The sequence below is a fragment of the Choloepus didactylus genome, chromosome 2 (assembly GCF_015220235.1).
Source record: "Choloepus didactylus isolate mChoDid1 chromosome 2, mChoDid1.pri, whole genome shotgun sequence".
NCBI classification, from domain to species: domain Eukaryota; kingdom Metazoa; phylum Chordata; class Mammalia; order Pilosa; family Megalonychidae; genus Choloepus; species Choloepus didactylus.
Window position 1 is genome coordinate 120,305,910 of NC_051308.1, and position 144,179 is coordinate 120,450,088.

Sequence of the window (144,179 nt, forward strand, 5' to 3'; positions counted from 1 at the left end):
ACTCACAGTTGGCTGTTCCCAGGAACCATAAAGTTCTTTTAAGATGATCCGATAGCCCCAATTTTACAAATGAGGAAATGTGAGCTAGGTGATCAACAGACTTGTGCAAGGTTGGCTAGCGCCTCGATGCCGCGTTGAGTCGGGTCCACACCCACACGCCGCTATTTCCCCAGAGAGCGCAGCCGATTTCTCACCCAGTGTGGCGAGTAGAATAGAAGATTCGCTTTCAGAGTCCCTGGACCTCTCGGGAATTTACCCCGAAGCTCGGGGTGGGAGAAAGCTCGGGGTGGAGGAGGGCGCGAGCCAGGAAAACTAGGACGCGCTAGGTTTGCAAAGGGAGGAAGGCAACAACTGGGCGGGAAAGGGGGGAGGCGGGGTCTTGTGGCTCCTTTGCAGACCAAAAAGGAGGGGGCATCACCACCCGCTATCTTTTAGGATTCGATTGTGGACAAATTCAGTCTCTTTGAAACGCTGAGAAGCCTGTTCCTTGGAGCGGATAGCCTAACACGAGGTCTTCCAGGGGAAACTCGCTCTTTGCAGACGCCCGCTGCTGCCTGTCTCTGCCCCTTTCCCATTCGAAACCCGAGAGTCTGGGCCTGGACACTAGCCCACCTCCACTCCCGTGGCCTCGAAATCTGGTACTCAGCTTCCTGACCACAGTGCGAGGAGGTACTGAAGCACTGCGTTCTTTCCTCCACACAGTGTCCTGGTGACGGAGAGCTTCCGGTCACACTTCCCTGCAAGCAGGCAGGCTCCAGACACAGTGCTCCACCAGGTCCTGTCCGGGCTGGCTCTTTTCCACAATCCTCCAGCTGTTCACTTTACACAGTAGCCCCATGATTGTAGTAGCCCACAACTTGTTCAACAAATCTCCTCAGACAATGGAAAGTTCCAAGGTTTCCTGGACATAGTACCCAGGAGGCGGGGCCGGGACCCGCTGACTGCAGTTTCCGCAGCCCTGTTCCCACCTCCCCTGCCCCCTCACAGCCACCGGGCAGCAGAAAGAAGCGGCCAGCCTGCTCCTGCCCCTCGGCTGGACGACCCGCGGCTGTCACACCCACGACCTCTGCACCTGCCTGGTTGAGGGGAGATGCCTTGAGCGCGCGGTGAGGGCGGTGCGCATAGCTACTCGCCGCACTGCTGTGCCTGCCTGGGTCCGGGTAACCGCGAATGACGCGGACGCGAGAAGGGAGCACGAGGCTGCGGAATTCACCTCTAGGGAGTTGGAAAGAACAAGAGTGTTTTGGCGACCTGGGTAAGCATCCTAATTTTGCAGCTCAATAACATGGCATAAGTCAACGAAGTTCTAGGGGCCTTGGTTACCTTATCTAGAAACGGGAATGATGGCACCATGTTGCCTCCCAAGAGAGTGACAGCTCCCTTGTCAGAGGAGCATTCTCGCGGGTGGCTGGCGAGAAGCGAAAACCAAAACAGGAAGGAGCGGACACGCTCTCGGTTGTTTTTAACCCATCCTGCTCTGGCAGGAAAATCTGAAATTAAAATAAATCAGTATTGGCCACGCAGGGATAATTCTGATCAAGTGCAATTCGGGTGACATGACACACTTGGTCCGCCAGGAAAAGAAAGCCCGCAGCGGTTTGAGAAAAGTTGGATTCTCCGACTTGTCCCTGGGACCGACCGAAAGGGTGCAGGGAGTTCATTGGGAATGTGGCGGTCCCCCTGCGAGCCTTGCTCGAGAGGCAGATTCCACATAACGCTAGAGAAAGAGCCCTCGCCTCTGCAGCTTGGCCGCAGGATAACCTCCTGGAAGTGTGAGAAACCCCCCAAGCTTGCGAACCAGCCGCACGCCACCCGCGGGTTCCGGCGCAGGCGCCCCTGCCGCGCTTTCCAGCCCTCTACGTGGCCATCACCAACCTTGCGCTTCCCTTAGAGAAAGCGTGTGAGTAGGGACTCTCTGGCCTCGTCCAACAGGCCTACATAGTGGCCCAGTTAGCGGGGTCACGTAGAAACAAATCCACAGTCAAGAACTCCTCTCCCCTTTGCCTGGAAAGCCTGTGAGTGGTCGAGGTCCCAGAACAAAACGATCGTAACCTAGTTTTCCCCAGTCTTTCCCCTGACAAGGAGCCTCTGGCAGCTAGATGAGTAGGGACCTGGCGATTTTGAGGCATCAGTGCGGTTTATTTGGTATTTGGTGAGTTGTCGGGCAGCCGAGGTCATGGGTCCGGAATCAGTCCCTGTCACCAAGCCCCCATCGCTCTCCCGGAGTCAGTGTCTCCTAGTGAGTTGCCGTAGGGGCGCGCAGAGTTGGTCAGGACAAGATTTCTTCCCGCGCTGGGAACGAGAGTGGCTACGCACATCCCCGCTGTGCACCCTGCGAAGTTGCAGAGGAAGAGAATTTAAATTCACTGACCAAAATTCACTGTTGAGAACACTTTGAAGTTGGGCAACTGTGGCTGCGCCACTCTTTTTCTCTCCCTTCCCCCATTTCCCCAGCTCGTCCAGATGCACCAGAAAGCGGCACTTTGATCTTGCAAAGCAGCAATTTCTTAATTTTTTTTTTTTTAAAGGATGATTGGAGTAGGGAGAAAATAATGTCATCCCGCAGGCGCAGCCTGAAGAGCAGATTTCTGGACCCGGCCCGGCCCGGGGCGCCAGGCACATCTGTTTGCGCGAGTTTGCGGCGCATTCCTCTTGGCCAGAGATTTTTCTTCCCCTCCCCCCGAAGACCGGTGGGCGTGATTCACCCCAGGCAGGAAGCTGGACTTTGTCTTTGACCTAGAGATGCTGGGAGAGAAGGTGTGGAGAGGTGAGAGGTGGGAGTAGCAAGCGGGAATAGAATCTAAGGCTGTGACTCCAGGTTCCCGGCAGTGCGTCGTAAAAGAGAGTTGCTCAGAGTTAAAAGACCGCCCCCTGCCCTTCAAGAGGAAAATTCAGTTCCTTACACCCTCTCCCCCGCAGTGGAGAGGTGGGGACTGCTGCAGACTCAATGGGCAGAGGGCTCTTGTCAGCTGGTTCCCTTCTGTTTTTCCCCCTCCACAGAGTGGCGGGGGATTTACTGAAATAAGACAGACGTGAACGTTTCCTAGGATTTACCTAATATCCCCAAATTGGATTAAGATTTGGGAGAATACTAAACTACATAAAGCGCCAGTCAAATACCTCCAGTTTCCCGCCAACTTCTCCCACCCTCATATCCCGGGAGTGGGGAGGTGGGGGTGGGGGTGGTCAGAACTTGCTAAACTTCTGCTGCCCTTGAGCCTGCTTAGGGGTCTCCGATTCCCTGGGGCCCTCGGTCCTTTCACCCGGCCCTTTCCCCATAATCATGCCCTTTTCCTCTTCTCTAACTGGAGTCTCTTCTCTTCTTTCCTTCCTCCATAGAGAAAAGAGGCCAGGACCCAGCGAGCCCCCAACCCCAACCCCTGTCCTTCGCTCCTAATGAGCCCAGTTTCTATGGAGGCGCAGAAGGACTTTGTATCCACAGCTAACCTGACCTTGAGTCTTCGCGCTGAGTCCACCAAGCCACTCAAGTCTTTTGAGGAGTCGGGTGTGTGCCAAGAGCTCTTAAACAGCCCAGGGCTTCAAACTTTGGGCTGCGGGCCACCGGGGGGCTCCGCTGTGAGTGGCATAGTTGCTGTAAACACCTGGTTCCAGTCCACCTGGCTCTCTGGCCTGACAGAACCCAAATCTTACCAGTCAGTGCCAAGCTGCTGGGGAAGACAGGACAGGATGGGGGCACCAATTGTAAGCCTGGACCAGGAGTGGGGCGGGGGCTTCAGGAGTTGAGCTGTAGTCCAAGCCTCCCCCCACCCACTCCCTTCCCCCACCCCTCCTTTTATTTCTTTATGTTCTGTCTTTTCCTTCCATCTTTCCTTTCCCTCTTGTATTTCCCTGGTTTTTACCTTCTCGAGCCTCTATCAGCCCGAAAAGCCACAATCCATGTTTCTCCGGCTCCAAGGAGGCGGCTAGCTGACCTGCCCACCCAGAACCCTGGGAGAGCCCCGAGAGGGCCGCGGGAGGAAACTGAGAGCAAAACAGAAGCTGGCTGGTGTTAGAGCCCTCAGGTGCCCTGTGAGCCACAGCCCAGGCAGGGCTCCGTGGGTCCTCCTTGCACCTACCTTTCCCTTCCTTTGTCTAATATACCACCTCACAGATGTTTCTCCTTACAGTCTGCCCTACCCAGATACATGCGAGTTCGGAATCAGTCATAATGTAAAAATTCAGGGAAAATCTGTCGAAAGACGGTTAGGGGAATTCCAGGATGGTAGGAGAGGGGGTGCTGTCAGCTGGTTGGGTAGAAAGATATATCTGTGGCACTGAGGGAAGTTCCCCGACGGGTCGGTCACCGGCAGCGGTTACTAGTGAGGGCGTGAGGGACATTGAGTAGCAGTGCTGCTCACCCTTGGGGCAGTACCCACACTAAGGAAACCGGCGCAGCCTACACTGCCCGGACAGTAGTTTTAATGGAGGGTTTACACAGAGCAAGTCCACAAGTGACACTGGGTTTGCCATCAGGAGGAGAAAAAAAATAACCCAAGAGGAGAGGCTGCCAACATTCCACTGAGAAAACTGAAATGAGGAAAATGAAAAAAGAAGGAGGGGAGGTCTTCTTGCATTTTACAAACCTCTTCCATCTCCTCCTGGATCCCGTAGGGAGCGGCCGGCTGGGACCAACTCCCAGACGTTCCAGGGACTGGCTCGGTTCTTCCCACAGCTCCCTTCACACCTGCAGCCCAGTCTCCCAAGGCCAGCTCTGCCCAAAGCCTTCGCTGGGGTGGAGGGAGAGCTAGGCCTGTTGCCACAGGGGGAGGAGACTGCAGTCACCGAGGCACCAAACCGTGACTGAATTCAGCCCCCCAAACTTGAGCTGCCTCAGGGACTGCTCCGGACTTTGTGGCTTCGCTGCGGTGATGCGCCTTATGAGGGGTGGGGACTCCGATGACACGTCTGTCATTCTCCTATCCCGGCTTCCCAGGGCTGGTCTGGCTTCACCCGGGGCCCTCCTAAGACACCAAGGGTCCTCCTTGGGCGCCAGGGGCTTTGTCTTACTCCCCTGTCCTGATAAATTAGCAAAAGCTTTCTCCCTTGGAGTCGAAGTTTTTCTTCCGAACTGCGGAATTCCACTCCCTTTATACTCGAGTCCCAAGGACCTACCGAGTTTTCCTGTGGAGTCCATTCTCCTGCCTTGAACCTGATTTCCGAGCCCTCAACTACTCTGAGAAAGGAAAGAGTGACATCAATTACCACTCCGAGCCTGTTACTCATTTGCGTTTTAGGCGGATAGGAGCTATAGGAATAAATTAAAATACGTGGAGGACCTGGCAGTTGAGCCCTGCTGAGTTGGTGGTGGTGGTGGGGGGACAGTTTCAGTTAGAAAACATTTGAAGGCCCATTGTGGGGAGAAGCATCTAGCTGGTGGTCACCCAGTTAGGGAGATGGCTCCTATGGAGGATTGACACTCTCTGTCCTAAGTAAACTCTCAATCTGCGAGCGAAGACAGTCTATGCAGTGCCAGCTAAAGTCCAAGATGGCACCAAGTGTCACTGGGAATGGCCAGATGCTTCTACCTTCAGGTACTCGAGGACTTCTCTCTGCCTTTCCCGTATACCCATCCTCCTAAATGCTCAATTACCAGAGAGATTACTGGGGAGAAGGATTGGGAGTGGGAAGAAGTCTTCATGAAACAGATGGTTTTGGGATTGAGCCAACGAAGGATCAGAGCCTTGCAGCGAGCCTGGAAAGCCAAAGTTTCTAAGACAAAGCAGTTCTGGCCCACTTGGCCGGTGCAGTGAGGGGAAGCCAGTGGCCTGCAAATCTGCAGAGAGAGGCTGCCTGATGCCGATGCAGTGGAGCCCTGGAAGCTGAAAGAGCTTGGTGGCCTGATCTTGTTGACCCAGTCCCGTCTGGGGCAATCGCCCCGGGTTCCCCTTCCCCAAAGCAATCACTGCAGCAGCTGCTGTGAAGGCTACTCAGCTCAGGCCCAGGCAGTCTCTGGCCCTGGGAAAGATGGGATGGTTCTGTTCCTTTACGCCCTTGCCTGCAAGGATGCCTCCCTCATGCTGGGAAGGCCTTCTGCGTGTGTGTATGTGTGTGTGTGTGAGTGTGTGTGCTGGCCTGTATTAGACAATTCCATAAGTGACACCAGCCTCCCACCCCCTTTGACTGGTCACCTGAAGCCAGAGGGAACCTGAATGTGCAAGTCACATGTATGTGCCTGTTCACTAAGAGAGGCTGGGAGTATAGGGGTTACGAATTCTGGCTCTAGAATGAGATTATCAGAGTTAAAAGCTGTGGGACCTCTGCCAAGCAAGTTACCTAATTTACCTCTGTTTTCTCATTTGTTAAACGGAGCTGGTGACACTAGTTCTTGTCTCATAGGGCTTGAAGTGGGTGGAATGAATGAGTCCATGTCAATCAGCCCATGGCCTGGCGTAAAGCAAAGGCTCAATAAACAGTAGCTTTTTATAAGGTGTGCAGCCCAGAAAGAGAGAAGATAGACTGAGACTTGGTAAGAGAGGAAAGCTGTGGAAATAAACACATCTTTTCTCTCTCTGCTTTTCCAGGAGGGGTCTCTGGACCTCATTGCCTTCTGCTGATTTCTGATCTGGGTCAGAAATTCTCCTTTCCAGTGGTGAAGGAAACCAAGGACAGTGATAACGGAGGCGGGGTTTCACTGCAGTTCTGGGCCTACCCTCGTGCCACTGTTCCTTGTCCCCTAAGAGCCTTGAAACCTCCGGGGTTCCAGGTGCCAAAGACACTATTGAAAAATAGGGAATGTGGATTCAAGTGTTGTTCCACTCGGGGAGTACCTTCACTGGCCACTGGCCTGGATTTGTTGGCTTTTTCAGCAGGTCCTGGAAGCTCCCTGAATTAAGTGAATATTTCTCCTGGTTAGGAATAGGTAAGTTTCCTCGCCCCTGGCATTCCAGAATACTTGGCTGTGGGCCAGAGTGCAATGTCTCCTGCAGCTATTTGCATCCAGTGGTGCTATTGTCCTCCACCCTTTCCTCAGCAGCAGGCCCGGGGATTCTGGCACTATCCATCTCTCCAAATGTGTGTCTCTGCTCCGAAAGAGCTATTGGTTATAAAACAAACATTTTGTGGGCTCATTTTCCCAGCAACAAACGCTCAGTCCCGCATTGGTCGCCTCTGATCTCTGGGTGGTTTAGGCATCGCCAGGGACAGGATGTCTATTACCCAGGAGTTGCGGACTCATTCCCGCCTCCTTTGATTCGATTTTGCCCAGGTAGAGTCGAAGAAGTGAATTATGAGTCAACCACTCCCGGAAAAACCTCCCATGGATTAGCTGACGCCCCTTGCCAGCCTCTGGCTCCCAGTCTGAGGACAGAGGAAAGCATAAGTCTGGCCAGCCCAGCTATCCCCATCTCCGCACGGAGTATAGAATTCCCCAGCCCCTCCTCAGAGCTGCGCAGTCGGGTCCACTGTGGAGAAATGTTTTCCACTCTGATCGAATATCGTTTTTCATTCCTGGAGAGGGGGAGAATGATCTGTAAGGAAGCGGTAAAAATTCACGTGTCTGCATTTGCAAGGAATGGCTCAGAACCAGGCAGAGTCCTGTAGTTTCGCCGAGGACCTTTTGCTCCTGGGAGGCTGTTTTATTAGTAAAAAGTGAAGTCTAACTACGCTTGGAAAAAACAAAACAAAACAAAAAACAAACAAAAAACCAAACAACTGTCACAGCTGGTCCTTAGCTGCTAGTTCTCACAACCGGCATCATTTCAGCGCTCTAAGCCCCCCTCTCCTGTCTCTCACTTCTGACGGCTTCCTCCAGCCCCACACCAGGATCCCAGGGTATCCTCTTTATGTTCCTGGGCCCTGGGCGTGCTTCGGCTTGATTCCTAACTAGAGGCAGCCAGACTTCTGCGCCTGGTGCTTCTCTACTTCCTTACCCCCATAAAACTTTAGATAATCCTTCCTCTCAGTGGAAAAACCAAAGGGAGCTCTTAATCTCGCCTAGCCAGGCACCTGCAAACCCAGAAGGAAGAGGGAGACAGCTCTCATTTAGAGGCTAAACCTGAAAGAGCTGCGGATCTGGGGGCCAGAAAAAAAATGAAAGAACGCTCGATCTAGAACATGTCTGACTTCTGCAGTTTGGCTTTCTAGGGGAAGGTGGATTGGTTAGGGAGTAGAAGGACTGAGCGTTATTGCAAACAAAACAAAACCCTGCTGCTCCCTCCTGACCCCGCCACTTCTCACCACCTGGGTCCGGGATTTGGAGAAAGCTCTATTCTCACTCTCTCACTTGGTGGCTCTGCTTAAGGCACGGGGGTGGGGGTGGGGTGGGGGGAGGGGCTGAGGTAGGGCAGGGGGTCCAGTACAGCCGAGGCCTCGTGGCACCTTGACCACGCAGATAGCACCATTCAGAGGAAGGGGTTGGGGTCATGGGGTGGCCACAGCATTTAACTTCAAGAGACCCGGGAGAGCCTGAGGGAGCTGTTGGAGAGAGCTGGTTAAAGATGCAGCAGACCGATCGCTTGTAGATTTCTGCATACTTTCTGAGGACAGCTCAGTGTGTGGCCAGGATTGTTTCCTTCAAATGCCTGTGTGTGATGCTGTATACGCAAGCCTGTTGTTTCTTCATGCATTTTTGATTCTAGAAAATAAAGTGGATACTATACGTAGGTATACACGAGGTATGATACATGTGCGTGCTTACAGATACATAGATGCACAGCTTTGTGCAACTCCACACGATACACACATGCATAAGCCTTGTACTTGTAGGCTTCCTACACAAGTACATGGTAGTTGCTGATATACCCAACATTTACTTCTGAGTGAATGCTTAAATCCAGCTGCCTTTGGGTTGGGGCACGTTGGTTTGCCAAGCAACCTTGAACTCCCGAGGGTGGGGAACGCTACCCTCCAGTTCTGTTCAAGCAAAACGAATCCCAGTCCTGCCTTTCCCTAGCGCCTTGGTATCCTGCCTTGCACTCCGGGTGCCAGAGTGGGATCAGGGCAGGTTCGACGTTTCGCTTCCTACGAAGGCTGACAGGGCTAGAACTGGAGCCCCGCGCGGCAAGTGCAGACTGAAGGAAGAGTCCAGCTGCTGGGTTGCACTATATGCCCGAGGGAAAGAGAAGCTGGGCCTTGGGGAACAGGATTTCCTCGCCTCTGGGCGCGGCCGCTCCGGGCCTGGACACACAAAGGCCCCCTTTGTGGAGGGGCCCGGCTCCTGCGCAGAACGAGGCCAGCGAACAATAGTGCAATGTTGCAGCCCGCCGGGCCTGGCTCTCCCGGCTACACCGCGGCGGCCGAAGGCGAGGAAACCGGGTGGCGCTTTTTTACAGTTACAAATATAAAATCGGTGCTTTCCCCCCTTTCGCGCGCCTCCTGCCCCAACGCTGATAGAAAGCAGACAAATTTACGAAGGGCGAGCTAAGAGAATAATTACAGGGTGAAGGCCGTTAAATTTTATTTCCAGTCCCAAAGGCAAAACCTGCCATTTTATTGCAAACATCTGGAAGGACCGAGAGGTGGGCATGCTGCTGGTTTAAAACAAAAACAAAATATTTTATTTCGCGAAAACAAAAAAACATCATTAAAGACCCTTTCGCCCCCACGGACTTTCATTTTTAAAAAAGTGCTAGGAGGATGGTTGAATAGTCAACAACGCACGGCGCTCCTGCAACCCCGCAACCCGAATGAACCGCAGGGACTAGAGATACTGTTTACAGGACTGGGCCCTGCTGCCTGGGCAGGAGTTTCCAGAAATGGATACCCTTCGACCCGCCTGAGGGCTCCCAGGCAGTTATGCCTCCTCGTTTCATGTGCTTTTGTGGCTTTAGGGGCTCCAGTTTGGGAAAACAAGTAAAAAGTGGGAGCATTAGCCTAACAATCCCAGAATAGTCTTTCACAGCAATAATGAAACCTCATATCTGTCCAGTCCCTGTCTGATTATCTTACCTGCTTTGCTTAGTTGTAAAATATTTAGGATTCTTTTACTCCGCAGACAGGGAAACTAAGGCATGGGTTTGTAAATTGACTTGCCTAAGGTTAACACAGTTTGGAGCTGAAGGGGGCCTGGTCTCCAGGCTCTACTTTGCCTGTGGTGTTCCCACCCCATAGTTGCCTCATAATGTTTTATATCTGCCTGGACCAGAGAATTTGCTGTAATTCACACATGTCCATGAAGTGTCTGTCCATGTGAGTAGGGGCAGACTAACATGCCCCACTGTCCAACTATTTTTTAACATGGTTGTCAATTATCCACTCAAAACTCCACATTTAGAGTCGACTGTGAGTCACTTTGGCATTGCAGCTTTAGTGGTGGTATTTAGGGCATTATTTGGGTTGGGGTAACTGGAGGGAATGACAGGTATTTGGAAGGGATGGAGGCTCCATTTCTGGGAATGCTTGTTTGTGTTTATGACTCTTGTCCTGTGATGCTGCAGAGTACTGTTGTTCTGTTGAGAAATCAAAATATCTGAACAAGGTCAGTTTCTGGTGAGCTGCCACTGTGCTGCCTTACCCTTCATAGTTTTCTGACTTCCAAGGTCAGGCCTGGGTGTCCACTGCCCCCAATGTCCCTGCACATGGTCAGCGAGGCCTCCCAGTTCCCTTCTGACTTCCCAGGTACCCTAACAATGTTCTTTGGGCCTTGCAAGACCTGTGCTGAGGCCACCAGCCTGGTCCTTTTCAATTAGCTTCAGGCTTGAAGTAGACCTGAAATGGACTCAGTGCTGGAGTCTCCAGGCTCAACCCAGGGCACAAAGTTGGAACCTGTGGCTTGGAAACCTGGGAATTACCTCAGGAATTAGCTTCTTACACTGGGGACCCACTCTTATTCCACGGAACAGAGAAATGGGGGAGGGGTAGTTATAAGAGGAGAATTTGAAAGTCTTTTGTTGTAATCAGTGAGGGAAAAACACATAATACACTCATAGACTCTTACACTTAGTCCCCCACAACCCTTCCTTTCTCCACACCCCCAACAGCATACAATTATATGCACGTCATACACATTAAACTATACTGCTTAATCTTTCTCCAGACATCCCTCCCCATCAGCACAGAGCCACACCCTTGGGAAAACTTTGACCCCTATAGGATCAAAAAAAGAAGTTTTCCTGGCTTTCTCCTTTACCTAAAGGAAAGACTCCTGTTTTCATAATGTTCCAAACCAGCCTGGTTTCATTTGGGTCCGAATGGTTTTAGTGTCCTAACACAGGATTTCAGGATATGTGTGTATGTGGGATGGGAGTGGGGGTAACCTATGTATGTGCAAACTGAAGGAAGAGGGTTGTGGGAACTCTCTTCTCTGAGAGCTCACATGAGGGGAATATACTGGGATGGGGTGCAGATACATGTCCTTGAAGGCATTACCCTTTCTTCTGTGTGTGACCATGAGACCAGCGTGTATAGACACCTACATCGTTCAGGCCACTGGATGTCGTGGGTAGCCGGAAAGTCCCCTGTTTGAGTAATTTTCGCGGCCCCAGGGAGGGTGTGTGACCTATGGTATATTCACTTCTCAAACGAAACCAGGAGTCTGAGAGATTGCAAAGGCAAGAGGCTACCAGAGGGAGATATAGGCGATGGGAGGGAAAGAGCTGGGGAAGTCTAGAGGCTGGCTCCATTGCTGCTTCATCTGGACTGGTCCCGGTAGGGTCCAGCCACTGGTAGAGAACAAGGACCAGGCGACATCAGGATTGGGAGCCGAGAGCGAGTTGTGAGCCACAGCGAAAGGTAACTGAGCTTCCGGCCAGCCTTGCCTCCAACTTCTTTGTTGAAGCTGGGTAACGGCGAACCCCTGATCACTTTCGGCTAGAGCTTCTGTGAATAAAGCTGAGTGCTGACTGACGTGGGAGACCCTGCGCCTTGCTACCCGCATTTGCCGAGTCCGCCCGGCAGCGCCGCGGGAGACGCCGAGAGGACCCAGTTCCAGCTTCCAGCTCTAGGGTTCTTGGACGTGCTTCACCGGTACCTCCAAGCCTGAGATGCAGGCTCGAGGAAGGCCCGGGAGGACCACGCCTGACTGAATCATACTCACCCGGTAGCTTTTCCATTATACCTTCTGCGTTTGCAGGAATCCAATTTGGAGGAGTCCAAACGTGGTCTTTTTGCTCTTCTCTCTCGGGCGGAAGAGGTCCAAGGCGCATTCTGGAAGATTCAGCCGTTTCCTTTAGCACCAGCTGGCTTCCAAGTATATCAAGGGCTAGACATTCTCTGGCTTCCCTCGGCCCTCAGGCGGGGAATGCGATGTTTCAGAGGCCCGACTGGCCGTCGATTCTCGCCCTGGGTTTCGTTCTGACTCGGTCTGGCTGCCCCTTGCCCTAGGCTTGAGAGTTCCAATCCTGCTCAGGGCCTGGCTGTCGGCTGACTTGTCTGCTTGGCCTCTTGGTCCTTCGCCGGCTCCCCGGGCCCAGCTTTTTCCCATCTCTTCGAGCGCGGAAAGAAGCATCTCAACCCGGGCATTCGGATGGATGGGAAGATCAGGTTGTAGCTAGGTGGTCGTGCGCGGAATCCGAGGCGTTTTCCCAGCTTGGCAGGACTACCTTCTCAGCCGGTCTCAGCTTGCTCGGTGCAAGGCTGCTTGCTAAGTTTTTTTGCGGCCCGCGGTCGGCGGCGTAACCTGGGGAGGGGGCGTGGGAAACAAGAGTGGCCAGGAGTGCGGGATTTTAAGCTCCTTAGAAATTCCTGATGAAAGCACTCTTCTGAAAGATTAAAACAACAACCACCGCCGATGGGGGCAGGGAGGTGGGGAGAGCAGAGAGCTCCCGAGGTGGCAGGGTTTGAAGGGAAGAAAAAGCTCCCTCCGTAATGTTCCTAGCCAACTCCGCTTTGCGCCCCTATGTATGTTCTCCAGAACAAGAGCCCGGCGCAGGCGAAGGGCGGCCGGTAGCCGCTCACCCGCGCTGAAGAGCAGGCCAATATATGCTGGGTGCGGGCTCAGCCAGGGCTGGCCTGAGGAGCGCAAGGTAAACCCGGAACCCCACCGCGAGCCTCTTGCTCCGAGGGCTTCTTTGTCTCCTCCGTCAGTCAGGTAGAGCTGGAGGGAAAGTGATCTTCAGATTTTCAATTGAAAGACCTTGGATAATAACGGAGCATTTTTGTTTTGTTTGTTTCGTTTTGCTAGTAACAGTAGTGTTAGAAAATATTCAAAAGGAACTTGAGAACCCGGGTGGAGACATCCGAGGGGAACCAGCAAATCTTGAGAAGTAGTCACCTGGAAGTAGCCAAAAGATTACCAGAGTCGTTTTCTGATATTTTTGGACAGATTAACATTTTTTCAGAGCCCCCAAATTCCAGATCCGCATAAAAATGACTATTAGGTGTGCAGCGCCTATGAGACAGAAGATTTGGGAGGAAAAGATACGGATTTAGGATTTGCAGGAGTTTGCAAAAGCTCAGATCAGACGTCGACTTTCAGCCCCTCTCCCCTCCCCGCTACACACACACACACACACACACACGAGCAACCCATTGGGGACTGGGAGGCCAGGGGTTAAAGTCGGCCCGGGAGCATCCCGGGGACGGCCGGACGCAGGGCCTTGGCCTGAGCCTCAGTCTCTCCTCTCCTCTCATTGGCCCGCGCTCTCAGGGTTTCTCCTGTTCCCTCCTAGCCATTGGTCCGGGGCTGGCTTTTTTTCCCCTCCGTCTTTCTCTTCCTCCCCCCTCCCTCTCCCTCGCCCCTCCGACTGGAGCTCACTGCCTGCCCCCAGATCCTCGGGAAGGGAAAAATTTAGGAAAAAAAAAAATCCCAGAAGTTTGGATCAGAGAAAGGACGGGAAAAACGAGGAAGAAGGAGAGGGAGGAGAGAAAAGGAGAGGGAGGAGAGAGAAAAAGAATTAAAAAAAGATGAAGTCCATTCCTCACAGCCTGTGAGCGCCTGCCCGTGTGGGTGGGAAGCAGGTCTCCGGCGCTCATGCGGCGAGCGGGCGGCGCTTCGGGCGCTCGTTCCTAGCGACTGGGGCAGCTGGGGGCGCCTGTCCGAGCCGGCGGCGAGGGCGGGGGAGGGCGCAGGGGGAGGGTGCAGAGGACTCGCAGAGCCGCCGCCTCAGCCTCGGCCTCCGCGCCGCGGCCTCTCCCGGGCCCGGCCCGGCGGGCGCTCGGAGCGTGAAGGCGCGAGCTGCTGAGGGGTAGCCTGAACGAGCAGGGACGAGGTGCTGGCGGCTAAGATGAGTGAAAGGAGAAGATCTGCAGTCGCCCTGAGCTCGCGAGCACATGCCTTCTCCGTTGAAGCCTTGATCGGCTCAAATAAAAAGCGGAAACTGCGAGACTGGGAGGAGAAGGGGCTGGATCTGTCCATGGAGGCTCTGAGCCCCGCGGACCCACTTGGCGACAACGAGGACGCGGCCGCACACGGCCTGGAGCCCCACCCTGGTGAGTGCGTCGGGTCCCACCGCGGGAGACGGCTAGCGAGGGCCGGCGGGCTACCAGCGGCGGGCGGAGTGGTGAGGAGGGAGGCCCTGGTCGCTGGCGCCCTATTTCTTCTCTAACTCGGGTTCTTCTTTCTTGCGCAAATGCTTTGAGACTCCCCTCAACTCGCCGGAACCAATCTGGGGGGACTGTCCGAGTCTTGCATTTTCATAGCCAATCTCAAGCAAGGAGACCTGTTTGCTCGTATCGCCTGCCTTCTCTTCTCGGAGCACAAGGTTCAGGGTGCCAACAGCTGGAGGGCTTAAGAGAGGGTCGTAGGCAACAGCGCGGAGCCGAGGAGAGCTGGGACTCGCTTCCCAGAGCTCCTCTCAGCCCGGAGCCGTGTTTTCTGCCCAGGCAACACAATCCCGGAAAATTCCCAGTTTGTCCCATTTAGCGTCCAACTTCGACCTCCTCCCCCCACCCCCGACTTTTCTGAGATTCAAGTTATGTGTGTTTCCCTTACTCCTGGCGAAGAAGGGAGTATAATTATGTCTACTCCGTTGGCGTTTATGGCGAGAAGAATGAATGTTAGAACCCTTACTCTGCGCACTGGGTCACTGACCAGGCCCACATATGTGTAGTTGTGTGCGTGTATGGGGGGGATGTCATGCGATTAATTTGTATCTCAAATCTATGCACATTCTATGCATATTATGTGCTCCCAACTCATAAAACCCCGAGCGGATGCCGATGTTTGAATATTAACAGAACCCGGTAAGGGGGGCGGGGAAGAGGCAACTTAACGTTTTATATTAAGTGCCAAGATTTCAACTGTGCAAAACAGCCCGGAGAAACAGCTGTTGTCGGAAGAATCTTGTGAGCGCGCACACATAACACTCGCAGCTTGCTTTGGAGACTTCAGAAAACTTTCCGGCCGGGATTTCTGGGAGCGCTCCTGTCAACCAGCCCGGGTTGGGGAGAGGACCCATATCTTTCGCCGTCAAGCCCGGGAAGGGGGGCAGTGGCCCGCACAGAGGTGGGGCAGCCGCGGGCCCGGGAGCTTGGGGACAGATCTCGGGATCCAGGCCGGAAAGCGGGCCGACCCTAGGAGGGACAGCTGTCGCTTACATTTTCTCTGTAGGCAGTGACAGTTCAATTTCCATGCTCCTGAGGCTAATAATAACGCGATTAGCGGGTTACCAGCAGAGACAGAGTTTGATGAATTCTCCGTGTTCTTGTGGCCGGTTACGGTATTTGGGTTTAGTGCTGGGGAATTATTTTTATTAGTCGTTGAAAAGAAAATTAAAGGGAGATTTATTTCGTCCGCTCAACTCTTTCCCTCTGTTTGAATGCGGGTGTTTGTCCACGCAGACTGCTGCGTGGGCAATCTAAAAAGGAACACGTGGTAGATATGTATTTCTCTTCTCTGGCCAGACCGTTTCCTCACCGTATTTATGTGTTGCCAGAATTTCGCTAGGCCCTTCACATAGTCAGTGGAGATTCTTCTAGGCCTTAGAACAAATCGCGATTTGGGAGCTTCGTTTATTTTATTTTCCCGATGGCGGAAAAGGCAGAAGTTATTTAGCTGCGCCTGACAGACACTCTGTCAGCGGAAACTTTTCTCTTGGGAAGCTCCAGGAGCCCTTCTGGGGTCGCATCTTCAAAATCGACAGGGTTATAATCAGGGACTCAGCTCGCAGTTTTCTTTCTTCCCTGTTCTTCCCAAAGGGAAGTGAGGAGAGGAAAGTGAGAGGTTCCGGTCGAGGAGAGTACAGTCCTGGGGCATGAACGCGGGGAAATAGTCGCCAGAATTCTTTCACTCACTCCCGCGGGGTTGGGATGGGAGTAGAGGACCTGATATGGAACTTTATGCAGCAGAGAATTCAGTTCCCACTATCAGATTTTTTTTTAATGTTTGTTTTTCAAGATAAAGATAGACATTTGGCATTTGGATTAGAGAAAAAAACGTATGTTTGTGAGACAAGGGCCCGGGAGGAGGAAGGAGCTAAAAGCCGAGAGCACTATCGGGCCTTCTGCGGAGCGCGGCTATGGGCCGGGCCTGGTCACGTTGTGAGCCGAGGGGACCCCCAAGTTGGAGCCCCACAGTGATCAAGGCTTTCTTACGAGGAAATATTTTAAAGAAAAAGGGCTCCGTGTGGTAGAGACTCGGCAGTCCCGGAGGCGGGGGAAGCGGAGCTGTGGAATTCCTCCGGGAGGGAGCATTGCTCTGGGCTCAGGCGATAGCGGAAGGCACGGCCAGGGCTTTTTGTTTATTTCTCCTCGAATACATGCCCTAACAAACACACACAGGTAGACATTTAAAGGTGTATGGGGGGGGGGTGCGGCGGGCGCTCAGGCGACCCCACTGTGCCCTGGGTGGCGCCTCTGCCCCGCTGGGCCTCGCGATTCTGTTAACTGATTACTCCGGGTTCGGGCCGAGGGGCCCGGAACCGCTGCGTGACACTACCAGCCTAGGCCCGTAAAAAGCCAGGAACAAGAGAAAAACACCACTAGACTTAACCGCACACGCGCACACATCCACAATACTCGCTTAGAGCAACAGTGTTTATCGTTTTCACCAAAGCCTCTCTCAGACTCGTACGGTCATTTTATGCCCGCACTGCCCGAGCCTCAAAACTCCCGGGATCCTCAGAAAACCCAAGGGTCAGATTTTAATAATATTTAAGTTTCATTCGAAGGCGCGGCTTCTTGTTTCTTCCCAGCTCGTTTTTCTTTCCGCGTCTGGCCGGGGCTGGCTTTAGTAGGCACCCGAACGCCTTCCGCCTGGGGAGCCGACCTGCAGCAGCCCGGCCTACGCGCTGCAGGCATTCACACGTCAGAGGGCACACGTATGTAGATCAAAATTTTCCACCGAGTCTGGTGGCCCCGAAAAACCTGGGCCTGTGCGGTGCCTCTATGATCACAATCGCGCCTTGCCTACACTCGCCGACTTCCAGAGAAGCCGCCAGGACGCTGCCGCCGCTGACTGGGGAGGGTCTTAGGGTAGGTCTCCAAAGAGCCAGGCCCCCTCCCCTCTACAAGCAGCAACCGGGGAAAGTGTCCAGCCAGGATCGCCCAGAACAGCTGCTTTGGCTGTGGCCTTGAAAGTGCATTTCAGGCACGCGGCGGCGCCATCTGCGCTCGGACCCCAGCCGCAGCTCCACCGGGCTACCCCAGCTCTAGGTTAGGCCTTTCCCGCCGAAATCCTCAGCCGAGAGCGGCTGAGGCCGGGTCTCCAGCTGAGCGAAATAATTCAAACCGTATGCGGATGGATTTCCCTCTCCTGAGTCAGCGGGCCTGAGCTCAGCAGCCGCGCCGCTCGGGAGGCCTAGAGAGGTGGCGGCGCACGCGGGTGGGCTCACGCGGGCAGCTGGCACTTCGGGCACACGTGCACACGCGTCAGATGCCGTACCCTTGCATGCACTCGCCCACGCAAACCCTAGTGAAATTAGGCAGGAAAAGCTCCCGCGGAAACCTCGGCTGCCCAAAACTACTTCCTTCTTCCTTTTATCGAGTAAACGAGATCACGCGAATTAATTTGCTGGTTAACGGCTTGTTTTCTCAGAGTAAAACACCAAGATTTCAGTCTTGACCTCACTAATTTACCCACACTCATCTACCTAGCCTCAACTCCCATTGGGGAAACATAGGGTGCAAATAGAGGAAGCCACTCTTTACTGACGTTTAACTGAGAAAAAAGTGATGAGTTTGGAAGCAGTGGGGCGAATCTGCTTGAGCAAGGCAAGCATAAGGGCGCGGTGCTGGAGCTGGGACCGCAGGGCCAGTGTTTGCGGCGCACCCGCCGAGATGCCCAACGGTCTGTCAGGGGTAGAGCACCGAGGAATGAAACCCTGACTCAAAGTGGCACCGATCTGTGTGTGCACCCCTATACCGGTGCGGGCCTGGAGTGTGCGGAGCCTCAGCGCCCGCAGACGAGCCAACTGTGAGGCCGGTTGGACTCTTCCCTGCCAGGTCAAAGCAGCCTTCCGCGGAGGCAACCCCTTGGTAAGTGACCTTGTGAGAAGGGGGCGGGCGGGAGAGGGCAGGCGAGGTCTGATTTTGTCATCGGCTGGTGCGGATGATTGTTCGCTGGGGATGACTGCCAAGCACCTTCTTCGCGCCCTGGTCCCAAGACGGCGAAATCAGACGCCCTCTGGGAGAGCGCACCTCAGTGGACCCGGAAGGTGGGAAGGGTTATGGAGACATTCTGTGTAAAATTCCTGCCCTGGAGCAGTGGCACAATAGAAGCTGCTAGGAAGAGGGAAGTAATTCCAACCCGCTCTATCCCATAGAAATGACAACAGCAAACTCCTCAAAGGCTGTAGAAAGACAGGGAATGGGGGGAACCCTCATGCCCAGAGTGTGGGTTATGGTTTGCCCTTCCCAAGGTCCTTTCCAACCCTTGCTACATAGCCCGTGTGATGGCGCGTGACAGGCGTGGGGGTAGCAGCGGGAGGACAGGGAACAGCATCTCCTTTCACTGCCACTCAGAGCAGGGCGGCCCCTCGCCAGGCTCCGTCGCCAGCCCTTACACCACCGAGCTGCCTCGACCGGAGCAGACCGGCCTAACCGGCCTTGAAGAAAGAGCTGCACTTTCCGAGACTGTCCTGCACAGCCAAGAGCCACAGAGATTCTGAGCTGGAGTCTCCCCTGCCCTACCCAACGCTATTTCTTGTTGACCACTGCATATGAGTTTAGACATGACTATTTTGGATTTCCTGATTTTATTAGTAAAATTCCCAAAGAGAAAAGTTAACAGGGCAATGTTTCATGCAGGGAGGAAGGGGGGATTAAATCTTTTCCAGTGGAGTTGGGCCTGAAATTATATTGACACAGACCTGCTGCCGTTTGTTTTCCTGATACTCCCTCTTCCATACCAATTCAAATGGTATCATACATATCCTTTACTTATTAAAGCAAAATTAATTTACATTCTTGTTATTTAATTCACATGGCACTTGGGAACCCAAATTAAGAATGTTGGATATTGGTGGTTTGTGTTCCCTCATTTATCTGTATAATTTCCTTTGTGTTCCAAGTGGACATGAGTTTCATTGAAGCAAGTCCCTCACCATTAATCTTCACACTGGGCCAGAAAGAGAGAAATATATTTGGCTCAGAAGACCAAAGCATAACGTTCATCCAAGCCTCTCCAAGGGTGTTACTCGTGTTAAATAGCGAAATATTCCTGGTCGGTTACAATTGTTTCCTGTATAGCCAAAAAAGAATATTAATAACAAAGGGGGGCTTTTTTTAGATCCCAATTATGGATTCTGGTAGAACATTATTTCTCACACTTGGGGGGAAAACGATTACTTCTTAAATCTGAGTTCTTTCTCTGGGTGGCTGTCAGCGGGTGGGGGAGGGAAGCAAGGCTAAACTGCAAATTCCACAGGGATAAAAGAGGGGATTGGCATTTCACTTTCCTTTCTGGAAATACAGAAATCCATCAGATGATTATTCTGGAGGTGTAGCTAGTTATTGCTTTCTCACTCCCCAAAGACACAAAATAGTTGAGCCAGAGAGAATATTTAAGTGGCTTTCTTCATCTGAAGTTTATGTTTTGACCTTTTGGGATACTTTTCCACAAAAGGGAAAAGTAGGGAACGGGTGGAATGTGGAGTCGTTTTCCCTTCTCTCTCATCTATGAGGTTTATTTTTGTTTTGCTTTTTCTGTATTCCAGTGAGCCTGTAATTTTATATGTGCATGACAGAGATACTCGGTCCGCACTGGGAACAGCAATTAGCAAATTTATAAATCAGGATCTGTTTACACTTCTTTGGAGAAGCCTAATCATTAGTTAATTTAAGTGAGGTCCTTGCTCCAAGTGTCAGGGGTGGAAAATGAGACTGGGTGGGGAGGACCTGCTGTGAAATAGGCAGAGGTGGAGAATTTAAGTAACTGGTGATGACCAATCAACATTTATTCAGCACCATTAATGGCCTTGCTTTGAGGCGTGGCATTTTGCTGACTACAAACTGGTGATGTGCTTTTGACAACAGAAGTGAAAATAGGCCCTGCAATCATTACTTTTCATTCTGCATTTTTAGCATCAGCCCCAGTGTCTCGCTTTGCCTTTTATACACAAGTGTATAAATGTATGTACTCAAGTATATGCATTTATATACAAGTTTATGCGTGTGTACACCACAGTTCAGAATGGGATACAGATAATATTTCAGAGAAAAAAAACTGCTATTTTGTGTGTGTGTGTGTGTGTGTGTGTGTGTGGAACCAGTTTACCAAATTGGGAACACCAAAAATTTGGGAGGTCATAAATTTGGTCACCTGAGTATTATTTGACAATACTAGAGAATACCAGATTTGAAACTTCTAAGGTACTGGGCATTTTCATTTAACTCTCAAAGTAACTGATGCCTTTGACCAAAGTCTAAGAGAAATCACCAAAAAATGAGACTGCAGATGCAATTTAAAAAAACAGGGAAAGGAAACTTTTCTAACTAAATTTGGTACTTAATTTTGTGAATAATGTAATCTTTATTGTGGGTGTTCGGAATATTGCTTTTTATTCTGTCAAGTAATTTCGTGTTCTTCTATGCATAAAATAAACAAAATAACTAAGAGAAATACGTACAATAATAATGGTTAATAGAGATAATGAGATTAACATTGTGATTTCTGGAAATTAATTTGAGAACATAAGAAATAGAGTATATGTTAAAATCTTTTCCCTATTTTTCTTCTTTTATGTTCCTGAGACTCAGATACATTATTTCCAAAAAAGTCATCACATATATTAGAAGATTGAAAAAACACCACCACGATCTAATTCTCAGTTAGACAAGAAATATCCTAACCCAGCCTTCTTTAAAAGCCAAAATACTGGAAATAACTTTGAAAGAGATCATTAGAGGTTATTACATACCTAGCAGAGGGTCTTGGGGTTTTAGCACCTTATTCTCAATTGGATGGACCCATAATCTTACTCCCACCTCTAGCTGCCTTTTCTTTTTCACAGCTGGGACTGTATTTTGAAAGCTCCGGACAGGGGCTCAGAAGCAGATCCCCCCCTACTCACTTTCCCTCACCCCGACATCCCGTTCCGCTCCCCAACCTTCTACACACGCATTAAAACGTCCATTTTTCTCCTCCAAAAAAAAATTTCAGATGACGTTTCACCGCGGAAGGAACTGGGATTCCATCTTTTTCCCGTGAATCCATCCATGAGAAAACAGGCCTGTTCTGGTGACCTACACGAGTCAGAGAATCGGGCCGCAGCCGCGTCTGCCCGGCCCCCGCACCCTCTCCCGGCCTCGGCAGCGCCGCGGGACCTCGGTGGCGGCCGGGCTGCTCTGACTCGGTCGGAGCAGTTTGCGTCCCTGCCCAGGCCCGGGACGGGCTTCAGCTGGGCCGCGAGCGCGCGGGGAGGCTGCAAGGTCTTGGAGACCAGGGAGTTTGGAATCCCGAGGGATGGTCGGTGCTGTTCTCGGCTCTGATTACATTCTGGGAAATGTAGGGACTCGGGGGGTAAACCGGGTGCTCCCCACACCCCAAAGCAGCAAACAAACAAAAAACCCAAACAAAACAAAACACGTAGCCCAAACAAAAATAATCACAACGCAAACACGAACCCAAGGATCTTACACCTTGGGCCCGGAGGGAAGTTTGAGCTTTTGCTTTCATCAGGCTGAACAAATTTCGGAGGAATCAAACTGACTTCAAACATTAGCAATTAGAAACCAAGAATCTCTCGGCTTGAAGAAGTTTTAATTTCTAACGAATTCCAAATGGGTAATTCAAGGGTCAGTCAAGATCGAAGCCAGTCTGTTAAAAGGAAAGTCGTCGGGTCGGTTCACGATGCAGGGGATCCCGGGTGCTTACAGAGCGTCAGTAGCCGCGGGGATGCCGCAGTCCAGAAACCCCGCGTCGCCCACCGAGACAAAGGGTGAGCAAAAGAGTGCCTGTCGTGCTGTTCTTGGGGATTAACAGCAATGAAGTAATTCGTTTATTAAAAATAAGTTTTAGAAAAAGAAACTACGCAGCTTTACGAAGTCGACTGAGAACGACTAGTTTTTTGGGCAGGTTCTGTAAAAAGCCAGCAGGAGAGGCTTTAGTGAGCATTCCTGCCTTAGGGATTTAATCATACCCAGGCCCCAGGCCCCAGAATTGTATGCCTAGGGGTTAGGTGATTGGGATGGTTCAGGGCTTCCTTCTTACTCTTGAGAAATAAAGGTAATAATTGATCTTCACAGTTGGGAGAGGTGAGCGATTGTGTCAATAAGCCATTGTGAACACAGAAATGCTTACCCTGGGCTCAACAAAACTTAATTCATATGCCTAATAATTTAATTTTAAGCCTGGTAAGGGTTAGGGTGTACCTACCCATGCACTATTTAGAAGGACAGGGTTTGGTTAGGAAATTAATGGTATAAACAAGCTTGCAGAGGAATACTGAATTTTAAAACACTTCAGAAAACTTAATTGCATATGTGGATATCTGAGTCTTCACTACAGTACAAAGCTTTCAACACAGACCCTCATATTCTAGATTATATCCATGTAGTATAATAGGAAGAAGGCTGGACTAGCCTAAATCAGACCTAGATTCTAATGCTGGCTTTGTCATTAATGTTGGAACCAGGAACATTTGCTTTAAAGGCAGATATACTAACATTGTAAAGAATGTTTCAAAGTTGTTTCATAGCCATGGATTTGGCCTCAGTTCCTGGTATGTAAAATGAGGGAAACAGGATCAAATATCACCTGAGGCTTTTTTTAGCATTAAGATTCTGTGATCCAGTTAACTTAAAAAAATAATATTTTTTCTCCTAATGTGCCTTGGCCATCACTCGACCTACTCCGTATTTTGTTGGAATGAGAAGTTTTACACAAGTTAGAAAGTAACAGTAATAGCAACACAAGGTAAAGAAACAAACAAACAAACAAAAAAAACCCATGAGTTTTAGAACTAGAATGGGTTTTCATAAAGTTCTAGAAAAGGCCTTCAAGTTAATATCATGTGTTCAGAAGTCTTGGATCAGTGATTTTCAGTCGTTTGTGTTTGGTGTAATTTATTCTTGTGTGAGTGTTCAGGGCCTTCAGTCAAAAGGGTTCTAAGGCATTCCTGGATTTAAAGGATGTAAGTTATTCTTACTTAGAACATTTTTGTGCTCTTTCCAGAAATAAATTCTGTTTGGACTTGAAAAATGAGGATTGAGAATAGCAACTTCATCAATGATGAATTGAACTTATGGGACCAAAATGAATAAATAAATAAATAAATAAGAATCAGTTGCTCCCTTTACTGAGCCCGATTGAAAGCACTGGTAACTATTTTCCATGTCTAGTCCACTAAGCTGAGATCTTGATCTGGCAGAGATGTGAGAATGCTAAAAGGATGACTTAGTAACAGGCAAAATGCTTGTCAACAAGATAGATCAGAAGACAGCTTAGCATTCAAGACCTCTATTCATAGCTGCTGAACTTGAGGGCAGGGTCAGATGCAAAACTGGGCCCAGCACACACCTAGGAGGGTTTCTCATATTTCTATCTTGTGAAACTTTATTTCCTTACAGACATCTGTAGCTGGGCTTCAAACCCCAGTGGCGGCTTCCCAGCATCATTTGATGCCCCATTCTGCAGAGCCTCAGCCCCTGTGCAGACTTTTGTCATCATGGAGAGTGCAGATTTATTGTTCTTCCTCTCTCTCACCACTATCCTATAAATTGATTCAGGCCAAGCAAACTTGTCTTCATTGCTTTTGCATTTCTAGAGGTTAGTACAAGTGGCTGGCACACAGCAACCACTTAGTAGATAATAACAAAATGATAACAGAACAAGAGCAATGATAACAAATAACATTGAGCACTTAATGGGCGAAGCAGTGTGCTAAGTGACCATATATATATATATATATATTCCAAAGTAGTCTTATGAAATATTTACAATTTTTATCATTCGTATTTGGTGCAATGAATGTACATAGCATAGTGGTTAAAAACACAGGTCCTTGGGGTCAGACTGCTTGTGTGTCACACTTATTAGTATTGTGACCTTGGGCAAGTTGTTTACACCTCTTTCAACCCCAGTTTCTGCTTCTGTGGAATCAGAATAATAAAATATTCCTCAAAGGGTTGTTGTTGTTGTGAGGACTAAGGAAAATAATGCATACAAAGGAACAAAGGATTTAGCACAGTGCCTTTAACTGCAATCAATTCAGCTCATAGTAATCACCCGCTTCAGTGACCAGTTGCAACAAAGAGTTGTTGCAAATTGTAATCTTTAGCAGCCACCACATCTCTCCCCCAGACTTTTGCTTTTAATGGAATATTTAGGATTTAAATTGGGATCCCCACTTTGTTTATGGTTAGTATGGGAGTACAGAATCTGGGTCTGTGTGGCTAATAAAGTCTAATCAAACTCTGAGAGCTGTTGCTATTCAGGGTTCCACTGAGGCAAAATGGCAGCACCTGAGTGAGCATCTGAGGGCGAGAGGGAGAAAGGAGGGCATCCAAGGGTGGGGATCGATAGGCTGGCACATCGTAGGAAGAGGATTGGCAGAGGGTAGGACTGGGGAGGCTCAGCTTTGCCAGCTCTCCAGGAACTTGGCACTGGCAGAGGACAGAGGGGCCTTTCTGGATGTAGGGAAATGGAATAACACAAGCATGTTTCTCTTTGGTTAGTTTTCTCATATTTCTACTTGGAACTCAGAAATCCCACAAAGGTCAGGGTTTATCTCATAGGAAATCAGGAAAATTCATTTTCACAAGGCCTTGTGTTTGTGAAGCCTGTATCCTGATGGACATCCAGGATTCTGGGCAAAATGAGCCACTTGTCCCAATCAGTTGAGCTGCACTAAAGAATAGGTAGGTGTTGCTTGGTTGAGTTAAAAGAAATGAGTAAAATGACTAAATCAAAGGAATTTATAATTAAGAGGAATATCAGGGGAGAAGAGACTGGGAAGTCTTTTTTTAAGAGAAATAGCAAAAGCTCCAGCCAATGTGTTAGAACCCACATCTGGCTGTTCCAGTTTGCACAGACTTCTTCCTTGTAGAAAACAGAAGCCTGGATTTGATCATTTACTTTTTTCTTTTTTTAAGTTCTTACACCCCAGACTTTTCTTATATTGTTTCCTGTCAGCGGAGGAAGAAGGTGGTTTCCCAGGGGAAGAGGGACAGAAAGGACCCTTCCCGCAGCCAACCTTGAACAGAGCCCAGGGCCCTACATCAGAGGTGCTTCATTCCTGACCTTGACCATCCACTGCCAAGAGGAAGAGAGAGCTGCTCTGCTCTGGATGGAATTCCATTGTCAGTCTTCAAAACAAATGCCCCCCATTTGATCTCTAAAACAGTTATTTCTGTATACTGTTCCCAGTCTTACAAGCATCATCTAATCTCAGAATGTCCACAGAAGAAACCAATAATAGCTCTCATGGATTGAGGGAATACTCTGTGCCAGGTACTGTGCTGATGGTTTTATGCACATTCACTTATTGTATCCACTGAAAGGGAGGCAATTGTTTACCAGTTTTACAAATGAGGAAACTGAGACTCAAACAGATTAAATAATCTGCCCATGGTCACAAGTCTCCAGTGCCTTCTGGCTCCAGTGTCAATGTCCTGAACCACTAGGCAATATTGCCTACCCCTGTAGATGACTCTTTGTTGCTCTAGGGACTCTTCTACACTTGCTACCCTATGCGGTCTCCAAAACAGAATCTGTGAGATCGTAAGTGATAGAGTGCGTGTTTACTCTTTCTGTGTCTCTGCTTCTCATCCTTGTCATTAGTCCCTCTAAAATGAGCATCAGGCTGGCTTCCCAGACTGCCTTCCCCATACCTGCTGGTAGAAGCTTCTGTGTGACCACGACATGGGGTTGAATTTTTAAGCCATGGCCTTCAGAATGGGCCTTTTACAGACTTATCAACATGATCTGCTCTTTTTTTATTTAATGCGCAGAAGTTACAGTGTCTGAAATGAGGTGGCTATATAATGAATTTGATCTAAAACCTCCCCATCCTAAATCCCCTCATGCAGTGAAACTTCAGCAGCTCTATTTTACCCATTCTCTACTCCATTCACAACAGGATGGTTGGAATCTTATTGGTAATTGATTCAAAAAGGAATAGCTTAGAAACATATCAGTTGCAGTGATGGGTAGTTCTTGCGTTTCTAAGTACTGTTGATTTTTTCAAACTCAGTGATCACAGCTGTAATCCCTTTGCCATGGATTGAATTTACAAAGGAAGAGATTCTGATTTCCACAGTGGCTTCTTTTTAATGCCTGAGGATTAGGAAACCGCCTTGAGGACGCAATGCCGTGTATACCCGCTCTCAGAGTAGTGGCCTTAACTTTAACCTCTGAATGACTGTTGTGATTCATTTGTTGAGCAACAGCTCTATCTAAAGCAGCCTTGTTTCATGTGGGATCAATTATTTGCAGAAAACTTTTGTCCTCATAAACAGACCCTGTGCTGCTTTACTCTTCCAGCATGCTATAAGCGGATGCAATACTGGCAGCAACTTTCAGAGAACTTAGCGATGGTTGTCATGGGTTTTTTTCATCCACCTGTTCACTCTTTCTATCACTTTTCCTCCCACTCCAAGTAACTTCCTCTCTTAGGAAGTCTGATGTCTCCAACAGGGATTTGGAGAAAACCTCACCCCCTGATTTCAGTGTGTGGACTTCAGCTTTAATGTGTGTCTTGGCTGTTTAATTGTACAATCTGTCATATTCCCGAGGGTTGCACCTCAGGAAGATAAAAAGAGAAAGATGCTGTCCGTCTTTGTTTTAAAGCTTTGCTTTCTTCTATGCCACCCTCACACCACACAGGCGATTGATTGATGGAATTTGTTCGCTGTTGCAGCAACAGAAGCAGATGGATATCTGGGCCCATTTCCTTTTCCAAGGAATCCATGTGGAGCCAAAATCTTGAAATACAGAGTGTGGCAGAGGATGAGATGAATGCTGCAATCTTTGATGATTTACTGAATCTCATCAGTAAGATCTGTGCAATTAGCAACGTAGAATCAGCAAGTGTGGAACCAGCCAGGACTTGGCCGTTTCATTTGTCCTCCAGCATCCGGAGCACTAGTTGCATAGCAAGCATTAATCCTGGGAACGTTAGACCCCATCTGGTACAACTGTGCATTACTCAGATTAGACTGTGGCATCACAGAGATTTAAGGCATCTCTGTGATATTCTGACTGGGTGGTACTGCAGGAGGTGTTTTTGACTGTTGTAGGGGTGAGTAAATAGTAAACCAAGTCCTGGAGAGAGAGAGAGAGGGAAGGGAAGAATTGAGGGGGCTGAGGGTGTTATGGAGAACTGGGTGTAACGGTTCCCCAGGCTGCGTGGGTGAATTGGTTCCGGTTGTTAACATTTTTTCCTTGGGGCTTGACTACATTCTTCTCTTTCTTTGCCTGTCTGTTTTCCTGCCCAAATTGTTAGGCCTCCACAGCTGTGTAGCTCATTGCTGGTGAGTGTAGAGAATGACAGATCTGCACGTATTACAAGGGCAGTTTTTGGATATATGTATACGTATACACTTTTGAAGGGTTTTCTCCCATCATTTTTTTTTTTCTGATTTTTGAGGGTTTTGTTGTCCATCATCTTGTCAGCTGAGTACCAATCCTGTATTGCACTGGATGGACTCGGTTGGAGAATGAGTTTGAAATGTTACAGAAAGCAGATGGTCCTTCACATTCTAGAAGCAGAAGAAGTTGGCTGGTGTGGGAAAATAAGTGAGCAGATGGAGGCCAAGGAAGCAGCATTGCACAGCGGATAAGAGCACATGCTTCAGTTGCCTAAATGTAAAATGAGTGTAATAGTATTTTCCTAAGGGCAGTACTATTGTAAGAATTGAGATTGCTTGGCACTGTACCTGGCAACATAGAGTGCTCAATATTATCATCCATTTTACCTTGCTTTTAGTTATACTTTTGGTGAATTAAGAAAATTCAGAAATTCTTTAGTGTTCTTATGAGAAACCATTTGGTGAGCACTGGGTTCAAGATCACCCCAAACTACCATTCTTGCTTTATCTCCACTGCTACCCTCTTCAGCACACAATCGCACCACACAGGCCAACTCTTTCTAATTCTCCACCCTGTTGCTCATGCTCCTTCTTCTCTCTGGAGCACTTTTTCTCCTTCTTCTCCCTAATATTCCTTCTGAAGAAAATTTTTCCTGATTTCAAGACTTTTCTTAAGTACCCAATAGTAATCCAACATGGAATAATTTGACATGTTAATTAAGATGATACACAGATTCAAACATGTGATGATGTAAAAAAAGTACATATGGCTGTTGTACCTCATACAGAAGTTGCTAGGTATTACTATAATGGAAGAAAGTTCTCAGGGCCCCAGTTGGCCACTGTCACAAAGAAGCTTCTCAAGAGGAGATCTTCACCAAATAATCTGACAAGACTCTTTCTGGGCAAGGTTCCTGTCCTGTTTTTGGCTTCATAGAATACCTGCTGGCTTGGCACCGAGATCAGGCCAGTAATTTAGCTTTAGTCATTTCTTTTCTTGGCAAGATATATACCTGTTATCTTCTTTTTGTCCTACTAGATTGACCTTTACCTTTAGACTCTCGGGCAATTGATGCTTGTACCCCAAGAGACGTTGGGCATCTGTGTTTGCGCACATGTGTACACAAATACACACTCACACTGAAGTGTGCAGGGCTTTGGACTGATCTTGCCCCAGTTTTAGAAATGGTCACAGGAAGAAGAGGTAGAATAGAAGCCTATAAAAATTAATACTTTCTTACGACATATAACACATTTTGCCTTGAATTGTAACTTTTTGGAGGGCATATTTGTTTTGTAAGCCTGACTAGGCTGGAAAACCCTGGAAAGTACTGTATCTTACTCACCTTTGAATCCCTGTTGGTATTCAGTGAACATTTGTTAAACTGAATCAGTAGTCAAACTTTAGTGATGGGCTTTGTAACCACCACAGCCACTTTACAGATGATTTGACTTCAAGAAGGTCCTGGAGGCCCAGTGCAAGGTATGTCAGGGCTCTGCCAGTCCTCTCCAGGTGTGATCTTAGATATGTCAGTTGATCTCTCTATACTCTGAAATCTCTGTAATGGGGACAAGATCACTGAATTTTAATAAGAAGGAAATGATATCTATTCGCAAAGTATTTTTGTGGATATAAATTGCTGAATGCTATTTGCGTGGAGTCTGTTTTGAGAGCTCTATCCTGATGAGGCCTTGGTATTCACAAGCATGATTAGTTAGATGGAGTAATTCTGCTCTATCTTGCCCTATTTCTTTCAGGTTGTATGCCCACAGCAGCCTCTGTTTCCTGCCCAGCAAGGGAGAAAAAGAATCAAATAAAAGGCAATATGAAAACCCCCAGTGTCAAACAAAAGTGCCCAAAATATCTCTAAATGAAAGACAGATTGCATGCATTTGAAAAAGCAGAATTGGGTTAAGTTGAAGCAGAATGAGAGAAATTCTTCAAGTTTTTCCACCATATGAGCAGTGGGAATATGTGAGTGAACTGACAGGAGATCCCAGCTCAGGGCTCAGCCCCATGGTGGGGGAGAAGACAGGTTGTCAGGATAGTAAGGGAGAAAAACCTTCTGAAACAAGGTAATCTTTGAGCAAGAGGGAGGGCTGAAGAATGGGAGGCACGTCTGTGAAAATGCATTTCAGAAACAACACAGGGATGAAGAAGATTCAACAACAGAGAGACACTCAGAGTTCCAGGTACTTTTGGCACCTGGCAAATGACATATAAAATCCCTAATGCCTTTGTGGGCCTATCAAGGGGGAAAAGAGCCTCAATTTGCTATTTCCTTTCGTCATTCACATCTTTCCACCTGCCATACTATTGCCTGTAGTTGGAACCTGCTTTAGAGGAGAAGGTCTTCAAACTTGCCTTTGTTTGGGTTCTGAGCTACCATGCCCATAGTGGCAGTTGATTGCTGGAGCCAGCCCAGTGTCACTGGGGGCTCTGCAGGGCTGGTAACTTCCAAGACATTGTTATATTCTAAGCACAGCAGCATGGAGGCAGCCTTGGAGAGCCACACAGGAGACCTGAGATGAGTTGGTGCCTTGAGTTTCTCTGCACTTTATATATAAACAAGTGGGATGACTTTGAATCTGTTGTTCTCTAGTTGAATATCCTTGATCCTAAATCATGAGAATATTTTTTTCAAGAAGGGTTCATGGGCTCTAGCAATTGTTGAATGTCGTGGTGTGTCTTGGGAGTCACTATTCCAACATGCTGTTTATTCTGGATTCTCTTTAGAAAGGGAATGTGACTCAGGAACTCAACCCTAGGAAGGGGCACATGACAGCTCACCAACATCCAGTTGTAGGTCATGAAGGACCTTATTTGCACATCTCTGAGGGACACTGGGGCTCTTTAGATGCTAAGGCACATCCCAAGGGGTATATATTTCCCATAAGAAGTTTGAAAGTTCATTATTCATTCATTGGTATCCCTTACCCTTCATGAAATTATAGGCCCCCATTCAGAACTCTCATGGTCCAGAAAATCCAGATCAATAGTCACAAGGTCATTACCAGAAGGTCACTGCCTAGAGGCCATTATAATAGTCACACAGATTAGGCTGACTTCTTTTCTGTTTCACAAAGATATGGGTCTTATTGAGTGAGGGAGAAGATGGGATGTCCTTGAGCTACAGGATATTGGGGGAGGCCTATCCTTCGAACTACACTAGGTGCAGGTACATTTTTCCAGGATGCTTAGGAACTTGGTGCAGATATTCTGGGGAAAGAGATCCTGTGACCACTGTGCCAGTTGCCTTTCACAGCTTGCAGGGTGGCTTCTCTTTAACCTAGATCTTGTTACAATCTGTTCGAAGTGGTATATACTAATCATGATGTTTGATCCATTCTGCTTTAGGAGAACCCTTAAACTGGCTTTTTAATCCCATCCACATCTATACTTTTGAAGAAAGCATGGAGCTCCTGGTACTCAAGATTGAATTTAAGGCCTGGTGTCTTTATCTAGAAACAGGTCTGGGCAAACAGGGAAGCTCTCTCTGTACCTGGAAGCTCAAGGCCGCACTCACTGAAGATTGTAATCCAACATCCACATTGCAGGCCTCTCTCTCGATGGCGAGTGTGGCACCAAACACCCTGCCTCAGAAGTCCAAACCAGAAACCACCAGAACCTCAAACTAGTTTCCATGCTAATAGCTTCTGGGTCTTTCCAGTCCTTCCTTCTTCTTCTGGTAGCATCAGCAAAACAGCCATTTAACTTACAAGTAAAAAAATTAACAATAACTCATCTGATATTTTGAATAGTTTCTGTAAATAAATCTATATTTTGTTTTTAATCAATGGGACTTATGTTTAGGTGCTAGTGTACCTCCTTTTTTGAAGTGTGTGAATTTTCACAGACTGTGTACATTGAATTTTCAGATGATTAACTTCTATATTTCAATGCACAAAGGGTGTTTGCTATTTTTAGGTGTTCTAGAATAAAATGCTATGAAGGGCAACAGAATATCCATTGATAAAATGAAGGCAAATTCCTAATCCCTTTGGTAAAGTCAGACTTTCATATATCAAGTTTGATGAGAATATGGTATATCTCCCTATAATGGATTCTGGATTTATGTTGGAGCTTGAAAACTGGTCCACTTTGCATATCTGATGGCTTGGATTTTACCTCCTGCATTGCTTTTCTCACAGATTCAGTGTATTTCTGCTCCAAAATACATGTCCATTTTCTTTGAACTCAGAGAATTTTCTAAAGAAAAATTCAAATGCTCTGCAAAGATCAACTTTTAAAACATTGTTTAAGTTATGGCTGGGGAAGAGTACTCATTTTCAGAGTAGAATATTCAATGGGGAAAGGCTCCAGGGAGGGAAAAGTGTCAGCCTACCACTAGTAGCAGACAATTGGCAATGCAGGTAAATCATTTATTCTCTCTCCATCCTTTCTCTCCATATAAGTGCGAGAGAATGCGGCATGCCAACCAGCCATCTTACAGAGTTAGTAAAAAATAGTTATGTATGGCAAAGAGGGACTCTAGTTATTATTTTCATTCTCTTTCAGAATTTTAAAAAACTTTTATTATGAAAATTTCTGAACACTGAAGTATTATGAACCCTTATGAACCCCACCCAACTTCATTGCCATCCATACTTTTTTGCCACATTTATCACTCACCTTTTTTTTTTTTCCACTTCTTTTTGCTGGAGTATTTTAAAGCAAACCTAAGACATCATGTCATTTTACCACTGAGTACTTCAGTACTGCAGTATACCTCAAAACCAAGTCATTTTCTGATACAAGCACAATGCCCTCATCACACATAACATAATTAATACTGATTCCTTGATATCATCTTAGTAAGTTCATATTTCTATTTTCCTGATTTGTTTAGAAACTGTTAATCCCCCATTGCCACCAACATTCTCTTCTAATCTTCCTGCACAGTTCTTTTAAGGACAACACATACCAAACAAGGTTTGATACTTGGCTGATTGTCTAATGTACCTGAAGTTATATGTGACCAGTGAAGATTCTGAGGCTCCAGCCCCAGATGCTCCTTTCTGGAGGTCTGGTAAAGGAGGAGGGGTTGAAGTTCTGTATTTTAGAAAAGTTCCCCAGATGAGTTTGATGGGCAGCCAGGTTCTGGAACCACTATTCCACACCATTATCTTTTTCCTGGGAGTGTCCAGGAGAAAAGGGACCAAAAAATGCATGTTTGGCACATGGCAGGAATGTGCTGGAATCTGTATTTCTAAAGCTATTGTAGTAGTTCTGCCAGCCTCCAAATAAATGTTATAACCAAGAACATTCATAACTGGAGCAAGGTCAGAAAATTACTTTTTGTTTTAATAGGAATGACTTGTGGCTATTGAAATAATGTGGGCAGTAAGTAATATCTGATTACAGGCTCCCTAGGCAAATGTGGCTCAGGATGTTTTTCTGGTTGGGGCAAATACAACTTGTTATTTTATAGAGGTCATGGAAAATGAAACTCCTTCAGGGTTTTAACAATGACAACAGAATACCATTCTGGAAGTGAATTAAATTAGAATTAAATTTAATTTTATGCAGGTTAACTCAGGGAGCTCTGTCCAACATATGCAACTCTTAGAATGGTATTTAGAATCGAATGAAATACCAAGTTGAATAAAACACAGGTTGAAAAGTGCAACATTTGGCTAACCTTTTCTTTTGTCTGCATGGCTTCAAACAACTGCTTTGACTATTTTATCTTTGTCCCTCTCCTTCACTTAACTGATGGATTTGACCCATTGAATTGTCGGATGAGCTATTGTTTTGATGTAATACAGCTGTATTTGCCAGGCACACAGAGAACATAAAACCTGAGCTCAATGATTGTGAATGCATTCTTTTAAATCAAATTTGATTGAAATATTGCCTAATAATGCTGCTACTTACAAGTCATTTATATAATTTTTTTTTTACACAGTGTTCCTACTACTGTGAAATCTGTAATGACTACCAATTATTGAGTCATTTTGGTCCTTCAGTTTTGAGAATATTCAATTGGAGATACTTGACTAAATGAAAACAATACTAAACAAACATGTTGATTAGTCTCCTGTTACAAAAAATTACTACTAATCACTTGCAGATTCCTCAACAAATAACTGTGCAGTTTGGCAGGCAATTGTTACTAGTCTGTATACCTTGGTATTTGGTGAGTCTGAATGTGAAAGTCGATAGTGTAGGTGAACTAGTGTCATGGGGCTAACCCTTTTCTTTTCTCTCCTGTGGCATTTTGCTTGTTTCTCTTAATAAAATACTATAGTGATGATATTGAAGTACAGTTATTTGTTTACATCTATCCTCCTGGCTAGACCTGGTATTTCTTATAGGTCCAGAGTCTATCTTCTTTATTTCTGTATCTTCAGTCCTTCCACCATCTCTGGCTTCCAGTAAGTGCTGAAAAAAATGTGTGTAGCAATTAATGGGTTAATCATAGCTTTGAGTTTTGTTTATGCTAGGCTGTATATCAGATCGACTGTTTTGACTGAATCAGTTGACTGGAAAATTCAGTCAAATTGCTGGATTTTCACTGAAAAGATCACTCGCGTCTTATTGCTACTATTTTACATTTGTACAGCAGGTTTATTCTTCCCAAAATACTCTCTGCTCCAGGATGGAATATCATGTTGGTTATCTCATTTGATTCTCTCAAAACCATATAAAATGGAGCCACTCATCTTATTTTGAAGTGGGAAAACAAATGAAGACAGTTTGTCCAAACTTAGAGTCAGCTATGAGCAGAACTCCGGGATAGGCCCCATTAAACCTTCATAGCCTGGGTTCCCCCTACTTTCCTTACCCTGGATGTAGGGGGATGAGGGTTAGGGGATAAGCTGGTGGCCTGCACTGTTTCACACCCCGAGGTCCTCTGAACATGGCATTGGGGACTCTGCTTTTAGGCAGAGCTCTACAGTGGTGGCTGAAGGCCACGTCTTGGGCACATGGTAGTAATGTGGAGGGTTTCCTTCATTCTTTTTGAGAAACCAGGGTTTTGGGGCCCAAAATGACTACCTGTATATACCTAAGCTGCTACCCAGTAGGCCCAGGAGCACCGCCTCTGCACCATCTATTAAATCCCCTTTTGGTGACAATGATCATTAGGTACCTCCTTCTGGGGATGGATCTGTGATTACACCTGTTAAATCACTGTCTGCTTGACAAGTATATTCATAGGTTTTTCCTGAAAGACTGAATCAGAGCCTTAAGGTTTGATTCTTCTTTTCCTCTTAAAGTACCAAGTACACCTCTGCCGTAGAAGATCATGTCAGTCTGCAAGATTCTGCTCTCTGATAGGCTGTGACAGTTGTTACTTAGTCTTCTCTTTTATTTATAAATAACAATAAAGAAACTCAGACAATTTGTGCACATATTAAGAAATTTAAACAGTGAAAAGCTTAAGGTGTAAAAGTAATCTCCTATCCCTAGTCTCCTAGATTTTTTTCTTCCCGGTTTCTTTTGCATATTCCAGAGAGATGTATGAATCATTACACACACACGTAAACCATTAAAATGAAAACACAAATTGTATCATAATACACATAGGACTTTGGACTTTATGATTTTAGTTTAGAGATGTACTGGAGATTGTTAAGTAACCATACTGACAGATTACCCTCTCCTCCCCCCTCCCCCCTTCTTTTAAAGTCTCACAGCATTCCATTTTGTGAATCTAATATAATTGCTATGGAACTTATTTTAATGGACCTTTATGTTGTATTCAGTCATTTGCTTCTATAGATAAAGCTTCCATGATTGTCTTTGGGCACTCTTGTGATAACATTTATGGAGTACATTCTAGAAGCAGAGTTGTGTGGTTGAAGTTTTGTGCACTTAAAATTTTGATGTATGTTCAAATTACCCTCCAAAAGGGTAATTCACACTTCTACCCACAATGTATGACAGCCTATTTTCCCACCAACAATATATTAGAAAATGTTTTCATTTTTGCCAACTAATATCTTTGCCGTTAAAAATGCTTTCAAATTGATTTTGTCAAATTCTTTTTAGCTCTCCCTACAACCTCCCTGTTTTTTTTTTTTTTTTTTTTCTTTTTTTTTCCAGGTACAGAGCCTAAGTTTATAACTCCGTAGGGCAATTCCTTTTCCCTTTAAATAGGAATAGAGTTTTGTTTACTCTCTCGGGCTTCCCTGCTCCTCCATTTATTACCAATCATTAATTTAAGTTTTTCTTTCAGTATCCTGGGGTGTAAGTCATCAATGCCAGAGGCTTTCAAGGTGTTGAGTAAATAAGAAATGGCAGCAAACATTTCTTATTAGTGAGGGAGAGAATAAAAAGCATGTCACTCAGGGTTTCTTCATGCAACTTTGGCTCAAATTATCTTCAGATGTTTAAAATTATGGCTGTTTCCAGACCATTTCAAAGAACAGCAGGGCAACCTGCTGAGACCTGTGTGAAATGAACACCCTGTTACAACTAATTAGTGTTACTATTTTCCTTGCAGTTGGGGGTGAGAGGAAATATATGAAGGGTGTTTATCCCTTCCTGTATAAGGAAAGAACTGGAACCACTGGAAAAGCCTAGAGGGGGATCCAGAATACAGCTCCTACCTGGTTAGCCCCATCTTTCTCCAAAGAATGGCTGGGAGCAGTTATGAGCCATACCACTTATTTGATCCCAGAGATTATGCCCTCTTTGACCCATGCACAAGCTCCTCAGGTTATTTTTACAAGGTATTGGGGCCACTGAAAGATATTGAGGGGGGTAGTGGTTATGAACTTAGGCTAGGATTGAACTGTGGCTATATCACTTACTAGCTCTGAAAACTTGGACAACTTCCTTAACTTCTTACACCCTCAATTTCATTATCTACAAAGTTTTGCTATAGGAATTAAATAGTCATCCAGAGTAAGTGATCAATTAATGTTAGTAATTAGTATGTAATTAGAGCTTGTCTTGGGAAGATTCGGGTGACAGTAGTAAATAAGATGCTAAAGCATGAAATGGGGAATGATAAGAAATGGGGAGATCAGAAATTAGTCAGGACAAGTTAGGTTGAATTGCAGTGACAAATCTTGAAGTTTTAGTGGCTTAATACATAGCAGTTTATTTCTTGTTCACTTTCTTGTTATCAATTTCTGCACTTAGTGGCTTAAAACACTTAGTAGACTTAAAACAAGAATGATTTTAATTGCTCATGAGTCTGTGGATTATTCAGGGCATAGCAAGCAGCATGGATCGCTTATGCTCCATGATGTCTGGAGCCTCAACTGGGGTAGCTTAAATGCTGACTGAGATGGCATTACTGGGTCTTGGTTTTAGCTGCTGGTTGGATTCCTCTGTTCTTCTTCATGTGGCTTCTCTATGTTGCTAGCTTGAGCTTCCTCACTGCATGGCAGCTGGGTGCCAAGAGTACATGTTCCAAGAGGACATTTCCAGTGTGCAAGCACTTATCAAGCCTTGCATGATGCTTACAAAAGTTTATTGTTTAAAGCAAGGTACCTAACCAAATCTAGACTACACAAGGGTGTAAATATTGGGAAGGAGGGTTCATTGATTAGAGACTACCTCTTCCAGTTTGCTAATGCTGCCAGAATGAAAAATACCAGAAATGGATTCAGTTTTATAAAGGGGGTTTATTTGGTTACAAATTGACAGTCTGAAGGCCATGAAAATGTCAAAATTAAGGCACCAACACAAGTATACCTTCACTGAAGGAAGCCCAATGGCATCAAGGAAAACTTCTGTTAGCTTGGAAGGCATGTGACAAGTGTTTGTTTGCTCCAAGTTGCATTTCAAAATGGCATTTCCCAAAATGTCAGTGTCAGCTTTCAATGGCTGTCTTCAAAATGTCTCTCTAAGCTGCAGCTGCTCTGAAGTCCTTCTGTTTGTGAGTTTTTATAGGGCTCCAGTAATTAAATCAAGACCCAAGTTGGATGGGCGGGGCCATACCTCCATGGAAGCAATACCATTAACAGATCACACCCTAATCAAAGCTGTTACAGTCACATCTCCATGGAAACAATCAAAAAGTTTCAACCTAATCAACACTAATACATCTGCCCCCACAAGAATGCATTAAAGAACATGGCATTTTGGGGGACATAATGCATCCAAACTGGCCTGTCACCCATCGTAGCAATCTACCACACTGGGAAAAGTTTGGACATCTTTCTAGCATGGCCCCCTTCCAAGTGGTGACTCAGGGACCCAGGCTGCTTCCATTTTGTAGCTCAACACATGGCTTCCCAGGCTTGTTTTGGCAAAGGAAGAGGGTTGCCCTGGGGCCTCTGCCTATAAGCTAAACGTGTCACTTCAGTTCACAGTCTTTTGGCCAAAGTAATCATAGTCCCAACTAAGTACAGAAGACTTAGGACATATAGTCTGGTGCTCTGAAGGAGAAAAGAGATAAGGATGAGTACTGGGATTTTCTCCCATAGTCACAACACAATGTTTAGAAAGATTTTCAGAGATTAGGTAATTTAGCACCAAACCTGCATGCTAAAACCTTTAAAGGTTTTACTCTTTCTACTTTCTGAGTACTTGTCCGTTTCCAGGCCCCCCTTCCTCTGAAGTGAATCTTTTAGCAGTTTCGTTCCTCCTTTTTCTAGAATGCTTTAGTTTTAAGAGAACTGAGCAGTTGATATGAACTGGATCTGCTTTTGAGATCTCTCCTCACAACTTGTAATTTAATCACGAAACGGCTATTCCTAAATTTATACTTTCAGTTGATGGAGTATTAGTATTTATGATTGATATTGCTTGAAAGGTCATCACTGGCATCAATCTATAAATTCCCACTGAAGGAGGAGTAGGTATTGTGCCTTTACTGTATAGCTAAATAAACAAACAAATAAGGCAAGGAACCCATTGTGCAGGGGTGGAGAAAATTCCCCAAAACCCCGAAGTTATGTCTTACGGGGCTTCGAAACCTGAGTTGGGCATTTTGTTTGTTTTTTTTTGAGGGCCCCTCAGTATGATTCACCAGTATTTCATAATTGATTATTGGTAGTTATGTGGTTCATTAAAGTTCGTGGCACCTCATCAGTTCTTATTTTGTCCTTCCGAAAGACTTTGGACAAAGCATCTTGTCATATACATGCACAGAGTTATTTTTATAGCCTTTCTCACTCACGTTGGGCTGTAGTTCTCACTGACCACTAGGGGCCAGATTTAGCTTCCTGCTGTACTCTGCCACATAGTACTTGTGACAGAGAAGAGTTGGTTGTTGTTTTGGCCACAGAGATGAGAGTGGTAGATTGGGCCTCGTGGGTCACTTTCAGGGGGAGTGAGGATAATTGTCCTGCCCTTCATTATCTGAACTGTCATTGTTCAACGAAGGCCTGCAGGCAACATTCACAATGACAGAAGTACAAGAATGTTTCCAAGCTTTACATAAAAAAATAAACTCTTACTAATCTGCAATTGGAACAATCTCTAATCTCAAATAATCCAAATTTTTGGCAGTATTGGTCAGCAATAATTGACCTTTATACAATCTTCCTTGGAGTGCTGCAAAAAACAAATGTGTCTTCTGCTTAACTATCCTCGAAGGGGGAAGAAATTTTCTTCAGTTGGAGTTGAGTTTAAGGTACTAGCCTAGCCACATAATATGAATGGTAACACTGGCTTGCTCCTTATAGCCTTTTTGTAAAAATGGCAGTTTAGTGAAACTGAAAAGTTTTTACTTAAACATTCATGTATTTTGTCTCAAGAGGGCCAAATTTGTTAGCATCTTCCTCAGCACGTGTACCAGTCTTAGCTCTCCACCTAGACTGTACCTACCTCGAGGAAAGGGATAATGCCTTAACCATCCCTGTCAGAGCCAGCTGAGGGTCCCTCACATGGCAAGTTTTTAGATGCTCATGGGAGTGATTCTGCTTATGGTGGGAAAGAACTGGGCTAGTTCTAGACTCTCCTCCCAGCTCTGCCTGTGCTAGATAGGGGACTGAGCAAATCATTTTTTTTACCTGGGCCTCAGAATCCTCACATGTAAAATAAGCGATCTAGTGAGATGAAACTTCTGGTCCTTTTTAGGCCTCCATTGCCAAGCCCAGGAATCTGAATTTAAATAGTGATTCTACAACCCCCACCCTCACCCCTCCCCATCTGTACATCGAGTAACATTTGCTCCAGGGAGGATGGCTGACTTATCTTGATCCCTGCCATGCAAGCATAGAAACTGTGATCTGTGGCAAAGCAGTAACCCTCAGGTTTCAGTGGAGGGCACGAATCACACTTTTATCGTAAGAACAGAACATTTACTCATTCGGCAAACATTCACTTAGGCAGCAGACTAGGTGCTGGGAGGCACGAAGATGAATAAACACAGTCGCCGCTGTCGAGAAGACAGATTTATAGTCAATAACTACAGTACCAGGTGATACGTGCCCTGACAGGGATATACAGTCTGCAGAAGCACAGAGCAGGGACACCTCAATCAGTCTGGGTTTGGAATGGGGCACCAGGAAGTCATTTTTAGTCTCCTGATTCCCAACAGGTTCTCCGGTGTGCAGCAGGACCTGGATGAAGGAAGCCTTGTGTGAACTCCCAGCCCCTTGGGCACTGCCTAGTGCTACTGCCATCTCCCTTCTTCTGCCCTCCCCTCCACCCCCCAGCCTCTTCTGCTACCAATGTCCGCAGGCCTCCAGCTATGGCTGCCCAGTGTTGTTGACAGCAGCAGTGACAACTTGTTCCATCCCTCACACCAAGAGGGTGGGATGAGCCAAGTCCAAGATGACTGCGTGGCTCTTAGAGCCACTGCTGTGTCGACAGACCTCAGTTCCTGCCCTCCCCTCTCCCTTCAAAGCAACGAGTAGCAAACATTCAGTACTACTGAGTCAGAGTGGCCACTTGGCCCTATTTCCTCACATCCACTCAGCTTGGGAACATGAAGCCCCGATCCTGAGAGTAGCTGCTGGCTCACTAAATAGCCTGCTTGGGAGGGTGTGTCATCTCCTATAAATTACTACCCTCTGCTCCCTGCCCTTGCATAAGCTGCCCTCAGCTTTTCCTGCATTCTCCAATTTGGCCCCTGGTCACCTTATCTTGTGCAAACTTTGGCACCTTTTGAGACTGGCTCCCTCTTCTGGGGTCCTGGGAAGCTTGGCGGCTGTGGACACCATAGTCTAGAGAAGCTCCGACACTGGGCTGGGTGCCTCAAAGGCTAGATGTGGGAGGTGGTGGCAAGGATAAAGGGACAAGAGCAGTGTAGAGCTGCAGATGTTCTCTAGGTCTGATTTGCATCCATTTGTTTCCATTCGATGGGGCTACTGAAACCGCAGTTCCCTGGTGTGAATCAGATGAAACCTGAACTGGGTGGAAGGTGGCAAGTTTTCCAGTGCAAGCCTAGAGGGAGTACTTGGGTGGAAAGTCACATCAGACCCATAAACACGGCAAGATGGAGAGGCCGCCAAATTCAGAAGCAGAAATAGCTGATGGGTCCCCCATCCTGCCCCATTCAAACCCACCAGCTCCTGCCAGACATTCCTCTCCCTTGCTCTGCTCTTCCTAATTCTCTTCTTTGTTTTTCTCTCTCTTTCCGTGTTTTGTTTTGCTTCAGGGACTCTTTAGCTAGCCTACAGGGCAGAGACTGTCTTGCCAATTTTGGAGTCACTGGACGTTTTCTTGGAGTGCAAGAAAGATGCAGAGAAGCTGCTCTCTGTTAAGGGCTTCGTCTCTGGGATGAGCCCAGGAAACATGCCTCTCTGCTCCACTCCCAAGACTGTATATATTCCAGGTGTTGATACAAGGAGGAAAAACTGGCTTCTAATTCAAGTTTTAATCAGAGTGTTTTTGTATGTGTTGAATTTATTGCAGCTATTCGTGCTTATTCTGGTTTTGAAATCAGATTTCCTCTCTTTTTTCTCATTGGATCTTCTGCAGGTCTCATTGCTCACTCAACTGAGCTCATTCTCTATTTAATAATGATGAATTAGGGGGCTGGAGCAGGACTGAGACTGTTTTGGAGAACAAAGCTCTGTATTTTGCTAGTGCTCAGAGTGTTAAGGCAGTTTTAGGAGATGGGTAACACAAAATAGTGATGAAACAGGTGTGGCAGCAGCAGTAACTGCAGGGAGGGTTCAGCCCAGCTTGGCAGGGATGGTGTGTTTTTCTTCCAGATACAGAGGCTGGAGCCCCTGCAGTGCTGACAGAGGTCAGGTACTGGAAATTTCTAGGACCATCAACTCTCAGGCACTGCTAGCCTGAGACACCTTGTACATTTCACATTCAGATACAGAAGCCTTTCACACCTGGCAGAACACAGCTTTCTGCCTTCCAAAGGAGAGCTGACGGTCTCTCTTGCAGATGTCTGTAAATACATAGTCTCATTCGCCTGAAAGCTTTCTGGCATACGGCAGGGTGTCTTCTCTGCAGCTCAGCATTCAGATGTAGCCCGGCGATCAGAGTTGTGGGATTCAGTAGGGAAGTGGGAAGCATGCAGCGTAGCCCAGATCCCGGTGCATAGGAGGCATTTCACAATTGTTGACCTTTCTTCCTCGCTTTCATGCTCTTCTCCCTTATTCCTACCTTCTCCCTCAAGAAAAGTTACCAGAACCCACATTTAATTTCAGATTATTTATTTAGGTAACAGAAGATGTTGTACTCTTTGATGACTGATAAGGCATCTTTTCTCTGAGCTTTAGAGGGTCTCCCTACTAACTAGTATTGGCAATATTGGGATACTAACCATGGGCTTCTACCCACCCTTTATCCATCTGCCTCCTCACTTACTGTTCCAGCCTCTGTCTTTGCCTCTGCCAGGACAAGACATCAGTTGAATTTCTCCTCCTTCCAAACCAGGCCATTGGAGAGCAGGGGAGACAGGACTGACCAGGGGGTGTTGGTAGGGAGTTGATGAGACCTCAGTATTGCCTAACAGGACAAGACTCTGGCAACACCCAGGCCTGCAAACCATGGGGATTTGGCCACTTCACTGTGGGAGGGAAGGGTGGGCAGGGACATGCAAGGGTATTGCAGTGGGAGCAGAGTTCAATCCTAGGCTGTTTCCGAGGGCAGGGCCAGGACTAGGCTGAGGCAAAACTCACCTCAGTTATCAAGATAAATAATATTTTAGTGCAATGTTAAGAAAAATTAAAATTAGTGTACAAATCCATTATGAACTAAATATCATAATAATGGGGTGATACTGGACCATGTCTTTATTCCATATTTTTCTATTTTGTTCATCATGGACTTTTGCATTAATTTCAATTTTTTAAAATGTTGCATTAAAATATTTATTTTGATTACTGAATTTTTGGTGCCATCTTAGAAATTGCTCCTCAAGCTGGTGCCTTTCTCACCTCACCCTACCCTGGCCTTGCTCTAGGGAAACTTCAACTCCTTGATCTAGGGTGGGGCGTTGGGCCAAGGCATCAGTCTCCTGAGACAAAAGGTTAAAGTCTGACTACTCATTGGATTAGTCCAACAACGACCAACTTTCTTCATTTCCTTTTGCTTCCTGGATTATTTTCAACACTTAATTATTTTCATTGTTCCACAATATTTTGCATTTCATCCAACACTGCAATAATTAGTTAAGTGTGATATACAGAAATCACATCTAAGTTCCTAATTTCTCATATGAATGGAAGTAGGCAGGAACCAGAGAACTTGATCAGGATCTTCAGCTTTGTTAAGCAAACTTAAAATTTCTTAATTGGGGCACTGAATGTTTACAGAAAAATCGTGCAAAAAGTACAGAATTCCCGAATCTCCCCCACTCCAGTTTTCCTGTTATTAATACTTTCCATTAGTGTGTTATCTTTGTTACAATTGATGAAATAATATTTTTATAATTATACTATTAACTATAGCCATAGTTTACAAACTTTTGTTGTGTCTTCTGTAACTTTGGAGTGTCAGCAGATTTAATTTAATTTTAAAGACTATGACTCTCTCTTTTTTTGTATTATATGGTTTTCTTTTTTTTTTCTTAATGCGTTTTCCACTGTGAAATTTAACATATAAACAGAACAGTGGCAACCCTCAAAGCATGATCCAACAAGTAGCTAGAGAGTAAACCCCAAAGAATGCCAAGGGGTCACAGCTCCACAACCTCAGCCACCTCCCCACTGTGACACATAAATATGCACAGAAAGGTGACAAGAATATCTTAAGAATGATTTTTTAACTATGTGGCTTGCACAGAGTGACTGTGTGATTGTGAAAACCTTGTGGCTCGCACTCCCTTTATCCAGTGTATGGACAGATGAGTGGAAAAATGGGACAAAAATTAGATGAAGAATAGGGTGGGATGGATGGGATGGAAAGATTTAGGTGTCTTGGAGTAAGGAAAAGGTTCAAAAGTTGATTCTGGTGATGAACACACAAATGCATGACGGTGCTGTGAATAACTACATTGTGGATGACTGTAGGATATGTGACTATATCTCAATTATTAACTGTATTAAAAAAGTAAATGAACAATGGGAGGAGGAGGTGAATAGGATGTTTTTAAAAAAATAGTATCTTAAGAATATCTCTTAAGCTCTCTGATGATGTGTTGACTTTTTCACTTTTATCCAATTTTTAACTTTTTATTTTAATGTAATTTCAAATTTACAGAAAAGTTACAGGAACTGTATAAGGACCACCTGTCTGAATACTCATTACTCATCTTCACCAATTGTTTATATTTTACTCCATTTTGCTTTATCCCTCCCCCCGACATGCACACATGCAAACATGCATGTATTCCGGTTTTCTAAAGCTTCTGTTATGCAAAATACCAGAAATGGATTGGCTTTTATAAAGGGGGATTATTTGATTACAAATCTAAAGTCTGAAAGCCATGAAAATGTCCAAATTAAGGCATCAGCACAAGTATACCTTCACCAAAGGAAAGCCAATGGCATCTGGAAAACCTCTGTAACATGTTGGGAAGGCACATGGCTGGCGTCTGCTGATCCTGGGTTGTGTTCCAGCTCCTCTCTCAGCTCCTCTGTGTTCTTCAAAATGTTGCTCTTGGGGCATTTTATCCTCTATCTTAGCTTCTCTGGAGCAAATTCTGGTCTAGCATCTCTGAAGCATTAGCAAAAGTCTACTTTCAGTGGCCATCTCCAAAATGTCTCTCTGACTGCTCTCCAAAATGTCACTCTCAGCTGCTCTGAGGTCCTTCTGTTTGTCAGCTCTTTTATAGGACCCCAGTGATTAAATCAAGACCCACCCTGAATAGGCAGGGTCCATATCTTCATGAGAATAATTTAATCAAAGAGTTTGCCCACAGTTGATTGAGTCACATCTCCATGGAAACAGAGGATTCCAACCTAATCAACACTAATATGTTTGCCCCCTAAGATTGCATTAAACAACATGGTATTTTGAGGGACATAATACATCCAATCTGGCACAGCATGTATAATTTTTCTGAATCTTTTTTAGTAAATTAGAGATATAATCTGTCATCTAATCCACAGTCCATATTCAAATTTCATCATACCCTGATGATCTTCATAGCTATTCTCTTTTCCTGATCTAAGATCCAATTCAAGACCATGCTTTGCATTTGGTCATCAAATCCCTTTAATCTCGTTTAATCTAGAAATGTTGTACATTTTTGACAGCATTACCATAGAAGTGATGTGTCCTCAGTGCACCATAACCAGAGTGCGTGATGTGGGTTTATCCCAATTTTGGTGATGTTAACTTTGATCACTTAATTAAAGTGGTATCAGTCAGCTTCCTCCACCGTAAGGTTAGTTTGTTCAACTTTGAAATCAATGTGTAATTTATGGGGAGATATTTTGAGATATGTAAGAATCTTGTTCCTAATCAAACTTTCATCCACATATTTTAATATCCATTGATGATTTTTAAATCACTCTTCTATATTTATTAGTTGACCTCCTATTATAAGGAAGAACTTTCCCTTCTTATGTATGTATACATGTATGTATGTATGTATATATGTATATATGCATGTATTCATTCATTCATTTTAGTAAAGACTTTTGGGTTCCTACTTTATTCAAATGGATTATCATTATTTATTGGATACTCAAATTTTTCCTGATTTGGCCTGTGGGAGTCCTTTCAGCCTAGCTTCTCTGTGTTTTTGACATGTTCCCCTTATTCTTTGAACACATCCTTACTTTCTGTTGTAAGAAGACATTCCAGGCTCATCTTGTACTTTTCCTGCCTCAGCCCTAGAGCAGTATAATTACATTTTAACACATTATCTGTTTTCTTTTCATGGGAGATTATCCTAGTTAAGGAAGGGATGTGGATTCCATGTGGCAAGTCTGCTGTCTGGATGTTATTTGTTGTATTCACTGTACTATGCAGCATTCTCTCTCTGCAGTATCATCAGTGTTTCTCCTGAAAAAGGAGGCATCGTCAGTCATTCTTCTTTCAATCCATTTTTCTCCTTTAATTCGGGGATGCAAGCTTGGATGTGACTTGCACAACTGCACTGATGTACCATTTTGATTTAGATAGTAGGTTTATGGGGTTAACTTAATATGCTTTTGTGGAGTGATAGTGAGTTCTGTGCTTCATCCTTGTTGATATTATAGAGCATAAACCTGGTGCCTACTCTTAAGAAGTTTGCATTCTGGTAGGGAAGACCAGAAGAACATACACAACACTGTGGTAAATACCATATGAAAGTTCACAACTCTATGCCATGTTATGTGGATGCCAACAATAAGTCTATACCAGTTCTGAGGAGGAGGGTATCAAGGAGCATGGAGAAGGTAGAAAAGACCCCATAATCCATAATCACTAGGATGGGAGGTCTTTGCATTCCTAAGATGAGCTCTGTGCCCATTTACTGTGCCTGGATAGATGGCCATTTACAATTGGACTATAAATCTCTGTGGGACACACATCAGGAAGATTGGGTTGCTGTAACCAAGCCTTGGGCTTCACTAAGTTTCCATATGTAAGCATTCCATGGAGACTAGAACAGTGTCACTGAGTCAAGCAGGAAAGCATGAACTTACGGGATTCTCTGCCTTCTTTCGCTCCCTTGGGATCCTAGGGCAGGGAGCTCTTAACTCTTTGTAAAATTGTTCTGTGAGCTGTGTTTTTAGACCCAATCAGAAAGAGTAATGCCTAACAGAAAGGCATGATAGGGTCTTTTCCTGGTCTCACAGTCTTATATTTTTATACTGTCTATGAAGTATGAAAACTGTAAATGCCTTGGTAGCAGGGCTCTGCATTATACTTACTGGCATCCCCTGTTGTATCTGCTTACCCATTATTCATTGACTGATCAACTTTCAAGAACAGCCACTACTGCCTTTAGATGTGTGAGGTGGGAGATATAGTGAGGAGATTTACTAACATGTAAATTTAAAGTGTTTGTTGTGATAGTTTAACCTAGTGGCCCTGGAGTAGCTTTAGAATCTCTTGCGGAAGCAAAATTACTATACCAGTTCCAGACCTTACTTTTCCTGAGCATCTCTTGCAACTCTCTCTCTCTTTATTTTATATTATTTATTTATTTTTACCTCACTGCCCCTTACTTAAAAAAGCAGATAGTTTTGGAAGACATAATATTTTGGACTTTTTAGAAGAAGGGGCTCCTATAAATTGAAAAGCCCCTTTTAACAAAAATAAAATCATAGCCCAGATGATCTTCAGTGGTGAGCTCTAGCCAAGTTTAGGGCAAGGGAGGGGTTCCTGTCAACCCTAAAAGGACACCATTTATGTGACTCATATGCTGTCAATAAAGATGGCTTCTGGAAGGATGCCTTAAATTCTTCACCCTCCCATCTTCCTGGGAGGCCTGCTCTTGGGCCTGATGAAGCTTGAACAACTGTAGTTGTAACAGCCAAAAAGGTGCTTGGGACCCTGCCCTCTTTATGGTGGGAGTGGGTTCTAATAGAATTTCAAGCAATATAGAAAAAGGACATATCAAACCATGCAGTGCTCCAAGCTGGGATGCCTGAGTACATCAACTATAGAAACCAACACTTGGATTCTTGGATTAGAGAAATCCCCCAATCTGAAACAAATATTGGCCTGAGTTATTAATCCCAGAAATACTTCCTGTCTTTGAGATTTGCTAGTCGGTCATGCTTGCCTTAAGTTAAAGGGTTGGGTTTTCCCCTAAGCACTTGAGCTCTCTTGCTATTTTGGGTAATCGCCTCTCTACACACATATGCTTAATCAGGAGCTGGAACATAGAGGGCTTTGTTGACTTTGTCCTGTGCCCGCTTTGGGATCTCTTCCTTGACCGAGTAAGTGCTCTCGTTGAGTTTTCCCCCTTCTGTGATCATATTATGGGGCTTTTGATTAGATGTTGTATGTAATCCATCCCCATGTTGACAGGCATTCCTCCAAGTGAGGAGAAGATCTGGCCTGTGTGGATGACAGCTCTGCCCCTGGGATCTCCTGGGGACAGGCTGGTGCTTTTAGAACTGCCTTGTGCCTTGATCTTAATTTATCTGTTGTATTCAATATCATTGGAAGCCAGGAAAAGGCCAAATACCTGACCTCCTTTCCAGGGCTGTGATATTGCACCCACTCCAAGCTTCCTTTGATCCTTCCTTTGGCAACCAAGCAGGGAACTCCTTAGCCTTCCTGGGTCCCCAGAGATTCATTTGACTTTGTCATTTGTGACCTATAGTCTGCAAATTACAGTTTGATTGGAGGTTAGGGAAAATGAAGGGTTTGACAGCCCACAGGAAAGCAGCTGATCAAACTGATGCTTTTTTAAGGTGTCTGCATTGACACAGGATTGGTGCTCCTGCCAGCCACTGCCTGGCTGATTCTTCAGGGGTAGGACCTTGGTCTTTATTTGGTCTTCCTGGTTTTGAGAGCTTAGGAGAGTGAGCAAGGCACCTTACAATATTCATGTTAAGTCTACTCCTACACCAAGTAAAGAAAATCCTGTGGACCTGTTAGTTTAAGACTGTTTCTTTAGAATTAATTCAGATCTGCTGAAGTAATGTCTCTCTTTGTAGGGGGCAAGAAAATATTCATCAGTATTCATGAAAGGTTTCATGTGGTGAAGAGGAAAATTGTTGCCTTTCTTCAGCATGAAGGCCAATAAACTTAAAAATATAAAGAAAAAGGAAGGAAGGAAGGAAAGAAGGACAGAAGGAAGGGAGGAAGAAACTTGAAACAACCTTTTATGTAAAATGTTAGTGCTGGAGAAGTGTTTTAGTTTCTTTGGCTGCTCAAAGGTTTGCCTAAACAATAGGAATTTATTGCTCATGGTTTGGGGCTGGGAAAAAGTTCAAATCAAGGAGTCATCAAGGTGATGCTTTCTTCCCAAAGACTGGCATTCTGGGGCTGGCTGCCAGCAATCCTTGGTGCTTGGCTCATCTGTCACATGGCAATGCACATGGCGGCCTCTCCTAGCCTTTCCATTCTCTTCTGGGTTCCTTTGAATTTCAGCTTTTGGCTATTTCCTGTGGCTTTTTCTTTCTCTGTCTGAATTTCATTCTTCTTATAAAAGATTCCAGTTATAGGATTAAGACCCATCCTGATTGAGGCGGGACACACCTTAACTGAAGTCAAAAGGTCCTACTTGCAATGGGTCCACCCACAGGAATGGATTAAGTTTAAGAATATGTTTTCCTTGGGGTACATACAGTTCCAAACCATCACATTAAAGAAGGCACACAGTCTTCCTTGCCTATCCTCCATTCCCATCTGAATTATGTGTTTTGAAATAATGAAACTGCATTTTAAAAATATGTTTTATAAATTGAATTTTGACTAAGTCATCTTTACCATTATTCCCGGTTGAAATGAGGATATGAGTGTCCTAAGGCCCAGAATATGGGTGGGGAAAAGGAAACAAGTGAGGCTGTGGATACCCCATGTTTCTTCTGGGAGTGGGGTGTGGAAGAGTGGTAATTTGTCTAGACACCACTTTGTATCTTCTTATTTTTACATTCTATTTTATATTTATATTATACCTTATATTTTATATTTGGTTGGGTGACCAAATCAGATATTAAAGGAGTTAAATCAAAGGGGAGAATTCAGAAGAATCCCATTCTGATGACTCATTTGTGAGGCTCAGTTTCAGAGGACAAGCAAAAAATCATTAGTCTGAAAAATATCAGTGGCCATAATGAATTTAGTTACACAATTATGTCTAAGTCTCAAAGAGAAAACTATCAACTGACCATAGACTTTGCCCAGAAACCCATCCCTGGCAATGTGGAAAAATATCATTATTGGGTCTATACGTTTTTTAAAAATGAAATCTTTCTCTTTCCTCTGGTCCCCTTTGTGGCTGCTTTCCTTCTTTCTATGTTACTCTAAGACCCTGAGCTGAAGATGAATATATATATGAGATTCACTATTCCTTCAAGTGCTAAAGGCCTCTGACTGATGACAGTCTTTCCTGGTGGTTCCTGCCCCTGGTTTTCTGAGACAGCAGCATTTCAAGTAAAAGAAGTACTTGATTTCAGTCTTTTTTGGACCCCAGTGAAGGTTCTTTGATCAGAGAAAAGGTCTTTCTCAGCCTCTCTTGAACCAGAGTGACTATTATTCTATTTGATGAGCTCCTACGGCTAACCCACTTGGGAAGTTCAGCCATACTTCTGGTGGGTGCCTTGTCTGGGCATTTGTGGGTGTTTTAGGCAGTGCTAGGGTAGGCTGCCTGGAAGAAAGAGGGATGAGACATTTGGAACTGATGATTGACTCCCGGACTGAGAGTCTTTTAACAAGAGTGGCCCTGTGGTTCTTTCCCTTTAACCCTCAGTGGGGACCCTGGGTGAGATGAGAACTAACATTTAAAAGAATAGAGAATTGAAAGTCTTGGTTTTAATTTGTAGATGTGCTTGAGTTTAAGCCCAGAAAATCATTAAAAAAATGTCACTCCCTTGTAGTATCCTTGCATCATCTTCCAATCCAGCCCTATACTCCTGTGAGTCAAAGATATTGGTAGAGAGTCACATTCAAGATGTTTAACAATGGTGGGGAACGGGCCCTCTCTCACACTAGCAATGGGGATGGCATGAGGAAGGGAGACAACCTTGCTGGAGCTGTGGGTATGGAGAAGCAGGGAGGCCCATGTAAGGACAGGAAGCACTGACATCAAGCTGGTGACCTTCGGAGGGTACAGTGAAAATTGGCAGGGATGAGAGCAGGAAGCAATTGTGGCCCAGATCAGTGGTGACCTTTAAGGCTCAGGAACAATGAAGGATCAGGAACAATGAAGTGTTGCAACTAAGGCCATGAGGAAAAGCAGAAAATGGCACCTATGTTTGCAGCAGGAGAACTTTTATAACTGCCAAGGAGAGCTCAAAAGCCACTTGAGGACCCTGCCAACTAGAGGGGGATGACTAGGGCCTGGTATTCCAAAGATCTTCTGCCCCAGGCCCAGAGCCTGAAATGACTGTTGCGGTTGTTACTCAAAACCCCCTCTAGTGGCCTTTCCCCAGCTGGGAAAGTGGGGGTGGTACAGGCTTCTCTTATTCCCCAGCAGAGAGGTGCCCCTGGTTCTTATTTTTAAGAATTGCCTGTTAGCAGTTGCCTGTGTGTGGACCTCCACAGAACTGAATGTAGGACTACATTAAGAATTTAGATTACCAAGGATGAGGCAGCTCCAATTGTTGGGAGATAAATATCATTCCCATTATTTTGTTATCCTTCTGACAGATGAAGAATTTTGACATTTCTAGTCTTTGGGTAAGGAGAATCTCTTCTCTGCTATCAAGGAAATTTATTCCAAACTACATGTTTTATGCCATTATGATGTAGTTTTTCTAGTCATTTGTTTCCTGGAGTGTTCTGTTCTTATTATATATAGCTACAAGGCATCTCAATTGTCCAATGATCTATCTGTTCTTAAAAGTTTAAATTTGTTGCAGTGTGAGAACTGCTCGTGTTTTTGTACCAGCACACGTTGAGAAACCAAAGCTGTCTTCTTTCTTCTTTTTCTTGGTGGTAGTCCTTGAACTATATAGCTAGCATTCTGAGTAATAGGTAAGCACCTGTTGGAGACTGGTGAGAAGAGGCGTATAGTTATCAATATATAAGTGTCAGATATTCATTTAAAAAACAAAGCAGTGACAGCAAATCCACCTCAGAGGTCACACAGCTCAGGCCAGAGGCACAGATAGAGGCCAATCAAGGAAGGCCTCAACTTAACCCTGTGTTTAGAGTTGCTCTGAGGGACGGTGCTTCTGCTGTTGGCAGAAATGTCAGTGGTTCAGGGCGGCTCCGATCTTCATTTAAACTGTGAGACCACATTATGTGTGCTTCTGCCCCAAGGATGTATGAAGAAAGGGGTGTTCTTTATGCCAATGGGTCACAGCTCTGCATTAGCAAGCTTCGACTCTGGTCCTTCACTGCCAATGCTTTCTTTGAGCTCTCTCAGTGGAGAACAAGACAGACGTGGCCCCTGCCCTCATGAAGCCACAGACCTTGAATCAGCAGAGTAATCTCTCCTTCACAAGCCACATATGCATAACTGCTTTCATGGAGGGCCGCCTTTTGTCCTTTACATTTTTTTCTGAAGTTCCAATACTACTTCTTTACTCACTTGTTTGAATTCGCAAAAAGGTGGACAGCATTTGCCAAATTAAGTATTTATTGTATAGTTATGCTAGGTGCTGATTTTCTTAGCCATATATTACAAATTACGTTCTTTCATTATGCAAATATATTTCAAGGAAAACAGAATGGAATATTTGAATTAGGACTGTCTTAAAGAATATGGGTTGGGTGACGGCTACAATTTTGGAGCATATAAAAGAACTTTAAGACCATTTCTTTGAGGTTGTTTTGAGACTTTGTGTACCTCACTGAGAGATTTAGAGGCAGCCTGAATTGTGGATCACAATTTTAAAGCATTTGTGGTTTCCTCCCGTCTGCTTCTAGTTCTCATGGTCTGGGCGATCTGGACCACCTTGAGCCACTGACCCAGTGCTGACAGAGGACAGAAAAAGTAGCAGCAGCTTCTGTTATCATCAGACTCAAAGGCCTCAGCTAAGGGTTTCCCTGCTAGGGCCTTTGCCTTTCTTGAATTACTTGATACACACTGAAGTTTCAAGACTGGGTGCTCCCCAGCTGGAGTCCTGAAAATGCTTGTGTGGCATCCCTAGAGAAGGAAACTAACTTGAAAGAAACTCTCGCAAAGTAAATCACCAGGACTGGATGGTTTTCATCCAAGAGTTGGGAAGGAAATGAAGTGTGAAATAGCACAGATACTGATGAAGACATTAGTTCCCCATTAAAACCACAACTGTGTCAGAGCAGAGGAAGTTTCCTAACATGATGACCTTTTTGCTAGGGGAGAGAGATTAGTGGCCTGTTTGGTGCCCCTAGAAAACCTGGACTACTTGGAAGCTTTAACACAAAATATGAACAATGACACAGTGATTTTTTTATTCCTTAAAGCAGGTGAGAGGGACATTGTGAGGGTTCATGCATGACAGCATTTCAGAAGAAACCTTAAAAAAACATGAGAGTGAATATGTAACACACACAGTGCTATTCCTTATGCCTGTGCCCATGGCAGACATCTCTAATCAATCTGATGCTCTTCTCTCTAAGCTTGGATCAGGCCTCATTTGCCTCAGTTGTGTGCTCTTGACAGCCACTACCAACCCATCTGAGTTGATGTATATATTGAAACTCATTTGCCCTCCTTGTCCAAGAAGATGTTTTATAATCATGGACCACTTTGGCTAAGAATTAAATTGTAAATAGTGATAAAAAGGAAGACTTTCACAGGTAGTTTAGGAGAATGACAAGAAACATCTCATTTTTTTCTTCTAAGAACTGTATTAGCATGACATCTATCTCAATGGATAAATAGTTTTGTGAAAACTGGTTCCAGATATGTAATCCATCCCAAACCATGGGAAAGTCACTTCCTCTGAGGCTAAGTGCAGCATATTTCAGAAGGTCCGTTTGTGAACTGAGAATCGGTGGAACTGCTTTATTAGGCATTTTCCTTATGGAGCTTAAAGAAAGTTGTGAATATTGTCAAGTCCTACCACAACAACGTCCCTGTGAGCAAAGGAAAAGTGAAGTGTGCCTTGAGAGAAGAGTGATACTGAGGCCTGGAGGAGAAAAGAGTCAGGAATGTTGGACCCTGTAGAAACTGATTAACTTTGTGGAAAACATGAGTCTTTGCTGGGACCGGTCTTCTTTTCACACAAAAGGAGCAGAAGGCCAGCTCTGCCATAGGTCTAGGAATCCCATGGAATTCCATAGGAATATTTGTGAACAAAATATTTTGCTGTTGGCTTGAGCACAGCCTCTTGTCACTGATAACAATTAGAGCAATTTGACTATGATAGCCATCCTGCAATCTAGTGACTGCCATAGAAAGCAGAGTATGATATAGCAGATCTCCTGGAGTAGGCTGTAATCTGACCATTTAAAGAAGAAGATTATCTGTGTACCTCCATTGGGGGATAGGATATTTTGCTTAATCATTGAAAAATTGCTACATATATTATACATAGATTAGGGAGTGACTCTAATTGTACTGTGATTTCTCATTGATAATTCAGAATCTTTTCATACTGCAGGGTTGTCACTGGGGAGATGGCTAGGTGCTTGGTTCAGGGACCATGGATACAATGAATGATGGGGTCTCTTGGGCAGTGGGCCTGGTGCTAGTCCACTCTCTACCACTAGTAACTCTATGACCTTGGTCACATCTTGCAGAATCATAGGTTGTGGAGCGAGATGCTGGGTTGGTCATTTTATCTAGATCTTTGCCTTGCATCTCCATTTTAAAGACAAGGCAGTAGTTGCTCAGCAAGCACAAATTAGGTACAACACAGGGAAAGACATGGATGAGTGAGAGGAGAGAATTCAGGCTTCCAGAAGACAGTTCTTTTCACTTCACTTTCCTTCTCTGAATCTCAGTTTTCTTGTCTTTAATAGGCTCTGGAAAATAAGTATGGATTTAGTACCATATTTAGATTAAATATAGTACTGATAGCTTACATTTCTAAGGCTTCATACAGTTTAAAAAGTGCTTTCATCAACATTATTCTACACTGCCCAGGACTCATTGAGTTGGGAAGGTAAGACCTCTTGTCCACTTTTCATGGATACCTCAACTGCGACTCAGCGCGTTAAACAGCTTCCTCGAGGTCATAAAGCTATGAAGAGTTGGAACCAAGGCTCCAACCACTGCCTTCTGATTCTGAATCCAGGGTTCCTTTCACTGGAGAATGGCAAATAATGCAGAGTTTGCTCTATTTATTATCCACTTTAATGACTGCAAGGAGTCTTCAGCATCATGGTATGGTAAAAATAGATGTAGATATGAGGGCAAGAAGGTTCTCAGTACAAACACACTGAGCTCATCAAAATATTCCTCTCCCTGGTGTACTCAGTTGCTGTGGCCTTTAGGAAAGCCTTGGCAGATCTGCTACAGTGGACATCACTGGCTGGCTGGGTCCAGCTTTCCCTGGGGAGCTGCTTCTCACCTCCAGTGCCAGATGCAGGCACTGCCCTAGAGGGCACAGGTGGGGTCAGGGGCATTTCTTCTTAGGTACAGGGACCAATGACCAAGAACTCATCCCTGGTGGGGGATAGGGGCAGCCTGATTGGACCATATGTCCCATGATAGCAAACTTGCTGTGGTTTTAGCACATGTGAGGAGTAAAAGTCTGGCAAGCCTGTGTTCCTGTACTACTGATGTTTCTCTGAGAGACAAGGGAAGGCGAGTAAGACAGTGTGAGAGAGATTAAAAGCAGCAAAGCCAAAGGAAAAGCCCCATTTTCATTGTTTTTATTCACTTAAAGATAATTTATAATCCATCTACTTCCCAAAAAGATTTGATGTGGATTATAATAATAAAAAGACCCCACTGATATGCACATGTATATGTGGCTAAAATAAAAATAAATGGGAACTAAGGAATCATACAGAGAAAGTAGAGTGGTCCCACATGGCCATTTAACACTCACTATACAGAGAAACCCAACTATTTCATCTTCATAAGGGTGACACAGAATATATTTTTATTAAGTTGCACCACTAGCATTCTATGTCTTATTCTTTTGACTATTTCTTCCATTGGAAATATCTGGATAAGAGGAAATGCTATACATTAGAGCAGAAGAGAGGTTGGATAAATGGAAGTGTGCCCCACATGAAGAAAACCTATCAAACAAGTAGTCCTTGGCCTTTTGGAAAAAATGCAAGCTCTCACAAATTTTGCTTATAATTTCAAGTGACCTGAAGACCCCCAAGGCCCATCCACTGACTTCAGGTTAAGAAAATTTGTTTAGAAAATTTGGAAATTAATATTTTATGGAATAACTTTTTCCCTTACAAAAGATTCCCTGAATCTATTTGAAATGATTGTAGCTAAAATGTAAGTGTATAGCTACAGTGTCACACAGAATATTCTGATTTTTACGAAATGTTGTAGCATATAGCATTTATATTATAAATATGTAGTCATTTCACATTCACTTACAATTTTACCTTAGTCTTTTATTGGTTCTTTTAAATATGTTATATAGTGTGTACTCCATTGTTATTTGTGTCTGATAACAGATAAACACTTGTGCAATAATTGCTATAATAAGAAAAGCTGCCTTCATTGTTAAATCAATTTTGATTATAAGGAGAATATGGTATATAAAGTAATACTTTAATATAAACAACAGCCCATATGCCCTCAATAAGTTCTCATCCTCCAGACTTGTGAATTCTCAGAAAAAATTACTTCCACATGTTCCTAAAACTACTTAAGATATTTGAGGGGTTGGTGGTCCATTGATTCTAAATATCTGACCTGTCAAAACGCCATCTTTAAACTCCAGTGATGCATAGAGGCCTGGAATTAACCAGGGCTGAATTTGTTACAGAACAAAGGGAGGTGATGATTTAACACACCCATCTGAGCAGTAGGGGGGAAAATAATCCTTGAGTGGATTAGATGCCGTGATCCTAAAACCACATTCCCTGAGCATTGGGTTCTTGCCCAGAAATGGGGAGAGGCCAAACACTGATGCCTTTTAAATGACAGGGTGTCCCCATGAGTCTCTGTTCAGGGACCCTGGGCCAGAGAGCTGGGTTCAATTTGGAAACATCCTTTCTTTCTCCTATGGTCTAGCAGAGTCCAGGACCTAGATCCACATTGTGTGCAATATCCTCAAAACTGACAGCCCACTGGAACAGTTATATACAATTATCAGTCTGCCTGTCTGGTTGGAGACCACTTTAAAGTTTAAGTAAATGGGATTTTACTCTTTACCACTAACCAGGATTAATTTACAATTTTTTGGACTCTAGTAGGCACTTTTCAAGATTGGTATAAAGGCTGCCAGGAAGATGAAGTGGATGTTTATTCACTGTCCCTCTAGAAGTGAAGGGTCATACCCAGGCTCTCTCTATTAATCAGCAATATCTGATAGATTCCAAGCACTCCCAGGATGTATTTCAAGGGAAAATTTTCTTTGCAAGAATAGTCCATGAACAGAACACCAAACTCATTTTTCTGATCCATTTCCTGTTATTCTCTCTTTCCATTGCCATGAATTGCAAGCTTTATAAAAAGCATGGATTTTTAAGATAGCATTTTATAATAGCATTGATTCAGAGGCTTCTAACAGAAAGGTGTTCTCCTAAGAAGGAAACAGACCATTAGAGGAAAGTCAATTTGACCTCCATTCCCTGGTAGGAGGCGTGCTTGAAACACAAGCCCAGGTGCTCAGGAAATCTCCTGTCACTCTGAGATGGGCCAGGACACAGTGCCATGTGTGAAGCTTCTAAATACAGTTCAGGCTGGGTCATCATGACAGATGCTGAACTGGCGCCATGATGGGGATTGAAGTGGGAACTCTGATAGCACTTAAATGCCACGGCCCCTGGACCCAAAGTGTTCCTAGGCCAGGATGGGGAGAGGTGGTGCAGACTTTATGGAGAGGAGGGCAAAAGAAGTTTTGGCAAGGAAATCCTGCTGCCTTGGTGACACTACCACTCCTTCAGAAGGCAACAGACACCCAACACACAGCTATTTGGACACTGTCTGTTTCTGAATTGCTGACATACTTGGAGAGCACAATCTCTGCAAGGGTCATTCTGCCCCTTCAAGGTAGGTAGGCCTGGGGAAAACAGAGGCATGCAACAGCCCAGGCACTGGCTGAGAAACGAGTGGAATTGAGTGACCTGGTCAAGATGACTCAAGGAATTAGGAATGGAATTAGGAATAACATGATGACCCAAACCAGCCTCCTGCAAGGAAGACAGTGTTAGGTGATTCCTTTCTTGCTCCACCCTCTTCTTCTTGACCATCAGCAAAAATCCTTGCTGAGGTCAGGATCCTTTGATTCATTCACTTTTGTGGGGGGGCTTTGGAGGAAAAAAATGAAGGTAGGAGAGACTTCGGAGGTGGAGTTTTCCTGGCTTTTCCTGGAGGGGACTTGGGATGTGAGAGTGGGACTCTAAGGTTTGCAAGTATCTTAAATTGACATTGGTGAGTTTTAAATATAAAGATACTGCTATTAATACAGTTAATTCAGGGTATTTGTTTAACTCTCAGTGCTTCCTCTGTGCTCCCAAAGTAGACTCTCTTCTGTTGTAAAAGCATTTAATTTTCAGATTTCTGAAGGTGGAGTGGGATGATTGAATGAGTTCAAGCTCTGGAGCAAGACAGACCAGCTCCTTTTGTTCTCTGATTCTTTTGGTTGGGTGACATTGGGCATATTACCTTATCTAAGTCTTGATTACCTCACTTGTAAAAATAGGAATAATGCCCAACTCTTAGGTATCACCTTCAGGCTTCCTGGAAGCCTCCCTTAGGCACTAGATCATTTCTGCCTCCTTAGAGTGTATTTTCCTTGTCCTGAATCAGAGTGGCCTTGACAGAGTTGTCAGTCTGCAGTCAGGGATTCCTGTAGCCTCCCAGGTCTTTCTGTCTCTTCTACCTCTCATGGAGTGGTGCCCTTGGGCTGCTTCTTCAGCCTGGGTTGATCTCTCTGCTTCTCTGTTCAAAGCTGCCCCCTTTTCCTTACTGAACATCCAATATAAAATTTTCCTCAGTGGTCTTCCCTGTTCCCTTTTCTTTCAGATTTTAGTCATTTCCCTTCTTAAATAGTGTTGCGGTCATTATGGATTTACAAAATCAAGCTTTCTTATTTGACATTTTTTTCTATTTTTTTGCCCTTCTACCATTTCTCCTTCTAATACCATTCAATTTTAATAGCTTTTGTTCCAGGCCCTGACATTATTTTCTTTGCCATGTAATCTTTTCCTTTTCTATGTTTTAAATTTTCTTTATTGGGATTTGCTTTCCTCCACTTGAAAAGATGCAAACCCTCTTTCTCCATCTGGTATGGACAGGGAAGTGATTGGGAAAAGGTCACCTCCCTTTCCAAATGATGGAAGGAGCTAACATTTAACACACCCCTGCTATATACCAGGGGCTTTAACTGTGAACCATCCAAATCTCTTTATTATCCCCATTTTAGAGGAGAAAATTGGCTCAGAGGGGTTGAGTCACTTGCCCAGATTCATACATCTGGGTCTATATGATTCTAAGGAAGGGCTGTGCTCTTCCCCTAACTCATACCCTCTCTGGAAACTGTGCAAAGAATGCTTCACCGCAGACAGTGCGACACTAGATGAGTGGGGGATTTGGTGAGTGCAGCAGCTGTTAGAGCAGGAGTGGAGCTTTTCCTCAGGAGGGGGACATCTGCCTCTCTACCTTTCCCTCAGCATCAGTAGCTCTAGCGCCCATGGAAGGGCGCCTTTCCCCATTTTATCCTCATGACCGGCAAGCACCGTCACTTCTTAGGTTCATGTGGAGGAGAATTAGTATGTGAGTATTTTTCTGGATGCTTGACTGTGTCTGCTACCCACAGGAGTGACAGAACTCACTGGAAAACAGGCATGAGTTGTGTGAATTTCCTGAAAGGTTCCAGGTCAGGCCCTGCAGTCATATCTATGCTACTCACAGTCATGGAAGGAAAAGCTGGTAGGACTTTGGAAGTCTGGGTTATGAAATCAGGAGATGATTCTTTGGGATTTATTGGGAACATAGCATTCAGTTAAGATACTTTGTTATTAGGGATATATTGCTCTTCTGGAAGAGACCAGAAGAAGAATAGCATTCAAGGTACGTCATCTGGCTCCAATCTACCCTCCTTGTTCTTCTCCAGCCATGCCCCTTCTCGTACTTTGCCAAGCTCATAGCATTTCATTCATTCACTCATTCATTCATTCATTCATTCAAACAACAACATTTTATTCCACCAATAACAGGAGATGACACTGTTCCAAGTGCTGGGGGTACAAAAGGAATAACACAGATGTGGACTGGGTTACCTGCAGTTTTCTAAACATGTCTGGTAGATTTTAATGCCATGCCTCTGCCACAAAATTCCTTTTTCCAGGAAGATCTTTCATCTTCTTGCCCTATCTCTGTCTTTGAATCTCACAGGCATCTCTTTATTAGGCCCAGAAAAGACTTCTGGGCAGGTCAGAGGTTCCTTTCACATCAAAACTCCCATAGCATTTTGTTGATGCCTCTCTTTGATAACAGCACATGAAATTAGTTTTCATACATTCCTTTTACTGTTGCTAAGTAATTTACATTGCATTACACAGTGGCCTTGTCTCCAGAAGTGATAGTTAAATTACACATTTAATTATCCAAGCTGTTAAATTACAGAGTTAACAGCTTGGAAATTAGCTGATTAGTTTGAAAAGAACTCATTAGCATGAGTTTGTTTATTTATTGTTGCTCAGTGGGAATATTCTAATATGGCATAAAGCAAGTGACCTTTGGGGAAGGCCTGGTTTTCACTTCACTGAAATTAAAAGACCACTGTGGCAGATGTATAATGGTGCTATGGCAGTGGCCAGGCAGATGGAGAGGTGGATAGAAGGTGGTGGGAGGTTGTGGTTGCAAAGAGCAAACAAAGCAGTGGCTTGGTGATGAGCTAATGTGTCACTTGACTCAAAAAAAATGCGATGAGCCTCAGGGAGGAGCCTGTGTTGACAGCTGCTGACCTAAATTTGACTAGTAAATTTTGAGGACCACCCAGTCAATCAGAATCAACTTTTGGAGGATGTCTTGTGCAAGAGGACTTTAAATTGGATATTGCCATGTGACTTGTGGCAAATTTGAGAATATTCCATCTATGTACTATCCATGCTTTCATCAGGAATGCTTTCTGAACCAAAAATTGGTCTCACAAATATTAATTTTATGGAAAGAATGAAACAGGATGTATGAAATTAAGACTGTTCTAGAAAGCCCAGGACCCGTATTTGTCTCTTATTTTTTTCTTGATCTTCCTGATAAACTTGATCATTGGAATATAATCATATATGTTTATATGACATTTACTGTTTATAAAGTGCTTTCATGTACATTATTATCAGATGAATTCTCCTCAAGCATGGATGTCCACTTAAGACTATTAAAAACTTCTGGGCCCTGAACTCTGACCTAAGTTAAGCCTCAGTAAATTGCTGCTTTTCCTGTCTTTCAGTGCTGTCATTGCAAATTTCTCAAAGCCTAAACATCTTCCAAGTACCTTATAATGTTATTTTGCTGATTGGCCTAGGTTGATGCAAAAGAGTGATTTGACATTGACAGTGACCTTCAGTGATCTGCCACATTTGGATTTTTTACCCAGGCTGGAGTAGGGACAGGAAGTGAGGCACTAAAAAGAAGGGCTTCCATACATGTTCTTACTAAAATATTTCTGAACATTACTGCCTGGTACCAAGAAAGGAAAACTCCTGTCTGACTTTATTTTGCATTTTCTCCTTTCCCAAAAGAACTGACAATGTTTAATTTCCATAGAACTATCTTCTGACTGAGCAGCCTGATCATTAACTCACATTTCTCTGTTCAGATTGGGAAGTACACAGTTCTGCAGTTCTAGTTTTGAAAACGAGGTAGCAGTGTATAGTGGAAAGGGCATCAATTCTGGAGTCAGACCAATTCCAGCCCTGCTCTGACACCTTCTAGTTATATGATGAGAAAAGTTTCTTAATATTGCCAAGCGTCAGTTTCCTTATTTTTAAAATGGCTACAATACTACCTACTTCACAGGGTTTCTGTGAAGATTATGTGGTATAATTCATATAAAGTGCCTAGTCCAGTGCCTGTTACTTCTCTTCCCTTTTTGCTTCCACCTTCAAAGCATACTGGAGCACTGGAGATTGAACTTTTAATGACATTGACCCTTTCCCTGCATAAGAAGAAATAGATGGAAGAATTTCTGCTGCCACTTTGCAAAGCCTTTTAAAAGGCTTAAATCTCAGGGATGACTTTCGGTCCTTGCTTGTAGCTATATGTATTACTAAGAGAGGTGCTGGTTGTCAGGTGGAGAGTGCTTTAGGCAGCTGGAGAGATATGTGTTCTTAGTCTTCTTAATAGGCTTATTGGCAAGAGAATTGCTGGCCTCAGGTTACCTCCCCTTTTTTCCAAATAGAACTTGGAGGTCACGGAGAGCTCAGAGACTCCATTACAGTACTAAAGTCATCTCACAGGCTCATTTGAGTGTTTGCTAGCATCATAATTTTAGTTTAATCCAACCTGGGTTACAGTTCATTCCCTTGAAGCTCTGGTTTGGGTATCAAATTTGGGCTCAGTCCGTACTCAGGTCAGTGCCAAATGTTCTGCTTCTGCCATATTTAGAATTACTCTATGAAAAGTTTCATCACCAGCTTTCTCTAAGCTACCTGATAAAATCTGACAGCTCAGGACCAATTTCCACTGCAGAGGTCTTCTGGAAATAGGAGTTTACTTGAGGCTGGTACAGAGAGTGCTGCCTGGTGCTTCTGATGTCTGTCCTGGTGTGAATGGGAGTTGTGAGATGGATATGGGAATCTTGGGTTCTAGAGACTTTGGGACTCAGGAGGTAGACCAAGGACTCAACCCTACCAACATCAGGTAGGAAATATAACTTACTGTAGTCAAGCCCCAGTCTTGGGCAGAAAAAAGTGATGAAGCATTTGATTGTCACCTGGGTTGGGTCTTTCTTCTTTAGTTATTTCAAATTATTTTCTTCTTTGGGGTAAAACTCTGGCAGCTGAGGCCTAGTCCTATGGAAGTGGCACCACATATTTAACCTGAGAAATCTCTACATCTCTTACCTGACTAGACAGTAGTTTTCTATCACCTGTAATCAACACTGAAACCAGGTTATCATTTATCATTCATACAGGAGATTGGCAAAGCATGAAACTCAGGTTATGGAATTCACAGGCTGGAAGGGAAGACAGAATTATAATCATCCTAATTTAAACGAAAATTTTAGTGTATAGAGAATAAGGTCAAACTTTATATCACAACTCCCAAGGACCTCCTAGAAAGCAGTCTCCATGTGGGCAGGGATTCTTGTTTGTTCTCTGATATATCCCAAGAGTCTAGAAGAGTGAGTGCCACACAGTAAATGTTCAAGTAATAGTTGCTCAGTTGAATTTTACTTGCCTTTTCACCTTCATCCTTATCTCACCTCCCTCCTTCCATACTCACTCTAAACTCCTACCAGATTGTGAGCTCTTTCAGAGCAAGAACCTGCTTTCTTTATTTTCATCTGTTAGCATATAACCTGATCCATAGAAAGCAGAAATGTTTGGTGAAATAAAAATGGAATTAGATATAGTCCTATAAGTCTGCAATTCTTAGGAGGCAGACATAATATAATGTAATCTGGACTTTAGCATCAATAATATATTAAAGAGAGAGAATAATAACTCAGGTTTATTGTATTAAATGATATCATGCACATAAAACCTGAGCATGGTGCCTGACACAGTAAGTGCTCAATATTTGTTGACCATTAACCTTTGGCTGGGATAGTTCTTGTGCACTCATATTCCTCTCACTGTCCAAAGTTCATAATATTGTTATCAACAAAATCATTAGATTCTGTTTTATCATAAAAATATGAATATAATTTTTTGAGCAGGAAGATATCTTAGGTCCCCAGGCCCTAAAAGTAAAGGTGAAGAAACTGAGCCCTATGAACTGGAAAGAATTTCCAAAATCCCATTGCTGGTGAATAACAGAGCTCCAGGAGTAAATGTGCCTTGTTCACTGTAGTAATGAATGACTCTTCAAAAAAAATTCTGTTAAATGGTGATGCAAATTATTGAAAGACTGTAATATGTTTCAGTCATGTCTTATTTGGTATTGCTTAAAATCAAAGTACATTGTAATTTAAGGCACTTTCTACTACAACTACGAAAGCACCATATCATAGTTGGCTTGCTCTTGTTAGACTTGGTGGTCTTTAAGCTGTACAACTACTCCATCCATTAAACATTAGCTTTAAAAGGAACTTTATAGTACCTCTAATTAAGCATGAATGTTCTTTACTACAAAGATTAAGGAAATTGGGGACAAGAAGAATTATGTGACTTGGCCAAGATCAGTTATGTTTAGACCATTTCAGTTGTGAGGATGGTCAAATATCTGAGGGGTACTTTAGAATTGCTGGCTGCTTTGGCCAGAGTTGCACCTCCTATATGATCTTGGAAGAGCTGATCATTGGATCAGGAGGCAGAAGGCCCACCTTCTAGTTCAGACTAGTTTTCAGTTTCTCTCAGTCTTAGTTTCACAAAGTGGATAGAAAAATATATGCCTTGTCTACCTCATCAATTGGAAGGATAGAGTAGATACTATATAAAATATAAATTGAAAAAGTATTATTGCTATCACTATCTGTAAATTGAGAATGACACTCACTTTTGATGGGACCTTAGTGCTATGGTATCCATTTTATTAAAGCAGAAATAGGTGAGAAAGTTAGCAACATTATGGATTAAAGGTTAGAATGTCTCTTTTAGGAATGCTTTTTGTATGGGAATAGATATATCGGTTGACTCTGTTATTCACACTATCTTCTTATAACTGGATCGGAGCAGTTTTCTTCTTGAACTTCCTTGGTTATGCATAATTTTATCATTTTGTTCCTCATTTGCTGAAACCTTCCTTGTTAAAATACTGTTTTGTAAGAGGCATCTGATAGCCAAGAAGTCCTTCTCGGGTCATTCAAAAGAGTTCCTAATGGTTATTTTCTTCAAGTCAGGAAGTCACAAATTTCCAAGAATAGAAGAACTTGAAAAAACAGAGGTGTTTTCTGATCTTGAGGGGACTGATTATATTTCTTAATGGATTTGATTGAAATAACCAGCTATGTATTTCTTACCTTTATGACTTAGGTAACATGATTACACATTCTGATTAATAGCTTATTCAACCTGAAATTATTGATCTGGTTAGCCTAAATATTTTATATCATTGTGATTTTTAAATGTATTTTACAAAGGATTGAAATGTGTTTTTACCTGGGCTGTTGATCTTGACTCTGAGATAATTATTTTAAGGGTGTTGTAGTGTAGCTTACCTCACAGATGGACCGGACTCCTCTGGAAACTCAAAAACCATATAAAATTTAACATTAAGTTTATTTTTAAGTTATGACTTCTAAGAAACAATTCTGAGTGGAAAATTGCATAGCACATTCATGGTATTGTGAATGTGGGAAAAATTTGCAATAACGATATAGAGAATGTACTTACATTCTCTATATAAAAATCACTGGGATCTGTTTTGTGAGGAAGTGAGAATCTAGGAACTCAGAGAGTGTTTCTAGGGAAAGAAATAACTGTTCTTGAAAAGTCTCTTCAAGTAGACATATACTGCCTATGCCTCCACAGACTAGTACATTTCTTTTCTACTAACCATGGGTTACCCAGAAAAATTCCAACCCTCTCAGATCCCTCCCTTTTTTGAGCTCTTATGAAACATACATGATAATATGCAATGGTGTGGAAAACTTTGTGGTAGTATCTGTATTGGTCTCTGATTATTTGTGGATGTTCACAGTCTCCATTGGTATTGTAAATACCTTGAAGAGGGGTCCTGTTGTGTATTTCCCAGAATGTAGCACAGTGCTGGGCACAGAGTAAGCACTCAGTAAACACACAATTAATCAATACTAACTGGGAAACTTCTCAAGGTCTGGGTCTCTGTTTCAAATTATTTACATGGTACCTCATCTAAAGACATATGTTGATAGGTGCTTTTTGATTGATTTGATTTAAGCCGTAAACCTTACAACACACCCACTCAATTTTTTAACTCCTATGGTAATGTGAATCTAGGCCCCAGTCTTTTTCCTCATTTAACTTGTCTTGCCCAAACTGTTTTAAATTTAATGTTTCTAATTGAGGTTGCTTGTGTTATCCCTGAGACTTGCTCCAGAAAGGATTCTTACATTGTATAAGTCATGAGAGGTAGAAGAGATTCTAAAAAATTTTAGTTGTGTCCCTCTAATTGCAAGATGAGAAAATAGGCTCATTTTGTTTAAGTGACTTGACTAAGGTTATTCATTAATCCTTTTAACAGTTACATTTTGAGTACCCATTTTATTCCAGATGACATAGCATGCTACCATTAAGTCTCTTATTTCCTAAGAGACTCCTATTTCCCATAGTCCCCATTCCAATCCTGGTCTCAACATTGCTACCATTAAATACTTATCACTTAGTTCATTGATACATTTCACTCCCCTCTCCCTTCTTAAACATACCCTGGGAAAATCGTTTGTCCCAAATTTCTGCTGGACCCTACTTAGGGTGTCTATTTTCCAACTGCTTTTGTAGTTGTAACAGTCTATAGTTAAGAGGTTTTACAATAGTTTGCTCCCCAAAGTAGGACAAGGCTATTTTAAAAAAATCTTAATTTGAGAAGATCTTGAAAAATTTGTAATACTCATGACAAGTGGGGATCTCTTGGGATATCACTGAAACAAAATGGGATTTGAGAATCTGTGTCTCAGGGGATCTGAATTACTGTGTTTGGCTGAGTGTGTGGTGATGTAATGGCGATGCTACCAAAAGTTATTTAGAATCAACCTTGGATGCAGATGTCATTCAACAGCGACTTTCATCTAGATAAGGAATTTTCTGTGCTTGAAGGAGACCTAAGATAGCTCCTGTCTTAAAGATCTTTAGCCCAAAGTATAAAACTATATGCTTATACATTCAATACCTAGTTATAAAACTTTTTGGCTTTTTTTTCCCCTTTTTCTGGGGGGGGGGGCAGTGTAGATGGTGGTGACTGGAGCTAGTGATTGTGGAGAGTGAGTTTTAGTTCAAAAACTTCCTGTTTATTTAGGCATTTAGTGCAGTTCTGCAGTAACCTGAAAGTCCTTCAGAAGTGAAGGGTGAAGAATAGGGGAAGATGGAGAGAATGACACTTTGCTCCCTGTGGGCTTTGGCAAAGCTGTGGGAGATTCTTGCCAGAGATGCTGCCTGGAGTTTAGAAAGAAAACTGTCAGTTAGAAAGAAGGAAAAATGAAGGAATTATGGGATGAGTTCTTCACAGGCCTAGAAATCTGCCACAGGTAAGTGGGGATGGCAGCAAGATGATGTGGAATTCTATCTCATCCTTCTTCCATCCTGCTAGTGTCAAGGAATGATGCCCAAGAAACTCTGACCCTTGAGAGCATTGAAAAGTCAGTCATCAGACGCTGCTGTTTCCAACCTTTTTAATGTCCATATTTATTTATGGGTGAAGTGATCAGAATCCTGGATTTTAAGGGTGGATTTGAGAAATAGGTACTTAGGCTCACCTTGAGACATCATTTGATCTAAGAAAATTATATTAGCTAATCTGAATTTGAAAAGGCTCAGGACATTCAATTCTTGGCCTCAGGTCCCTCAAAGCAAATTTAAAAAAATTACAGAAAATTATTCTCTGGTAAATTTGACTCCTGCCTTCTCCACCAGTCTTATCCCCACCTTCTCCCTTCCCGCCACTTCTCTCCATCAGTACAGAAGACATAGGAAAGGACCATCTGGCCCAGCATGCCAGCTTTTTATTTGGTTGTTCTCAATCCCACCTTCCTGTTGGGCTCACCCCTCCTCTCTGCCCATACTTCAGAAACCAATCAAGGTGTCTCCTGAACTCATTTATTCCCTTTGTTTCAACCGCCTTCTTGGGTAACTTTTTCCATATGCTTGCATCCTTGCCTCGCAACAGACTTTTTTTTCACCCAAAATGGTCTGATTGGGCTCTTAGTGAAGTGCTTCTAAAGATTCCAAATAACATTTCATTACTTTTTGAGGACCAGGACCTACAAGTGGAGGAAAAGTTGCTGTGTTTGGGAATAACTGACTGATGGGCAGTGATGCTGAGTGGTGTAGAATTAAAGAAAATATTGTTCTTAGCACTGAATCTTTTTTCTCCCAAATGAAATTGTCTAATCCATATTTGGAGCTACAGTCTATAATTATTCTTTTTTAACTTGGCCTTTATTTATTTTGTTGCCCCAGTTTGGCCCCATTCTCTTCAATATGGTGACATTAGGACTCCTTATATTGCCTGTTATGGACCAATTTTCCTCAGCTGTTGCTAAAACTTACTAAAATGCCAGATGTCATGTTGGAAACCTGAAACCCGAAAGGAGGTCATAAATCACAAAAACAAACCATAAAAAATATAATAAAATACCCTGAGTGCTGTGTTCTGGAGCTTCCTAGCTTTAAGTCTCCTTTGTTCACCCTTCTCCCCACTCCACCATGCCCCCCTTGCCCCCCATCTTTTAGGGCAGGGTATGTTTGTTGGGGAGGGGGACACTCAGCAGTTTCTCACCTAAGATTTGATTGTTTATTTTGCAGATTCTGAGCAGAGCACTGGTTCAGATTCTGACGTGCTCACTGAGCGGACTTCCTGCTCCTTCGACACTCACACTGACCTGGGCTCGGGCTCTGCAGGCCCTGTGCCTGCCTCCATGTCTTCCATGGAAGAGATTCAGGTGGAGCTGCAATGTGCTGACCTCTGGAAGAGGTTCCATGATATTGGAACTGAAATGATCATCACCAAGGCAGGCAGGTAAGGTCAAGTTCCTTTGAATGGCCACATTCAAAGAGTGGAGAACAAAAGCAGGAGCTGATACATTTTTTCCTTTTCACTTATTTGGGTAAAGTTGAAGCAACTTGCAAACAATTTTCCGCATCTGGGCTTCTTGGTAAAGCGATTCAGTTGTTTTTATTGTGATTTTGCTATTTTCCTTGAAGGGCCACTTGAACCTAAATCACCTATTCACTCACAAACATTTTCCACATACAAATGCATTTTTGTCCATGGTATCTAACAGCCAAAAGATACATTTTCAATACTTTCAAAAGAAAATGTTTGCTACCCAAACAACAGCTTGCACTTTCTAAAGCTTTTAAAGCCTTATATTTTTGTAAGAATTTTAAAAGTATTGGGCTTGTTGCATCTTCTGAGCCCTGCTTGTTGATTTCTTATGTTTTATTGCTGGCTTGAAATTATTACAAATCTTTAATTATGACCTGGTGGAAATTCTTGCAAAAATATTTATCTAGGATGACAAAAATTTTAAAAACACAATTTCTCTTGATATAAATACTTTTAATTAAGCTACTCTTTTTTTTGGGTATCTTTCAATTTTCTATAGTTAGATATCTATTTTGTGCTGGACACTGTACATACATAACTTAAATTTAAACTTCACAGCAATACTATAAGGTAGGATATGATTATCCCATATATGGATGAGGACGTGGAGGCTGAAAGAGGTTAATTAATTTGACTAAGGTCACATGGGTAGCAAGGGGCAGCTCCAGATTTCTACACTAATCTGTCTGGTTCTAAAGTATGGCTTTAACTATTTATTACTTTGTACTACAAAGAAACCTTTGTAGTACTTGCCTCTTCAATTCAAAATGAAAACAATTCTGGTAAAAGTAAATTTGTACTGAACTTTATAGGAATAGTTAATGGAAATTAAACCAAAAGATTATGTTATTTTCATATTGTCAAAACCAACCCAAATGCCATGGAGACCTAGAAAGACTTACTTCATTGCTTATAACCTGTCTTCATGAACATGGACATTTAAGGTAAAATAATTTTTTATGTGGGTCCAACTCACCTGAATGCATACAGAAAATCTACCCCCCTCCGCCATAAAACATCAGGTAAAATGAACAGGAAATCGTGTTCATTTTCTCTTCATTTCAGAACCCTCTTCTCTCTCTAATTTTTATTAATGAATAAAACCACTGAAAGAATTTATAGGAGGAAGATCACAGTCTCTTTTTCATTCCTTGGATTTCAGTCTGTTCCTTTTCTACATTTTGTGACATTAAAGCTTGAAAGAAAACAGAACAATTCAAGGAAAATCATCTTATTTTTATTTTTAGTTTTTGGTAGGGGAGATGGTTTGGCAGGAGGGGAAATATTACAATTTTTTTGTCTGTAATATTTTCCAGTTTTTATTTTGAGCCTTCACTTTACTACTCTTGGGTCTGTATTCCAGTCACTCTTGTTCCCAATATCACACACCTCACTCCCTGCTCTTCAGCAAGTTCAATTCATTTGAGCACAGCCTTGACAACTCTCCTGTAACTTCGTTCATGATTCTTTCTGCATAATTTTCTTTTCTCTGTCTCTGTTTTCACAAATTCACTTTGACACCTAAATAGTACAGATATTCCCCAACATAGAATGTAGTTTGTTCTTTAGTCATATTGGAATCCTTTGTTTAGATTAGAAGCTCCATTCATTTCTTCTGTATTGGATTGTCTCAGCTTTTGCTGTTGCTACCAATGTAATTCTGTGTAGATAAGTCTGGAGCAACTCAGATACATACAAAGAAGGTTTTTCTCTTCTGTGAATTTCCTTCTTCCCCTCTGCATTTCTCCAGGTAATTTCTTCCTCTTTGCTTCATTTTTCTTCCTTCACAATGTCCTTTACAATTTTTATTTCAATTTCCGTTCTCTTAGGACCATGGTTACATGGCCCTCTGTCCTTCCTCCTCAGAAGATCTAAGTCACTAGCTACCTCTTTCCACACCTCAAACTTTAATCCTGTTGATTCAGAGCTGCTGCTCTCTACCGAGCCTTCAGTCTTTGACTGTACCAACACAATCTGTACAATCAGCACCATGGACAGAGGTGCTGGTAGGGATTAATGGATTTGAAAGATAAAGAACTGGCCTAAATTGAGCCATAAAATTAAAACCAAACACACATCTCATTTTGTAAAATAGGAAACATTAATTTTTCTCCAGAGTTATATCTTTATGTAGTTTTCTGTGCTAAAATGCTGGTGGAAAGAAAAGACAATTTCGTTAAATTTTTAGGAAGAGAATTCACACATAATCACAGAATTTTAAAGCAGGAGGGGACGTTAGAAATTATCTAGTCCTATTACTGTGTTTTATAGGTGATGGGGTTAAATTACTTACCCAAAATCACACAGCTCATTTATTTTAGAACTTGGGTACTAGGAAGAGATGAGTAGCTTCTCCCCTCAAGGTCATATAAGAGGTGTTCCAAACAAAATGGTTATTAAATTTAAAAACATCCATCTCCTTTTCTGGAAGTATCTCAATGTAACACAGCCCCTGTAGATAGCAAAGTGGAACCACATTTTCCTATCTCAGGTAGCAACTGAGAGGATTTCTCCCTATCCCTGTCAAGATGCTAACTATTTATACATTCAGGCTAATTATAAGCCATTGTTATTGAGAAGGGAATGACATGATCTGTGTTTAAATGTATAGATCAAGGTTCTCAAGATTTTGAAAAAAAATGTGGCTCAAATTGCCTAACCAATAGTAAATGTTAGACTTAGTCATTATGAGTAGCCCCCCAGCCCCATCAAATTTCATTTGGGCAAGACTAAATTTGAGTTTTCTAATTAAACTTGCAAGGGTAAGGGAAGAAAATCTACAATAATATACCAACATAAGCTTCTGAAAAGTAATAAAGTGGGAAAGAAAAAATGGTTATGTATTATTGTTTACAACTATTTATAGGATCATCTATCAGCCCTATTAAAGATCTATGGTCTCTCTTGTGCTTTCCTTCAGATATATTATGATGTTACCGACCTTCTGCTAGAGGACATTTGCTTTTACATTTGCTTTTACTAGTGGAGTGTTTATCTAGAACAAAGAGCCCCACGTGTAACCAGCCAGTGCACATTTGCACGATAGCTGCCTGAGGTCAGAGTATGGTCTATGGCCATGAAATGGAGCAAAGCCAATTAGGCCATATGAGGATAAAGCCTGTGACCTTGACCTCATTAGCACCGTGCTCTGCCCAGCTCGACTAACTGGCCCCAGATGGTTAAGCTTAATGCAGCATTTTATATACAAGTACTAGAGCACATTCAGGACAGTCCACATTTTTGAACTGAGCACTTTTTATGTCTCTCTCTTAAATGAATGACATACAAAAAGCCTGATGTTTTTCTTTTTTTCTGATGGTTACAGAACAATGGTGAACTTTATTCTAGACTCCTTGACACTCAATACCTCTTTTGGACTGTTCCTTCTTCTCTCTTCAATTATGAGAGTAGTTGTAAAGTGCCATATCCTAACTTGCTTTGGCAAGTTTAATGAGCCATTGTGGTAGAAACAAGGATTTTCCTGGAGGCTGCTAGAATTTATTCGGTATTTGCTCCCTATTCTGCAGGGTCCTTCCTCTGACACACACGTTGACAGCTTGAGAACTCTCAGAAATTTTTCTACAGTTCTATGTCTTAAAAATCTTTTTGGCCCTTTGCTTGGGGACAGGTAGCACCTTCTTTTTTTCTTCTTTTCTTGAGGGCTTATTTCTTGAGTAGTCTTTTTTTTTTAAAACTTTTTTTTTCACACATCGTAGAATCCATCCTAAGTGTACAATCAATGGCTCTTAGTATAATCACAAAGTTATGCATTAATCAGAACATTTAATATGAGAACATTCTCATTTCTTCCAAAAAAAAATCCCATATGCCTTATATCCCCCTGCTATTGACATTTAGCTTTACTATAATTAATGAAAGAATATTACAATGTTACTGTTAACTATAGATCTTATTTTTCCCATATACCACCCTATTATTAATGCCTTGTAATAGTGACCTATGTTTGTTATAGTTCATGTAAGAACTTTCTTCTATTTGTACAATTAACCACCATCATTGCCCAGTCTAGGTCTCACTAAGTTATATAGCTCCAGTTTTTACCCTCTAGCTTTCCCTCTGGTGACATACATGACCGTAGCCTTCCTCTTTCAACCATACTCACACTCAGCTTTGTCAATTACACTTATAGTATTGTGCTACCATCACACAGTATTGTGCCATCCATTTCCAAACATTTACAATTAATGTTATTAAACATTCTGTATAGAGTAGTCATTTTTGAATAAACTCAACCAATCAAAAATATTTTATGATCACCTACAATAAATTGTGATAAGCTATTTAGGTAATAAGTACATAAATTATGGTACCTAACTTCAAGAAAATTGTAGTCTGGTAGGAAATGGATGTATACACACATTTATCTACACGTATTAAATTAACTAATAATATGAAACAGGGCATGATAAGAGACGTATGGGTGTATGAATCATAAAATAAGTCAATTTAAGCTAAGAAGATGTGCTATTTCAGCAATGTAAGTTTTCAGCATATTTTATAGTGATATTTCCAAAGTTAAAAATCTTAGCCAACTTTGAGAATTAAAGGACTTTAAGCTCTGGTGTGCTTAGGGTTCCTAGTAAGAAGATACTCTAGGTTTTTAATCCCACTGTTTCTCCACCTTTGATTGTTGAGTGTACTACCTTTTTCCCCTTTATAGGAGGATGTTTCCTGCTATGAGAGTGAAAATCACTGGCCTGGATCCACACCAGCAGTACTACATAGCAATGGATATTGTACCTGTGGACAATAAACGATACAGGTAATGATGGCTATGGGATGTGGAATTTGGACTTCACCAATATTCTGAGAGTAGTTTGAACTCACTAGATGAAGTATTTTAACAGTTCATTGTACAGGCAACAAAGAATGGTGGATATGCCAATGACCTGTGGCAGAGCACCAGGTAGGAAGTAGTAACTAGAGGTAAGAAATCACAGCTCAGTATTGGTTTGGAATCCTCCTTATGTCTATGGAGAGAGTGGAAATGTATAGTGTTTCCTAGGTAGTGTTAAGTTTAAAATTAATTCAGTTAGCATTGAAAATTATGAATAGATTGAACTGTTTGGTTTATGAAATGCTAAATGAATTGAGATGATTTATTTTGGAGAGGGGAAAGAGAAGGGGACCAATGCAGTACATTCAATCATATATCTGATGGTTTACACTGGGGAGGTTGGAGAGCAATAATAGAATCGGATAAAACATTAAGAAGAACCTTTAGTTAGGGAAAAATCTTGTTTATTAATATGGGTTGTGAGGTAACTTTCCCTCAAAGTCATAAAAAGCCAACAAGATATCCATCTCTCTTGGATGTCTCATACATAATTTTTTCAGAAACAAGTTCTGGCTTAATTGAATTTTGAAATTTCAATCAAGTCAGTGAACATGGCTTTTATTTTTTTTAAATTCAATTTTATTGAGATTGTTCACATACCATACAATCATCCAAAGTGTACAATCAGTTGTCTATGGTACCATCATACAGCTGTGCATCCATTATTCCAGAAAAGAAATAAAAACGAAAAAGAAAACTCAAATGCTCCCATACCCCTAACCACCACCCACCTCCATTACTGACTCATAGTATTGGTATAGTACATTTGTTACTGCTGATGAGAGAATGTTAAAATACTACTAATTGTAGTACATAGTTTGCAACAGGTATATTTTTCCCTATATACCCCTCTATTATTAACTTCTACTTATAGTATTATCCATTCGTTCTAGTTCATGAAAGAGATTTCTAATATTTGTACAGTTAATCATGAACATTGTCCACCACAAGATTCACTGTTTTATACGTTCCCATATTTTAACCTCCAACTTTCCTTCTGGTGACGTATGTGACTCTAAGCTTCTCCTTTCCATCACATTCACACACCATTCAGCACTGTTAGTTATAACATGCTACCATCACTTCTTTCCATTTCCAAACACTTAAGCTCAATCTAGTTGAACATGTCTTATTTTTGAAACATCTAAAGTCTGAGAATTTGGCTATAAACCCATGAATTTGGAGGTGAGAGATGAATGGGGAAGACCAGGAGTAGTATGGTAGGGGAAGAAAGCTGGCCAAGAGAGGTGTGGTCTGTATTGCAGGATTTAGGAGAGGAGATGCTTCAGATCTGTTTTAGAGAACCTTGGGAGTTGTTATTTGCATTTGAGTGTCTCTGTTTGCCAGAGTTCAAATCCCACGCACGCCATTAGAATTGAAAAGTAGGGAAGTACCAGATCCTTGGAGAATGCTATCCAGAACTATAGGGCAATTGGCAAAGCCTGGTAAATTGACCTCTGCTACCAAGAATGGCTTATTTCTGTGGCATTGTGGGAAAATAACATGAAAGAAGATGAAGTTCAAAATAATGTAGAAGATGAAGTTCAAAATTAGGATCTTCAAAGAAACACTAACTGGGAAGATTTGGTGGTGTTTCTAGGAATGATTGTACTAATGCAAAGGCCCTCCATTCTCACAGAAATGCTTTGAAATTCAGATTCCTAGCAAAGAAATAGTTAACATGTGAGAGGCTTGGAGGGTCTCTGCACATGGCTGTGTTTTATAGGACAATATGGAAGATGTTTTTAATAAGGCACCAAATCCTGAACAAGTGGCCAAGGGATTATATGGTTTGCATTTGGAAGGTGAAAGGTTGCAGTAAAATACCTTTTCTATAGTCAAGCACGTGTGTACAGGATGCCTGCTTGCACACAGGGGTGCATGGCAAGGAAAGAGAGAAGAAAGAAATGGGACTGCGAGAATGTTTTTCTTGTGAGAGCTGTAGCTTTGATCATTAAACCACAATATTTTTCTCCCCTCCCCCATCTTTCTCCATTTCCATCTCTGTCTCCTTTTCTCCTTTGTATTCTGTTTCATTCCTATTACTTCACTATTCTTGTCACCTCTTTTCTTGCCTCTCATCTCTCTTATCTCTACTTGTTTCCTGTGCCTCTATCCCCTCTCGGCATCTGTCTCTGAGTTTTCATCTTTCGCTCTCTATCTCAGGTACGTGTATCACAGCTCCAAGTGGATGGTGGCGGGCAATGCTGATTCTCCTGTGCCCCCAAGAGTTTATATCCACCCTGATTCTCTAGCTTCTGGAGACACCTGGATGAGACAGGTGGTCAGTTTCGACAAACTCAAGCTGACCAACAATGAATTGGATGATCAGGGACATGTGAGTCGAGGAATCCCATCTCCTTTTTCCTCCTCTTCCCCCTTTCCTCTAGAGCTGACTAGCCTCAGATTCTTTCAGTCAAAGTGGTAAAATAAGAATCTCCATGTCATTTTAAGTCTTAAGAGTGAGCATAAAAGTTTATTTTCCTCCTGTGAAATTTCATTTATTACAAATCTAACATTTAGCAAACATCTGCTACTCATCAGGTTGTGTTGTATCAGACAAAGTCCTTGTGCTCCAGGGACTTACAATCCAGTCAGGGAGGTAAGACAGAAACACATGACAAATTAAACAATGGTAAAAGAAATAACATTCAGTAGAATAGCTCACAAAGCAATAAACTAAAGGGGACAACTTAGTGACATTTTGGCTGATTTGTCAAGAAATTTATGAATTTATGAGAGAAAACTAAATCTTGAGGGCTTTCCAGGTATAACTGAAACACCTAATGTTTTAAATTTATCTTTGGCAGTAAAATATGTACTGAGTTCCTAATGAATGCCATAATCCAAACTGGGTGCTATGGGAAGATTGAAACAAGGCTAAAACCATGGCTCCTGTCTTCAGTTTTCTGAGGGAAGGAGAACATATAGATGCTATTCACTCTCACATGACATAAAAGAACTCCCATAAACAAAATAACCAGTGCAAAATAATAACATGTAGAATTTAAAGGTAGCATGAGACCCTGATGCAAATTTGAAGCTGGCAGGAATGACGTCACATGGCAGCGGTTCTGAGACCTGTCAGTGGAGTGTTGTCCACTGATATCAGAACAGTCATTTAGCATTTATCTAATTAAAGAAAACATATTACATCCACCATCCGTGATTGAGATACTGCTACATAATTCCATCTAATGCTGTCCAGTCACTGGCTCTTCGTGCCATGAACATGTACACTGACCTCAAGCGCATCCTACCTCCAATGTGTGTCCTTCCCATAGTGCTTCTGTCGGTGATTTATTCTGCACAAGAGCTTGAAGAGATGTAGAGACTTTAAAGCCAACTCTGGTGTAATGTTTCCCCTTCTCATTTCAGATCATTCTGCACTCTATGCACAAATACCAGCCTCGGGTTCATGTGATTCGCAAGGACTTCAGTAGCGACCTTTCGCCCACCAAGCCTGTTCCAGTTGGGGATGGGGTGAAAACATTCAACTTTCCTGAGACTGTGTTCACCACAGTCACGGCTTATCAGAACCAGCAGGTGAGAGACTGCCTTCAGGTTTTCCTGCTATATCTCCTTTTAAAGGAGTTTATTTTTGCTTTCGGGAAGAAATGCTTAGTCCTTCTACATGGCACTGAGGAGCTGGAAGCGAGACACCAGGCATGCAGTACACACAGGGCTTTGGTGATGACAACACTGTAATGCCCTGTAGCAGCTGGTATAGTCTAGATTTAGATCAGAGACAAGTTCTTTGACCAAGAGGACCAAACCTCCTAAGTTATTTTCATGTCTCTCTGTACTTGTACCTCTGTTCATGGTCTCTACTACCTCCAGGCAAACTGCTCATCATGTGGGTTTCCTTAGTAAATACTGAGGTTTAATTCAGACTTTCCATCTTATCTGTAGTTTTCTGGGTATCCTTCCATCAGGGCACATCAAACTCATCAAACCTGTCAAACTCTATTTAAGACTCATTGCTTCCATTTATGCTTTGACTCCTTGTGGTCACCAGCCACACCCTAACATCTGTAAGTTTTTGTCTGTAATATGGTTATTCATTTATTCATTCCACAAATATTTATTGAAAACTTACTATGTTCCAGGTTTAGTAGCAAAATAAAGCTGATTAAGACTTATTTCTCCCTTGAGAGAGGAGTTGCAGTTGAGTGACAGACATATAAATACATAATGATTATGCAGTAGAATAATTTAATGACAGGGTGTTTCTTGGTTTGGAGAGAAAAGGAAGTTTCTCTGGAAGAGTTGAAGCTTTACCTGATGTTGCGACACACATATCAATCAGCCAGGTGAAAGGAGGAGGTGTGTGGGTAGAGGGAGGTAGAAGGAGAGACCATGTCTGGATTTGTGGACTTTCTAAACAGTGGTCTTTTTTTTTTTTCTTTTAAATTTTGAGAAGGGTAATTATATGGATTTACAAGTGGTCTCACTTTATGCAATTCCTGAAAAGTTACACGTGAATACCATTTTTGTAAATTGGATTGCATTTCATCTTTTGGCAAATTGTATAATTAGTAGAATCCTGCAGTGAATCCTTTTCTGAAACAAGGAGTTTTTGATTATTTTGTTTGAAAATCTGTATACTTTTATTTTGGGTCTGCTTGAAGCAAAATATATTTATACTATCACACTTATTACCTTTTGTATTGGATACTCTGCTTCTCAACCAGTGCTCTGACAATGAAAGCAATAGAGGAAAAACATTCATTTATTAAATATTGATATTACTATGTACCAGGCAGGTGAAGGTGAGTTATGTAATCTTAGGTTCATATGTAAAGGGTGTTTCTACCTTTCATAGTGCATCTGGATAAGATTACTTAGACTTATTTACTTCAGAGGAATTTGATATACAATGACCCCTTAATCCAATAAATGTTAAGTACTAAAAGATTGTTGGACTTTCTCAGCAGCTGTAAAATGTTCCAACTTCAGCTTTTCCTTGTGGATGCCACATTTGAACTAAAGTAGAGGAAGAGTTTTCATTTGCTTTGGGTTTTATTTAAGAACTATTAAACCCTCTTAAACTTTTTGGATAGCAAAATTGCAGAGGCCGTGGAGGGTCCCTACAGAAAATATTAGTACCCAATATTTTCCAAGCTTGCATACAAAATATAGCAGCATTATAGAAATGGTATTTGTAATGACTGGAACCTTGGAATCATCTGTGGTTCAGAAGAGGGGGAGTAAGAATTTATGCTCCTTGAATAACTGATTGTACCTTTCCAAGACTTCCCCAGCCACTGTTTGAATCATTAGTTTCTCTTGAAGGCAGAGATGTGGCAATAAATATTTCAACTTTAGAACTTCGTTTGTAGAACAAATTAGAATGCTGGGAACAGTTCTGGAGGCCAGGAAAGCAAATATTGTAACCCGAGTTGAAAATAGAAAGCTACAACTCAGGGTGAAATCCCTCCACTTCTACCTTCTCTCGTATGCAGTGATCTGCCCCTGATTATATTCTACTTATATAAATATTTTTCCTATATCTGAGCTGGGATTGGGGCAGTGGTGGTTTGGTGGGGGCAGGACACGATGGTTAAATCATGGGATTTGGCAGCAGGCACACCTGGTTTGATTTCTGACCTTTCTACTGACAAGCTGTGTAGCTTTGAGCAAGTTTCTTAACCCCTTTAAACTGTGTTTCCTGATCTGAAAATGTACCTGCCTCATAGAATTATGAGAACTAAATGAGGGAATATGTATCAATCCACCGACACTGACTTGGCATTCAATTAATAGTAGGCAGCCTACGTTGCTCCATGGCTGGGTCTGCACAGGTGTGAAAGAGAGTGGGAAGTAGAGGCATTTTTCGTTAATGAATTGTTCATTAAGAAAAAAGTAGATTGTGGGGACGTGGAGGAGCTGCACTGACTCTCAAAGGGATTAGAATCAATAGGTAACTGCTTTGATCGCTTTGTCTTCATGTCATGTTGGTGAATTCATGCTGTGCTGACATTCAGAATAGATGAGTCATACTCAACAGTGCTCATTTTGAGATCAAGATAACAGCGTTTGCCTGTTTAACAAGCCCCCAATCCCTGGATAGATTAACAAGCATAATTCTTTAACATTCGCTTTGGCTGTGTAGATATGATGTAATAAATACAGTGCCTTCTAATAATGCAAAAATAACCTCAGGTCTTTCCCCCTGGGAAACTTGAAGTTCTGTATCCTGTAGGTCAGAGCCTTTATCTAACAATAATTTTCAAACTTGTCATGAAGATGCCAGATGCTATAAATTGCTTTCCTTTGTGAGCTATATTCATCAATTGCTGTGTTTTTATTTCCCTTGACATTCTAGAATAAGAGCAATTAACATTTTATGACAAAATTGTTTTATTCATTTTTTTAAAGGAATGATTGGGAGGCCTATGAAAGAGTAAAGAGGAAAATAGTGCTGTTTTCTCAGTGTTCTCAGGAAATTGTTTGGAGGAACATAATGAAGGAAGGACAATAGAGGGGATGGAATTGAAATGAAATGTTACCCAGCCTTCCTAAGGAAAGGCAGTATCCCTTTTCATAGATAGCAGTGGGCAAGACTTTTGGAGATCTAGGCTCTAGTCTTAACATTTCCTCTAGTTATCTATGTCACTCTGTGTAAATAACTGTGTCCTTCTGGGCTTCAGTATCCTCTTCTAGAAAATGAAGAGTTGACCAATGCTTTCCAAGATCCCTTCAAGTTCTGGATTCTAATTTCTCCTTCCCCTTTTTTTTCCTGCCTGCTTTTAATGAAGATTGGGAGAAATTTATTGCCATCAGAGGCAGTTGAGACATGATTTTCTAGTATTGTTCATTTTCGTTACTTTTTATCCCCACAATATTCTAGCAATACTTTAGCAAGTCCACATTTGGGAGATAGGAACATGATGGTGTGTTGCTGACAAACAAAATATCCCAAACTGTGCTATTCATTTACAACTCCTTCCTATTGTTAAAGCCTGTTTTCCTACTGAATTCCAGCCTTGTCACCCAGGCTAGACTCTCTCCATATCCAATGTGCCACCAACCCTGTTGCTTCTACTGCCTGAATATTTTCTTGTTCTTAATCCGCCCCCTGACCTTGGGCTGTTGAGATAGGTTCCAGCTGATTCATCTGGACTTCAGGCATAATGTCTCATGAGCCATCACACACATCATCGCCAGACAGATCTTTCTAAAGTACAGTACTGATTGCATCATTTATCTGTCAGAAATTGTCAATGGCTCCCCATTGCCTCGGGAATAAAGTCCAGAATTCCGAGTCTTTCAAAGAAGGTCCTCCAGGGCTAATCAGCAACTACATTTCTAGCCTCATCTTCTGTTATTCCCCATCACAAATCCATAGAAGTCCAGCAATTTGGCTGGATTTTTACTGTTTCTTGCATTTTGTAACCTCCTTGCTTTTGCACATAGTGTTGTCTTTTTCAGGAACACACTTCCTCTTCATCTTTATCTGTCTGACTATCTTCTATTCTTCAAGTTTGGTGCAAATACTGCCCCTTCCAACCAAACTTTTTTTTTTTTTTTTTTTTCTGTTGCAAATAAACTTTCCCACCTTAGAACTGGCAGGGAACTGTGCCTCTCTCATGACCTTTCTCACATTCTCATCTCTGTGTATGTGTGTGTGTCCAATCTTCCCCTCAATATTGTGAGCTTTGGAAGACAAAAGTTTTGCCTTTTATAAATGACAGTGTGGTATGGTGGAAAACACTGGGTTGGAAGTAAGGAGACTGGAGTTCTAGACTCAAATCTGTAGCCTATGGCCTTATTGCCCTGGACAAGTCACACCAACATTCTCATTTGCAAACTGATGGTTTGGCCTGGATCAGTGCTTCTCAATCAAAAGTCCATGGAGAAGTTTTTTGATGGTTAACTTAAAAAAATAAGGGCAATGAAGGATTTTTATAGATGTACACATATTAAATTTAAAAGATTAAACATTACTTACATTATTCTATTTTGTCCTTTCTCCTTTCCCTGATACTAACGTGTAATTTCTTTTATGAAATGATGAGGCAGGAGTTAGTGAATAGATGTTAACTGTCTTCACTTAGTAGAATAAAACATTGGTGTATCAATGTTGATCCTTCAAATATTGGGGGGCAGGTTATCATAATTGATGTATGAATTCTGAAGCCCAGAAACCACTAATGAGGGGGAAGTACTCTTCCATCTCTATATTTCTAAGATACGTGTGTCTGTCTCAGTATATAGCACTGAATATATGCTTGGCAAATAATTGTCTGAACATACGATTAGTCAACATACCTCTACTACTAGTTTCCTTATATATTTGTGGTTCTGGTTCTTTGGATAAAGTAGCAGTGAAGTAGGAAGAAAGCATTTCTATTTCAGTGGAATAGTTTGTGCTTGTATTTCCCTTTCTCCATTCCCTCCCCCATCCTTGCTGACTGACCCATAGACTCACAGAGCTGCTAGCTTACTGAAGCTATTATTACTATTATTTGCTCTCTCAGTGCCAACTTGGCAGGTCGATAGCAGAGAGGAAGGCACGTCATGCCCAGAGTCTCCTTGTGGAGAATAAGGTGGTAGAGGTGGGAATAAAGTGACTCTATATTCTGCTTTTTCTTGGAAAAATCTGTCGCCAGCATGTCTTCATGGAATTAGCAGGAAATTTCCAACACGAAGTCTTTGTCTTCTCTAAGGGAAAAGACTGCTGAACCTTTTTTGTTTTTTTTTCAAATAGGAAACTAGATTTCAAAGGATGCAATCCTGTTCTCCCCAGGTAACACAGTCTCATTTTTTGAAGAGAATTGGCCACATGAATCAGATAGGAAGTCTGAAACCACAGCCAGATTTGTGCAAGCAAATCCAATAGGATTTCTGAGCCACTCGTTATATCCTAAACTATTGAACCAGTTTAACTCTAACTTTCTAATCAAATCAGTGCTGGCCCTCTTTTACATACAGGCTAAGGCTTTTTTTCTTTATCCCAATGGAAAATTTTTGAGCAATATGGTAAAAAATAAAAATAACCAAGAGAATGTTAATAAGAGAAAGCCCTTTTAGCCTTGGTACTATAAAATCATATACAGGATATTCAAGTTTCATTTTCTTTGCAGGTTTTGTACTATTTATGTCTGCACTGTGCATTGTGAGGTATGCCTCATGTATGTTCCAACTGAGTTCCAAGTGCCCCCTCTCCCCATCCTCCAGCCCCCAAGGTTTCTGGTCTGCAGGGGGAGTTAAGGCACATGTCAGGCTGACTGCTTGCTTCCTTTCTGTCTCATCTTTTCTCATACTCCCGTGAAGTGAAGGGGAGGATTTTCTATTTCTTTTTCTATCTGATGAGAATTAACCTTATTTAAATCTTTAACTTCCATAGGGTTGCTGGGTTTCCATGGCCCAGCTGTTATTTGTATTCCTTTCTGGACTATGGAGGACACTCATAAGCCCTGAGTTAACCAGGCAGACCCTTGATATGGGAACCATGGGACTATTAGGAACCAAGGATTATTGGGGTTGAAAATACATTAGTTTACTCCTCCACATTATTGCCCATTACCCTTGGTATTTGTAGACATAGCCCAAGTTGACAGCACAGACATTAACTGGGACATATTTTGATTCCTATAGCTAAAATTGCTGTCTACTGCCTATAGGGTGATCTAAATGCCTTAACCAGAACAAAGGCTTTCCATGATGTGTCTTCAAGCCGCCCAGCCTCGCCAGCCTTCTCTCTCATGACTTCTTTTCCAATACCCTATGCTCTGGTGGAATTGGACCCCTCAATGTTTCTTGAATATGCTTCATTCCTTTCCACTTTTATGCTCTGACTGATCTAGGGCCTTTCTTAGGAAATGCTTCTCTTATTCCTTTCTCCCCTTCTTGTACTTTTTATCTATTAAAATCCTACACAGCCTTCCAGGCCTGACTCACGTGTTACCTCCAGTATGAAACCTCAGAGCCCTTCCATTTGGAGCAATTGCTACTTCCTCTAAGCTCTCATGGCACTTTGCCTTTATTGTGATTCTTATCACTTTATGTTTTATATTGTAATTATTGCTGTGTATTTGTGCTTTTTTTCTTCTGGATTATAAACTCCGTGGGGGAAAAACTGACTATATACAGCCATATAGTGATTACACACCCTGTGTCATTTGTGTTGTCTGTCACATTGCTGTGCATTCAAAAGACACTTGATAATAAATAATGAGCGACACAATCACACTCTTCATAAAGCTCTCGAAGTCTCACATAAAAGCTTTGAAACAAGTGTAGAGGTGTAGTTTTTCTCTTAACGTTTGGTGGCATTTGTCCATTCAATTTCCATGCAGATTCCTTGGCCTGGAATCCAGTGATTTGTGGGAAACAGGTTTTCAACCATTTCTCCCAGGTGCATAATACAGAATGTCATTATATTTATAGGGGTTGGTGGAGGCCCCCAAAACATGGCAGCAAAATTATATATTAGAAACCCCTATCATAAATGAGTCAGACAGGATAAACCATCTTCAAAGAGAAAATAAAATATTATAACCCTCACTTAAAAAGGAAATTTGGCATGTGGTTTATTGCTGTGGATTACAGAAGAAGAAAGAACTGATTTTAAGTCAAAAACAGAAATGCAGTGACACTCTTTAAACTCAATACAGTATTCAAATGGCAGACACTGGACTTTAGAAAGCCAAACTCAGCCTCCTGCTCTGGTCTATAAAACAGTGTAAAATTGCTTTTGCTCATTATTAGTGCCACATTATTGGTGTGCCATACTGGAGGCAAGGAATGTTTAGGGAGAAAAATAACCTTGAAGTCAGCTTGGTTCTTTCAAGTTGGAGTCTGTTTGTTAGAATCTCACATTGCCTTTTAAAGACTTTTAAAGACTGCGGCTTTGGAAAATCCCACTCTAAGGAAGTGGGACAGAAGAGGGCCTTGAAAAGATGTGCAATATCACAAACGATGTTAGCTGTCCTAGTGATAAGTTCTACAATTATCTGAAATATTAAGATAGTTTTAAATAATGAGATTCCCTTATTTCTAGAAGGACACTCCATTGAGAATGGCTTCCCTTCTCTTCTGAGCCTTCTAGCCCCCACCTCCAAGTCTCCATTGCTTGAAAATACTGAGTCATGAACATCTGGTTTAGACACAAAGGTATCAGAATGCCTCTCATGTCCAAGACTGAAAATGGAAACACTAGAGCACATATGGAATTTGTTGGTCAGGCTTGTTCTACTCTAGAGGTACAAGTGTAACATATACAACGTGGGAGAGTTTGACAGCATGTCACGATGAGATCGAGGAGGACTTGTGTATTGAGTGGAGGTTGAACCAGATGGATCCTAAGGACCCATCTAGCCTGCATGACGCAATTGGATTGGCTGGGTTTGCTTAGACTTAGGAAATTTCCTCTTTGTTCCTTCTGAGTTACTTGAGAGCCATGGAAATTGGATGAGACGGGCTGGATCTTGCTCCATCCAGGTACACATTTGTAGATTTTTCTTTGGGTGAAACCCTGGAAAAAATCTAGTTATTTTTGTGTCTTTTAATTGATCATTTCAGGTCATTAAATGAACAATCCCCACTGGCAAGGAAGGCACAGTTGAGTAAAATGGAAAATGGAGTCAATTGTTTGGATCTTTCAGGCTGAGGCAGATTATCTGGTGGTCTGATGCTTCCTGGAGGTTTACACTGATTGAATTGACTGAATCTATTCCTTCATGATGCACTTGCTTACTCACCCATTCCTTTACTCATTCATTCAACAAACATTTAAAAATGCCTCCTAGATATCACGTACCGTGGACATTACCATTGCTCGGTTTTCCGTTTCAGTGTCTGTCGAGGCAAGTGATTTATCACCACTTTGAGGCTACGAAGGTGAGTAGAGGAGAGATCACAGAGCTGCATTCTAGGCAAATGTTGGTTTTTAGAGAGGAGTGGGTCAGGTGAGTCAGACATCTGTGTGCCAGGCCCAAGTCCCATATCATTTAAATCTCAAATTAAAAGAAAACTAAATGTAAACAACAGCACTTACTAACAGAACGATTTTTTTTTTCAGAATTATTTTTGTTAATGATTTTAGAAGTTACCAAAAAAGAAATCCAGTAATATAAATATAATTCATGGTTTTTTGTTTGTTTCCAGATCACCAGATTAAAAATCGATCGAAACCCTTTTGCTAAAGGATTCAGAGATTCTGGGAGAAACAGGTAAGAATAATAGGGAAAGAAACTCACTGACATTTCTCTTCTATGTGACTTTATTTCCCCCACTCCCCATTGGTGGCCCCTGGTTTATGTATTTGGAAAAACACCTGCAGGCTGTGTCACTGTGTGGACTCATGCAAAGAGAAATGGAAAACAGATCCAAGAACCAAAAAAGCTTCCTCTAAAAGGCTGAATTATCCAAATTCTTTATTAACGCACTCTAAATCACCAAATCAAATCTGTCATGGTGTTTTTTCTTACGTGGTAATTCAGTCCCTTAAAAACATTTTATGGTGATTTATTATCATTAAAAGATATTTTTTTCTGATTAGCATTTTAGATAGTACCTGCAGTATGTCTCATTTATTTTGCATTATCAGGAAACAAGGAATTTGTGGACAAATACAATTTTTCAGAAAATTCTTACCTATAAGAGCTGAACTTTTGTGAAAAATAAATGAAGAATTTTTCCCCTAGGAAATATCTCCAAAATATATTAGACGGTTCCTGCTTTAGTAAAGCGAGTTTATAGAATACTATGTGATCCTTTCTTAATGACCTAAGATTATCATTATGATTAAGTTGCTATTTAGTGAAACTCCTAGAAGTTGCTGAAGCTTGTCTGCTGTTAGCCCCTGTTATAAATGGCCTTAGAGACTATGGTGTTTCTCTGGTTGAGAAGTCTTCTTTCTTCCCTCTGAATCCTTCTAATCATCTTCTTCCTATAAAAAATTAAAATCTGTTACCCACAGAAATTTAGGAGAGAACTGAAATTGCCATGAAAATCAGATATATCTAACATTATTCAATCAGAAACTTTCACTTTTATGTAAACAATACTGAATCAGCAAATATGGGCACTTGCCTTATGAAGAGCATAAGCTTTTTGACAACTGTTTAATATTCAGACATTATTCATAATTTGGGGGCATTTCTTTTCATCTGGATGACTCAGATTAATAGTCATTATGATGCTAGACAAGTGAGACATCGTTTTATTATATTTGAGTATTCTTCCTGCATGTGTTTTCAGATAAACCATATAGTATTGTATTTAGAATCACTTTGTGAAATTATATTAGTACATTGTATTAGAACTCAGATATATGCTAGAAATCAGTTGGGGTGATCATTTCCTTTACAAAAAGATTTATGAAAAGGCATCTTTATAAAACTTCTATAGTATATGTAACATACATTTAGATTTATATGCATTTATTTTATTTACCTCAGAATTTTTTAAGGCCACATCTATTGAGTAAGGTAAAATGCACTTTACACCCTTAGTTTATAGATGACAAAATTGAGTAACATATTCTAGGTCAAGCAACTAGTTGGTGGTAGAGCCACACTGGAACTCGGGTATATGGACTCCAGGCCAAAGGCTTTCCTGTTCCACATTTCTTAGTTTAAAATAAGACAAGGCATTTATGTTCAAGATTTAATCAATGAAGAATGTGTTCCTCTCCCTTCCCTTTCAAATGGACCATCCCATAAGCTGATTCTGGTTACCAGAATGTGCCTGTGAGTTGTTCCTGATGCCTCTTTTTAGGCTCTGCCCTCTGGGCTTAGGGGTGAGGAGGTCACAGAAAGAAACTGGCTGTTCCTAGAGAAGCTTCTAGACCAATGGTGAAGGTGACTCTTTGGGACAGGACATTCAGGAAAGGCTGTTTTGGGAGATAGGCCGTGTGTGACAAGGGCATTTAAGATTTTTAGCTTGGAGTCCATGGATGGATTTCAGGGGTTCTGGGAGCTCCCAGATATTGTAAGCAGACTTGTGGATGAGCAGGTTTGCATTTCTCTGGGGGAGGTCTGTAACTTTCTTTGGATCTGCAAAAAGGTCCAGAGCCAAAAGTTAAGAATTTCTGCATTAGACACAACTATCCATCTCTAGGGGCCAACACACTGACTTTAGTTTTTCAACTATTTCTTTCTTTTTCCTTCTTTCTATATACCCAGTAACATCTAGTATTTGTTTCTTTTCTTCTTGGCACTTTAAAGATGGTTTTGTTTTTCTTTTTCTCTTCCTCCCATTGGAATCCTTATTCTTCAGAGTTTCTGGTCACTTATGCTAAGGTTGAATTTGATTCCCCAATAAGTGCTTTCCTATTAGCAGGGACCTGTCCTTGGAAATTGCCATCTGGGTGTCCTTTGACCATTAATCATCTATATTGCATAGTTATCAAGAAATATGAATATGTCAGTTATTGGGAAGTACTGAGAAGAATAAATTAGGTTAGGAGATGGAGCAAGAATGGGAGCCACTTTTGCTGGGTGGTCAGGGGCGGTCATGATGTGAAATACGTTGCCAGGTACCTGATTCCAGGTAGATGAAACAGCAAGTGCAAAGACAGAAGTGTGCTAGGTGTGTTTTCTGGAACACCAAGGCCTGCTTGACTATAGAGCATGGGTCCATACCCAAGAACGTGGCTCAGCAGTGTGAGAGGTGCAGAGACATGACGAGAATAGAAGATAGGAATATACAGGCTGCAGTGATCAGCATTAGAACTGGGTTCTGAGAATTGGACCTTGAGAATAAGACAACTGTATCTTCAGAGATTTGCTGCCGGCCAGGAAGTTGTGACGATGTCTCAGTTCAAGTTCTGAAGTTCTCTGGTCTCCTTACTGGGCTTGAAGGGACGTTGACAGATCATTTGGCCCTGGCCTGTGGCCAGGAGAAGTGTTATTTGTCTGTTCTCTGTAGGTGGACTGCTCTTCTCGATAAGGACCCAGGAAAGTAGAACTATGGATCCTCATTAGCCCATTTCAGCATTTTGTTTTATTTTTCTTATAGCATGGAAATTCTTCATTAAGTCCCATCAAAACCTGTAAGCTACTTTAAATGCTATTAGTAATTACAAAAGCTCCTTGTGATTGAACAGTTACTATATTCCAAACGCTTTACTTCCAGTTTCTCTAATCTTCAAGACAATCTGTATTTTATAAATGAGGAAACTGAGGCTTGGAGCGGTTAAGCAGCTTTCCTTATATCATGCAGTAGATGCTGGAGCAGGGATTAAAATTCTAGTATACCTGACTTCAAAACCTGTTCTCTTTCCATTCTATCATGCTGACAATTAAAACCTGACTTATTTATGTTCAGCAGATATGAAGAATGGAACACGTCCTCTAAAAACCCTTCATCTATTTAAAGACACTATTCAAGCCACCCAAGACCTTCCCTTTTCCAAGTAAAACAATCTGTATATTCTTAACCTGTCCTTAAAGACTAGTCCCCATGACTTTGTCATCTCCTCTCTAACCCCGTATAAACAAGAGGTTTTCTAGTATAAGACAGGAAACCAGGCTGAGGTTCCCTAGCGGGTGAAACTGTGGTGTAGCAACCCTGAAGTCACCTGTGTCGCAATGGGGCAAGAATGAACTATTAAAAGTAGAAGCTGCTTTAGTCCTCCAGCACTCTGAGAAGCTAGATTAAAATAGGTTTGGTGGCATAAGTACAGATGCCCTGGTGTTTTGTTTTTTTTTTAAAGCTCAAAATTACCCGGTAATACACTTTAATTCTCACTACCTGCCTGATCTGATTAGGGGAAGAATTATTACCAGCTTCGCAGATGGGAAAAATTGTGGGGTGAGAGTATGGAGATATGCTTTGCAAATATTCAGGGAACTGGTGATTCTACATCAGCCTCAGAACCCAGTTTACCATCTTCAACCGGTGTCTCATCTGTTGCCCTTCGTGTGCTAACAGAGAAGTCTTACAAACCTAAGATCCTTCCAATGCATTTTAGATATGCACTGACTCATACAGAAGGGCATGGTTTGATGAGCTGCATACAAATATACCCCAAAACATACGGATTACATTTCCTTTAAAAGTACAGGGGCTTGAAAATTAGGAGGGGGGAAGTGATTGGCCAATGTTTTTTGGTTTTGCAGAACACAAAACATTTGTGGAACACTTCAGAGTTACAGAATTTGCCAAACCTCAAACCAAAACATGTTCAGGTTTGTCACTCTCAATCCATCCCAGCACAACCCTGAGGCTTGGGCAGGGAGGACTGTGAGAGGAAAGATGGGGAGGACACAGCCATCCGCCACACTCTCTTAAAACGCCTTGTGTGAGTGTGTCTTAGCCTGCAAGCCTCTCACACTGCAGTGCCATCAGAGTGTTGTACCAGGCTGACAGCAGGGTCCTTCCCAGTAAACAGAAGAATGCTTGAGGGAGCTGTGGTGGAGCATACCTATTTCCTATCCTGCATATTTTCATGGAAAGGGATATCTGTGGAGAAGTACTCCTGGCTTCTTAGAGCCTCATCCTTCCTCATTTCTCTCAATGAGAACTCACAATAGGTCCCAGATAGCATGGCGCTTCAGGAGCCCAGAGAACTGGTGCAGATGAGAGAAAAACTTTTTTCTGGAGTTCATGTTTTTCTCTATGGAGTCCATCCTTGGAGACCTGAAACCAGGATACTCAAATTCCACAGCACAGAAACTGCCAGAAAGGAGCCAGTGGCAGGCACTGTATCATGGGGAGACACGTTTATACGGTTGAGTAATTTTAATGGGTCGCCCTGCACTGAGAAAACAATAGGACCAGCAGGAGGAGGTGAAGAGGAAATCTGAGTCTAAGCTCATTCTCAGAGTGTTTGCAGCCAGCACTGCTGTTTGCTGGGAATGTGGCTGGCAGCAATCCTTCTTGGTGCCCAGTGCCCCCTTATATAACATTGCAGGGGACGGTGATCTAAACATGGAGCCACTATCTGTGTTACGGGAATGGATGTATTTGTTTGCTAAAAGAGGATGTTTAATGAGGATGATAAGTTAACCCAAAAAAGGGAACTGATCTCTAAGGGTGGTGGGGAAGATATTTGGGAGTTAAGGAATTTCTTGTGATCCCTTCTTAAGTAACTGCTGCCCCAATGCTGTGTGCATCGAGTGAGGAGCCGCTTCTCTCTGGCACAGACAGGAACCGTCTGCCACAGGCCCAGTGCCTCGTCACAACACCCACCAGAAAGAGGAGTGTGAGACGAGGAATCAGAGTGCCTAAGTAATGGTAACAGACCATTAACCCCATGGCCAGTTCATCTGTGCTTGGCTCTGAAAGAATGAACTTATATCTGGGACTAGGGGAGGAAAGGTACAGGGTAAATCTCGATTAAAATCAGTTAGTAGAGTTCACTGTTGTAACCAAGTAACTCAAATCTCATCTACTCCCTTATCTAGCTATGAAGCTGAACATATGCAATTACTATATTTGTAGGTAAAAATGGTAAAATACCAGCAAGTTACCTCAAACATTTACTTCTAGTCATGTAGATGAGTATACAAGTAATTATTTGTAATTATTTCATGCAGTATCTGTCTTCCAAGTTGTGCATCATTTTAACCTCTGAGTTGATCAATATCTGTGCAGTTTTTTCCCATTTTACTGAACGTAAAACAATACAGTGAGATAATGGCTTTCAGAATTTGCAGATTCAGCCAGTGAGCTGCACTGCATGCAGGGAAAGATTTCACTCTCCTCTGGTAGGCACAGCTTGCCAGTCAGCAGACAACCTTGTCCTCCTCCACCTCCAGGTCCTTGTTACTCTTGAAGGGTCACGGAGCAAACTTAGAACCAGTCAGCTGGCTACTTGCCTTCTCTCAACCAGCATGACTTTCCAAGTGTCTTCCTCATTTCAATTTCTGTATTTTCATTTGTTTTCCCTAGAGCCTTTGGCCATATTTTCCCAGGCAATTTCATCCTACTCTTTCCTGGCAGTATTACTAATCTCCGTAGATTTTGCATACTCTTAGGTTATCCGTGGCAGGGTTGGCTTCTGCTGTTTAGCAGATCTATGGATGTGACAGTGTGGGCCTCTCCTCTCAGGCGCTGCTGTATCTGCAGTCCAAGGTAGCTTGCTTCTGTACTGGATTCTGGCAACAGCACCCTGCTGGACCACTGTGATCCTTCCAAGCCATGGCTGTTTATCATATCCCCTGGCTTATGGTCTTTCAGCCAATATTTAACATTTTTTCTCTGCCTTGTTATTTGTTCTCCCCCCGTCATGAACTTTTTCCTCCATTGTCTTCTTGGCCATGTGGCTTTGCCAGGGAGAGTTGGCAATTGTTTTATTATCTATGGCTCTTGCCCAGGGATGGTGTCATCTAACAGAGTGACGTCTTTTTAATGGTTAACATATTGGAGTCTGCAACATCTGCAAGATAATGAGGCCTACAGGGGCTTGAGGGACATGTTTTTCGTTCTTTGAGGAGAGAATGAGAAGTGGAATTAGGTACCATACAGCTCCCTTCTCATTTAATCCAGAGCCAGAGGACTGACAAAGCTTTGAATTCCAATGAAGTAAGAATGTTTTGTCCTATTATAGGACACAACTTGAGAAGAATGGCTGGATTTCTTTTGTTTAAGTTAGACTAGTGGCCCCCAGTCTTTCATTATGTTTTCTCTCTATGATAGATTTTTGTCTTTAATCAATTTGCACTTATTAAATAGCAATTAGGGGGAAGTATTGTCATTATCTCCATTTTATAGATGGAGAGACATAGACATGAAGGAGTTACATAACTTGGCCAAAGTTGTATTAATAAGCAGTAGAGTTGTGATTTGAACTCAGAGCCTCTGACTCCACAGCCTATGCCCTTAATCACTTTGCTGATTTGTCTCTCATGTGATCTAGCACCACCAAATTAAAGTTAGACCATTCCAGTCAAATGCAAAGAAATTTAATATTTTAGTTAGCCTCCTCTTTGTCATCATGGACTTTTATTATATTTCTTGAGTCAGTGAAAACTCCTGCAAACTGCTTTTACTAACTATTCAGACTCTGAGGGGTACAGGAAACAAGTTTAACTCAACTCCAAGAGTCTGTCCATTGGATGCTGTTCTTTCAAGCCATTGCAAAGAACATCAATGACAGCCTCTTTACCTTGTAGGTATACATATTATACCATTGAAAGCCAAGTTTTGAATGATGTTTTTTTTAGTCAATTTGTGGACCTCTGCTAAGAGGTCTTTTAGAATGTTCCCAGATAAAAAATACCCTGAGTAATCTGGAAGTAGGAACTGACTCCAGATCCAGTGAAGGAGACGGAAGTATGGAAGGTTTGACTTTACTTCAGTGAAGCAAGGACAGTCTAAGAAAGAGGATTAGAAAGTTGAGTTAGGGTGATTATATCTGAAACGAGTATATTATGTTCTGTGCCTTTTCAAATACTTGAAAAAGGAAGGGAAAGGAAAGGAGATAAGGGGCAAAATACCACCATGGAATAAATCCAGGTCTCTGACATGGAATAAAGATCCATGCTGTCCACTCTCCATCTTGCACCCTGAGCTCCAGTCACTCTGATCTATTTTCATACCTCCATACCTCCAAGTCTTGGTACATACTGTTAAGTCTACCAGGAAATACCAGAAAATCCTTTCCTGCCTCTTATCTGTGTGCAAAATTGCTCAATATCCTTTAATATTGAGTTAAATTCAGGCTTTTTGTGGAATCTTCCTTGAGTTTTCCAGCTATATTAATGACTCCTTGCTTAGTGTTCTGTGACATTTTCTATATATCTCCAGTGTAGCATCTATCACACAGTTAAGAAATTAGTCATTTTCATGATGTTCTCTGTTTGTTGATCAGGAATTTCCTAAAGAGTAAAGACCCATTTTTTTTTTGTCTTTGTATCTCCTGAAACAAGTAGATAATTGTTGAATAGATGAATAAGTTTTTTCTGATTGGATACCTCCGTTATGACTCCAAGATCCCTTTCTCAGTAGGTTTCCCCTAGCTTTTGATGGGCTTCAATTGGAAGAAGACCAGTCGCTTCATCAGTCCATACATATGTTCCCTGTGCTGTCCTGTCACCAACAAATAGTATGGGGAAGAGTCAAACTGAGTAAGAAAGTCAGAACTAAAGGAAAAATAAACAGAAAAAAAACATATAAAGCAACTCTCTATCTCAAGACAAATTAAAAGTAGAAGCTATCCATTTGTGTGCTATCTAAGAGGATCATTTAATTGCTGTTACAATTATTAAATATTTACCGAACTCCAAAGGGATGATCCCACCACTTTTTTGGAATGAGAAGGTTGAAAAGATATTTCTTTACAGTCTGGCTCCTTTCCAAAGCAGTTGATCTTCAGGCATCATCAATTTGCAGAATTGCTCTTTGGCTTGCTTCTTCTCCTTCTTTTCCTCCCCTCCCCTTCAGCACATTCTGTTGGTTTGGCCACTAAGCAGACTGAAAAGTCTAAAGAGAAGAGTCCTGGAAATCAGAGAGGTGATTACAGCCAAAACTGAACAGAGGTGGTTTGGATATGGCCTCTGTTGTCGCTGGAGCGAACAAGGGAAAGTAAGCGAGAGGAGGACTCTTGCCAATCTGATCATCTCTGATTGGAAACCTCAGAGATGACATCAGGTCTTTGGTGCACAGCAGACTTGGAGAGGCCCACCACGTGGAACACGTTAATGACATACAGATACCTAAGACCCCTTTTTTCATCTCTTCTCTTAGACAATTAATTCACTTTTTTGGAACCTTGAGATACAATTTTACAAAACTATAGTAAAATGATGATGAATAAGTAGACAATGTGTAGCACAGGGTAAACTTTGAATAGATATCTAAGTGGCTGAAGTTGTTAATGTGTAGTTGTAAAGGACCTGAGGAAGAGAACATGAGGGGTAGAAATGACTCGCCTCTGCTGGGGGGCGTGGGTGGGTGGTTGGGTGGGGGGACTGAGGCTCTGCTGAAGGTTACAGATTCCATGGCCAGAAAGGAAGAGGCAAAGGGAAAACTAAAACTTCCCTGAGATGAGTCAAGAAAGGCATGATCAGCCATAGAAACTATTTACAAACCTCCAATCTTAGAAGATTCTTTCTGTTGTCAGAAACTTGATTCTACACCAAGTTGTTTTCCTGAGTCTTAAGATTAGAAAACTGGATGTTGGTTAAAGTTTATAAAATAACGACTGAGTAATAAAAGATAGGGTGGAAATTAATTCCTCTACTTAGTAATTCAATTCATATCTATTGAGATCTTGTTATGTGTCAGGCACTGTGCTTGGCACTGGGACATGGAAAAATATGGGGTCCAAAGCTCTCTAGGTACATACATGTTAGTGTGGAGAGCTGTGAGTTATCAAATACTTACTGTGCCATGGTGATTCACCAAAACCTAATACATAAACTAGTACTTTCTAACAATTAGATTTGTCCAATGAAACTTAATAGAGTTTAAGGACAAATAAAAAACATGACACAATAGTAAAAGTAATAGGATTAATCTTTCTAAAAAGAGATACTTTTTGAATATATAAATACGTTTAGTAAGAGTCTAGGATAAATCTCTGTGAGATGGATCCGCAGTGGATCAGTAAGGTGAGGTTAGAAATGTGTGGTCTTAACCATTGTTTCTTGATAGTAATATCTCTCCCATACCCAGTGAACAAAAAGGACCCCTGCTGTGACACTGTCACAGATTATTGGACTGGATGGACCATGGCTGTATCCACATGTGGCATGTTGTACATTATAAACTACATTCTTAATAGCTGAGGAAGGTCCCCCTGATGATGATGATGTGGCAGGTGGACTCTTTGTAGGAAGCATTTGTCCTTTTCACCATTTGCCCATTGGTAATGGAACCACAGTGTGCAAGTTACATCAGAGATTTCAGCCAAATATCAGAAAAGAATTTCTAGCACATCTGTCAAAACAAACAAACAAACAAACAAAAACTACACACACACACTCACACACACAAAGCAAACCAGAATAGTTTCTTGGGAAATATGCCAACAGAGGCTGGATAACCATCCAAGATGCTGTCACGGGGGTAACAGCAGATGACACATGTGACCTTTCTCAACTTTTAAATCTATGATTCCATAACTTAGACTTGCAGTTTTATTTTAGATTTGGGTTAAATGGTCATTCTCCTGTATAGAATTGGCTGCTTAAATAAAATTATTGATATCTTTGCCTCAGCCTTTTTGCTTATTATAAGAGTGAAACCAAAGTTCATTTATATATTTTTCCAATAAATATGATACTGCCTATATATCATTGTGTTGTTGCTACTTCAGTCTTCTAGCACTGTATTATGAAACGAGACGGGACGTTCTTTGTCCTTGAGGTAATATTTTGCTCTCATCATTGGTACACATTCCTGGGAAGAGTGGAATAGGAGGTGGAACAATAAAGACCCTGCCATTTGCGGCGAGCTTCCTGTGCCATTAAAAGGAATCCTAAGATGTCCTGGTGGGCAGCCAGCATTCCAGAACCAGGCAGTAAGATCTAAGCCTGGCCTGTCTATTTCTTCCATCCACTTAATCTCAGCACTGCTTATCTGCCTATCCCCTTATTGTTCTGAACTCTCTAATTGCCTGGGCCATTTCTCTCCACAAATAGTTTCATGTACTGTATTCAGCATTAATATAGGGTGACTATGTGGAGATGTCTTCTATTCCTACTTCTAACAGATTAACAGCTAATAAACACCATGCAACACCCTCTCCTCTGAACCTCTTCTTAAAATACAGAGTTCAGTTTGCCAACATGGGTGTATTTAAAGCCTCCAAGATTCCAGGGAAGACTTTAGAAAGTTAACTCTGCAAGTAAGGCATGTTCTAAGAGGAAATTTTCCAACACAAAGGACCAGTCAGTATATCAGCAGCTCATCTGAGAAGAACCTCAGAGGATCCTATAGTCAATTATAAGGAAAGGATATTTGTTTTCATTTAAAATGAAATACTTCTCACTTCACTCTTGGTATGCAGTGCTGAAGAGAACTCTGGAAATGTGTTACCTAGGGAGAAGAGGCAGTGTAAATTTCATCCAAAAAGGGAAACGTTTTCTTTTCCGGGAAGGGACACGATGCTACTTTCCAGTGCTATTGCTCTGAAAGCATCTATGCCACTTTTTCTTCTCTACCTTCCTCCTCCTATCTACCCCACAGTCCCTGCATGTCTTCTCCCACTGCACTTAGATAGAAGTGAAGCTGTTAGCTTTAAAGAGAAGTCAACAGCAGCAGCTCTGTTCAAAGCTTTTAAAAAACCTAAGCAGTACAGTAACCTTAATTGAGGACATTAAATATCAGCAATAATGTATCTGACATAACCTGTTAATTCTGTTAAGATGATGTTTATCAGCATCTCACTTTACATATTTAGTAGAGAGATAATTAATTGAAGGGTAAAATAGACAGGGTGAACATAGTCCAATTAATGGAATTTCAAACATCAATGACCAAGAAACGTTAAAGGAATGTACTTGTAAAATATTGGACATTTCCTGAAGTCTGACAGTCCCCAAAATATGCCCCTCTAAGACTAGCTTGACTCCTAGATTACAAAAATACAGATAAATATTTGGAGAAATGTATTAGTCTTTTTTGCCTGAGGTAAAATTTCTGGGAACAAGCCCTTTCTTTGCCTTCAAGTGGAAACTCAAGTGTATTTGATTGCTTACCTCTCCTTTCATTTCCGTTGCCCTGCTTGTCTGTGTTGATTTCAGAAACCTTTAAAGGCACAGCAGTTTGACAGTTTCCTTGACTCTTTCCATAGCCGAGGGGTGGAGTTGACTGGGAAAAACCATGTCAGTGCACCATGGTAATGATGACGTCTTCTTGTGCTAGAGAAAAAGTCAACACTATGCTCTATTCATCTGTACTCATGACATTAGTTGTCTTGACCTTTAACACTTAACATTGTTTTTTTCATGCAGAGCACAAATCTTTTGAAGAAAGGTCAGGATGAAATGCCATCATAGTCCTAGATTTGTTTGCCAACCATCTGAAGTGGGTTAATTTGTTCTTCTTCCTGCAATCCAGAGTCACCTGAACCTTGTGCTTTTCCAGACCAGTTGACCCTGGTGGTGATATCTTTCAGTGCCTAGGCTTGAATTACTTGTTAGACAAACCACTGTAGGATCTCTAAAAAGTCACTGTTTTCCTTGGGATGATTTACAACTTCCTTCACTGGCCTTTTCTCTACAGAACCGGCCTGGAAGCCATCATGGAGACTTATGCATTCTGGAGACCCCCCGTGCGCACACTCACCTTTGAGGATTTCACCACCATGCAAAAGCAACAAGGTAAACCCCTGGAGTAAGGGCTCTGCCTGGTGACAGGGTTGGGGAAGAAGTGGGAGTTGAACTGGATATAGCAAATCTTGCCCATGCCAAGCTTGTGTTACATCGACTCTCCTGGAATGAAGAGAACTTGGTAGCTCTGTAAATAATCAAAGCATTGCCACTTGTGCAAAAAAAAGTGGTACCCGAGGCAACATTTCGCCTGCACTCAAAATCCTCTGTCCCTTTTAAAAGCAAGGTTATATGTTTACGATTATGATGTTGATGGGATTATTATTACTATCACTAAGCATTCCTAGAGCCCTGATATTTGAAGAGATCTTCATTATAACTTCATTCATTCCTCATGGTAGCTTTATTAGTTTTGTTATCCTAGTTTTATACATGAGAAACATAAACATAGCTCCAGCATTGAGGAGGGGGCTACTGCAAGCCCACCTGAACCTTGCAACTTGTGTTTGCTCTTATTTTGCTTTCTATGGGACAAACCCCTATCAAGTTGGTGGGCTGGGGGACTCCTCCTCTCCCCACTCCCCCAACACTGCTTTATGCTTTTCTTCCAATTTCTAATCTCTCTTCCTATGGAACACAGGTTAGGAAGTCTGAGGTCATGTGTCCAAGATTGTTTCTGGGCTGATTTCAACTTCTTTTCTCAGTCCCATCAATGGCTCTCCCTAGTGCAGCACCCATCAATCTAGGTACCTAAGTGAAAGCTTCCAAAAGTGTCAGATGTTTTATGAGTCTTTTTCTCCAGGCAACCTGTGTTCAAAAGTGACACTGATCAAAGGTATAGATGGAGTTTATTCTGTCCCATCAAATGGCCCATTTGGGATGCCATTCTGGGACTTGGTAATATATTATATTACATTCCCTTCTTCAAGGTTCCTCTAGTGTTTTGCACACTAAATTAGGTTTTTGAGGTGAGTTTAGTGATTAAGAACATAAGTGTTAGAGTCAGACACCCTGGGTTGACTCTTAACACTGTCCCTTCCTGACTTTTTAACCCTAGTCAAGTCCTTCAATATGCAAAATAGGGAGAATATAATAGAATTACTGTGAGGGTTACATGAGACACTACATTTAAAACACAGTAAGCACTCAGTACATGGTAGCTCTTGTTGTCATCATTATCATTATCATCTTCATCCTCCATGTTTCTATGGATATTTATGAGGAAGAAACAATGGGGGCAGGGCATATTGCCTTTCCGGTGACTAAATATGCAAACTATGATTAGAACATTCATCTTCATAGGGATCTGGATCTGGTGAGGCAAGTCACCCAGAAGTTCTAGTTTTATAGGTGGGGAGAAATGGAAGCCTTACGTATAAAGCGTCTTGCTTCCCATAAATCTTTAATAGAAGCAGGGTCAAAAAATATTAAGGGTGTTACTGTTGCTTGAGGCTCTCATGGCCCTTAATAAACAGAGAGCTGAAATCTAGGATTGGAAGATCTGTGCCCTCATCTTTGATGGCCAGTAACTCTCTATATAATCTTGAGCAAATTATTTACATTCTGGGCCCTAGTTTACTCAGCTACAAAAGAAGGATACTTTTTTTGGTGAGGAAATTTATATAAATGTGCTTTAGAAAACGTGTCATGCAGAGGTGTCTTTTTATTCTATTTGTTTCTGAGGCAGATTCTTTGCTTATCTGCTCTTGCTTTGCTCATTGTCTATTCAAGCTTTAGCCAAGCAGGAGTTTGTATCTTGGAAGCTGGAATGACAAGTTTGCCAGTTCTTGAAAGCAGGGATTGATGAGGACAATTCTGTTCAGTGCTGGGTCCCCAAGGCCCACCTAAGGGCTTTTTGGTACCCAGAAAGTACCTAAAGAATGATGAAAGATGATAACAATGATATTGTGACTCAAGTAGACAGGGTCACTGTCTGATTCCATCTTGGAGCACAAGCCCCTACAGTGTATGTGGCTCTAGGTACCGAGTGATCATTGGAGCCATTGAACAGGCACAATCATGCAGAACTTGCATGAGTTGCCTGGGTGTTCAGGCTTCATGGTGCTTCCTCTGAGAATTTATCAATACAAAGGCTGATTACTGACACTTTGAAAACATTGGTTTAAAAGAAATTGAACTTTCAAAGCATAATATCATCATCACTTCAGTGCCCCCCTTCCAAATAAAGTTTAGAATTATTGTACACATATGGTGGTGGGATGGGGTTAGAGGAAAAGCCAAGCTTCTTTTTAATTGGAATATATTTTTGAACGATACACTGAACTTGGTCCAGATTCTCATTATTAAAAATATGTGGCTTGGTTTCTTGATGTTAACAAAGGATGTAAAAGCAGCAATGCATTCCCTATTCCCTTAAGAACTAAGAATTCCAGTAACTCTGGACAGTATCCCTCATAAAAAGAGACAAGGCCATCTGTGCTGAACTGTTTTGAGTCTTAGAAGAAATAAAGTGGTGAACTTCTAGTGGAAACTTCAGCAGCACGATGATTATGCTGTGATTCCATTTAGTGAGAGAAGTATTGGCAGTGTTCACACCAAACCTAAGATCCAGATAAAGACTGACTCACTTACATGTCAACACTGCCTCATTGCCTCAAACACATGAATATTTGACATGTCAAATATGCAGCCCTAGGAAAGTTTTGTGCTGCTGCTGCAAGCTGGCTCACCCTTTCTGCTTGGAAGAACCTTAACTCTAAATAGGTTTGTATTTCATTTTTGGTGAAATCAAGTGCATGGTCTTACCTTCAGACATCTTAATTTAGAAACGGCAAGGGAGTTTATACTTTGGGAGAGTCTGTAGGGACTGGAGATAGTAAATACATTTCAGGAATGGCTTCTGCTTCATAGCTAGTGACAGGGAAGAAATGAACTAACCAACTAAGCTCTTCTTGGGGACGTTGACTGAAGCAAAATAGACACAGAAGGAAAAAGAAATAAGATCCCAGGTGAGCTATGGTCAAGTTTAATCCTGTTATTGTTCTGATGGATATCCTGCAGCAAAATCTGTGCCTCAAGTTCTGTATATATATAATGAAGTTATTTGTGTGGCCCAAACAGAGAGAACTTTTGTGAGCAATAATGCCAAGACATCTGACAACTGTTGTGCTAAAAGGAACCTTCCTGGAACAGTGATTCCAGAGCTGGGCATGTGTCTTCATCTGTGGAAATGAGGAAAACCTTCATACAGAAGCCCTCCTTTCCCCCCAATTGCTAGTGGACAAAATTAGAGTTCAACACCTCTCAGTCTTTTAATATTTGTCAGGCAATTAAAAAGTTAGGATTATGAGAATCTCTGTTGGTGATAGGATTTTTTTTTTCATCAGTTTGATTCATATTGGTTAGCAGTTGGTCAGTGAGAGGAATCAGAAACTGAACTAGTTAATGCTTATTAAAGATTTGGAAAGAAGGAGAAATCAATCAATGGACAGCCTCCTTTGAACTCGGAGTCATTACAGTGATTCAAAGACAGCCACTTACACGGATCTGTTTATCACTGAGATGAGGAATGATGCCCATCAGTATGGCTTGCAACTGGATATTCAGAAAGAATTTTTTGATAAGCCCCCCCCCCCCCCTCCGCTCCTCTTCTTAGCCACAGAAGAACAAGATCTCAATTCTGTAACGTGGCTTACACCATAACAATGAGGAATTTCTGATAGGGGTTGGAGAGCATTTCAGTTCAATCCACTAAAACAAACAATTATTGATTACATATTCTATTTTGTCCCCAAATCCCCTTAAGCTCAGTGTGTCCAACACTGAATCTGTCGTCTATCTCACAGACCTGGTGCTCTTTCCCTGGGGAAGGAAACCACCATCCTGTCAGCTCCATGAGTTGACTCCTGGGCATCACCCCCAATGTCTCCTCCTGTCTCCCACCCACCATGTCCAGCTATCACCAAGTTCTTGATTCCACTCATCTTTAATCCCTCTTGCCATCACTTCTCTCTGAGCTGTCATCATCTCTCACCTGGGTGGCAGCAATGCCCTTTGTAGCTTCTCTTTTTTCCCTCCAAGCTGTTCTCCATACTGCAGTCAAAGTCTCCCCCCCCACCCAAAAAAAAACCCATCTGTTCAAATCAACCCCTTATCTCAACTTGCTTAAAACCCTTCATTGGTCATAATTTGTACTTATGAAAGACCAAACTGCTTAACATAGTCTACTAGACCTTGCATGTTCTGGCTTTTGCAGCCCCATTTCTAAAATGGAAATAGTAATAATGAGGATTAAATGAGATAATATATGTAAAATGCTTTGAAGAGTGTCTCTGACATAATAAATGCTCAGTAAATGTTCTCTATTATTTTTCTTATTATTACTAGCATTGCTACACTAGCTTTAGCCTATGCCACTTTCCCTCTTTCTTTCTGTTATTCTAGTATCACTGATCTTAGGTCCACTTCTTAAAACATGCCAAGTCTTTTCTTCCACATGTTCCCTTTGCCTGGGAACTACACTTGCCCTTTCAGTAATGCTTCTATGTTTGTAGATATCAGTTAAAATACCAATTCCTTGGGGAAGCTTTCTCTGCCATCCAGGGTAGGCTAAGTCCCCTTAGTGTGTGCTCTTGTTTATTTGTGTCATTATTTGATTAATAACCTTTGTCCACATTTCTCTCCTATTTTTTGTCTCACTATTAAATACCTGGTTCCTTGCATGATATCTGGTACATATTTGGTCCTCAAATATTGGTTGAATTAGTGAGTGAATGCCAGTAGGTTGTATCTTATAGGGGCAGATGTGAATGTGTTTGGCAAAAACTCAACAAAACAGGACAACTTTAGGCTAAAATTTGAAGGGGAGGTAGACAGAAAAAAAAATCATAAGAAAAAAATAAGGAAATTGGACACCAAGAAGAAAACAAGTTTGGTAAATGTTAGTGTAGGAAGTATACAGGAATTCTCAAGTGAAAATATTAGAAAAGCAAGTTGGGAACAATTATTTATAGTCTGATATTCATATATCAATGCTCATTAAATGGAGAAGAAATAAAAATGGTGAAAATTTAACACTAAGAAGTAAATAATGTTCACCTGTTCATCCATCTAGTCAACTAATATTTAATATTTCTTATGTAGTCATAGGTAATGCTAAGTCATGTTGGAACAGAATTAATGACAAGAATAGAGAATTAAAATGGTGTACTATGTTTGAAAGAAAGAAACCTATAGAAGGATGAAGATAATCTGAATCACTGTTATGGAAATCTATAACCTTCGCTTAATTCTGGACTTCTTGACACTATTCTTATGGGATTGTGCCTTTTTTTTAATTTTTCCTTATTTTTATGAATTTCCTTAGGTCTTTTCTAATTGTGTTTATAATCCCATCAGAAAATAGCCACTTTGATGTCTTTACATGCTTCTCTTTTTAATCTTCTTATTTGTGGTTTGCATTTAGGTTTTGGAACCACCTTCCTATCTAGATTTTCTGTGGATGCATTTGTACACATCTTTTCTCTGAACTTTTACAAATCTTTTCTTAAAAAAACCAACAGTTGCTGCTTTGCTAGTCTCTACATTATATTCCTTATAAATTCTAATATGAAAAGCTACTTTTTCATACTCTCCAGCATTTTCATTTCTTTTGCTTTCCTATTTCCTCAACAATTTGAGATTACATTTTTTTTTGCAATTTAAGTCAATATTTTATCAGATGTTACTTTTTTTAGCAGAGCCAGATATCCATCAGGTGTCCAGATGGCTGAAATCTCTTATTACTACTTGTTGGGATTTTATCATATTTTAGGAAAGAATCATCCATAGCTCCCAACTGACAGAGTGGTCTGTAATCTATTCCTTCCACTCTTCTTTCCATTTGTCTCTCCCCTAGCCTTATCCTAATGTACCCAATCCTTCAGTGGAATAACCAGCAAATTAGAGCACTGTATCAATTAGAATTCTTAGTGCTGTAAGTAAAGTAAAGCCCAAATGGCTTAAACAAAAAGGAAACTCATTGGCTCATGAAACTGAAAGTATTTAAGTAGCTGACTTTAGGCAAATCTTGATCCGGAGTCCCAAACAAGCTCATCAACACCAGGTCTTGTTCCATTTCTTGACTTTTCTCCTCTCGTGACTTCATTCTCAGGATCCTCATGGTGGCTGTTGCCAGCGGCCCTGGACCTACATCTTCTTAGGTTTAAATCCTATGACAAAGGGCATGGGCCTGTCTCCTACGATGTCTAACAAAATCTTACTGAGTCTGGGTGACCCTAGTTGGATCACCTCTGGACCAATTACTGTGGCAGGGGAATATGATTCTTTGATGGTCTTACTCTGAGTCACAAGCCTTTCATGGAGGTAGGTGAAGCGGAGGTATTTCCCAGTGGAAAATCCAGGTTCTGTTGCTAGAATAGAGGGAGATGAGTTCCAAGTGATGATAACTCCTGTTAGATACTGCCACTAGGAAGGCGGTAACACAAGTAGCGGAGAAAATAAACAAGCTAGTGGCAAGTAAAAAAGTGGTGGCAGTTCACCTAGGGAATGTGGTTAGGTGTGAAATAGGACCAACTAAGAAACAGCGAGACTTGGGACACGGAGCACCAGTGTGAAAAATGAGAATTTGATGCATATATTAAAAGTTACGTTAAAGGGAAGGAGTTTGGATCTACGCATACCTTTACATTTTGTGTAAAAGGACACACTAAGAATTCTTCTAAGAGTGAAATCACTCAATTCCCATTAGCACTATAATGTTTCACATTTACGTTATGAGAAGGGTATGATTCCTTAATTGAGATTAATAGAGCTGTGCTTGTTAAATCTTATGGCCTCTGGATTTGTTCCTTGGGATCAGTCCGTGGAGTGCTGACATTTTACCTTGTATCTATTTGAAAGCCTCAAAGAAGGCTTCTCAAGGGCATGCAGTGAATCAGCACTCCTCAGGGACGGATGCCATTGAGTTATACAAGCGAACAGCCTAGATCGTGGAACCGAGCAATTACATGGAAATTTATTCTTTACTAGCCCAGATGGGGTTTTGTTTTACTGTTTTTCAATTTGGGGGAGTAAGGGGAAAAGCACAACAAAAAAAAACCCAAAGGAAAACTGTATGTGAAAGCTACCATATTACAATCTGGAAGTGATCGATTTAAAGATGCAAATGTAAGCAGGTTTGGCATTCAGGATTTTCACGGTCACATTTAGCTTGTCTTTGTGGCACACAAGTATATTCTAGCTTGTTGTCCTTTTATGGGACCATTGCTGAACATGCATTCTTTTTGGTTATTTTAGCTGTTAACCTTGAATATGGGAGCAAGTTAAGGTTGTGCATGAATTTTAATATGTATCTCCTCACTTTGGTCCATGGGTAAAATAAAATGAAAGCAGCTTGGGGCATTGGTCCTGGATCACCCAAGAGTTTTAAGCTACCCAGAGCATTACATTTTTTTTTTTTTAATTAAGTTTTATTGAAATATGTTCATAAACCATACAGTCGTCCATTGTATACAATCAACTGTTCACAGTATGATCATATAGTTATGCGTTCATCACCACAATCTATTTCTGAACATTTTCCTTACATCAGAAAGAATCAGAATATGAATAAAAAATAAAAGTGAAAAGAGAATACCCAAACCATCCCCCCATCCCACCCTATTTGTCATTTAGTTTTTACTCCCATTTTTCTACTAATTTTTTTTCAATTTTTTAACTTTGTTTATCAAAAAATTAAAAACAAACAGGCAAACAACAACCAAAAAAACCCCACAACATTTCAAACAAAGCAATGCATTAAGGAAAACAAATAACCTAAAATAACTACTTTGCTTCCAATATGTTCCTACCATACCCCAAGAAAATTAATAAACCATGTCCAAACAGAGGAGTAAGAAAAACAAATAATCTAAAATAACTACATTGCTTCCAACATGTTCCTACCATACCCCAAGAAAATTAACAACCCCTAAGAAAACAATGGAATAAGAGAAAAAAAAAACCTAAAATAACTCTATTGCTTCCAACATGATCTTACTATATCCAAGAAAGTTTACAAACCATAATCATTCCTGAGCATTCCCATAACCTTGAGATTACCCTCCATAGTTTATCTGTTCTTATTAGATTATCATTCCCCCTCCACTAATTGGTATCTCTAGGTCCCCTACATTCTACAGTATAAAACATTGTACATTTTTCACAGAATTCACATTAGTGGTAACATACAATATCTCTCTTTTTGTGCCTGGCTTATTTTGCTCAGCATTATGTCTTTTTTTTTTTTTTTTTTTTTTTTTAATCTTCATTTTATTGAGATATATTCACATACCACGCAGTCATACAAAACAAATCGTACTTTCGATTGTTTACAGTACCATTACATAGTGGTACATTCATCACCCAAATCAATCCCTGACACCTTCATTAGCACACACACAAGGATAACAAGAATAATAATTAGAGTGAAAAAGAGCAATTGAAGTAAAAAAGAACACTGGGTACCTTTGTTTGTTTCCTTCCCCTATTTTTCTACTCATCCATCCATAAACTAGACGAAGTGGAGTGTGGTCCTTATGGCTTTCCCAATCCCACTGTCACCCCTCATAAGCTACATTTTTATACAACTGTCTTCAAGATTCATGGGTTCTGGGTTGTAGTTTGATAGTTTCAGGTATCCACCGCCAGCTACCCCAATTCTTTAGAACCTAAAAAGGGTTGTCTAAAGTGTGCGTAAGAGTGCCCACCAGAGTGACCTCTCGGCTCCTTTTGGATTCTCTCTGCCACTGAAGCTTATTTCATTTCCTTTCACATCCCCCTTTTGGTCAAGAAGATGTTCTCCGTCCCACGATGCCAGGTCTACATTCCTCCCCGGGAGTCACATTCCACGTTGCCAGGGAGATTCACTCCCTTGGGTGTCTGATCCCACGTAGGGGGGAGGGCAGTGATTTCACCTTTCAAGTTGGCTTAGCTAGAGAGACAGGGCCACATCTGAGCAACAAAGAGGCATTCGGGAGGAGGCAGAGCATTACATTTTAATTGCCTCTCAGAAGTGGACAGTGGGTGAGAAACTTATCTATGTGTATTCTGTCAATTCCTTTTTTCATTGTTCTGAGAAGAGATGGAGCCATGGGGCAGCCCATTTCTGGTGTGGATAGTTCAGAGAATAACCAGAGTCATTTTAGCCTTTGGAACTATGGTCTGGGTGGGCCCATAGCTGTCTTGTGTCCTGGGATATGTCATTCACAGCAATGGAGGCTCCTCTAGACTGTAACATTGGGGCATCTACCTGTTGTGACATCGTACTCATCAGTGCCAAGAGGCGTAGCGCCACTGATAGAGGCCAACATCTGTGAGCCATCCTCATTAGAACCCAAATGCTCTAAGATTTCTTCCTTCATTCCTTCCTTCACTCCTTCCTCTCTCATAGAAGGCAAAAGGAAACAAATATTTAGTGCCTATATATCAAGTACTGTTTTGGAAGCTTATATATTATTTCACCTATTTCTCAAAACACCCCTACAAAGTAGATCTTAGTATTTCCATTTATATGGTTACAGAACCCAAGGCTTGGTGAAGCCAATGTGCAAAGGTCCCATAATCAGTAAAGCCAGCTGGGATTGGAACCTGGTTTTTCCGATTCCGTGTTCCATGCTTATCCATTAAATACAGTTTATCTCAAGAACCTTAGAGCATTCAGGACCTGGAAGGTAGGTGGGGTATGAGGGTAAAGGGAAGATAATGCTATACAAAAAGGGGAGGCAGGCTTTTCTTTGCAAAGCAGTTCTGACCCCTTCTCTCGCAGCATGAACTGGCCACACTGCCCTAGCTTTTTTGTGATGAGAGGCCTCTAGTCAGCTAAGTGCAGAAATGCACAGGGAGGGTGGGCTGCCTTCTTATGCTTATTTAGCACTTGACTGGCATGCTCAATCAATCTTGTTTAACAGCTGACAAGCTGTTAGATCATAAGAGAGTAAAGACTTCTCAGTAACTCAGTTTACTTCTTTGCAAAATGAATGCCATAGTCCTCTCTCTGTCTGTGAACTTGAAAAACAGCTATTATCTGCAATGAATACTTTAAATGCATTAGAACATTTCTTCAAAGTGAATGGAAGCAGTGTGACCTTCTTTTGAACAGGCTTGCTGTTCCTTTTCAAACACTAGTAAATGGGGAAAGTTCCATCCCTGAAGCTCAGTAGGTCACCAAGTCTCATTTCAGTGAGTGTCATTTAAAAGCCAAAGCAAGCTGACTACAAACTTTCAAACATATGCCTCTCATCTGCTCAGCAGAAATCCCTGTAACTTGTTAATAGTTCCCTCCTTAATTTTGCAGTGAAACCAATTGAACCTTAAATCAGTTCCATTCGTTCCATCTTGGGCCATCCGAGAAAACCATTTAGAGTTGTAAAAAGTCATCTGCTCCATTTTTTTGCTTCCTGCTGCAGAGTGAGGGCCAGTGCCTGATGGAGTGGACCTATAACTGGACAGTGCAGCATGCTGAACAGGTGGTCTCCTTGGGGACCACATAAACACCAGCTCATGGAGAGCAAGGATGGACTTTCAAAGAGGAGACCAGATACATATCTTGTAAAACACCAGTCTTTACAGCTGGAGTCAAGTTTCTCCATTTGTGCCATAGTGCTTATTTCATTGAAGCTCATGGCAGTTAAGGTGGAAGAGGAGGAAAATGTGTAGAATACCATAAAGAGGAACATCACACACACAGAAAATGAATCTCTGAACTTCTTCTAATGCACTGTAGGCTAAGCCATTCAAGAGTCAACAAACAAGAGGAATGTGATGTGCTTTCTCCTCTTACTTCCCCTTCCAGAAATTCTCCCTTACATTGAAATAACTCCTTTGAAAGTACTTTAAATTGGTCATTTAGATTTTAGCATAAATTTAATCCTTAGACATGAATACACTGTTAGAGAAGGACAGAAACTGAGGCTCTCTAGTTTAAGCCTCATTTCGCAGATGAGGAAAATTGGGCCCACAGAGGCATTCTGCCTTGTTTGTGGTCATGCACTGGACTGGATGGAAGCTGATGGACCTAGAATTGAGCTCGGTGCTCTTCCTTCTATAGCCAGTTGCTGGTGTACTTCTCCCAGAGGCATTTGCAGTGTTGGCCTTATCTCAAATTGTGGAATAACAGCCTTTTTACCTCTATGAAAGAAATTTCAGGCTTGAACAAGGATTTCCTGAAATGACTCTAATAGCAGCAGCTATTCTTATCTAACCCCAATGGTCAACACAACTCCCCAATGAAGCTAACACTGGAGTCCTAGCTTGGCTTTGTAAAAATTTAACTCTGAAAAATTATTATCAAGAGCCAAATTTGTGTTTATACAGCCAGTAGGACTAGCTGTATCTGTGGATGTAGGCTGAGGACTTTTTTTTCCCTGCCAAAAATTTCTTTAGAGTTTTGATTTAACTCTGGGGACTTTTTGAGGCATTGGCCTCTCAACTTGCACTTCTGGGATCCTCACTCCTGGCACACTGTAGATGCTATCTTTGTATCCCAATATCTCTGGAACCTGCTGGTTTTCTGCCCATTTTCCTTACTGATAGAACACTTACCTCTGTTCCTTTCCACTTAAGATCAGCTTTACTCTTACAGCAGCTCAGGTTCTAAGAGCCTCAACTTGAGTTGTGGATTTCCTAAAGGAATCACATTTCCTTGGGGAATCACAACTCTCAACAATTCTGGGAAAATCCTAAACTTGCCCTGAAGGAGGGAATTCCGTCATGGGAGATCCCCTAAGGAAAATCATCAGCAGCTCATTCTGGAATTCAAGGGAAGGTCCAGCAGCCCCAGCACTTATCACTGTCTTCAACTTCTGTGCTGCTGATTCCTGGTCCAGGGAAAGGGGAGATTTATAAAGGTCATTTTTGGTCTTTTTATACTGCCTGGGAATGAATTTGAAGTAGATTGGGTTATATTATAACTTAGACCGTTTGTGTGTACACCACCAACTCAGTTCTAACATCCACGAGTCACTAGAGCAACCCCGTCAAATACAGATTCAGGGATTTTTAGAGATGAAAGGGACCTGGAGATCTAAGCCAAAGCATGGTCCCAGACCAGCACCTTCAATAGCACCTAAGAACTTGTTAGAAATGCAAATTGTCTGCCCCCACCTCAGACTTACTGAATCTGAAACTTTGGGGGTATGGTCTGTGAGCCATGTTTTAATAGGCCCTCCAGGTGATTCTGATGCACATTCAAGTTTAAGAGTCACTACTCTGAGTGCCTTGACAAATGAGGAATTTCAGTTAGATCACTGGATCTCAACTGTGGCTACTGATTAGAATCATTTGGGTAGCTTAAAAAAAATGCCCATGTGGAAGTCCCATCTCCAGAAATTTTCATTTAATTGGTCTGAAGCAGAACCCTAGAACATTGGCTCTTTTAAAGCTTCCAGATGATTCTTACATGCAGCTAAGCTTGAGAGCCACTGATCTAACCCAAATCCTCATTCCTAGAGGAAGAAACTGGAACCTCAAGAGGGTAAGTGGCATGTGCAGGTTAACATTGGGGGTTAGTGTGGCGGAGTTGTGAGTAGACCCTAGGTATCCCAACTTTCAGGTCAGTTTATGTCCTATTTGGCCTCTTGTCTGCACAAATCTCCAATTCCAAAGATTCATCTTACAGTCTTTGGTACAGTTTCTGAGACTGGTCAGGCTCCTTCCTATAAAGGGAGATTAGCAAGACCTCTGGATCATAATGATTTAATTTCAGGTTAGTCTTGCTTCATTTGACTGTAGAATTGTGCTTATAACATCTTTCATGTGTCAGAACTTCCAACCCATAACCCAGTGCCTATTATGTAGGCCCCTCTGCTCAGTCCTCCCAAGTCAACCCTGACTTGGCACTCTACCCTGCCCCACTACTTCATTTCCTCTGAGATTAGGGTCCTGCATTTTTGACTGGAAGACTAAATACGGTAAAGTAGAAATGCTCCCTGGTTAAAATACACATTTGTTGCATTTCCAACGAAAATGGGAAATGTCAAGCTAGGATTTTATGCTGCACATCAGTGGTCCTTTTTGAAAGTGAATGTGATGGTGAGGTGTGGCAAAGAGAATATTGGAAGGCTTATTTCTTTTACTAGGACTTACTAAGGCTCTTACAAAGAGAAAAAAAAAGAGCTTAGTGTTCTTGTTTCATGCTCTTTGTCCTCTGTCTTTGGGTGTGTGTGTGCAGGCACACAAGTGGAATGACTTAGCAGAAGTCTGCTGGGTTAAGAGAAAGTAAATGCTTCTGTAAAAATCAGCTCGTCTTGGGCATTTGAGGACACCTTTTCATGGCTTGCATTTGGTCTACACAGTCTAATCTTAAGAAGGCCTCTGTCTCAATAGTATTTATGTTTTATTTTTCAGGGGGCAGCACAGGTACTTCCCCAACCACCTCCAGCACTGGGACACCATCTCCTTCAGCTTCTTCCCATCTTTTATCTCCATCCTGTTCTCCTCCAACCTTTCATCTGGCCCCCAACACTTTCAACGTGGGCTGTCGAGAGAGCCAGCTGTGTAATCTCAACCTCTCTGATTATCCACCCTGTGCCCGAAGCAACATGGCTGCCTTGCAGAGCTACCCAGGGCTGAGTGACAGTGGCTATAACAGGCTCCAGAGTGGCACCACTTCAGCCACTCAGCCCTCGGAAACCTTCATGCCTCAGAGGACTCCATCCCTGATCTCAGGAATACCAACTCCTCCCTCGTTGCCTAGCAACAGCAAGATGGAAGCCTACGGTGGCCAGCTGGGGTCCTTCCCCACTTCTCAGTTTCAGTATGTCATGCAGGCAGGCAATGCAGCCTCCAGCTCCACATCACCACACATGTTTGGGGGCAGCCACATGCAGCAGAGCTCCTACAATGCCTTCTCCCTTCACAATCCCTACAATTTGTATGGATACAACTTCCCCACTTCCCCTAGGCTAGCTGCAAGCCCAGAAAAACTGAGCACCTCTCAAAGCACTTTACTCTGTTCTTCTCCTTCCAATGGGGCCTTTGGAGAGAGGCAGTACCTGCCCACGGGGATGGAGCACAGTATGCACATGATTAGCCCTTCGCCCAATAATCAGCAGGCAACCAACACCTGTGACGGCCGGCAGTATGGGGCAGTTCCAGGCTCCTCCTCCCAGATGTCCGTGCACATGGTTTAATGGCCAATCCAGACACCACGGAGCCTATGCAGTCGAGGCCCCAGAGTCTCCATGGACAGATACTCTTTCTTGGGAGCCCAATACTTTTGAAAAACAGGAACTGACTGTATTTTTTTTTTTCTTTTTATGGAGGAGGAAAACACGTATCCAAGAACAAGAGACACTTTTAAGCCACTGAAGGCTACTTGCTTTGGAATCATCTCTAATTCAGTGGCCATACTTCTACCTTCTTAAACGTTAGCTTTATAAAGCATTGTCTACTCCAGAGTGGCCTTTGAAGAGTGTAGCGGCCATGAAAATTTACACATGCATACATACATATATATAGTCTCACACACACACACACCAACATACAATCACACTGACTCTTGACTGGGTGAACTCTTTGTGGAAGGAGGCCCAGAATGGGTGCTTTCACCAAGGATTTGTCTATGTACAACACTAGATGGACTGGGACAGCTGTAGCTGCCAGCCTTTCTCCCCTGCAGCTTACCCCGTTTCTGGAATGAACTGTGTGTCCCTTTCCTTGACAAGGGTGGAAAGACATCAGCACTACAACTGGATTTGGTGTCCTGAAAAAGATCGCTTTAAAACTTTGGCTCTCTTCACTCAGTATGCTATCCTTGATGTTCCCAGTGGTGCCTATGAAGAGAGGGAGTAAGAGCAGCTGAACAAGAGAGAGAAAGAAAGAGAAAGAATAGAGAGCAAGAGAGAGGTGGAGAGCAAGACTGAGAAAGTGGGAGAAATGATGGGCATTTTAATTCACCAAGGAAATTCGGTTTTGTTTTGTTGTGTTTTATTTTCCCCAGAGGTTATAGAAAGAATCATGGTGTTTCTGGAGATTAAATCTCTCTGGGACACTGTGCTTGCTGACTCAGGCACAAGTGTGTGTGGTCAGGGTGTTGGTGAGAGGGGCTGGAGCAAGGATTGCATCTTGACCCCAAGGCTCTGACCATTGTGACCTAGAAGAGGAAAGTGCCACGTGGGAGGTGCAGATTGCACAGCATGCAGCCTGGCAGGGGAAGGGAAATAAAAGGAGTGTGAAGAAGGGTGGGTTTTATAATCCTGACTGGATCTCCAGAGCGCTAGGTTCCTGTGGCAGGAGAAATCCTGTTGCCTTCCAGGGAATTGCAGATGGGCCTTCTACACCCTTCTACCTGCCCTTAGATCTCCGTTTTTATCAAATAGTTAATTGCATTTTGAAGTTTGGGATTTTTTTCCTTTTTCTTCCCCTTCCCCTCAAATCCTTTAATGATAAGAAAACAAGTGATGCTTGGTGCAAGCTAAACTTTTTAAATGGTGTGGAAATGCAAGAAATACCAAGTAAAATAATACAGATATTATTAAGATTTTTGGTTTTGAGGTGTTGTAGATAAATGTATTTATGTGCCTAGTGGGGAACCCAATATAATGGATATTAAAAAGGGGGCAATAAAAAGGGTATGTAAAATATGTATGAAGAAAAGGTGTATAAAAATTTGCCCTTATGCACGGAACTCTGTTTCTAAGTGCCAAGCACAAAAAGCGGCTAAATAAAACCTTTGCAATTGTTCTCTGTGTGTTTGTTAAAATGGAAAAATGTAAGTACCAGCCCTGTGCTTGTGCATCATGCTTTACAACAGGCACAGCACTCAAATATATACTACTGTATGTTACCTAATGCAGACCCCATGAGGACAACATTTCCTTCCTCATTTTATGGTTAGTAACTGAGCTCCAGAGAGACTGAGTGAATTCTCCAGAATCACACAGTTAGAGAGGCAACAAGGACTCACAACCAGGTCCTCGGACTCTACTGGGATGTTCATTTTGACATTAGCTGCAGAAACCTGCATGAATCTAATAGTGTTCTTCAGTGTTGCTAGGTGCCAGGGACTCTACTAGATGCTTAACATGACTATCTCATCTATTCGTGCCACAATTCTGCGAGATAGGTATTATTTTTTATTGTCATTTTACAGATCAGAAAATAAGCTTATGAAAGGTTAGATACCTGGCCAGGGCCCTCCGGTAGTGAGTGATCTAGCTGGTGGTCTGATCTTAGGTCTGTGCTAATGCACTATATCATTCTGCTGGAGTTGCAGCAGTATTGAGAGGCTCTTGGAAATCAAGAAAGAAGATATATTCAAAGGGGTTGAGACAAGAGTGCCCCTGCGGCTGGATTTTTCTTGGTATATGTAACTGTAAATATATTTATTCCTCCTCCCCAGTGCACCACCTAGCATGGCAAGAGTGAGTGTGAGGTATCACGCACCAAAAGAGAATTTACAATAGACCATTGAAGTGCTTGGGGCTATACCATTTATAAGCACTTTCACATTATCTTCCATGGGCCTCACTAGAATCATGAGAGGTGAATGGGGCAAGAAGTCGTGTTTTGCAAAAGGGGAACTAAGATCAGAGAAGTTATGACCTACTTACAGTCATGTGGCTGGGGAGCAGCAGAGCCGGGACTTGAAATCTCCTGCTCTTACTGCTGCCCCAGGCTGTTTCTCCAGTGGACAGTTGCACTCGGGACGCACTGACCAGTTTCACCAGGACTTGATGTGGGGGGCTCAGGTTGCCAGCCATCACACTAACTCATTGGAAATGGAGCCTGGTTGTGGAGCAAAAATCTTAATGAATCGGTGCCTTGGCTTTATAAATAATTTCAAAGAATGACATGTCCATTAATTCCATTAGCCATCAGATTTTTGCCAAAATAGCTGGGGCAAAAACTGAGTGCCTCTGAATTATAGGCCTTCTGGGCATCATAGGTCTCAAAATTTAAAAAGACACTCCTATCTGGAAAACTTTCAGTCATCCCTTTGCTTCATAATTGTAGACTTAAAACAATGGCATATGAAGCTTATGGTTATTTCTTTCTGATTCAGCAGTGTTCTCAATATTGTTCACTGGTCTAATGCACTTTGTGGTTTTTGGGGATAGGTAATCATAATAGGTAAACTGAAATAGACATCTTCACCTATTCATTTAATAGTAAGAATAATAACTTTTATAATCATTTAGAATATTAAGTACAGAAAGTTTAAATAATTTGCATTAATTAAAACAATCCAAGTCAGTTACATCTGAATTATGATAGATATGCTTCTATCTATACCTGAGAAAGTAATGAAAATGTTTCTCTTAACACAATCTGGATAAAACATTGTCAGGCATATGCTCTAACTCCCTTAATGAAATGGTGAAAATTAATCATAATTGGCATATTGATTACATACAAGAGGCTATTTATTAAAAGGATTATTCTTCAGTAGATTAAGGTGCTCCACCCTTTCTCATGTTTCTTGAGTAAAGGCTTTCTTGTTCATCTCTGCATCTTCAGTGCCTTTCATGGTTCCAGGCCTATTACAGAAACTCAATACATATTAATTCTTATTGCTGCATTTGTTTACCAAACACATTTTTCAAGGATAGTTACAATGGTTGCATGGCTGAATTATCATTCACTCCAAATTAGTGGGACCTAAATTAACAAAGTTTTATTTTATTTTACACACTATTCTTCAATTGATTAATGTAAATTTAATTTAGATGGTATATAATAAGTAAATATTATGTGTAATGGAGTACAAAAAATAAACACGTCATGGTTTGCTCCATGAAAAAGTTCACTTTTCAGTGAGTTATGCATTTATGAGGACAATGATATTAAAGGCTCTGAAAATTCAGAGGAGATGCTCAGTGCAAGAAGTGAGGTTAGGATTGATTTCATTAGGGAGGTAGAACTTGATTGAACCTGAAGGAAGCTCAGAATTTTTGTACAGTATGTACAGGATGGTGGATTAAGAATGAAATAACTTTTAAAAGATAATAATAAATTTTGGAGGAAAAGTGATAACATCTCAATTCAAACGGTAATCTAATAAAGCTGGAAACATCCAAAAGCTTTTTGCTTTCCTAGATTAATATCTTCTTTGACAAAATATTTTCATTAACGGGAGTGTTGAGGACTGAGATCCAAGGGCAGAGCTGTTTCGTTCATGTCAAATGTTTGTTTCGTTGCTTAGTAAACCTGAGGATTTCAGAGAAGCACTTCTGTACCCATTTGAATTCGATAAGTTGAGAGTGGTCATCTCAAGGAAACCCAGTTACAGAGATAAAGTTTCACAAAAGCTTTTCTGCTTTTCTGGAGATCTGATTTCCACAGAGGCCCAAACCCGTGACCAGCTTCATCCATTCATTCATTCAGCTGGTTCAATTCAGCAAATATTTATTTAATGCCTACTGTGTGTCAAGCACAGCTCCAGATGCTGGGGACATAGACACATTCCTACATTCAAGGAGCTTAGGGAGCTTGTGGGAGTAAACTGATATTGGATACACCAACAAATAAATGAATAATATAATTTCAGATTGCAATGATTATATTGAAGAAATTTAAAATAATAGGATGATTGAGAGTGACTAGGAATGAAGGTAAAGTCTCGTGTAGTCAGGGTTTTCTGAGAGGGCTGCTCCGAGTGAGTGACATTTGAGTTGGTACAAATCCAAAGCTTAACTTAGAGAACGCTTACTCCAACTTGTGCAGAGCCAGCCACATCCTCACTGGAAGATGGGCTGTCCTATGTTTGCTTCAGGGGAGGACAGGCATCCTTACAAGGCATTTGTAGCACTGATACTCATTTGCCAAAGCCCCTCTGTGAGTGGGACAATTTAGAGACTCTTCAAATCTGAATCTTCTACAGGGCCTCAATAATTCTTATCTTCAGATTTCCTCAGCAGATGATAAAAGTCATCCGTTCTATCTAAACTTGGTAAAGGATTAAAAGTAATAACCAATCAACCTGTTGATTAATAATAAATTAATAATTATTATTAATAAACTCAAATATTCAATACAGCTTGAAATTCTACAATGTTATCAGATCTAGTCTGTGTACTATGGAGTTATAGAAATTTTTTATTTTCAAGGAGATTTTAGCCTGTTTAGGAGTTAAGATATGTACATAAAAAATTGTGAACAATAAAAGTATTAAATTGGTGGTAAAAAACATATGCTGCAGAATTTCAGAAGGAACCTAATTTTTATTGAGTGTTTATTACATGTTACACATTATGCTGGGTAATATCCTGTAATCCTTGCAGCCACCCTGTAGGGTTTGTATTTCAATCCCTATTTTATAGATGGGGAAACTGAAACTCATGGAGGTTAGTAACTTGTAGAAAATCACAGAGCTTTCTAGTAACAAAGAAAGGGCTTCACCAGAGGTCATTCCACTACTATATTTTTCCAAAAATGAGATTTATAAGGACTCTAATAATGAGAGAAGTATTCATGGAGAAGATTGAACTTGTAATGTAAGTACTTTGAAGAACTGAAGGAAGCTGTATAAACTGAGGACAAGGGAAGGTGTCCTGGTGTGAGGGTGTATGGAGAGGCAGTACAGTAAAGACAAGAATGGTTAGTATTCTCGTATGAGACAATGAGCTGTGACAGTGGGATTGAAGGAGAGGATGTTCACTCTCGTAAGTCAAAACTCAAAACTGTCCTCTCTGTTGCTTCTGGCAGCATGACTCTGGATCCTCGTTTCTTATGTGTGAAATCCTGGCTTTGTAGCTTGGGTAATTTGAGCATATCAGTGAGAATCTCCAACCTGGAGGAAGCACCCAGTGGGGCTGGAAGGTGCTGGTAGAGTGGAGCTACACCCTTTGCTCCCTTCCGCCTTGTCTCCCCCCTGCCCTCTCAGGCTTTTTGAGGCAGGCTCTGCGCACAGCCCCTGGCTTTCTCCAGTCAGGCTCACGTTGCCACGTGGGATGGAGAAAGGGGACCTGACTGCTTAAGGCTGAGAAAACATTCATCATGTTTTCCTTCTTAGCTCATTTTACTGCTCATAGCACTCATTTTTTATGGGCCAGCCTAATGGCATTTCCCACTTCAGATGCTTCCTACTCACACTTTCTGCTTTTATTAGACTTCATTGCAGGCCCTGAAGAGGCACTGAAAACCAAAGACATTTTTAGTCCTTTTTGGTATTTTCACCCAGTGATGGCAAAGTGGATAAAGGGGGCTTCTAGAGGATTGCCAAGTCCACTCTACAGCAGTTCTCATCTAGAAGTTTCTGGACTCCATGGAGAGGATTCTTAGTTCTTCGCAACTGGCCATACTGTGTACCCTTTTTCCATTCATGGGCAGGTAAAACCCCTCTTAAGGTCTCTCCAGCTGGTGTTATACATAAACCCCTAAATCTTTGCGACTCAACATATTAATGTTGATTTCTCACTCTTCTCACTATCCAACATGAGATTCCTGGTGGGGTGACTCTTCTCCAAGCAGTGAGCTTGGACCTCTTGGTTCCACCATCTTCAAGACATGCTTGGTGCCTCTCCATTCAGCTAGCAGAAGGAGAAAGAATGGTGGATGGAGCATGGGAGATGATTACGGGACAGTCCTGAAATTGGCCACATGACTTGCTCCCCATCCCAATGTCTAGAATGTCAATGGCCACACCTAACTGTAAGGGCAGCTGGGAAAGATAGTCAAAGCCGAGTGCCTAGGAAGGAAAGGAAACAGATTTGTTAGGCAACAGATTTGTTAACCAAGCCTCTGCCAGCCCCTGAGCCAATCTAGCTTTGTTTTCTAAGATATGCTTTTCTTTTAAAGAGGCCAGAAAGTAAAGTAAAGGCTAACTTCTACTCCCAGCTTCTTGGTTGGCAAAACAACCTGGGGCATTTGACTTTAGTCCATTGGAATTGAGTTTATTGGTAAGATACGTCTTTCAGTTGGAGTTCCTTTCCATTCTCCTAAAACATCTTGAGGAGTCCTGAACCACAGAGTGAACTTTTCTCAATTAGTAATAACTGTAAAACAGGAAACATTCATCAAGTGCCCATTATATGCTAGTTAAGTGCTTTACAGATGTCTTTTTTAATTCTCTAAACAACCTTATGAGATAGATATTATTATTATAAAACCATAGCCCATTTGAGAAATGTAGAGAGGATAAGTATCTTGCCCATAATCACACAAGTAGTCTGACTTCTGTGCTTGCACTATCAATTAATATACTAGAAATTAATTGGCTAGTTAGTTGGTTAAAGCAGCCTTTATTTTTTGCTTTAATAGTTATTCACTTGAGCAAAGTGCTGAGAATATTGTAGATAACAGTCATGTTTCTGCCCTGAGAAAGCTTACAGTGTATCAGGAATTACTTCTTATTGGTTTCATCCAGAAAGACCCTGAGTATGACATGGATAGGGGAGCTATCTCTAGTGTTCTAGGATCACACTCTGCTCAGCCTGTAGCTTTTTATAGGTCTTTGGATGACATTTCCTACCCCAAGTCAGAAGCATGGAAAGAATTGCCAGGTAATATTATTTGTAGTCCCCAAAGACTCAGTCTGTTTGGGAACCATCTTCTCAAACATCTTCCAAATTGGTTTCCCGGAATGAGGCTTTGTTTCACCCCATGACGGTGCCCAGGCTTTTGATCTTAGTTGCTGGTGATGTTCCTGAGAGACGAATCTCGCTAAGTGAGACACCCTGTACCAAAAACCAACAACCGTCTTGGCTCCTCTCCCCAATTAGTCTTCATTTCAGAGGAAAACTAGTTCAGCTATCCCTTGTCCAGAAATGGTTCCCAGAAACATGTAGGCAAACTGCCACAGGTCTCATTTCTCATTTCCAGAGTCTGCTGGTCTTAGGAGGGCTTCACGCTTCATCAACAGAAACTTTTTCCTAAATGCTGGTTTTGTTTCTTTGCAACATTAGTTTACATACATCTTCTCATTTAAGCTTTCCAAGCCTCACCCTAACATTGGCTCATTATCCTGAAACATGGCCGGGGTGGGCTTTTTAACTGCTCATAATTAGAGAAAGCAAAGCCTTAGTAAAAGAATCAGGCCAGTGGCCACAGAACCCAGGGTTGGAAAAACTCAGTTTTCTTCATAGACCACCAGGATCCAAGATTCTCTCACACTTATGCATTCAAAGACATCATCCATTGTAGAGTTGAACAGAGCTTCCCTCAAGCAAATTGAAGGTGTTGAGTTTGGCAAAGATTATCGCTGGGGCTCCCAGTCTGTGTCTAAGACAGGAGCATACTTGTGTGGCTGGGATGAGGCTGGAAGGATGAGACACAGAGTGAGGGGACCATATGACATATCAGGTGGTTTGGTTTGATAATGTTCATGAAGCCCAGTGCAGTCTTTTGGGAGGATTGAAGGAAGATGCTGCCAGAGAATATTGAGCTTTAGAGGCAATTAGAGGTAAATCCAAACAGCTGCTAAATTCTTTGTCTCCTATAAAGTGAAAGCATGAGGGGAGTCAGTCTCCCAGCCTCCTCTACACTGCCCCTTGGTAGTCCTTGTAAACAAATTACGCTTTGAGAATTAAAATAATTAATTAGTCTTTCCGTGGTGACACCTCTAGCTGGATGCATGCCCTTCTAGCTGAGTGTCAACACAAATCATACTTAATAATTCATGACAAGCTAAGACTGGCAACAACAAAGAGCTTCTGGAATAGAGTTAATTCACAGGCCTGGAAATAATATTCTTCCCAAACCCACTCAAATAAGCAAATAACCCTTAAACAATGGCTCATCAACATGTACTGAATACCTGTTTTGTGCAGGACATAGTGCTAAGTTTCAGTAATATGTAGCTAAGCATGATCTGGTCCATATATTGTAGGAGCTCATGGTTTAGTGTGGAGGCAGACCAGAAACAGAATCAATCTTGGGTAAACATGGGCCCTATGAGAGCACAGAAGAGAAGCAGTTAGCTCAATTCAGAGTTCAAGGAAATCTCCCTGGAAATGATGATGAATGGCTGAAAGCAAGACTCAACACAGCCATGGGATAAGTGGAGGACTGGTATTTGTAGTCAGGGTGGCATATAGTAACACTCCAAGGAGATACAGAAGCCCACTGTCAGATGATGTCATTATGCCTGTGGGAATTCTGGGAAATTTCACACCTGGGGAAATGGCCCCGGAATGTTAGGAAATAATAACACGTGGTCTAAGATTTAGAGTCCGAGGGGCTAGGCGCCACTAGCTGTGTTGAAGCTTGGTTTGATAGAAAGTGCTGGGCAGCTGCAGGGGCTACAGTGGCAGTGCCATGTAGACACGTAGGGCATTGCTCATCTTGCCATATCCTTATATCCATATTTATCCCAGAAGTGATTGCAGGAGTCCCAGCAGAACTTCAACCCTCCTTATGCATCTGGTGAGCAACACATGTGTGACGATGTCATCTTCACACCAGGAGCCTGATGATGTGAATGTTTTCAGACACTTAACCCACAACAGAAAAGCCAAGCACAGAGTGAAAAGGTCATTTGTGGGAAGGTGTGAGATACGCAGGGAAAGCCAAATCACAGAAGAGTTACCCATGTGATAGCCAAGTCAAGCAAGATTGAATAGGGGCTGTCTTGCCTATTCAGACTTTTCATATGCCCACACTCACAAGTGCTTGCAGGACCCAGAGATCCAAAATTATGAGTTATTTAACTTGGCCCCTAGCATGACTAGCTCTTTTGTGACTTGGCTGTTCTTGGGGATGTCACACCTTGAATCTATTAGGCTTTAGTGCAGAATATTTTTTTAGGTGCATTTTATGCTTTCAATGACATAGTCATTTCTGTTTAGAGAAATTTATTAAAGAAGAACCGGTAGTAGGGAATATATTTATTCTAGCTCATTATCTCAGGGACAAAGCTGCTTTGCAAAGAGTTCTACCACAGGGGCACAACTCCAGTGGGACCTGCTGTTCCAAACAAAGCCATCATTTTTCTCCCACTGTGTTAAGCGGTAGACACTGATCAGAGTTAGGACTTATGGAGACATTAAGAAGGAGGTGAGGAAGTGGGAGGATGGTAGAATAACACTTAGACTTAAAAAATCTTTGGCTCCAATTCTCCTGAATGCCCACTTCAAAAAGCCCAGAAGACCTCATTTATAGGATTTTTAAGCCTGAGACCTGTCATCTATTTCAAGGAGCACAGACTTCACAGACTGTAGGAGCACAGAATGGAGCTCACCTGTGATGAGAAAAGAGCAGGGGGCTGACCTGAAGACGAGACCACAAAAAACTGGAACAATTAGAAATGAACAGAGATTCCTATAGTTCCTGGATGCAGCAACTCTTCAGGAGTCTGATCTTCTAACTCACTTCTGTAGGCCAGGAGATGATAGACTGAAATGCACTCCTATTTGACTCCCATTGCCTCCTTCCTGGAAGCAGAGGTTTTATTAATATGTTTTGCTTCTAAGGAAGCTACAGTCCTTGGGCCAAATCAAATGCTCCTTCTGCTGTCATGGAAGACAGCATATAGGGAAAGAGTCCTAGATATATTAAAAGTCTTAGGTTTGATCCTTTGCTTCCTCCCTTTATTAGCTGTAAAATGGAGATTATAATCTAACTCCTAGATTGTCAAATGATAATGCAATTAAAAAAACCTAATTTCAGGAAAGCACTTGATAAATGCTTAGTTGTGCTGGTGTTTGTCTGTTTGTCTTCCTGATATAAAATCAATGTGTTAGCAGCATTCCAAAATGACACGATTGGAATATCATAACTACCTACACCATTAAAGCTGACCTGGGGAACCTTTGAACCAGTGAGAATTTTGTATGGTTCAGATTGCTATTGGTAGGGGGCACCTGCCTTGTAACCTGGGGTACCCAGAATGCTAATTTGATGTTTCACTGGGTCATTCATGAGGTTGAGCCATAGCATGCACGGGCTGAATAAACAGTGGATTTAAGTCCTAGTCCTGCTACTAGTAAGCCGTATGTTTTATTACTCTTCAGTCCTCTCAGACTCCTGTCTATCAAACAGAGGGGTTATAAAAGGTGATGGCCAAGGTCTTTGCCATCTCTGATTCCCTGTGAAAGATAGCCAGTTATTGCCATGATATGTGGTCAATCTTTGGAGCAGATTTTGTTTAAAGAAACTGGTGAAAAGAAAGATCAGCAACAAGATGACCAAGCTCATTTAGCAGAAGGCTAAACTTGAAAACTCAGGAATCTCATCTCTGCTCTAGCACATCTAAACATTTTTTAATTAATTTTTATTGAAATGTATTTTCTTCTTCACAGGCCATGGCACTCTGAGAAATATGTAACTCCAAAGTAGATATTACCTTTAGGCATATGGTAGTGAAGTTCCCTGTATTTGGAGTCAGAACCTACTTCTACCACTTAACTGTCATTCAGTTTCTCTAACCCGAGTTTCTTTCATCGATTAAATAGGAAGGATAGTTGTTTACATCTGAAAGAGGAAAGAGTCAATTACTTGGGTTTGAATAGTATTTATAAGCTATATATTTAGGCTCCTCTGGTGGATTATAATACTTAAGGATAGGAGGAGCTTTAACTTTTGTATTCTTGATAGATAGCACAGTATTGGTGTCATCACAGGTGCTAAATTAATATGACTTGACATGATTTGATAAAGAGGAAATCTTTTCTTTACATATTCACTTTTCTAATCTACAAAATTAATTTTTGCTTGTTGTAACAAAGTAACATATCAAAGTATGTTCGATAAGAAAAAAATCCCCTTGTCATACGATTGTTTGATATGTATCTTTCCAGATATTTTTCCTACCCATATTCAGCCCACACATTCACATAAATGCTCACACATACACTCACATAGATTTTTATTTCCTTCCTTCATTTCCTTTGTTTTAAGTAAAAGTGTTAATATAATATTATTCTATAGATAGCTTTTTAAATATTTCACTTATTTTGTAATGTGGATATAACTATATATTTTTTATCCAGATCTCTATAGACAAACATTTAAGTTGCATTTATTTATTTATTCATTCATTCATTTTCTTATGCCAATACAAACAACGTGCAATGAATTTTAAAAATATATATTTTGACCACTTCTAGGCATTAAATCGTAACTATCCCTAGTTCTAGTTGTTCATGGATGGAGTCTGCTGGAAAATTATGTTGGAACCCAAAGATAGACTTGGCTCTTTGAGACTTATCAAGGCTTCTTCGGCTCTCTCATAATCCTCAGATGAGCAACGCTTACTCAACAGCTGCCACCAGCCCTGGTTTCCCCAAATGGATCATCTTCCGAGCTTCACAGACTTGACCGTGAACGCTGTGGGTGCAGGCTCCGATAACCTCCCCCTCTCTTTCACAGATGCAAAGGGCAGCGGCTGGGCTCTCTCCGTCTCTAACCATACATAGACAATTTTAGCAACAGCCTTCCTGGCATCTGTTTCTACCAAGTTCTTAGTCTCAGGACCATTAGTAACTGACCCCATAAATAAGATCACCGGTGAGTGCCTGGAATCTTGGGATGGGCCAGGAATTTGCCCTGGAGATTCTGGGGGATCTGACAAGAATGGTCTTGTGGTAAACTAATATCTGTGGCAAAAAAAGGGTGACTCTAGCACATAGCTGAGTAGACACGCAGGTTTCCCAGCCTGGAGGTGCTCCATAAATAAGATAAAGTTTCCTGACCTATCTCTGGGATTATTTGTAGTCATGGTTACAGCATGTGGTAGCTACAAGTGTTTTCTGTGACCAGGGGACTGGGGCTAAAGACGTCAGGCTTTGGGACAGAGGTTGTTTGTTGCTAAAAACTCTCAATATTTAAAAATAATTTGCCAACATTTAAAAATTGGGAGATTTTACATAAAAGTCTGGATTTCTGGTATCTCTTGGGAAAGATGAATCCAAAAGAATATCTGGTAACACTAAGGCTACAATTTCATGTGGGATTTGAGTAGGGCTGCCCTCTTCAGAAGGTCACGAGCTCTCCAGTTTGACAATTTCATCTCGCCTGCTTCATTGGCATTTGAGTTTGCAGCTTCTGGCTTCTGGCTTGGATGTAATGATATTTGCAACTGAAGAATTCTATTGCTGCTTCTTGCTAAGTAGAAGAGGCAACTATTGGCATGGTATGAATTTAGTGGCAACCTTCAGGGCATTCAACTCTCAAATATTTTTCTTGCATTTAACTGGAGACAAAATTGTCACATTAAGAATCATTTAATGATAAATAATAGGCCAAATTTATAATAGTAGAATAATTATACCCATCCTACAGGTTAAGGAACTGAGACCAAGATAGGTTAGGAACATGGCCCCAGGTTACAGAGGGAGTAGGTGGTAGAGTCAGTATTTGGCACCAGGAAGTCCGTCTCTAGACACTGTGCTTGGAACCACTATAATCTCACTTTATCAGTACCTTTAAAAGATGAAAATGCCCCCAGGTAAAGTTAAACTTGGAGGACTCATCAACTGATACTTAAGGATGGTTAGGTATCAGCTATTGTCTTTAGGTTATGACTCTGCTAGGAAAGAGCATGGATCTGCAGGATGATAGGCAGAGTATTTAGAAGAATTTTCCAGTTGAAGATTAGGACTGCACAGAAAAAAGAACATGAAAGGATCCTTGACTTTTAAAATGACAGGTTTCAAAGAATAGCCATTTGATGCAAGAAAGGTGGGTTTCTGATGAGAAGCAGAATTTATATCCTGAGGGTCTAGGGGGACCAAGACTCATTAACATGGCCAAAGGATTTTAAGCTAAATATGCTAGGTGAGGTTGGTGTGGAAGGCAAAAGTCAGAATGAGCTAAAGTTTGTGTCACAGCCCAGGGCAGCCATGCCAGTCCAGAGGCCAAAGAAGACAAAGAGTATTTTCTGATACATGAACTTTTATTCAGGGTTTACTTACAGGGTGAGAAGTCATGGAGAGATCATGACGGCTCTCGCAGGGAAGACGACCAAGCAATGCAAAAAGGGCAGAAAGCCTTTTATAAGGGTTTAAGACAAAGGCCCTCCTAAGGGTGGGGGGAGCATAGATGCGGGAACAGGTCACTCTGACCTGGGGGGTGGTGCAGGAGGGACAAGAATAACACTTGAACAATTACATTTTGCTCTTGTTGTGAGACTAAGAGCCTCTCACTTCCTGCCTGCTTCCCATAAAGTTACATTTTAAGGTCAATTTACCTTTTTTCTCTTTACTGGCTTAAAAAGCAATAGGTTAAACATCTAGCTACCTAGGTCATGCAGACTGCTGTGCACCGAAGATCTGCCGGCCTGTTTTGCTCAGGCCACGGGTTGCCACAGTTTGTGAAAAAATGATAAAGCCCCTTTTGTTAAGTTTGGAAACTACTCAATTGTTTGGTGGATGCTTGTAATGTATGACAGATAAGAGAGGAAGCAAAGCTCCTCAGTTTCTAATAAGTTCCCATTTTCTTTACTAAGGAGTAGTGAGTGACTTAATGCTGTAAAGTATAAAATGGACAAAATTAAAAGGGAATTGAAGCCAAGGATAGGTGAGAAGACAGTATGAGAGCCCTAGTAAGGAGGTAGGTACGGCTCAGTGGGAAGAGTCTAGGTTCTGGAATTGGGCAGACCTGACTCAGCCTGATTCTAATTGTGTAAACTTGGTCAACTTTCTTCTCTGAACCACAGTTTCCATAGCGTTGTGGTTAGGATTAAATGTGGTACGTGTGTTAAATGCCTGGCACATAGTAGACCCTCAGCACATAGCTGAGTGGACATACAGGTTTCCCAGCCTGGAGGTACTCCATAAATAAGATAAAGTTTCCTGACCTATCTTGGTGATTATTTGTAGTCATGGTTACAGCTTATGGTAGCTACAGGTGCTTTCTGTGACTAAGGGAGTAAAGCTTCAGACTTCATTGAGTTCAGTTTTTCAGATCCAGATGAATCACACCATGGGCACTGGAAAAACCTATAGATGAGATGATGAAACCGTCATTGATAATGGTTAAGAAATCACGGGTATCGAGAGAAGTCTTAGAAAATTGGTAAAGGGCAAATGTTATTATTTTGTAAAGGGGAGTTGGAAAGAAAGTTTAAACTATAGACTTGGTGTGAATTCCAGGCCAAATTCTGGAATAGATTAATAAGCAGATGGTTTGACAGTGTGTATAAAAGACAGTAATGATTACTAGGAGCCAGTCCAGGATCATTAAGAAAAAGTCATTCCAAGCAAATCTCATTTTATCTTTTTGTTAAAGTTACTAAACTAATTTAATCAGGAGAATTCTATAGATTAGTTAGTCACACTATTAGTGTGACATTTGATACAGTGTTCAAGATATTTTGTGAACAAGATGGTATGACATGGATTGGGTGACGATGTATGTTGAACTTGTAGAACTCAAATACCATTAATGAGTGGACTGTTCTGAAATCTGAAGGAAGCCTCCCAGAGTACACCACAGGGTTCTAAGCCTTATCCTCATTGATGTCTTCATCAGCAATTTGTATGAAAATAAATTTCATATCAGAAAAAATTTCAGTTTATATAAAAGGTGAGAGAGGAAAATAATACATTGAATGACAGAATCAAGACTTAAAAATACATTGTCAGATGTCAAACATGGGCCAATAATTAAAATCAGAAAATTTAACAGTGGTGTATATTTATTCTTACTTTTAAATTCCAAAAGTTGCAAGTCTTGAAAGGGTAGAAAGGGGGAAACCACATTGCCAAAGCACATGTGAAAAGAGATCTATTGTTTCTCTGTCTTTTTGGAGTTGTTGGCTGGAATTTAATATGAGTTAAAGTATTTTGGGACTCCTAAAATAGAAGATTCAATTTCAAGCTGAAAAGAAGAGCTTGAAATATTAAGTACACTGGACTCTGATCAGACTCTGTAGCAATTGTAGAAGTAGTAGCAGAAGGAGTAGTAGTAGTAGTTAGTCATTATAGTACTACTACTAATAAAGTTGTAGTAGGTGTAGTGGTAGTGGTTATAGTAGTGGTTGTAGTAGTTGTAGAAGTAGTAATAGTAGTAGTTGTAGTGGTAGAAGGAGTAGTAGTAGTCATTATAGTACTACTACTAGTAAAGTTGTAGTAGTAGTTGCTGTGGTAGTGGTTATAGTAGTGGTTGTAGTAGTTGTAGGAGTAGTAATAGTAGTAGTTGCAGCAGTTCTTGTAGTAGAAGGAGCAGTAGTAGTAGAGGTAATGGTTGACGTTGTAGTAGTAGTTGTAGTAGTAGTTACAGAGGTACTGTTAGTGATAATGGTAGTGGTAAAATGATAGTAGCTAGTATTTATTGGTTGCTTACTCCATGCATGACAAAGTGTTTTTCCATGAATGTATTAGCCTAGTATATAAAGCAGTAATAATTTAACTGCTGAAAAAACTTTAAAATCTCAGTGGCTTAGTACAATAAAAATTTATATCTGGCCTGTTTTATACCAGTGTGGTGAGGTGAGATACGGGTATAAAGGGATGTTCTGCTCTATGCAGAGTCATGCAGACTCAGCTTCTTTCTGTCTTGTGGCTCCGCTCTCCTCAACATCCATTCAGAAGGGAGACAGGAAAGTGTCAGGATTGCACATAGGAACTTTTGGGGGGTTGGGAGCAGGTCTGGCCTGTATGACTTCTGTCCACCTTCCATTGTCTAGAACTCCCCTAGCTGCAAGGGAGGCTGGGAAATGTACCCCAGCTGTGTGCCCAAGAAAACGAGCAGCACACAGATATAGGTAAGGAACACAAACCAAGAGGTAGATGCTATTATTAACTCCATTTTAAAAGAAGGAAAACAGATTCAGATCTATGTACTACACTTAAAGAAAATTAATGACAGGTTACATGTTTCAAAGAAATGAGAGCAATCTCTTTACAATTGTCATGTGAATTTGATAGAACTGTCTATATATGACCCTGAAAGGAGATGACAAATGGATGTTGTGATAAATATCTTCAAATAGATGAAGTTGATTTCAACTTGATGTAAATAAATGATTTTCTAGAAGTTGGAGCCATTCTACAGAAAGACATGATACCTGGCAGAGCCAACAGCTTCCTGTCTCTGCAGAGTGCTGCAGAGGCTGAAGGAGTATTTCGCAAGGATATTGTTGAAGGGACTCCCAAATTGGGTAGAAGCTTTGGTTCTGTGATTCTGTGGAAACAAAAAGATGTTATGCCTATTTTCAATGTTTATTACGGGCCTTCACTTTCTCACTTGGCATACTGGGTGGAAATAGGTTTTTATGAATTTACCATGCAAACAATAAAGTTTCTTTAATTTAGACTAACTAGAAAGGGTGTGTATGTGTAAAGCTGAGTGGGTGGTGGTAAAAAAGGAAATATGATAGAAGAAGGCTGGTCTGAATTAGGTATTCAGAATAAGTAAATAAAAATTTTAAAAAGATACTTGATTTTGTTCAATTTTTTTCCAACCATATTAAATTTTACCTCCTTTTAGATCAGATTTTAGTGAATAATTTTGACTTATTGTGTGTGTTCTTTTCTTGGCAAATAAATCAGTGCTTCTAAATGGAATAATTGGTTTTTATTTTTCATTCAAGTGGGTTAATAGCAAGTTCCCCCCATATTCTTGTTTTTCTCCCCCACTAATTTGCTTCATTCATCTTTCTGAATGTGTACCAGAAATGCAAACTAAGATCTGGGCCATAGTCTAAGCATTAAAAACTCTGAATTAGGGGCATTTGAGTGAATGAGAAACTTATACTACAAATCATTTTTTTCCTCAAGGCAAATCTTTGAATAATTTCTACTAATATCACACTTAGGCAAAAACAATAAAGTAAAACTGAATTTACTTTAAAAACATTCCTTTATTTGGATTTATGCCTAATTAGGACTAGACTTCTTATTCCCTCCTTCCTTTCCTTCCTCTCCACCCACCATCTGCTTACTCTTGATTAATTAAGTTTGTGCTGTTTTTGTGATCTCTGTCCTTCCTCCCACAAATTTTGGCAGTGGTTATGTATACAAGGCTCTAGAGCCTTCAGAAAGCTTGGGAGGAAGTGGATGGAGCTGAGGAAGGGCACTGAGCTGCCAGATGATTTGCTGAAATGACTAACATTTTCTATGATTCAGTTGAGGGACTTCATTGGTGCTGTGTAGACCCAACCAGAAGTCGTGGGCTGGAATTCCATCTCTGCCTCTCATCAGCATTGGAAATTTGGCAAGTGCTTTAATCTTTACGAATCCATTTTAAAAATGTTTTGAAAATGGAAGTAATTTTGAAATGGAAGTAAGATCACCTGTCCCTATTTTCATCTACTTTTCTGAGTAGTGTATCAACATAATAATGCATGTGAAAGTTCTTTGTAAGGAAGAAGGTGCTTTCTTGATGTTGTTTACCTCCTCTTCATCCCGCTCACCTCCCCTTCCTCCGACCCTCCCCCTCTCTTTCTTTCCTTTAAAAATTGTGTCATAGACTATTACAGATATTCCTGGTGCACAACTTCCTTTGAATCACCTTAAATTCTTTTACAGGATGGGGGTTATGGAAGGGATTATGTCTCCATGACTGAATGACTCTCTTCTTTTGGGTTTCAAAAGCCCAGGAGAGTTGACTGGAGTAGTGACAGAAGCATTCTGGGGAAACATTTTGCTTCCTCAGAGGACAGGACAACGGTATCTTCAGCAGGCAGGCCTTCTGTATTCAGGGCCAGCCAGAATTATCAATTCTAACAAAAGAACTGTTCTACTTGTCCAGGAAAAAAAAAAAAAGCTCAAGAAGATGTTGGGCTAGTTGAATTCCTTGTAGGTAAGCGTCAAGGGTGGATCTGGCTTTGCCACTGACCTGATGGCTACACCAATACGCCTCACAGTTCTCCAATCACAGGGAGAATAACTAAGCAAGGGTCCTAGATGCTAGCCCTAAAATCAGCTGTCTCATTTGCACTGAGGCCACACCACCCACGAGCTGCTCTAGCCAATGACTGAGCTTAGCCAGGTAACTAAGGCAGGACCATTTGTGGGAGGTGTGAGGCTCTGCTGATCGCTGACTCCGGCTGCTCTGTGACTTCCCAAAGGTCTTGCCCTACCTTCTTTAGATGGCACAGCAGCCTAAGACATTTCCACCTAACCTTCTCTCATGCTCTTCTTCACTCAGGGTCAGATTTGTTTCCTGATCTGAGGCTTCTCCCAACTTTTCTGTGACTCTCTCTCCATTTTTCTCATGCAGGGACTTCCAGTAATAAAATCTTCACATGTTTAATCTCATCTCGACTTCTTCTTCTCAGAGGACCTGGAATGACACCCCTGGTTTCTCATTTAAACCTCTTGGTTTCAATTTTCATATTTTGTAAATTGGGAGGGTTGGGGAACAAAAGAGGGAAACTGAGAGTTATTTAGCATCTATCAGGTGCCAGAGCTTGTCACATACATTGTTTGACATAATCATCACCACAACTTTAATAGTATTGGTATTTCATAGAAGACCAAGATAGGATCAGAGAAATTAAACAACTGTCCCTGGATTACATTAACTAGGAAGTGAAGAGACTGAATTTGAACCCAGGTGTCTTCTGACATCAAGTTTATATCTTCTCTATCACTGTTTCTCTTTCTCTGTCTGCTTTATTGTGAAGATCAAGTAAGACAATAGAAAAGAAAGCACTTTGAAAATGTAAAAAAAAAGTTACTCAAAAGCCAGAGATTATGATTTCCATTGGTTACAGTCAGGACCATAATTGGTGGAGTCCAGTGTAAAATGAAAGTGTGGGGCCCCATGTTCAAAATTCATTAAGAATTTTAAGACAGCAACAACAGAATATTAAACCAATTGTGGGGCCCTTCTGAGTGTGAGATCCATGAAGCTGGCTCTGATTACAACAGAATGGTCAATACAGGAGCAATCAAATTGAGTTTGTAGAGAATTTTCAAGCAGAATAAATAAAAACAGTTAATTGCTCAGAGACAAAATGTAGGAAAGAAAATTCTAGCTCTCCAGGGCTCTCAGTGGGACAGATATAATCTCTGGCTAGCCTTGGTCACCATACATTTCAAACAAAAACAGAGACTTCTGAGCCAAAGTAACCAATGATGTTTATGGGAAACCATGGGTCAGAGGGCAGGATGTTCCTGTAGCAATTCCTTACCAGTGCCAGTTACTCAATGTGTTTCTGGTGCTGGATGCCTAGGCCTCTTCTGAAGATAGCCAGGGGCCTCTGCTCCAAGCCTTAGCTCATGGAAAAGCACAGGCCTTGCTGCTTTCCCCACTGAGCTATTTAAAGCCACACCTGCTAAATTCATTCTGGCCCCAGTTTTCAGGAAAGGTTGTTCTTTTGAGGGCAAACACAAATCTGGCCCACAGAAACACACACCCACTTTGTTTCACCAAAGAGGTGGCACCATGGTTCTATGGAGGTTTCAGATCCAAGTAGCCTTGTTCAGGAAGCCTGGATATAGTATGATTATGATACATTAAGGCAACTTACAACAAGTATGATTCGTTTTGCATATGGGGACATCTTTGGTTGGGTCATTTATCTAGAAAAACAGGCATGAGCCTCATTTAAGACACTACAAGGTATATATGCATGTTGCCTGGCCCATGGTGCAGCTAATTTCCAGCGAGCATACAGATCCTCTTAAGCTGGGCAGGGAAATCCATCAGCATTGTTCTCATTCCTGCTTGGGTTTGACCTTCCACTTTGAGCTTTTGACATGGTTAATAAAAGCTACTATATCATTTCATGGTATAAAAGCTGGTGACAGCCTAGAGGAAAATGGTCATGAATCTTAGAGTTATTGAATGGTGGGGACCTCAGTTTGTCTATCCCTTTGCCTTTAGACAATCTAGCACCAGCCTCATCTCTTACCTCTTGCCTATTTGTTCTTTGTGCTAACTAGTGCCATACTGGTTTACACTTGTTTGCTTTTGCAGAGATCACTTAATCTTCCTGGAATGCCCTTTTCTACCTTGTACCTGTGAGGAAATCCTACATTTTAAAGATGCTGCTCAAAAATGTCCATTACTTGCTCTATCCTCCAGGCTTTCATTTCCCTCTCTTAGTACGAACTCACATATAGTCATCATTTATTTGCATGCTGTCTTCTCAACTAGCCGATGAGCACCTCAAGAACAGGAATTTTCTTCCTGATTTTCATAAGTCTGGGGCTTGCAGTGTTCAAAACACACTATATTTTTATTAAATGGGTTTTGAACAAAAGATGAATGATTCATCCTAACTTTAGGCTATCTATCCCAGCATCCTTCCACAAAACCACATCATTTTCTAATCACACTTTTCTTATTCTGGCTCCAGTGGAAATGTAGATGTCATCTCCATATAACAATCTGTAGACCATCCTCTGCCTTCACTTTTCCAAGAGAAACAGCCCCATCTCTTTAATAAAGCCATGCACCCTTATTTTTCAACCATTCAGCCACATTCAAGGTTCTTCCCAGAAATTTCTACAAGAATGAGTCATACAAAAAGAACAGAAGTTATTCATCCAATGTAGTCCTCGATTTTCAGAAGGCGAAGATGCAGTTGGCATGGCTTGATAGGGCAAGGAGTGTCCAGCTCTATAAAATTACTCCTGAGTGGTTTGTGATTCAGTGTCCACTTTGGGTAAGAAAAAAAATTTCCCTCAAAGATCAAAGAAGACTTATGTCTCAGGCCCCAGGTTAGGGTAAGTCAATGCCATCAAGTTATCCCACAGGTTAGAAGAGTCGATGGCTTGCCAGAGGCTTGCCTCTGGATTACAGTTCTTATCAGCCACAATTTATACTTGGATATGTTCAGAGTCTCATGCTATCTCACCCTTCCAGCTGAGGGCCATAGGGCAGCCATGGTATAAGAGGATGATGGACACATCATCTAAGCATCATTTGAGATTTCAGAGGAACATTAATGTTGATCTGTAAGACCACAACCAAACCTGTAACAAATAGGAAAAAAGAATTCCAAGCCAGAGACACTCCTTTAGCATTGATTGTTGGAATGGAGAAATAGAAGATATGTCAGATAAAAGAAAAATAATCCTGAATTTATGGTTGAGTAAAGATAGATGGCTAGGTCTCCAGGCTGTAAACATCTTCAGGTTGTAATGCTTACAGATGCATCCTGTGTGCTGGGCACTGCACGACAGGACAAGGCTTTAGCTCTTTCAGACAACCCAGATTTGTCAGAACTACGACAGGCTGCGGTTTGTTTCCATGGTAGTGATTACTAGGGGGTGGGAGTTGGATCCAGTCATTCATTTCTCTACTCCATGAGTCAGAGAGGAGGCTGCCGTGGGCCCATGGAGGGAGGCCTCTGCAAGGATGGTGTGAGCTCCTTTTGTGCCTGAACACTTGGCCGCTTAGTGGCTGATTGCTGCCCCGGATAGTGTACAGCGGCAAGGCTGTGGGATGGAGCAGCGGGACTGCATTACTGCCCCCGGAGGATTTCAGAGCTAAACAGGGATGGATTAGTGGCAGCAGACACAGGCTGCTGGTGGGGGGGGCTGAAAATCTGTCCTGAGGCTGATTATGAAGGAGGCTAGAGGCAGGACCTTACGTAGAAGACTCAGATTTATTTAGGTCTCTTCTGACTTCAAATATCTTGTCTCATTTTTAGACCCTGGGCCAGAACACATTGTCTGATTTTTAGTTCAACAATATGGTTATGACCAACATGGATAATTTGCCAAAGGCACCATCCACCCTTCAGAGGATCACATACTTCTCCCCAAGGGCTTTCTTTGAAATATGATAACTGGGAGGAACAGCACATTGGGTCTCATACTTCAGAGCAGCATTTTACAAACTCTTTTCCAAGAACTGTTAATAGGAGTCTATTAAAAATCCAGAGCTGTGGCTTAATAGGTATCAGGGATAGTGGGTTAAACAAAGTTAAACAAATAACTTTACTGAGGGACGTCTCAGAGCCTTTATTTGCTTACGTAAGCATTTACTTTCTAAGACGTATGTTGTTTCCCAAACTTATTACCTAAGTAAACTTATTTCTCTGGGCATCTTCTGGTACTATTATTCATAAGAATACTCTTTAGAAAACATAGTTTGTAAATAGAATGACCTTACAATTTTTCATCCAAATCAGGACAATTTTGAGAGAAAAAATAGGGCATTGTTGTGCCAGCATGACAGGCATAAACTAGGATTGTTCCAGGTAAACTGGGGACAAATGGCCACTCTGTTTGGAAGGCATAAACTTAGCTTCTCTCAGAACAGGGTCAATGACATGGCATGGGAGTAGGTAGCAGCAAAGTCACGCTAGGCTGAGGGATTGTCAGTGCACAGTGAGGGGGAGGGCTGGGGAGTCTCCCTGGCAGAGCTGCAAGCAGTAGCCGTCGGTGGCATAGGTGGGAAATGTGTTGCCATCCTCAGGCGGCATCACAGCCGCTCAGCTGACCCCACCCAGGCCCCCATGTCAGCAGAGTGATGTGCTCATCAGGAGCATCAGGTCTCAGTGTGAATGCCCATGAGCCCTACTTGTAAAACGGCCAATTGCAAAAACAAACAAGCAGCTTGGAGGACCCTGGGAAAAGAGGATGCCATTTCACCCAGGATTTGCCAAATAAAACAGTCTGTGAAAAACAAAATAAATAACTTTCTTGGGCCTAATGAGAAATGGCAAGTGTTTGTAATTCAAGCGTCTTCTGGGCCTCCTCTCTCTGATGGGCCCTTGGAACCTGGTCTTGCCGAAGTTGCTGCTCTTCACCCGGCCTTGTCATGAGCCTAGAGAGGAGGCTATGAGTGTGCCTGGCTCTCAGTTGGCTTAGATGTCACAGGCATCCTCTGAATGCCTGTAGGTGTCCATTTTCTCTTCCATGCAGCACAGAATTTTTCAAATCTTTCATCAACTAAGATCTTTTGTTTGTTTTGCCTGACTCCCAATACCCTGGCCTCAACAGAGGGAGATTCATAGACCATCCCAACCTCCCCCTTTCAATCTCCCTAGGTCAGAAGTGGGTGAGCTGTGTGTCATTCATGAATTCATTATTTAAATACATATCTTTAGTAAAGTGGGGAGTGAGTGACATGATCAGAATTTGTTTTTTAATTTTAAAATTAACTCTCTGGTCACAATGTAAGACTGGATTGAAGGAGGGAATTCTGGGGGAAGGGAGATCAGCGGGGAGGAATTTGCAGGAGTCCTTCTGCAACTGCGTGCAGAGGTTGAGAGATCTCAGATCCTCCAGTCCTGAGAGTGCTTCTCCTGATTCTCCCAAAAGCCAGAGAAAGAGAGAGCCAGGTTGGCAGGAGGCTTACGTTTGTAAGTAGAATATTAGTATTTTTAAAAGCACAGTCACAATTATCCTATGTGATCCTCACAGTTATCTTGTGAATTTGGAAGTGGACTTATATTTCCTTTGAAGAAACTGAGGTTTACAGTGGCTTAGCATTTTGGTGATGACTATGTGGTGGTTATGATGGAATCAAGGCTAGAACCCAAGGCTCCTATTTTCCAGTCCTGTGTGTTTCACCTCAGCCAGCAGTCCTTTTGGGGTTCAGGGGAGTGTAGTGACTTGGGGAGGGGTCATAGAGGATATGCCTGCATCCTTGAAAGTACAAGTTTAGCCATTCTCTGGAGCAGCACTGTCCAATAGAAATGCAACCCACATATGTGATTTAAAATATTTTAGCAGCTGCATTAATAATGTAAAAAGGAGAAATTAATTTCAGTAATATATTTTATTATATTTAACCCAATATATCAAAACTATTATCACTTTAAAATGTAATCAATGTAAAATTATTACTGCTGTTTTACATACTTTTTTTCAGTATGTAAGTCTTTTAATCTGATGTGTATTTCACACTCACAGCACATCTAAAATTTGGATCAGCCATTCCAAGTCCTCAGTTGTCACATTTGGCTAGTGGCTTCCACATTGTACAGCACAATTCTGGACTGTCCGCTTCTGAGACAAGTTGGTATGCATTGCACTGACTCAGTGAGCAGAACTGAAGGCCTTTTCCCTTTGGGCTGTATCTCCTGGTGCTCTCTCAGTTTCCCACTGATTTGTCCTAGCTATGCAGCCCTTCAAATACCCACTATTTCCCTACTAGGGAGTGTCAGGGCTAGTCTTGCCCCTGGTACCACCAGAGCTCCTGGAATAGGTGGGACAGGGCAGAATTCCTTTATAGACATCCTGATTCCTCACTATTGTTCCAGGACTCATCCTAGATCCTTTTCCTTGGTCTGACTAAATCTTGCTTTAGCTTTCTGCTGGTGTAAGACTTTTCAGTCCTCCAACTGCTTAGCTGAGCCCCAAATACTCATGGTCCTGAAGCATGATTTTAAACCCATGTTTCTCCTTCCCTCCTTTACATCACTGGCTGGGAGTGAGGCAGCAGACATGGCTGTGAATCTGACACTGACAAATTCTCATGCCGATTCTAAAGAGATGCCCAAGACCAAATGTTACAAAGACAAACCATATGGGAGCTCCAGCACTCTGGGCCATTAATAGGAATTTTTAAATGACTGTGATTGATGTTGTAGCTCTTACAAGTCTAAGATCAATGAAAATACTTCTTGATCTTTTGAACTCCCCCATTTTTTCTTGGATCCTTTTCCTGTACAATGAGGCCCATTTCTGTGATGCCTGAAGGCATTTGGGGTCCCTCTGATGGATTTGCCATCCATGTCCTCACCAGTCAGCCTGCTGGTGGAATGGAAGAGCTAGGGCCCTGGAAACCAGAATTCTCAACAGGAGGCTAGATGCCCAAGAAGGCCTTTCAAAGTGGAAAATCTACACCCTGCCTAGAAAAGAACTCATGGCTAAACTAGGAATGTCCCTTACCATGATACAGAACAGCGGATGAAATAGTAAGATATTTGTGTTCTTGAGCCTGTTTACCTGGGAATGAAAGGACCCTCCCCACTCCCCACTCCCATTGAACCAAGGTTTTGAAGAGGGGCTTGAGAGAAGCCTTGAGTTTTGAACTCCTCCCTAAAGCTGAGGCCCCCTTTCTCCAGAGTACATGCACAAATCCAATTTAGCATGCAATTTCAGTGTGTTCATAAACTGCCTGTAACCTATTCATAGACCTTACATTAAGGACAATTGTTGCAGAGTTAACTATTACGGGCTTGAAGTAAGGCAGTCAGATTGAGGTGGGGTACTGTGACATTTACTTGTAAAACAGCAGGAAATCACATCTTTTTTCTTGTTTTCTGTGTTTCTCAGAAAGCCACAATTGATGCTTTACAAAAATAAGTTCCATGGTCAAATGAGCTTGGGAAACACTGTACCCAATTATTCTCTTTCCACTCTCTCTTTGGAAGGTCACAATGCAAAATAGTACTTGCCTGCATGCTCTAAGAAATTTTGGAGAAATCCCAAATTAATTTGACCATGGAATCTTATTTTTATGTGACATCTCAAGCACTCCATGGAGTACGCTTTGGGAAATACTGCCTAGCTTAAATCTGAGCCAATGTGTAGGCCGCTCCTCACTTTGGTTTCTCCCAAGGAAACCACAGATCCTACTAATTTTCACCACTTCAAATTTCAAGTGTGTGCTTCTGCTTCTGCTGAGTCCTGGGTTGCACAGGCATTAGTGAAAATGGCTAAGTAGAGGGGAAGTAGGGCCATGAATAACTACAACAGGCTGACTTTTTGCACTACCCCAGAGACATCATGCTCATTGTATTTTGTTGTAGAGGGTGCCTTTCTCATAGAATACAATGTAAACACTGTCCCCTGGAGCCGTGCAGTTAGGTGGTACTGGAGTGCTTAATTCTTGGAGATGCTCATTGACCTTTGCTCATTCTTTAGTTTCTGGACAACAGTGAGTTTGCTATGTTGATAACTCTCCGGTGTCATTCAACAGCACATACAGTTGTCAGGCTGTGTGGGAGACCTAGTTGAAGGAGGGTCAAAGGAAATGTTGCAGAGGAGTTGCCACTGGAGGTGGCCTTGAGGGACGTGAGGGATTTAATTCAGTAATGAAGGGCCTCCTTGGCAAAGCGGATGACATGAGCAAGGTCATGGAAGCTTAGCTTACATCTCATGGAACCATTGGCCCATGGAGTGTCTACTGGAAACAGATCTATACAACTAAGGGGCATCTGATTGCATTTTTCATGGTTCATATTCTGGAGAGGCCTGCATTAGCAGGCAAACTTAACTTCATTTAACGTAGGTTCCATAGTTACATGGTAGAAAATAAAGGAACTGATGGAGTTAGGTGTTTGGCAGAACACCCCAAACCCTCCTTCAAGGGTTTCAACTCAGACAATCCCCAAGCATGGTTTCCCTCCTTGCCTTTTAAAAACTTTTTTCCCTGGTTAATTGGTTAAGCCCTGAGTATTCTGTGGGAAATTTAATCCATCTGTTCCTGATTCATTCACACTTAACTTATCAAAACATTGTTTTGTAAGAGCTTTTGGATAGCCAAGCATTCTTTAGAGCCATCTCCATAAGCCTTTTAAGCCTATTTACTTTGAAGCAGAAAGTTGCTATTTTGCCAAGAGAACACAGATCTTGGGCTTCAGAGCCTTACTGCAGGACATTCCGCGAACGTCACGTGGGTTCTATGCTGGCCAAAGTGTCTCCCCATTCTGGACATGAGGCTGCAGCCCCCCGCCCTTCCCCCATTCTGTGACTTTGCAGTTAGAATGGATCCAATTCTTTCTGTCCCAGCCATAGTGGCTGTTATTCCTATGAGAGTGATCAGTCTCTTGGCAGCTTCAACTAGCTTAAAGCACCAAAGCGAGTGAGCTCTGCGGGCAGTTTTCGATTGCTCCTTCCAAATCAGATTTCTTGAAATAAGACAGCTCATGTGAACATGCCGATATCCATTCAGAGGGCAGCTGCCTCTCCAGGTTCCCTTTGGTTGCAATGCCAGGAACCACTTCTTACATATATTTGAATCTTCAGTATTTGTTCCAGGGCTCAACATAAGATGAGTGCTCAGGAAATGTGTGCAGACTAATTGCTGGCTAAGGGGTCTGTGTGTGAAAACGAAATCACAGAAGTTCTTTTACTTCAACAGCACTAAAGTAAACCAACTTTAAAAAAAAAAATAAATTCTCCAAAGATCCTTGTCTGTGTGAGTATTATAGCTTGTACACATTCTTGAAAGCAAGTTTTACCTCTACCATATAAAGAAAAACCATAGTCCTTCAACAAAAAGAATATCATACTTACCAGAATCCAAGGAAGTTTACGTGGGAAGATGGATGGGCTTAGAAAATATAACTGTTTTTCCTATGGAAAGTGAAAAACTTGTTGGACTGCATTTGTTCATGGCTACTAGTTTAAAGCTTTGTCATAACAGGATTGATTAACCTAGTTAGAATTTCCAATGGAATCTGAGAGTTTGAAATATAAATGCTCTGATCAGAGGGAACAAAAATGCTGAGCAAAGTTGAATCAAAGAGTTGTTATGGGGAGGCAGCCTGGTAGAGGCTCTGACATCAGAAGTCTGAGCTTGATGATATAGCAAATATCTATGAAGCACTTAGCAGCTACCAGAGACCATTCTGTCTGACTTGTAATTTTTATTTAATTCTCATAACAACCCTGTGAGGAAGGAACTAATATTTTCTCCATTTACCAATGAGGAATCCACTGCACAGAGATGTTTTCACTTGCTAAGATCACATGGAAGAGGTAGGACTTGATCTCAAGTCATAGGACTCCAGAATCTGTTCTTAACCCCTGCCTGGTGCCTGCTTCTAAATGACATGTCATTGAGAAGGTCGTTTGGACCCCCTGACCCTTAGAACTCAGGACTATGATAGGAGGGATAATAATAATAATAATAATAATAATAATAATAATAATAATAATCTTGTCTAATTCATAGGATAATTCTGAACTGTTTCTGAACCATGAAAACATTTTTAATAAATCCTGAGGCACATGATGTTTATTATCATTTTACCTGAACAAGTGTCTAACTCAATGCAAGTGCTCAGTGCATATTTTTGAATAGCTAAATGAAAATAATATATTAATGATAAGGTATAAGTTACTTTTCTCCGCAAATTCTCTGCTCTATTTATTCACAGTGTTCTCTTTTTACTTAGCATAATGTTTTTTTTAAAAAATTATTCATTTTCTTCTTAATTAGAGAAGTTGTAGATTAACAGAAAAGTCAAGTAAAAAATACAGTGTTTCTATATATCCCCCTATTGTTGACACTTTTCATTAGTGTGGTACCTTTGTTACAATTGATGAAAGAATATGAAAATAATACTATTAAGTATCATCCATAGTTTACATTAGGTGTGTTTTCCCCCATATACCACCCTATTTTTAACACCTTGTATTAGTGTGGTACATTTGTTATACTTCATAAAAGAACATTCTTATATTTGTACTATTAACCCCAGTCCATCATCCACAACAGGGTTCACTCTTTTATACACTCCCATGTTTTATCTTCTAACTTTCATTCTAGTCACATACATGACCCAAAACCCCCTTTCAACCACATTCACATACATAATTCAGCACTGTTAACTGCACTCACAATAGTCACCAACATCCATTTCCAAACCTTTATTATCAAACTAAATAGAAATTCTGTACAAATTAAGCATCAAATCTCCATTCTTTACCCCAGTCTATCTCCCAGTAAACTATATTCTAGATTCTAACTCTATGAGTTTGCTTATTATAATTAGTTCATTTCAGTGAGATCATACAATATTTGCCCTTTTGGGCCTGGCTTATTTCATTCAGCATAACATCCTCAAGGTTCATTCATGTTGTTGCATGAATCAGGACTTTATTCTTTTTTACAGCTGAATAATATTCCTTTGTATGTAGATACCATATTTAGTTTATCCATTCATTGGTCAATAGGCATTTGGGTTGTTTCCATCTTTCCGATATTGTGAATAATACCACTATAAATATCAATGTGAAAATATCTGTTTGAGTCCTGGCTTTCAATTCTCTGGGTATATACCTAGTAGTAGGACTGCTGGGTCATATGGTAATTCTATATTAAGCTTCCTGAGGAACTACTGAAATGTCTTCCACAGTGGCTGCACAATTTTCTATTCCCACCAGTAGCGAATGAGTGTCCCTATTTCTTCACATCTTCAACACTTTTAATTTTCTTTTTTAATAATAGCTATTCTAGTGGGTATGAAATGATATCTCATTGGGGTATTGATTTGCATTTCCCTAATAGCAAGTGAAATTGAGAAGCTTTTCATGTGCTTTTTAGACTTTTGTATGTCTTCTTTGGAAAAGTGTCTGTTCAACTCTTTTGCCCATTTTCAAATTGAGTTATTTATCTTTTAATTGTTGAGTTGTAGGACTTCTTTCTTTTTCTGGATATTAAACCCTTATTGGATATTTGGTTTCCAAGTGTTTTCTCCCATTGAGTAGGTTGTCTTTTCAGATTCGTGATACAAAGTACCTTGATGCAGAAGTTTTAATTTTGAGGCCATTCCATTTATCTAATTTTTCTTTCATTTCTTGTGCTTTGAGTGTATAGTCTAAGAAATCATTGGCTAACACAAGGCTTGAAGATGCTTCCCTGCATTTCCTTCTAGGAGTTTTATATTCCTGGCTCTTATATTTAGGTCTTTGATCCATTGTGAGTTAATTTTTGTATATGGTGTGAGATAGGGGTCCTCTTTCATTCTTCTGCATATGGATATCCAATTTCCCCAGAACCATTTGTTGAAGAAACTATTCTTTCCGAATTGAGAGGATTTGCCAGGCTTGTCAAAATCAATTGGCCATAGGTATGAGGGTCTATTTATGAACTCTCAATTCAATTCCATTGGTCAGTATATCTATCCATGTGCCAATACCATACCCTTTTGACCACTGTTGCTTTGTAATAAGCTTTACAGTAAGGAAGTGTGACTTCTTCAACTTCGTTCTTGTTTCTCAAGATGTTTTTAGCTACTTGCCCTTCCAAATAAATTTGATTATTGGTTTTTCTATTTCTGCAGAGTAAATTGTTGGTATTTTGATTAGTATTGTGTTGAATTTGTAAAACACTTTCAGTAGAATTGACATCTTAACTATAGATAGTCTTTCAATCCAAGAACACAGTATGTCCTTCCATCTATTTAGGTCTTCCTTGATTTCTTTTGGCAATGCTTCATAGTTTCTGTTTACAGGTCCTTTACTTGGTTAAATTTATTCATAGATATTTGATTTTTTTGGTTGCTATCATAAATGGAATTTTTTTCTTGATTTTCCCCTCAGACTGCTCCTTACTAGTATATAGAAACACTACTGATTTTTGCATATTGATCTTGTATCCTGCCACTTTGCTGAACTTGTGTTAGATCTTTGTTGTAGATTTTTTCAGGACTTTCTTCATATAGGACAATGTTATCTGCAAATATGGAAAGTTTTACTTCTTTCCTTCCAATTTGGATGTCTTTTATTTCTTCTTGCTTAATTGCTCTAGATAAAACCTCCAGCACAATGTTGAATAACAATGGTGACAGTGGGAACCTTGTCTTGTTCCAGATCTTAGAAGGAAGGCTTTCAGTCTTTCTCCATGGAGTATGATGTAAGCTGTGGGTTTTTCATATATGCCCTTTATCATGTTGAGAATGTTTCCTTTTATTATTATATTTCTAAGTGTTTCTATCGAGAAAGGATGTTGGATTTTGTCAAATGCCTTTTCTGTGTCACTCAAGATGATTATGTGTTTTTCCCCATTTATTTGTTAATGTGGTGTATTACATTAATTGATTTTCTTGTGTTGAACCATCCTTACATAAACTGGATATAACCCACTTGATCATCATGTATAATTCTTTTAATGTGCTAATGGATTCTATTTGCAAGTATTTTGCTGCAAATACTTGTTGCTACATTCATTAGAAAGGTTGGTCTGTAATTTTCTCTTCTTGTAGTATCTTTGACTGGTTTTAGTATTAGGGTGATGTTGGCTTCATAGAATGAGTTAGGTTGCATTCCATCCTCTTCAATTTTTTGGAAGAGTTTGAGCAGAATTAGTATTAATTTTTCTTGGGATGATTGGTAGAATTTGCCTGTGAAGCCATCTGGACTGGGCTCTTCATTTTTGGGAGGTTTTTGATGACTGAATCAATTTCCTTACTTGGGATTGTTTTGTTGTGTTCTTTTATTTCTTCTAGAGTCAGTGTTGGTTGTTCATGTGTTTCTAGGAAGTTGTCCCTTTCATCTAAGTTGTCTAGTTTGTTGGCATGCAGTGGCTCATAGTGTCCTCTTATCATCTATTATTTTTTTCCTGTGGGGTCAGTAGTAACGGCTGCCCTCCCATTTCTGATTTTACTTATTTGCATTCTCTCTTTTTTTCTTTGTAAGTCTGGCTAACAATCCATCAATTTTCATTGATTGTTTTTTCAAGAACCAACTTCTGCTTTTGTTGATTCTCTCAACAAAATTGTTTTGTTTTTGTTGTTGGTAATTTCACTTATTTTTGCTTTAATCTTTGTTCTTTCTTTCCCTCTGTTTGCTTTGGGATTAGTTTCCTATTCTTTTTTTTTTTAGCTCCTCCAGGTATGCAATTATGTCTTTGATTTTAGCTCTCTTTCTTTTTTAATATAGGCATTTAAGCAGTAAGTTTCCCTCTCAGCACTGCCTTTGCTGCATCTCATAAGTTTATACATGTTGTGTTCTCATTTTCATTTGCCTCAAAATATTTACTGATTTCTCTTGCAATTTCTTCTTTGACCTACTGGTTATTTAAGAGTGTGTCACCTGATTTGTGACCCAGTGTGTGTTCTATCCTGGAGAATTACCCATGTACACTTGAGAAGAATGTATATCCTTTTGTTGT

General features: G+C 41.9%; 1 protein-coding gene across 1 annotated transcript; it reads left to right on the forward strand.

The window, feature by feature from the left end:
* Window positions 1-14,099: 14,099 nt before the first annotated feature.
* On the forward strand, window positions 14,100-111,736 carry TBX15 (T-box transcription factor 15). The gene is made up of 8 exons (XM_037814996.1): window positions 14,100-14,304; window positions 68,273-68,486; window positions 73,258-73,359; window positions 75,601-75,772; window positions 76,813-76,980; window positions 85,549-85,613; window positions 97,561-97,658; window positions 110,952-111,736. The coding sequence occupies exons 1-8, from the start codon at window positions 14,100-14,102 to the stop codon at window positions 111,734-111,736; spliced, it is 1,809 nt and encodes a 602-aa protein (XP_037670924.1).
* Window positions 111,737-144,179: the final 32,443 nt, after the last annotated feature.

Coding starts and splice junctions, on each gene's coding strand:
- TBX15 (XM_037814996.1), top strand. CDS start 14,100: ATGAGTGAAAGGAGAAGATCTGCAGTCGCCCTGAGCTCGCGAGCACAT. Junction 14,305..68,272: donor CGGCCTGGAGCCCCACCCTG/GTGAGTGCGTCG, acceptor TTTATTTTGCAG/ATTCTGAGCAGAGCACTGGT. Junction 76,981..85,548: donor CGGCTTATCAGAACCAGCAG/GTGAGAGACTGC, acceptor GTTTGTTTCCAG/ATCACCAGATTAAAAATCGA.